This window comes from Monodelphis domestica, chromosome 7 (genome assembly GCF_027887165.1).
Source record: "Monodelphis domestica isolate mMonDom1 chromosome 7, mMonDom1.pri, whole genome shotgun sequence".
Taxonomy (NCBI): domain Eukaryota; kingdom Metazoa; phylum Chordata; class Mammalia; order Didelphimorphia; family Didelphidae; genus Monodelphis; species Monodelphis domestica.
Window position 1 is genome coordinate 6,681,740 of NC_077233.1, and position 144,179 is coordinate 6,825,918.

General features: G+C 41.8%; 2 protein-coding genes and 1 long non-coding RNA gene across 8 annotated transcripts in view; 1 reads left to right on the top strand and 2 right to left on the bottom strand.

Moving 5' to 3' along the window:
* Window positions 1–11,804: 11,804 nt before the first annotated feature.
* Window positions 11,805–19,393, bottom strand: YAE1 (YAE1 maturation factor of ABCE1). Its single transcript, XM_001370786.4, has 3 exons — window positions 18,764–19,393; window positions 16,661–16,782; window positions 11,805–15,892 (listed from the first exon to the last, which is right to left on the bottom strand). Exons 1-3 carry the CDS (start codon window positions 18,896–18,898, stop codon window positions 15,469–15,471), a joined length of 681 nt encoding a protein of 226 aa, XP_001370823.1. The 5' UTR covers window positions 18,899–19,393; the 3' UTR covers window positions 11,805–15,468.
* LOC107649721 (uncharacterized) lies at window positions 18,896–85,162 on the top strand. 5 transcript variants are annotated; one of them, XR_008913303.1, is made up of 3 exons: window positions 18,896–19,030; window positions 40,320–40,436; window positions 84,569–85,162. It is a non-coding gene; the product is annotated as an uncharacterized LOC107649721 (long non-coding RNA). The 5 variants fall into 5 exon arrangements; XR_008913301.1 differs by lacking the exon at window positions 84,569–85,162 and adding an exon at window positions 64,818–76,513; XR_001623911.2 differs by lacking the exon at window positions 84,569–85,162 and adding an exon at window positions 64,821–76,513.
* A 14,917-nt stretch (window positions 85,163–100,079) lies between these two features.
* The window catches only part of POU6F2 (POU class 6 homeobox 2), a 504,391-nt gene continuing 460,291 nt past the window's right edge, over window positions 100,080–144,179 (bottom strand). For both annotated transcript variants that reach the window (XM_056804137.1, XM_056804138.1), the window contains 4 exons: window positions 141,540–141,746; window positions 122,004–122,172; window positions 109,226–109,394; window positions 100,080–105,315 (listed from right to left, as the gene is read on the bottom strand). In XM_056804137.1, the coding sequence (XP_056660115.1) occupies window positions 104,811–105,315; window positions 109,226–109,394; window positions 122,004–122,172; window positions 141,540–141,746 (1,050 nt within the window). In that variant the 3' untranslated portion in view covers window positions 100,080–104,810. The remainder of the gene's footprint in view (window positions 105,316–109,225; window positions 109,395–122,003; window positions 122,173–141,539; window positions 141,747–144,179) is intronic.

Here is a 144,179-nt window from a genome sequence, read left to right on the forward strand (position 1 = left end):
CCCACATATGAACAAGATCCTTTTCTAGTAACAAAAAAGATGGGAGACATATTTTTTCAATATAATCCGTCTTACAAGGACGTTGAGAGCTTACTACAGGCTTTTTTAAGTGAACGTGAAAAAAATAAAATAATTGCTCATGTCAACAAAACCCGGGGGCGTAATGCAGCACATTGGCCATCTCAGGATCCCGAATGGGACTATAATAATCCTGAGGACTATCTACAACTATACCGTTGTAGAGAGGCCATCCTCACGGCCATGAAGGAATGTGCGGACAGTACAGATAAGTGGATGGAACTGGAAAAAATTAAGCAAAAGGAAAACGAAACACCCTCCAGATTTATGGACAGAATTATCGAGTTTGGGGACAGATACTTAGATTGGGACTTAAATAAAGAGAATAGTTTAAGACAAGTTAGAAGAATCTTTGTAAATAATTCATGCAAAGTAATTAAAAATTATTTTAAAACACAATGCCCAAGATGGTCAGATATGGACCTTGAAGAATTGCGAAAAACAGCTATATATGTTTTTAAGGGAAACGAAGAAAAGGAGAAAGAGAATAATGATGACATGGAGGAAATGAAGAAAAAAATGAGATGTGTAATAGATAGGATAACTAAATTAGAAAGTGGGCATGATAATGAACCAACGACAATTGCCCCTCTCCAGAAATCCAATTATCAATCCATTACTTGCCACTTCTGTGAGAAGAAGGGCCACAAAATGATGGAATGTAGAACCTTTCTTAAGATGTTTGGAAGGAATACACAGTTTAATAATGGTTTTAGAAATAATAACTATAGAAATTATGATAATGGTTATAGAAACCAAAATTCTAGAAATTATAATAATGACTATGGAAATAACTATAATGAATATAGAAATAAGAGCTTTAGAAACCAGAATTATAGAAATAGGAATTGGGAATTTAATGACAATGCTCAAATTGAAGAAAATTTTAATGATTATACTCAACAATATATGAGAAATGGCGCTCGTCCAAAAATTACTCGAGGTACTAATGACCCTCAGAGAGGTGCCCTTCAGGGGGGTGCCCAAGGAATATCCCAAACACAATGATGGTGCCCGGGGGGGGCTGGGGCACAGGAATCAGAGGATACAACCTTTGATTTCCCAGACCCTGATGTCCTACTACCCGTTGTCCCTATCCACTGCCCTCCCCATACTAATGAACCCCATGTTACCTTAAAAGTGGGTAACACCTATTATGATTGTCTATTAGACACCGGAGCTTCCTGGTCTGTATTAAAGAGAACACCTGATTTACAATGTTATTCTATTGGCTCAGAGAATGTAATGGGAGTATCAGGAATAACCCAAAGAGTTAAAAGACTTCCTCCTAGAATGGTGTCTGTAGGACCCCTGGAGGTACAACACTCCTTCCTTTTGATGCCTGACTCCCCTTTAAATTTGCTGGGGAGGGACCTTCTATGCAAACTCAGAGCCACAATAACCTGCTCCCCAGATGGCTCATTATCATTAGAAGTACCAGAGGAATCTTTAAATTTACTCCCTGTACTTCTCTCGGAAAACCAGGAGGCAAAAGAACCTTCCATTTTTGAAATACCTAAAGATATACCAGAGTCTCTTTGGGCCACATCTTCTTCTGATGTAGGCTTACTTAAATCTGCTGTTCCTGTGCAGATAAAAACTAAATCTAGCCCACCTCCTTCTATCCCTCAGTATCCCCTCTCAAAGGAGGCAATTGAGGGTATTACACCAGTTATTAACTCATTAATAGAACAGGGAATAATAATCCCTTGCAAATCTGAATACAACACGCCCATCCTGCCAATTAAAAAACCAAAAAAAGGACCCGATGGCAAGCACATCTATAGATTCGTACAGGATCTAAGGGCAGTGAATAATCACGTTATAAAGAGACACTCCGTAGTTTCTAACATACATACTATTATTTCATCTATTCCTAGCACAGCTACATACTTTACAGTAGTAGACTTGTGTTCAGCTTTCTTTTCCATACCAATACATGAAAACTCCAGGCATATTTTTGCTTTCACCTGGAAGGGCTCACAATATACCTGGTGTCGGCTGCCACAGGGTTATGTCGAAAGTCCGAGCTTATTTGAGCAAATTTTGAGCCAAGACACAGACAATATAACATTTAAAAATAGCAAATTAATCAAATATGTAGATGATCTACTCTTGGCTTCAATAGATGCAGAAACATGTCAAGAAGATAGCAAACACCTTCTTTTGGAATTGCACAAAAGAGGACATAAAATCTCTAAGGATAAAGTTCAATGGTGTCTCCAAAAAGTAGAATATTTGGGATTCATCTTGACTGCGGGTGCTCGTTATATTTCTCCAAAACGAATTGAGAACATTCAAAAATTGAGTGCTCCTACCACTAAGAAACAGCTGAGAGCAATTTTAGGAGCAACAGGGTTTTGTAGACAATGGATTCCTTGCTATGGGGAAATCACTAAACCCCTTATAGCATTAACAAAGGATTCGGTTCCTGAACCCCTCAAATTAGAGCCTGAACACTTGTCAGCTCTAACAGATCTGAAAAAGGCTATCATGTCTGCCCCTGCTCTAGGTATCCCAGATTACAACAAGCCATTTACTTTATATGTGCATGAGCGAAGAGGAGTAGCCTCTGGTGTGTTAACTCAGACTTTGGGACCTTCTCAGCGCCCAATTGCTTATTATTCTGCCCAACTAGACCCAGTAGCAGCAGGAGCACCACCATGCCTTAGAGGAGTAGCTGCTACAGCCTTACTAGTAACAAAAACCGTTGATTTAGTATTGGGATGTCCATTAACAATAATGTGCCCACATGAGATTGAAGCATTATTGGTAAAACATAGAACACAGGCATTCTCGGATCAGAGAATTACAAGGTATGAAATAACCTTATTAAATAGTGAAAATATTACCTTGAAACGCTGTTCAACTCTTAACCCTGCCACCTTGCTTCCAGATTTACCCACTTCAGGAGAACCACTACATAACTGTGAAACATTAGTGTCCATGGCAGAAAAGCCTCGAGATAATCTCTTGGACACTCCCTTAGACAATGCAGATCTGATTTTATTTACCGATGGTTCCTCTTTTATGAGGGATGGCATACGTTACACTGGAGCTGCCGTAGTCTCAGAATCTGCCACTGAATGGTCAGCTTCACTACCTTCTAACATTAGCGCTCAAGGAGCAGAACTCATAGCTCTAAAACAAGCTTGTATAATTGCCAAGGATAAAAAGGCAACTATTTATACAGATTCTAGATATGCTTTCGGCATTTGTCACTCAGTCGGGATGCTATGGCTCCAAAGAGGATTTTTAACCTCAGCTGGAAAATCCATAGCTAATGCAGAAATTATTAATGAAGTTCTTTCTGCTCTCAAACTGCCTAAAGCCCTAGCTGTAGTTCATTGCTCTGCCCATACAGGTGGCTCTGACCCTGTCTCTAGAGGAAATGACCGAGCAGATGCCGCTGCAAAACTAGCAGCCATAGAAGGACCTGGATTAATTTTAACATTAACAACCACTGATAATTTAAATTTATCACTCTCCTATAATGAAAAGGAAGTGGAAAAATGGAAACAAAAATTTAAAGCAAAACAAATTAATGGAGTATGGGTGTCACCTGAAGGAAAACCCCTGCTCCCTAGAAGTTTCTATAACCAAATTTGCCAATCTATTCATAAAAATGGTCATTTTGGCACCCAGGGCATCGTGGACTCTGTCAAGAGAGTATGGATAGCCCCTGGTATAACTACTGTAGCCTCTAAAGTATGTTCAGCCTGCCCTATTTGCCAGGCATATAACCAACATGCATATCGTGGAAAAGCCTTTGGGGGACGTCCTCTGGCTTACACACCTTTTGAACATCTACAGATAGATTTCATTACAATGCCAAAAGCTGGACGTTATAAATTTTGTCTAGTAATTGTAGATCAACTAACCAGATGGCCGGAAGCATTTCCAACGACCCGAGCCACAGCAGATTTTGTTGCAAAGATACTTTTAAAAGAAATTATTCCTCGTTTTGGCCTACCAGCACGTATTGACTCCGATAGAGGGAGTCATTTTACCGATTCTGTCTTAAATCAAATATATTCTTGCTTGGGGATAACTCCAAAATTCCATGTTCCATATCACCCCCAGAGCTCAGGCCAAGTGGAGAGGATGAATAAAGAACTTAAGACTATGATTGGCAAATTATGCACTAAGACCCATTTAAAATGGCCTGAAATTCTCCCTCTGGCCCTATTTTATCTTAGAAGCAGGCCTAGAGGAGACTTACATATTTCACCATTTGAGATGCTTTTTGGACATCCGCCTATACAGGCTAAGCCTTTCTCCCCGGCTTATACATCGCTATTAGGGGGAGATATTACTATTGCTTCCTATATACAGGAGTTACAGCACAAACTACGTGAACTTCATGAATCCGGAGCTGCAGTACAAGCTGGACCATTAGACTTTTCTCTGCATGACCTGAACCCAGGAGATAAAGTTTATATCAAGAATTTCAAGCGAACTGGAGCAACTCAACCTTCATGGGAAGGACCATTCCAAATATTATTAACTACTCCAACATCTATAAAGATTGGAGAAAGAGACTCTTGGATTCACTGCTCACATGTGAAGAAAGCATCTTCTGCTGAGACTGATTGACTCTATCCTATCATATGAATTGTGACTCTATCTTATCATATGAATTGGAGATAATAATCCATAGACAAATGGATGTTTTTTTTTCAAGAATATATTGAATTACTGATTTTTTTCCTTATTTTTTCTTATTTCTTTTTATTTTTTGATCAGAATATTTGATTTTTTTCTCATTTTTTTGTACTGAAGGTACACATAATTAATATTAATATTATTTTTTCCCTGCAGTAATACAAGTTAATATATATACTCTTGCTATAATATCAATATATGCCTAAAAGCTTTAAACTATGGGAACCTGCCATTTATTGATAAAATATTATAGGACTGTGATTAATGTTTGTGTCTGATTCCAGGAAAAGGGATAAAAACAAGGAGCACAGACTAAACCTGAATAGTGCCAATAGAGCACACATGAAATATTAAAGTGAGACTCAAGGTTGCGACGCTTAACTTATGTTTAAGTCGTAGGACTTCCTTGTATCTACACTCCTTTCGAAGTACTCAAACAAGTACAAAGCTTGACTATCATGCTGGCTCCCTATATCTCTGAAGGAAAAAAAAATCAGACAAGGGAATGACATTTCCCCATCAAAATAGAATTCTAATTCTTTTCTTCTTATATTATGGCAACTTCCTGTAGTCTTGGCTACAAATGGCTAAGTGAAATATTACTGCATTCTGTCCTACATACTTGTGGGATAGAAATTACTTTAAACTGGACCTATACAAGGTCTATTTTGAATTTTTCTTATGTTTTTGATTATTTTTCTATTCTTTTGATAATTGACACATACACCCCCATAACTGAACATTGCATTCTGAGCTAAACTTGATAATTTTTTTTTAATACTTACTTCAGGGGGGATTGTATTTTAATTTAAAATCTAAGAATTTTTGAATTTTTTTTGTTTGAGATTTTATTTTTATAAAAATCCAAGACTTTTGTTTAAGATTTTACTTTTATAAAAAATTCAAAGATTTTGATTTTGTTCAAGAAAAGATCTTCAAGAAAGAAGCTTGAAACTTTTATATCCAGAGAATGAACTGTTGCAGAAAGATGCCGAAAACCTACACTTCATCAAGAAGATCAAGAATGAACTTTGGATGTGATTGATTGGACTGAACTTTTGATTGAACATTTATTGTAACATTTATGCCAAAAGGGACTGCCCCTAATTTGGCTTTCTGTCAATGCGCCTAGCAAACATTGGTTTTGCTTTCTTTTCTTTTCTATTTCCTCTCTCACTATTCTAATTTCTCTTAGAAAATTGAATATTGTGTATATCTTTAGTTAGAAGTGAATTTAGAACTACAAAATGATTATGTTAAATGATCAATGGGGAGACTAGTCTCCCAATGATCATCAGGGGGGATTGTAAACCTCAAATTTCCTTAGACTTATAATTGTTGAAAATTTCACCATTGGGATATTTCATACTTGGAAAATTTCTTACTGATAGTCTATTGGAATGGGAACTCCATTGGCATGGGAGGTTCCTTCTCTTCCCTTCTTAAGATTACTTTAGGACAGAAAACCTTTTGCTGAACAATGGAAAGGACTTTGACCTATGCTTAAGCATAGAACAGGAATTTCTTTGAGTCTTGATTGATTTTAGAATTGATACAATGGAGATACTTGGAATAAATCTCCACCCTATTCAGTCCTAATAGGATTGAGTAAGGGCTGCAGCCTAGATCAAAATTTAATTATTCCAATCTCTACCATACTCAAGTTAACAGGATTTAGAAAGGGCTGTAGCAAAGGAGTATAGATTTAATCATTGGAAAATATGACCTTCAACAGACATGTGCAAAAAGCCAGAAACCTCTGGGCGGTCCTGGGTTAAGCGAGAGCCTCCATTGACAGGGAAATTGATGAAGGGTGATTGGTAGATGTGAGGACTGAGGGGAGGCAACTTGGATGGTGTCCTTAAAGATAGGAGGGTCTGGAGACTCGAGAGGGGAGGTTGAGTTTGGAGCGGTGTGGTTCCTGGGCTCGGAGGAAGCTTGCTCTGGAGGAAGCTGAAGGTGGGGGCCTCTGAGACTGTTTCTCCATTTTGGTCACGTGAGTAATAGGGACTGATCTCTTTTCTTTGCCCCAGCTATCTAAGGGCTTGGGCCTTTTGGCCCAGCCTAAACAGAAGGGGTATTTAAGCCCTATTCCCTTCTCTCCCCTTTCTCTCTCTATATATATCTCTAATTCCTTTCTTGCTCCTATTGTAATTAAACTCCAAAAAGGCTGACGGCTGACTTGAGTTTTTCATTTAGGAATTACATAGCTGATTCCTTGGCGACCTTAAATTAATATATATCAGTCTTTTAAAGTGATTCCCTTGTAACACACCGAGGGCCCGCTGGTAAATGTTTAACATCAGGCTCTCTGAATAGGTACTTAAAAAAAAATTCCAAGTGCTTACAAATCCCCAAAAAAGGAGCATTTCCATATATAAAGAAAAAGAAGAGAGAACACCAGTGAAACCAGAGATCTCCTCTGTGTTTAGCTTATTCTTCTTCATGTTTCCATTGTAGATCCCGTCCAGGAGTGTCCCAACCTCTCCCCACCCTCCCCGAGTCACATGGGATATCTTCAGGGAGGTCAACTTGCTCATTAACTCCGTTTTATCTTTCTGTTTGCTTTCTGGGAGGAACATTCTCAGTTTACTCCTCCAGGATTAGTTCTGTGGAAGACACATACTTTTTTTTTTAACCCTCATCTTCCATCTTGGAATCAATACCATGTATTGATGCAGGGTTAGGCAATTGACTTACTCAGGGTCACCCAGCTGGGAAGTGTCTGAGGTCAGATTTGAACCCAGGACCTCCTGTGTCTAGGCCTGGCTCTCCATCCACTGGGCCACCCAGCTGCCCCAAGACACATACTTTTAAGTTTAATCTACATTGTTAACATCTTCTCTCATGTCTAGGCAATCAGCACAATAAATCATGCCCTGATTTGTAGTTTGCCAAGTTCTCAGCTGTAAATGCTCTCCTGGAAAGTTTAACCAGCAGCTCTGAGAGCTCTTTGGGGCTGGCTGCAGAACCTCTGCCTCAGCCCTGTGTGAGGACGGTGGTGCAGGTCCCCTTCTGAGCCCCTGGGTGGTCCTTCCAACGGCCTTTGCATGCTCGGGAGCCCCAGGCCCAGGGAGGAGAAGCTTCAGGGGAGGATCAAGGACCTCCTCTCCTTGCAGTGGCCCCTCTACTTCCCATCATTCCCTCTCCCACTGGGCCTTCCTGACTCTGCAGAGAATTCTTTTTCGCCCCGCGGCTCCCTCCTGCGGGGACCTCTTAGACTCTTTAGTTTCCTCTGAGGGGGCTCTCCCGGGCCCTGCCCCATCCCTTTGCCTGTCCCATGTTCCTGCCCTCCAGCTTACACAAGCTCTTGGAGGGAGGACCCAGCTTCTTTTTGCCTCTGTATCCCCGGCTGAGGCTGCTTTTCTGACTCTTGGTGAGTCCATCTGGGGTTTTCTTGGCAAAGACTCTGGAGCGGTTGGCCATCTCCTTTTCCAGTGCATTTTACAGATGAGGAAACTGAGGCAGCCAGGACTAAGTGACCTGACCGGGGTCCCCCAGCCAGGAACTGTCTGAGGTGGAATTTGGCCTGGGCAAGAGGAGTCTTTCTGATCTGAGGCAGCCCCTCGAGGGCGGTGGCAGGAGCAGGACTTCTGCCTTCTCTGGATGGCCCGCCGCAGGGGTGCCGGGGGAGGTCCGCTGGACAAGCGCCTCTGCCCCCACCGGCCAGCGCCCGGAGCCCTTCGTCAGGCTGGCAGCTCTTGAACCCGGGCCGGCCCCCTGGAGCCCTCAAGGGCCGGCACTCTCTTCCTGGGGGCCTGCTGCCGCCTGGGCGTTTCTTCACGTGATTCCTTGGGATCTTGTTCTAGTTCCTCTGGAAACAGTCTTCCGTCTTCCGGTTCCGGTCCCGCCCCTTGAAGGGTGGGAATGACTCCGTCCGTCCGCGGGGTTCCTCCCAGGAAGCGCAGGCCTTGAGGAGGCGCGAGGCCAGGCCTGGGCCAGGGAGCGCCCTTCTTTCTGCCTTGGAAAAGGAAGCACAAATGCAGTCGGTTCTCCCTTCTTTCCGTTCATGGAAGACGGCAGGGACGTCCGGGCGGGCTGGGGCAGGCTGAAGAGGAGGACGCGGCGTGGCAAGGCTGAGCTCCAGACCCCAAAGGAGGGCTCGCTTCTGGGATGGCTGCCCTCCGCCTAGCCTGGAGCCCCCAGAAGCTCAGCGGCCGGTCCACCAGCCCCAGAGCCGGGACAAAGAAAAGCGAGTTTTGGCGGAGGAACAAGCAAACGAGGATTTCTTTAGCCCCTCCGGCTTCCCGCTGTCCAGACGCAGCCTCCTCAAAGGCCACTTCACAGGGAAGAAAACTGAGGCCACCCGTGGTTAGGTGACTTGCCCAGGGTCACACAGCTAATACACTGGGCTGTTCCTGACTCTAGGCCACCCGGCTGCCTTGAAGAGAGACTCAGTGACCGGCTCAGGGTCACAAAGCTGGTCCCTAGCCGAGGCCAAACTTGAACGCAGACCCCAGGCCGGGCGCTCCATCCTCTACCCCATTTCCTATCCTTTGAAAGCCCCGGGAAGCTTTAGGGCCAAACAGAAGGGCTGGAGGAGAGGCAGGCGGGGAGGAGGGGCCAGGAGGAGGGGCGGGGCTCAGGGAGCTCCCCTGGGCCTGGGCCTTCCTCGCAATTAACTAAAGGTTTGACTCTGGGCTCCATGAGGAGGGGGAGGGGGAGGAGGAAGGGGGCGTTTCTCGGAGACCCCCCCCCCCCCGTTTCCTTGGACACCCCTTTAGGAAGCCGCTTCCACGGCGGGTCAGGTCGGAGGAGATACGGGGGGGGGCCTTGCACACCCCAAACCTTCACGCTGCCAGACGGGGCTCCAGCCTTTACTTCTGCCGCCACTGGCTCTGCCTTCCCCACAGAAGACCGTCATCCACCCCGGAGGCAGGGGCTGTTCTTAGGAGACTGGAGAGGGTGGGGAAGGTTGCCTGAGGCAGGACTCGAACTCAGACCTTCCTGACAACCAGGCCAGCGCCTCTAGACAGGCTATCCAAAGAGCCTTCTCAGGGGTCTTTTTAGACCATAATTCAGGAAGAGGCCGGGTCAGAGCCAGGCGCAGGCGCAGGTTCAGGGCTGGGCGGCTCCTGGGGACAAACCCAGCCGTGTCCATCTGGGTCCATCTGCCGCTCCCTGGGCCCCCACCTGATCCACCAACAAGAGAGCGGCTTCCAGCAGGGTCTGCCGGCCCGGGGCTGGAAAGGGGGGAGCTGGGAGAGCCCGGTCCGCACAGGCCCTTCAGCAGGACGTCCAGAGGAGGGTCCTGGCGAGGCCCGGGGCAGGCCGGCCGGCTGGGGGAGGGGTGCTGGGGGAGGAGAGGCTGCCGGGCTCCTCCCTGGTGGCGTCTGCATTCTCTGGGCTGGGGACTCCGGAGCCGGGCGAGGCCCCTTTTCTTCATTTCTTGTTTTTTAGCATTTCTCACCTTTCAATCGAGGGAACCGAGGAGAAGCTGAGACATTCTAGAAGCATCTCCGGATGCCATGACGATGGAGTCGGCCAGCCTAACTCCTGCCCTTTCTCTAAACAGCGTTACTTGGAGGCCGCTGGGTGGTGAGTTCCAATCCGGCCTCAGACCTTTCCTGGCTGCGGGACCCTGGACCAGTCATTGGCTCTTCTGCCAGAGCAGCCATTCTTGTATCATAAGAGAGAAGGCGTGGCAGGGATCAGGGAGCTTGATAAGTCTGTGATTCTGACGCAGGCTGGACACCGAGGCGGAGGAAGCCCTCACCAGCCCTGCGGAAGCAAACCGCATGGAACTGAAGCAAGGAAGAAGTGGATTCCTGAAGACAAGGCAGGGCGACAGGGCCAGCCGGAAATCTGTCCGCAGAGGTTTGGGGAGTTGACCCTCCCCCACCCCCAAAGGCACATCAAGAAGGTGGCACAGAGGAAAGTCAAGGGGGCCTGCGTTCAAATCCTGCCTCAGACACCTAGTGGCGGCAGGACCCTGGCGAGTGGCCTCCTGCAGCCTCATTTCCAAAGTGCAAAATCAGGAAAATCACACTATCTGCCTCCCAGAGCTGTTGAGGATAGACGGAGAAAACATCTGGGAAGTGCTTGTAACTCTTAAAGTGTTTTATATATACACATTAGTTGTTATTATTAAAAAAACAAACCCTGACCTTTGCCTCAGAGCTGAGGCAGAAGAGGGCAAGGGCTGGACCATGGCGGCAGGGACTTGCCCAGGGTCATGCAGCCAGATGTTCAAATGTCTGAACCCAGGCCTGGCTCTTGTTGGCCAGCCCCGGGAGGCGCAGAGCCTGGGAGTAGTGAGCATCTCCCTGGTGCTTGTGTAGCCAGGAGCTGCTTCCTCCCTCTCTAAAGCCTGGAGGGGGGCCAGCGTAGGGGAGAGAGGGAGCAGAGACTGCCTCGAGGTGTCTGGGCCACCTCCACAGACCCTGCAGGCCGCTTTGGCTGATGCAGGGGGGCCGGGGGATGCTAGGCTTCTTCCCCAGGCTGACTGGCCTGGGCCCTCCTCTGCTTGGAGGCAATTCCCTATGGCTGTCCATTGTTCAGGGATGGCTTGTCTATGCTAAGGGGATCCCTGGGCCTTGTTATAATTAAAATTCATCTTGGAGACTCACTAAATTACAATTATTTATTAGTAAGAGAGAGGAAGAAACATACTCTCAGGTTGCCCTTAACTTCCACAGCCTCCAGGCAGACCCTGGATTCAGCTGTTTACAATCTGCAGACAAGGGGCCCAGGTGGTGGGCTGGGCTGGGCAAGAGGGGAGCCTCCCAGTGGGGCCTATCTTTTATACTGCTGGTCACTGACTCCTGGGCTCTCTGACGGGTCAACCTGGGTCATGAGTTCTGACCTCTGGGCCTGTCACCCACCTCACAGGGGCTTCTGCAGGCTCATTCAGGATGCCAGGGCTCCCATCTAGGCTTGCAAGGACTGGGGGGATGGGGGAGTGGCCTCTCAGAGAGCCCCGGCAGCCCATGGTGGCCACTAGAATGGGTCCAGGGAAGACAGCTGAAGTGGGGGCTGTGTAGGGCTAATTTTAGGGTTGTGACCTAATCTAAATTAATTTTGGTCTCCGGGGAATATCCCAAATAAAATACCCAAGTCAGTTTGGAAATTTATAGTGGTTTAATTAATATAGAGGGAAGGAATTAAGGAGAAGGGAGAGGGAAAAGATGTAGGATTTCTCCCGCCTGACCTGTGCCAGGGGGAGTTCAAAGTCCTCTGCCACAAGGTCTCTGAAGAAGATTAGAGGCTTTCTAAGAGGATAGTGTTTGGAAGGTAAAGGAGAAAGAATCAGCCTAAACTCTGAGAGAGTTCAGTAAAGATGCCTCACCTGAACTAGGCTACTCTGCTTCCTCCAGTATGGTATCAAGGAAAACTCACCGCTAAACCCGGACAATAGCATCCACCACCCAAGATTCCGAAACACTCAGCACACTCCGCCAGCCACCTCTCCACCACCAAAGAGGCCAGAGAGAGGAAGTGACTCGAAACATATAGATGGTTTTTACATCACTTTCCTGCATCTCACCTATACCAATGGTAGCATAAGCTTGAGTTAGGACAGCGCAGAGGTCTGTCAGTTGTTTCTGATTTGTCACTTGCTAGCACATGTCTGTCATAGGCCCTCCTCCTAAATACTTAATACTTGAGTATGGGTGTAGACATTCCTGTTTTTGTTAGACTGAGTAGGGTGGAGTAATCTAAAGTTCACAGTTGGGACGCTAGAGCTGAAGAGGGACCCAAAGCAAGCAAAGGGACATCTCTTCTGTCGTGACTGCCATCCAGAACAAGGGGGGCCCTCCAGGCTGGCTGACCACTCTTTAAGGCAGTGGTTCTCAACCTTCCTCATGCCGTGACCCCACAATACAGTTCCTCATGTTGCGGTGACCCCAAACCAAAAAATGATTTTGGTGGCTGCTTCAAAGCTGTCATTTTGCTACAGTTATGATTCGGAATGTAAATACCTGATATGCTTGTGGATTCTCATTGCTACAAATTGAGAGGTTGAGAACCGCTGCTTTAAGGGCTTTATGGGGGCTTGGCCTTCCCCTCGGGGCAGCCTGAGAGCAGCCTCGAGCTGGGTAGGATAAGCACAGTTCTGGCTTCGTAGGCAGATGAAACCCAGCAGTTAGGGGAGGTGCAGCTACACAGCAAGGGCCAGAGCATCTTCTGACTCAAGTCGAGGCAGTTCCATCACAGAGCCATCGATCTCTTAAAGTTCCAGAAGAATCGCTGTCCCCTTTCATTCAGGTACAAACAGCTAGCCAGGACGCCATCCACATCCTGGCCCATTTTGTTTGCTTAAATGAGGAGGGCAAAAAGGGCACCTCTGGAGGTTAAGCAAAGGCTACAGGTGGGTCTTTGGTCAGTTCACCCAGCATAATTATTTGGTATCAGGCTGCTCCAGAACAGCGATCTTAGCGTGCAGCACTATTAACATTTGTTCAAGTGAAGAATCCCTGCACATCCACTGAATCACAGCCTTTAGTTCACTGACAATTCCAAAAACCATCCATCTACACTTGTACAAAACCAGAAGACATAAGCCCCAAAGAGGCAAATAGGCACAAATTGCTGGAATCGTCATCCCCATTATTGGCTTTCTACAGTCTTGGCTCAACAACATATATAAGAGAAATCAGGAAACATTTTAAAAATACCAGATGGAATATATAGCAAACAAATAAATATACACAAACATCAAAACCGTAGTCACCACATCCCCTGCCATGTTCTACCTGTGCAGAATTGTATAATACTGGGTAGGTATTATTAGTGTCCACTTTGATTGGAAAAAATCACCAACAGAAAAAAAAAGAAAAAACATTTTCCCTTTAATTTGTCTCTTTAAATGATGTGAAATCCCCCCAGTGTCAATCACCCTCAAAATTCTATTTTCAGTGCCTTGGAGAGCAAGCAGTCACTCCCAAGGGAAATGGAATTTACAGTCTTCTCCAGTGGTCACCCCTATAGTTTGACCTACTTTAACCTTCCAAATGAAATAAAATAAAAAGGTAAATTATATATATATATATATATCCACATATATAAGGTATCCAATATCCATAACCCTACACATATAACTGTGTAGGGTTATGGATATTGGGGCCAGTTAACAGAAGATCTTGGGGTTGGGTAGGCTTTTAAAGAGTTCCTTTATTCTTATCCAAGATAAAGGAAGGAAGGGAAGGGAATTGGGATCATCTACCTTGAAACTATAAATAACCCCCCAAATCAAGTTCTTAACTATGGCAGTTGGTATCCACACTATTTAACACTTCTCTAACTAAAAAATCCTCCAAGTAGCTAAATTAACCCTCTTAGTTGATGTATAAAGAGGGTAAGGACTTGAAGGTAGCAGGACCAGGCCAAGAGAAGGCAGCAGGAACACTGACAGTTGGTGCTTGGATGTCTTGAGAAGTGCTGCTGGAAGTCACTCTATCAGCTACAAGATACACTTGCAGGGACCCAGGAACCAGCCGTTGGATGAGACACAGTCACAAGAGAGGGAGACAGTCCGACTCACGAGGTCCACCTGAGCATCTAGACTCACTGCCGCCTCTAGCTTCAACGGTCACCCATCAAGCCCAGCTCGCACACCCCAGAATTCTGGAACCTCGCTCTTTGCAGCAGCTCCTGCTCCTTTTTCCCCTTAGAACAACCCCCAGAGGGACTTTATTCCGGGCAGCACCGGAGGGCAGAGCAGTGGCCAAAGGCTCAAGGTGAGGCTTCCCTAACAGACCTTCTCATGAAGTAGTGAGTTCTCCTCATGGAGAAGATGCCAGCAGACAGCCCATGGCCCCTCCTAGGAGCAGGAACCCTTGTAGGCTGCAGTTAGGACTCAGCCACGATAACCATTAAGGCTCCTTCTGACGCCACACAAAGCCAAGCACGCAACAGTTCAAGATGGTGTTTGACCCTCCCGTGTTCGCAGGGACAGCTGGGGGTGATGCGCCCCCAATGGCGAGAGAAGACCTTGGTCTCACTGGATGACAGTCAGGGCCACGGGGGAGCCACTCTCCCTGGTGGAGCCGCCATGGTTCTCTTCACTACCCATCCACGACCCACTTCACTGGGCTTCCACTGAGGGATGCCACAATGAGCTACAGAAGTGGAGGTCACACAGAAGGGCCCGGCAATGCCTGTGTGGTTGGCAGACAGAGAGATCAACTTCCCATTCTGTGATGAGGTTAGCAATAAGGACATCCAGGAAGAAATGTGAGCTCAGCCTTCATCTGCTGGAGCTGCAAAGTCTGAAAATCACAGCTCCCAACCAATGATGGCCTGACAACAAGGACTTCAAAGCATGGACAAAGGTACATGAGGCAGACCCTTCCTCAATGCATGACCCTGGACAAGTCATTTACCCTCAACTGCCCAGCCCTTACAGCTCTTCTGCCTTGGAATGGACATTTAGTATCAATTCTAAAATACAAGATAAAGATTTTTTAAAAGTGCATTAGACACTTTACAGAAGAATTAGGGAAAAATTCTTCTGGGATTAAAGATTTTTTTTTGATTCCTCATTCATAAGCTAAGGGAGCAAGAGAGCAGACAGGTGCAAAGTTGGCAGGAAGAGCCTTGACATGGCCAAAGAGGCTTCTTCCAAATCCAGTTTAAATGAATGTTAAACATTACTTTGTCTGCAAGCACACTTGTATCACTGAGTAGATTAAAGCAGAATTCAATAAATATTTTGGTCCCACGGCTGATAAAATACATTCTATAAAATGGTTTTTAAAAGATTATTTGGTCAAAAAAGGGAAGCTAGATCCCCGGCTGCTTGATGTTTTGTAGGATGTCTACAGACAACCCCAGCTGCTCCACTATGCTGGAGGTTTGTTCTAAAATCCAAGAGAAGCTCGGCTTTGCAAAAAGCGCTCTGCTCTGTGTGCTACAATCTGTAGAATGGGAACAACTGGTCCCGTTATCCTTCTGCAGGCAGTTTTTGTTTAGCTCAGCCTCGGGCCTACCAAGTCTTTCGCCTTCACCTTCCTGAGCTGGGACCGAAGGACCGAGGTCCATGTCTTGAATGGAGTCCAATAAACCTCCCACATGGGGCTGGGAAGGGACAGAAGCCATGTGCTGGAGCACGGACTCTTCACACTGGCCGACAGCATCCAGAAGGTGGTTTATGGGAACGATCCAAGGGGAACTGTTGTCCTGAAGGTGACACCAGGAGAGCAGGGCGCTGGAGAAGTACAAAAGCAAGTGATAGAAAGGGAGAAGGTAAAAGGGTGTTCCCAGAGATCCTGTCAGCTTCCAAAGCACATGATTAGGTGATGGATAAAGATGTTTAATGATGACATGCCAAAGAGAAGGAAATAATCAAGAGGGTCCTGGACTTTAGGGGCGCTTAAAGGCTTTCCTCCCTTTAAACTTGGATAATATAGTTCAAGTTTTGTAATCACTTGATTTTTTAAAACATTATTAATAATAAGTTTTATTTCTCCTTATGATATAGCACTTAATTACAGTGCCTCCTATGTGCCAAACATTGTCTCATTTCATTGTCATGATCAGCCCTGGGAGGTAGGCGTTATTCTTATCTCCATTCTATAGGGAGATGAGGAAACGGAGACAAGCAGAGGTGAAGTGACTTGCCCAGGGTCACACAGGTAGGAAATGCCTGAGATCAAACTCAAACCCAGATCTTTTTGACCCCAGGCCCAGGATCTCTCAACTTTGCCACAGAGTTGAGTAGCCCACAAAGGAGCAAATAGAAAAACGGAACCAGGTTCCTATTCTTCCCTCTTCATTCATGCCCCCCACCCCCCATCGTCCCAACTCAATTGCCTATAGGGCTGAATTTTTACAACCGAAGAAGGCTGTCAGGAACATAATCTGGTTCTAGATATTTCTTTCACAAAGATTTCCAGTAATCTTCCGGCCGAAAGAGTTTAGAGTGAAGCGGCTACAAATGATGGTTCCAAGGAAGAAGTAAGTTCTTAGGGGTTACCTGAGTGTTCCTCTGAGCTGGCCATAGCAGATAATGACTTCAGCCCCCTCCTTGTAACCTTGATTGAAGCCCTGCTGAAGGACAGCTGCTTTCCCAGCATCCACACCATCTCTGTAACCTTCCTAGAAGCAAGGCAACCAGGAGAGAAATGCCTGCTGTGAGTAAGAGCTGGGAGGAAGACCATTTTCAAGTCCTGAGCTAATGGAGAAGACAAGGCCAGAAGCCTGTGGAAATTCCGCCGCGGCCGAGGGTCTCCTCGCATCGCCTCCCTCAGTCATGGGGAGAAAGAGCCCTGGGAAGGGAGGCGTTTCTGGGAACGCCCCTTTCCAAAGGGTGTCTGGGATTACAGCAGGGACCTGGCCCATCATCCAGAGCAGACCACCGGGGAGAGCCTGTTTCCCCAGGCTCCGGGGGGGATACGCTGTCTACCTCTCTTCACCGACTGAGGCCGGATTCTGTCTGACTCTTGTATTCAGTTTGGGAACATCTGAGGAAGAATAGAGAGAACATATCACCGGCCATTTAAACAGAGGGCGAATCCTGCTATTGCCAAGGCAGCTGAATTGAGGAAGCCTCTTGATAACAGAATCATGGATTCAGGCCCCCCTCAGGCTAGTTCGAGGCTGTCATTTTACAGAGAGGACATGAGGCCGGGACAGGGAGAGGGATTTGTCTGGTCATCCACAATTCATGAAGTCCCAGGGCCAGCGATGCTGAAATCAGGAGTTTTTCCTCACTGAGGCACTGGCACATCTTCCACTTTCACTGGAGGGGGAGGAGGAGGAAGGGGGGCCCATCTAGAACCTGGCACTAAAGTACAAAACCTAGACTTTGGATACATGGAACATGGGGGAAATGGGGGCTGGGCACCAAAGCCTTTGGCTAGAGATGACTGAAGATGGCCTTTCCTACAACAGAACGTTAGTTCCCATGATATGCACCTTTGCCAACACAGTAACCATGAAGTCATCCAGAGACCCCGGGGGAGGGGAGGCTCCCCCCTCCCCCCCCAGGACCCACGGAAAAGGCAAAGCAGGAACCTGCCGCCTCCGAAGTCCTCTTGGGCTTGGCTAGGAGCCCCAGCTGCCCCTGGAGGAGAAGCAGGAGCCCCCGCCTTGCTCTTCCCATTCACTTCTCTACCAGGCACTGCTTGAATGTGTGTGGCTGCCACCAAAGCGAAAGGAGGTGACTCAAAGGACCCCCAATGCTCGGCGGTCCCTGGGTTACTTCCCCAAAAGGCTCTCGCCTTGGCTTTGTTGCTGCCTCCAAGGCTTAGTCTACAGCAGCCCCTTCCTAAATGCTTGTTGAACCCATTTATTAAGGACTGAGAATCGTCCCTAAGTACCAGTTCCAGGGCGGAAGACCAGGGCGGGGAAGGGACTTGTCCAGGGTCACCCTGCTAGAAGTGTCTGAGGCGCACTGAACCCCGGGCTCGGGCCTCCCATTCTCCCCTGACTGTCCCCTGAATCAATTCTTGCCAGCTTCTCCTCGAGCCTGACAGTGGCTTCTGCGGCTCCTTCAGGTCCCCGTCCCCCGGGCTGTCTCGGGCTTCACCCTGCTCCACCCTTGGGAGCCCAAAGCTCGACCCTGCTCCTCCGCCTCAGCACCCGCTGGCGGGCTCGGGACCCCGGGATCTGGCCCAGGAGCGCGGACGGGGGAACCTCCCTGCCCCATCTAACTTTCGGGCCTTTTTAGGTCTTTTCCCCGTGGTGCGCGGTGACGTAAGCCCGTCTCTGGGCACTCTTTTAAGGTCGCGGCTCCCAAGGGCCCTTCCAGCCTTTTTCTCTTCTTCAGCTTCGGGCACACACATGGAGCTGAAGCACGGAGCCGGCGAGAGAGGAAGCACTAGGTTTCTCCCGGGTAGGTCCAGCCCCGCCGGTCACTTTTGGACATTCTAGTAGCATGCCTCGGGGGTCGTAAAGAGAAAACAGAGCCCGCGCAGCAAGATTAGGACACCGGGTTTGGGGGAGGGGCCGATCGCCACGTGCCAAATGCCCCGCCCCTGACGCTGATTGGCGGCGCTACAGTATACGTCACTTCCTCTGCCATCATTCCACTACCCCCGCGGTCCCCGCCTCTCCGGGTTACTGAGACAGGTCTCACCCGCACACGCCGCTCCACCCGGTTCTTCCATTCCCGCTGAGCTGGCAGAGTCTCGTCGGCCTCATCATCAAACACATCCGCATCGGCGCCCCCACCCTGCCCTGCTCTCGCGCAGGTCGCCTTAAGCCACGACATTGTGACTTCGCCGCCGCCAGGCCCCGACCCCGGAAGTGCCCGCCCTTGCTTCCGGGGTGGTGGTGGTTATCGCAGGGCGGATCCCGGAGCTCCACCCTTTTGTTCTCAGACGTCGCCTGGAGATCCGCTACGGTGGGCGACCACGCGGCCATCTTTGGGGAGGGCAAGCGCTGACGTAGGGTTTTTTTTTTTTAATCCTTACCTTCCGTTTTAGAATCAATACTATCTGTAGGTTCCAAGGCAGAAGAGCGGTAGGGGCGAGGCAATGGGGGTTAAGTGACTTGTCTTAGGTCTTCCGCTAGGAAGTGTTTGAAGGCAGATTTGAACCTAGGACCTCCTGTCTCAGGCTCTCAATTCACTGAGCTATGCAGCTGCCCCCTGCCAAACGGTCTTATGTGCATATCCAGGAAGTTACAAAAGCCTGAGCTATGATGGCCATTTTTAGGGAGGGCGGACCTTGCCAAGAGCACGCTTGCACCGTGATGGCCATATTTGTGAAGGGCAGACGCTGCTCGTCCTTCACGGCGCATGCTTAGAAGGGAGCTATTAGTGGCAGGACTAAACCGGAAATTCTTGCTCCGTAGAGGCCATCTTTGTGAAGGGCAAGTGCCCTCCGCCCCACCCTACAATGAGCGCAAATGCTTGCTGGGAGCTGCCAGGGCCATCTGCAGTTCTATGATGTTGCTGGACCTTCTAACGTGCTGGTGGCCACACAGCACCTCCTGGAGCCTCCTACGCTCCACCTGAGGAGAAACGGGCTCTTGAAGCTGAAGGAATGTGCCCAGTTTCACAGTCATACCCAGTTTCAGATTCCCTGACCCCCAGAGAAGCTGCGAGGGCGGGGGATAGTGCCCCAATCCAGAAGCCTGCACGGGGTTCAAGTTCTGTCGGGCACAGCCGGTCTTCTCCCAGGAATCCCTCCCCTCTCCCCCCCTCTCCCCTTCTCTATGCAGGATGATATCTCTGCTGGGAGTCAGGCATTGGGCAGGGGAATGGGGACAGGGGACACAGACACAGTGACCAGCCTTGTCCGCAGGGAATTTAAAGTCTATCGGGGCAGAAGCGGGGTTTGGTGTGGAGGAAGCTCCCCAGAGCCTGGAGAGGGCACAGTGGGCTTCCCGGAGGAGGATCTCCCCAGCGCAGGTCCTCTTGCACCTGGGCACAGGCTCTCCATTGCCTTTCTGCCTCTCCCGTCCTTATGCCATTCCTTGTGTCATCCGTGCTTATTTCCTCTCACACAAATGATTTATTTGCCCAGATTCACCCAGGGAGTAAGGCACCGCTGGGGCTTTGAAGCCAGGTCCTTTGATTCTCAAAGCAATTAATAAGTGTGGCTGGAGATGGATCATGGGATCATAAATGGCGTTGAAAGGGCCTTTCCAGGGCATTTCGTCTAACCCTGCCACAGATCTTTGCCTGGGACTAAATTCTTACAATGACGACACACTGTTATATTTCCAAAAATCATACTCTAAGCATTGATTAAGCTATTATTAATGATTGCTTTTTTGGTCACAGTTCCCCCTTTGACTTCCACAAATTACTGGGGAGTAGATCAATCAAACACTAAGCTTAGCATAGATTTCTAGGGACGTTCCTCGACTGGCTACGCAAAACTTTGTGGCCGAACTTTCCGAGACATCCAGCCGGTCGGTCATCATCTTCTGGTGGCTGTGGTGCGGCACAGTGAGAAAGCATTGCAGGGATTGGTCCAGAAATGGGAGGGGTCAGAGGTATGCGCATGGGCAGTGCATCCATCAAAGCTGCTAGTCCCAATCTGAATTTCTTGGATTGTTCTCTCTGTCTGGGTGTCTGTTTGTATCTCTCCCCCGTTACAGGACGGGTTTCTTACCACCTTCTACACACACTCAGGTCGGAGCCAGTTTAAGAAAAGGGTCATGGTCTGACCCAGCTAATGCCTCAGCCTGTCATGCTTTATTTCCTTTTCCTTCCATTGCCAAACTCTCAGCCTCTTTCAGTTTAGTTTCTAACCCTCCTGTATTGCAGAAACTCGGTTATCAGTGCTCTCTGAACTGTTCTGATGGGCATGCAGCTGAGAGCATTGGCTTTCTCCCAGCCAGTGCGTGTGTGATTATTGTTTGTGAATGTTGTTGCCCTGAACAAATCCTCTCCATCCCAGCTGTCCTTGGTGACTGGCTTCGTGACAGCTGGGTGACAGCTTCTTGATAAAGGGCTTTGAGAAGCGACACAAGCTATGAATCCAGGGGATTCAATCCTGAGTTTGCTGTGAAAACCTCCTCCATAGGAATCAGTGTGCCTTTCTTTTTAGCTCAATATCTTTCCCCCCAGTTCTGCAATATCAGCTGTTTAATGGTACTCTATTTTCTACCCATATTTCTCCTTGTATTTTGTCCTCATCCTTTCTTTCAATGTCTTCTAGATCTCCTCATATTCTATTGTTTTATTTTTTTAATCTTCTGGGCATTTTGCAAAGCTACAATTTGTTTTTAATGTGCTAAATCGCCTCATATTTTTTGCAAAGCTCCAAGCTGTTGAGAATGCTCTCAAAATGTTGAAGAATCAATCCAATAAGAGAAATACTCGCAACTCTGAGCCCTTCCTAAAACCCCATTTTGGGAATGGGAATTCTAGGATGTTCACCAGTTTTATTGAGTGATATACTCTGTTGATTTGTGACTTTAGACCCCAAAGATAGCTAGCCTCAGGGGAAAACATTTAACTGCTGATATCAATCTTGGTAGAGAGGCAGCATGATTTGATGAATACAGAGCTGAATTTGGAGCTAGGAAGACTTGGGTTTAAATTGCATCTCGGACACTGACTAGCTCTGTGATCACAAGCAAATTACTTAACTTTTTTGAGCATCAGACAATTAACTCCAAGACTTATTTGCTAAGTTAAAATATGGGTTGTGATCTTTCTTGGTGCCAGGAGTTCTCTTACCAAGGAAATCAGTTTCTCAACACATTGTTAGGTAAGCACCACAGTAGTGACTAAAGCATATAACACATTTCCAAAATGATCTTTAGGGTTCTCTTCATCAATGAAGCTGTATAGCCAGGACCTAGTGCATTCTTTCTTCACTTTGCCTCTATCTCAGGAAGGATTCCAGGAGTATTTGACCTCACTCATTCCTTGACTCACTCTTTGGACTTCTATTTTATTTAAATATATCTGCTTTGAACTAACTGTGTCTTCATATGACTAGTGAAGGTGAACACATTGGTGGGGTGCTCATGAGCCATGGCTTTTGAGAGGATTCAGAACCACAGAATCTGGGGTAGCTTTATCTAGGGAATCCACTGTATTAATTGAAGTTTCTTCAAAGTGCTAGTTGTGACATATCATGCAAACAAGGCATCAGATTTAGTGTATAGGCTACTTGCATAGCATACTCTTTGAACAACATATGCATTGTCTCTAATCCCTTTGTGTCACTGTGATGTTCCTGGCAGTGACAGTTGTTTGATGTGTCATACAAAATAAAAATGGTTGTTGCTGGGGGGAAGGGGTTCATAGGATCCTAGAATCATAGAATTTTACATTCAGACCAGACCTCACTTCAACTTGAACCCAAGCAAAAACCCTCTACAACATTGTTGACACATGGGCATTTATTATTTGCTTGAAGTCTTCTAGAAAGGAAAAGGAGTGCTTTGTCTCCTGATCTACTAAAGATCTCTAATGGGGTTGATGTGGGTCAGATCTGATCTAAGATGTGTTCCAGAATTCCATTAAGAATATAATTCAAGCTGACCGGCCTATAGTTTTCTACCTCTTCTCCCTCTTGGGCCACCTTCCCCTTTTTTTCACCCTTAGCATTCATCAGTAACCTCAGCTCTTTGGTATTTCATGTTATAGTAACTATCTCTTCATAACTTGATTAAAAAAAAATTCCTTCACTTTTAGATCTCCTCTACTCCTATAACTTCAGAAATTACCTCTAAAGAGATGACTTCCAAATCTCTCATTCTGACTTTTACCCTGAGCTTCTATCCCATGTCTCTGGCTGACTGCTGGACAGTTCTAGAGGGAGGTCCTCAAACTCAGCATTTCAAAAGTCAATTCTCCACCTTTGCCCTCACTCCCAATTTCCTTTTTTGTTTTTTTTTTTAATTTAAAGTCACCATCATTCTACCTGTTCTGAAGCTTTCGTAACTTTCTCAATTCTTCATTATTCCTCACTTCTTCCATTCCCGAACTAAACATCCAATCAATTGCCAAGTCCTACTGATTCTGCTTCAATCTTTGATCATTCAATCTCTAGTGTTTTCCCTCTCTTTTCAGTTTCCACAGCTGTGACTCTCCTTTAGGCTTTCAAATTCTTTCACTGCTCATTCAATATATCAGTTAGAAAAACATTTGTTAAGTGCCTACTATGTGCCAGACACTGCTAATTTCTGGAGATACAAAGTGAGGAAATAAACAGTCTTTCCCCTCAAGGAATTTACAATCCAATGGCTGTAGGGGATGGGGGAGCTAACATGCAAATAATGATTTACAAATAAAATAGATTGGAGTTATTATGGAAGGAAGGTCCTAACCTAAAGCAGTATCAGAAAGGTTTCTTACAGAAGGTGGAACTTAAACTGAAGAATGCTAGAAAACCCAGGAGACAAGAGACAAGAAGGAAAAGAATTTAGGTATGGTGGACAGTCTGATTGTTGTTGTTTTTATTACTATTATTGTTGTTATCTTTTGAGAAGGGGAACTAGGTAGTGCAAAGGAGAGTGTCAGACCTAGAGTCAGGATGATGTGGGTTCAAATCCAACCTTGGATACTTACTAGCTGTATGACCCTCAAAGGGTCACTTAATCCAGTTTGGCTCAATTTCCTCATATGTAAAGTGATCTGGAGAAGGTAATGGCAAACCACTCCAGGATCTTTGTAAAGAAAACCTCAAATGAGGCCACAAACATATATATACATCTTTCCAGAAATCTTGTATGATTTTTCACATATTCCTGAGAGACCCCTTGTTGGAGGAGAAACTTTGATGGGAGGCTTTGCTCTGCAAATAATATGTTTCATCATAGTGAAGAATAAATACAATGGGATCTTGGATTCTCTGCACCCAATGTCAGTTCTGTAAAGATGTGGGTCATCTATAGAATATCGCTTGGCAAAGCCTGTCTTTTCCCTCCTCATGTCTTCATCATGGATGCCCTCAGTACATGCAGAACTTGTTCTCATAGAGTTTTTGTAGAGATGGGAAAGGGGAGACATCAGTCAGTTTCATTGATAGTTTTGATTATTTTCATAGTGATGATAATTGATCTTAGGATTATGATCTAGATACTGGCAGTTCCTCAGAGGCCATTTAGATAAACTGTTTTATAGATGAACACACTGAGGCCCAGAGAGGTTAAAGTCCCAGTATCACACAAACAGTATTAGGGAATTAATTAAAATCCATTAAGGAAACTTAATTCCTCTGACTCAAAATTAGTGTTCTTTCCACCATCAGCCTGGTGATTTCTCCTAAACATTTGGACTCTTTCTACTTCAGGTTTCTTGAGAATCAGTCCTTTAGTGACTGTACAACTAGCTCTTTTGTACCTTGTGTAATATAGGTCGATAAGGGAGGTTACACCCACCCACACTGGTGAATTGGGGAGAAGGAGAGAAAGGGTTGGGAGAATGAGAGGGGGGAAGAGGTTGATATTCTCCTCTGTGAAGACAACTTGAGTTTGTCTCCCTGAGGGACAGATTATGTCTCCTCAGAGAACGGGGTTGGGAAATGAAGGTTAAGGACTGGAGGAGAGGACTTTAGAGAAATGACCCACTCCCTCCCTTCTTGATCTTAGCTATTGTTGGGAGGTAGGATAGATTTTCCTGCCTCTGGATCTTCCCAGTACCCAAACTACCACTTTTCCCTTTAATATCTGATTTCACTCCTCAGCCCTGGTCTTGAGCTAGTCCTTCTCTTTGGGGAGAGGTATGGTTCTCCCCAAATCTTCAGTCCCCTTCTTTGGTGTCAGAAAGTAGGTGGACTTGATCTAAATAATAACAGTTTAATAGAGAATCACACAGGGAGGGGAAATTGAAAGTTGGGTAAGAAAAGTGGGTAGCAGGAGTCCCTAGAGACTGGCAGCCTGACCCCCCTCAAGTCTTGGGGTGTCCAGGCCCTCAGCCTTGACCCCTCTTCTGGTCAGTTGCTGGTTGTCCCTACTCTTGAGCTAATTTGGTTAAATTGCTGGAGTTCAGGACAAATTGGGGCATAGAGAGGTGGAGAAAATCATTGGAGAGGATTTTCTCAGTAGATGGCTTCTTCAAAGTCTAATCTACAATGTTTGAGATGAGTAAAAGACTTCCAGGTATCACTAGGAAGCAGTTGGTGTCCAGAGAGAGATCTCCAGCTTCCGAGATTCTTTGTCAGGCTTTCAGCTGAAGGAGTGAGAGTTGAAGTGGCAGTTTTGAGTTCTACTCAGCCTCTGTTCTCACCCTGGAATCCTGGGTCTCTTCCTTTTTGTCCCTCTCCCATATGGGCTGCTTCTTGTTTCATTGGATCAGATTTCCTTCTTTTGCATATTGTCTTACACTTGGACCACTTCTACTTAGATTTCACCTGGCTCAGCTATTCTTTTTTTTTTCTTTTCTTTTTTAAACCTTTACTTTTCATTTTAGAATCCATACCAAGTATTGGTTCTAATGCAGAAGAGTGGTAAGGGGCTAGGCAATGAGGTTTAAGTGACTTATCCAAGGTCACCCAGCTAGGAAGTGTCTGAAACTGTATTTGAACCCAGGATTTGAACCTGTCTCCAGACCTTGCATTCTCTCTATTGAGCCACCTCATTGCCTTCTTTACATTTTTGTTTTTGTTAGAGTCATTTTACAATATCATGTCAAAATCAAGGGAGGCAATGACTTCACTCTGATGAAGAACTGATGATCCTTATGCGTTTACATACATAAACATCCAGGGTGATTAGTGTGAAAAGCATTCTGGAAAACATGACCTTTGAGACCCCCTAGAAGATTCTTTGGATACTTGGCCTGGAGAAGGGATTCTTCTGAAGGATTTGGAGAGCAAATGTGAAAGGAAGGTGCTCTTGCTCCCTTAGAGGATGTCCTTTCTAACAGTTAGGATTATAGGAAAGGGGAATAGGTTATCTTTCAAAGTCCTGAATTCCTTGTTTTTGGGAATATTTAAGGCCATCAGGGGTATTGCAGGGGGATTTCTTCAGTGGGAGATAGGTCTTGGCTTCTAAGTCCCATTCCCATTCTAAGATTCTGTGATTTTGCTCTCTGGTTGATTCCTTAATTCTTGATGATAGTCTCATTTCCCCTTAGTTCTTAAGATTCTGTCATTGTTTAAAATAGCATGGGCCCCTCAATTAAACGAGGGAGATGTGTTGGCACACATCAGAGAACTTGCATCTAAATCTTGCCTCTGACACCAACTATGTCGACCTGTTCGAGTCAGTTCCCCCTCACTAGGAATTAGTTTCCTCGTCTGCAAAATAGTTGCTAAGGTCTCTTCCAGATCTAAATCTTGGATCCTATGATTAAATTGCCTAATGAGAGATAGGAATAGGGACTAAACTTGTGACTTAATTGCTTTAGGGAACTCCAGGTTGAGAAATTTCCCTTTATCCATACCCACACAGATTATTGCCTAAAGCCCTGAGAAGTTAGGTGATTTTCTGGCCCATGGCCAGTATAGGTCAGAGATAGGACTTGAGTTCAGGTCTCCTGGCCCCAAGACCCGATCTCTGTCAATTATGCCATGTTGGAACTCATTTATTAAAACTTTCATTAATTTCAATCTGGGGCCCAAAGTTTTGTTAGTGTGGGCATTCCTCATTTGAATAGCCTGGTCAAATGCAATAACCTATTCTGTGACAGCCTGGTTCACCAGAACCCTCTTTCATCAGTAACAACAGTGCAGAGAGTTCCAAGTCATAAAAACCTACAAATTTAATCACTTAAGGACCAATGGCATCTTCTGGTTTCGAGTCCATCAAACAGATTTGCAAGGAGCCTCTGCCAAGTGGTGCATAGAACACCTTACCACTGTCTTAGATCACAGCTTACCCTTGTCTTGGGCCCCGGAGGTGGGGCATGGTGTACTCTGCTGTTTCTGTTGCCCCATTTTCCTTGTACCCATTCTTTAGTGTGTGCCTCATGTGATCATGTCTGTTTGATTTCTTTCAGTCACTGAGGTAGTGCTGATTTCTAGTTTGTCAAATGATTGAAAAAGTGTAAATAGGTGGCTCTCACCCTGGAGCACTATGGGTCCTTGAGTCCTGAGGAACGCCATCTCTAATTTACAGGCAGAGCTGTGAGTATGGCGCCTTTGTGCTTCATCGTTCTCTAGGCGGGAGTATTTTCTGGCCACCCAGCCTATGTGTCTTTTTCTTTCTGAAGCATCAGCGTTGCTGAGGGACATATTTCAAACTCACACTGACAAGGGCTCCAGGTTTCTTTATAGGAATTTTATAAAACTCCATTCCTTTGAGTGTGGTGAGTAATCTCCAGCTCTCCTGCAGGCTTTTTCTCATAAAGCTTTCAATGAGTAGGTGAGGTGGGCTGGGCTGGGCAGAGGGGCTTGTGTCTGGGGGTGTGAGTGCAAGTCTTTGAGTCAGGGGTGTGTGGAGCTGCTTTAATTGAAATGCCAATGTTTTATCAATCGCTGCTCTGAAATTTACTGTAGCAATAAAATGGAAGCATTCTTCTGGGTGTCAGAGTGATTTGCCAGTGAAGTATGGTGTTCGAATCCTCCCCGAGCCATCTCTTTGTCTTTCTTTCTGCTTGTTTTTATATTCTCAGGGCCCAGCATACAGTATGCATATAATAAATATTTGTTGACATGACTTGATTCCATGTAACTCAATGTTTTGTCCTCTTGTTCCAAGCCATTTCCTTTTCTGGTAACGAAGACTGACTATGTGGGACAGGAAAGACTCTATTCCCCTTAGAATCCTGCCACCCCTTTTTTTCAGGGCAAAGGTTTGGGACCCAACTTGATCCTAGGAGAAGAAAGGCATCACAGGTCCTTGCCAAGCCTATTTTGGGTAAAAGTCTGGGGTTTTCTACCTCCCTGGGAAGTACTAACCTGGTGGCTATGACTAAGGCAGACTTTCCTTTTCTGACCAGCTCACTAATTGGTGGATATACGAGGGTGTAAATCATAAAAAGGGTCAGCAATTCTGGAGCTGGAGGAAGTGGGGGTGGTGGGTAGAGTTATGAGAGGCTCACCCAGAGTGAGGTCCCCAGGTTGTAAAGTAACAGAAAACCCTGAAGGGGCTCTTCGGGTTTCCATGGTGCTGAAGGACTGGTTGTTAGCCTGGAGTCAAGGGGATTCATCTCTAGATTTGCCAGCCACCAGAGGGAGAAAATGTTTCCTGAATCAAGGATACTACAAAGGTAGAAAGTAGGTACAAAGCACAACTGGTCCCTCTTTTAGGTTCAGCTTTGTATACATCTAGGTACCCCAGTCAGCAGTAATAACATGTAATTCACTTCAGGATCATACAATTTAAAACTTATTTGAAGCAAAAAGCCTACAAAAGAATACCTTAGCAAGTAGTTATTAAACTATAACAGCCTCATTGTCATCATGTATATTGGAGAATGTCTAACCATTTCTTTCTCTTTCTTTTTTAAAGCTTCCTTCCTCCCTTCCTCCCTCCCTCCCTCCCTCCCTCCCTCCCTTCCTTCCTTCCTTCCTTCCTTCCTTCCTTCCTTCCTTCCTTCCTTCCTTCCTTCCTTCCTTCCTTCCTTCCTTCCTTCCTTCCTTCCTTCCTTCCTTCCTTCCTTCCTTCCTTCCTTCCTTCCTTCTTTGTCAAATCTTGGAAAAAAGTAGTTTGTATTCAAAAGAAACCAAGCTTCATGCAAATTTAAAATCAACTTTATTTTCCTCTATGTGTTTTGAATGTAGGGAAGAGAAGACCCTTCTTTAGTCCATCAACCAGATCCCTCATTTCATCTTGAGCCCATATTTTTTCCAGGCCTTAATTATCGTTGATTTAGCTGCTGTCTTTTACAACTGCAAACATATGTTCTAGCAATCCATTCTAGACCACTGTTCTGTCCCTGAGTAAATGCTGATTGTAGTGAAGGGCTAGTTAAGGGGAACATTAATCTTTTTATATTAGCTATGAGGATGAGAAGGATCAGGGGGCATACACTAACTGTATATATATATACATATATATATATATATATATATATATATGGACCTATTCTTCTATTTTCAGAACAATAATTGAGAATGTTTATTCGAAACTAAATAGTAAAATACCTCTGATTGTTCATTATGGTTGGATTTTTATTTTTATAGATGATTGAGCTGAAAATATGGGGAAAGCTGGTGAAGTTTCTATAAGATTTAGAACAAGGGTTGAGCATAGCCTTGCCTGAGAGACATTTTCTTTTGCAAACCACATTCCCTAGAATTCTGTAGAAGCCTACAGTACAGATGCTGCTGCCTAGGAGGCCAGAGTGAAAAGTATGTAGGTTGAAAGAGAAAGGGAAAATAAGGAGAAAGGAAAGAGAGAAGGAAATGGTCACAGAGCCAATGAGTGCCCCATGTGCAATATCTCACTTCTCTAGTGGTTTGCAGAGATTGAGGCTTTCTTTCTCACTTCTGTGATGCCAGATTTTTGTCTTAGTTGCAGCCATGCTCTGCCAGACCTAGGAGACTTCAACTTTTCCAGCACAGAAACTGGGTGAATGGGATATCAAGGTCAGCTGTGGGCCACTCTGTCTTCTCTAAATCACTGTGAAATCTTTCCCCCTCCTTAGGTACTTTCTCTCTTTATCCTTTTAATGCCTCTTTTTGCCCAGTGACTCCTTGATGACATTTTGTCTCTCTCATTAGAGTTTGAATGCCTTGAAGGAAGCAAGTATCTTTTGATTTTGTAACCAGTTGAGCCTGCCACAATGTCTGATACATAGTAGATGCTTAATAAATACTCACCGGCTGACTGGCTGTGTGCTATTGCCATCTTAGGCAAATCACTTTATTCTCTTGTTCCTGGTTCCCTCACCTATCAACTGTTGGGTTAGATCATATGACCTTTAGCATCCCGTCAGGCTCCACATCTATGATTGTGTGGTTTCTTGGTGTTTGGGTTGAGCTACTCTTTGTTGGGTCTCCATCACTGCCATGTGCTTGTTCTTCAATTAATTATTGCCATGTAACCTTTCCCATAGAGAAGAGAGGCATATCAGCTCTTTTATCTCATAGCCCCTACCTACTCCTTCAGTTCTTACATGATTCAGACCACAGCCATAGCTATTCAGGTAAGCCTTTAGGTATCAAGTTTGATGCCTGAACTGTTTTCCTTCTGTCTCAGTCTTTATTCTTTGAATTCATTCTTGTCTTTGACTTAGAGTGATAAAATTCCACTTAACTCTTTTCATCTTCTAAAACACTTTGGATCATTCCATGTAAATCACCCTTTAGGAGCTTCTCTCAGAAAGATTGGAAAGAGCAAGATGAACCCAGTGACTTTCATCCTCCCTTCCTGTAGCACCAAACTTGTTGCCCTCCCTCTAGATAAAATAACATTCCTTTGTAGCATTATAGCAGCACTCTCTCAAAACTTCAAGGTCTTTGAAGAAAGGATTTTTATTTTTATGATTAATATAGACTCTAGTCAAAGTGTGTAAACTATAGAGAAACTAAGGATCTCATCTAGGAGAACTAGAAAGTGACTGGTAGAATTGAGACTAGTGGTTGTTATTCATTCTTTAAGAAGACTGATGACATCATGATATTGGAATCAGGGTCCAGTGTGTTCATCTGTGGCTGACCAGACCAATATGTGTTTAGAAGGCACTACCACAGGTGGGCACAGATGGTCCATTAGAACATTTAGGGTGGCTCTGGATTTGTACAACTCATGTTTCCTTTGTGTTTCCCCAATTCTTTGCTTATGGAGTGCAGTGCCTTCTTTGATGAAGGCATGCCATACTGGACAGTCCTAAGCTAGCATTTCCCATGCCTCTTAGTCAGAACTAAAATTCTTCACAGATTCCTTGAGAATGCCCTTGTACATTTTTTCCGACTACCATGTGAGCACTTTCCATTTGCCAATTCTCTGTAAAGTAGACTTTTGGATAAGCATATATTTGGATTTTGAACTACATGTCTAGCCCATGGAAATTGTGTCTCTGCAATAGAATTCTTGGCAATTCAACTCTAGAGAGGACCTCATTATCCAGGACCTTATCTTACCAGGTGATCTTCGTGACCTTCTTGAGGCATTTCAAGTTAGAGCAGTTCAGTTTTCTGCATTGTTGCTGATAGACTGTCTGGGATTCACAAGCATACAATAATGCAGTCAGCACAGTGGTTCTGTAGACCTTCATTTTGGTAGGCAGCCCAATACCTTTTTTCTCTCACACTTCCCTTTGTAGCCTCCCAAACACTGAGCGAGCTCTGGCGATATGTGCATCAACGTGGTCATCTATGTGGATAGACCTGGAGAGTGTACTGCAAAGGGAAGTGAACTTATCCACACTACTCAACAGTTATCCAGTATTAGGAGACCAGGACTGGCCATTTGAAGGCTCTATCAGCTCCTGACTCAAGATCTTGCAGAAAAAAGGGGGCTGATTATTTCCTTGGTGAATAAAGCTGTTTCTATTTAACAACAATAATAAACCCAAAGCACCCTATTTGGGCATTTGCTCTGAGATAGTGGATATAGGGAGCCCAATGGATTGAGCGGCAGGCCTGGAGTCAGGAAGACCTGAATTCAAATCTGATCTTAGATACTTAACAGCTGTGTAATCCTGGGCAAGTCACTTAACCTCATTTGCTTCAGTTTATTTATCTGTAAAATGAGCTGGAGAAGGAAATGGCAAAGTACTCCAATATTTGTGTCAAGAAAACTCCAAGTGGGTCCACAAAGAGTTCAGAGTTGGACAAAAATGAGCAACAGTTAATGTAAAAAGTCTTTTGACTTCTTGACTATAGAGGGTAGGAAAAGGAATGGGTAAACAATAATAATTTTCTTTCAAAGTAAATGGATTCACCAGTTTTGGAAATCTCATTGCAATGGGTTTTTAGCACAGGCTTTGCTCTGTTGGGTGCCTGATTAAAGATTTCATTAAAGGCCATTTTTTTGTTCTTTGTTCCGCTACAACTGAACTTAGTGGGTTAGACTTTTAAATTGTTCAGCCACATTTTAATTTTCTGCTCCATATCCAATAACATTTGATTCCCTCCTTATTTTTATTGATAAGGGTCTAGTATATCAAATGATTGAACACCATAAATACTCTTTGGCAGCTTCCCAAACTTAGGTTTCATGAAAAACATCCCCCAGACATGGGCATAGTTGAAATCAACAGGAAAGGAGTGAGGCTTATATCTTTGAAAGTAAGCTTTGTGATTTGGCTTAAACTTGAAGTAGGGTAAATTGGAAGTCCAGGATCCCATGAACTGGAATGGCACACTAGACTCTCAAAATAGGAAAATGATGAGAGTTGGAAAGAACCAGGACATCACTAAGTAAAATGGAGGGACAGGGCCATTTTCTACCCGATGTAGGTTAAAAAAATATATCTTGGCATCAATTATCTAAGCATTCCATTTGGAATTAGCTTTTTTCTAAACCTTAAGGAAGCTTTGATACTTTGGTCCAGAAATTCATTTAAGTGGGAATTCTGCCCATGACAGTGCACAGCCCCTTAGTGCCTTCTCTTTTGCATCTCTCTTCCTAGTTTCATCAGATCCAGGCCCCCATTCTTGTTCTAGAGCCATGATTCTCATCGTTTTCCTATTTTGAGAGCCTAGTGTGCCATTCCAATTCATGGGATCCTAGATTTAGAGTTGGACAGGGCCTTAGAAGGTGATCAAGCCCAACCCCCTGACCCCTTTTCCAGTTGTCTTACACTGAAGAAACCAATACATAAAGAGATTAAGGAATTTCCTAAGGTTATATAGTTAATATATGAGGCAGAATTTGAACCCCAGGATTACTGATTCCAAGTCTAGTTCTCCATTCATCAGGCTATGCTGCCTCTTATAATGTTATTCAGCATGACCACTCTATCTCCTTTCCCAGTGAAGTATGTCTGTATGTCTGTGCCAATACCCTAGTAACTATTTTCCAGAGCTACCCTATGTAGTCTAGCCAAAACATTAGGCAATGGCAAAAGGAATAGCTTTCCTTAGGATTATATCTCCTTGCTTCTGTGAGGTTGATTTTAAATATTCAAACTGATGAGACAGATTTGCAACCAGGATTCTATTTTCCGGAGCTATACTAGGAGAGGTACCTTGCCCAAGAACCACGACTATTCTCTGCCCAGGTGATTCTCCTCTGGGTAACTAAGGAAATCTAATTAGAAATTAGAAGATGGCTTTGTGAGCAAAGAATTAGAAGGGGAATAAGGTATTGTTTTTTTTTTTTAAATATATTTTATTTGATCATTTCCAAGCATTATTCGTTAAAGACAAAGATAATTTTCTTTTCCTCCACCCCCCCACCCCCCATAGCCGACGCGTAAGTCCACTGGGCATTAGATGTTTTCTTGATTTGAACCCATTGCTTTGTTGATAGTATTTGCATTAGAGTGTTCATTTAGAGTCTCTCCTCTGTCATGTCCCCTCAACCTCTGTATTCAGGCAGTTGCTTTTTCTCGGTGTTTCCACTCCCATAGTTTATCCTTTGCTTATGAATGGTGTTTTTTTCTCCTGGGTCCCTGCAAGTTGTTCAGGGACATTACACCACCACCAATGGAGAAGTCCATTACGTTCGATGATACCACAGTGTGTTTGTCTCTGTGTACAATGTTCTCCTGGTTCTGCTCCTCTCGCTCTGCATCACTTCCTGGAGGTTGTTCCAGTCTCCATGGAACTTCTCCACTTTATTAGGGAATAAGGTATTGTTAAGGCCTGTTTATATCAATGATGCGTTGTCCTTTACAAGTGGTAATGGATACATCATGGATGTGACTGATTCTATAATCCAGGTCTAGCTTGGGTTAGGGGGCAAAGGAAGCCACAGAGTTGGATCAATATATTAGGAGAATAAGGAGAATGTTAGGGGCTGGTGGTAAGGCCTTGAATGAAAGGCTTTGGTTGGTGAGAGTGAGAGAGGTATGGAAGGACAGGAAGTTGCTCATTTAGTCACTTAACAAATACTTTAAAATGCAGGCACTGTGCCAGGCATTGAGGAACTCAAGGGCAAACTTTAAAAATGTCCCTGCTCTAAAGACATTTACATTTTACTAGGGAGAAACAACACATGAAGAAAAAGAAATCCAAAATACATGCAAAGTACCAACAAAGTACCTAGAGAAATTTCTAAGGTTAGGAGCTAAGAGGAGAATTTCAGGTGATGGTGAGATCTAAAGGGGGTCTACCTCAGTGAGTAAGTGATGTAGAGTGGAGTGAATGTTCATTAAAGCTGAGGAAAAGAAACCTTGAAGTAGGGAGAGAGAAAGGTTGCTTTTAGATAGTAGCAGAGAAGCAACAAGGTGGTACAGTGAACAAGAGCGCTGATGATGGCATCAGGAAGGCTTGGGTTCAAATTCTTCCTCAAGTCTACCAGCTAATGTGTCCCTGGAAAAGCCACTTAACCACTCTCAGCCTTAGTTTCTTCATTTGTGAAATGGGCATAGAAAAAGAATTTATTTCACAGAATTATTGAATTAGGTAACATATGTAAAAGTGCTTTGCAAATCTTAAGGAATTATGTAAATGTTAACTATAAGAATAGGAGCCATTCTCCAATTGATAAATAATCAAAAGATGAACAGATAGTTTTTGGATTAAGAAATTCAAGCTATATGCAAAAAGAGAGCTCTAAATCATGGATTAGAAAAGTGCAAATCAAAACAATGGTGAGATATTATCTCATGTCTATCAGATTGGCTCAAATGATAAAAATGGAAAAATGACAAGTATTTGAGGGGATGTGGAAAAATGGGGATGCTAATACACTGTTGGTGGAACTGTGAACTGATCCAACCATTTTGGAATGTAATCTGGAATTATGCTCAAAGAGTTATAAAACTATATATATCTTTTTACCTAGTGATGCTACTATTAGGCTTTTTTCATCAGTGAAACTGGAAAAGTATACATTTTAAAATATTTTTATTTTATTTTTATTTGTGGTGACAAAGAATTGGAAACTGAAGGGATGCCCACTAATTGGGGAATGGCTAAACAGGTTGTGACATTTGTGATGGAATACGATTGTTCCATAATAAGTGACAAACAGGTTAATTTTGGAAAAACATGGAAAAACTTACATGAAATGATGAAGAGTGAAGTGAACAGAACCAAGGGAACATTATATACAGCATCAAAAATATTTTATTTGTGTATGTCTACCTCAAGAGAAAAAAATGACAAATAGAAATAAAATCATTTTACATATATTCACACACATATACGTATATCTTTTTTTGCCAAATGATGCCTTCTCTAATAGGGATAGGGGAGAGAATGGAATTAATTGGATGTTTAAATGCAACAAACAAATGAATTTAAAAAATTAATTAAAAAACTAAGAGATGGAATAGAAAATCAAACTGAAAGCTAAGGTCATTATGGAAGATGAGAAAATGTTCTGTAAAGTATACTTTTGGACAGATGAAAGCTATGAGGCTGGAGAACTTTTGACTTGGAAAAACCTTGAACTAGGCATCACAAGTATGTGATTCCAGTTCCAGTTTCAATACTTACTGTGTGACCTGGTTATATTTGTCTAGATCTGAAAGAGGTACATTGAGGTCCCATGCTATTATAGTTATTCTCTATTTCTCCCTATAATTTCCTTAGTTTTTCATTTAAGTATATAGATACTGTGCCATTCAGTGCATATATGCTAAGTATTGATATATAAATGCCTTGTCTATGGTCTTTGAAACATATCTGTTTCAGCATAGTTTTCCTGTTTATCTGTTTTAATTAAATCTATTTTTTTGTTGTTCCCTCAGTGATGTTGAGTGCCATTGAACTTCTCTGAACTCCAGCTTCTTTATCAGTAACATGAGAGAATTGGACTAAATGATCTTTGAAGTTTCTTCTAGGTCTAAGATTCTACAGCCTGTGATTTTCAGACAGGGGCTAATAGCACAATGAAAAGGATGAATGTAGAAATGAGCAAGGCATATATATATAAGGGCAGTTAAGGACGGAGCCAAACGAAGGACAAGGCAAATAAGGAAAACATTCATCTCAGGAGTGCAGAGCTGGGATGCACCTACAAAATATACACCTGTTATTCCAAGCACACCATGTTTAGGATGGGGAGACACAGTTTTATAATTTTGTTCCAGATATAAAATTAGCTATTTATGGTTCTGGGGAAGGACATTGACCAGGCTAGAGAAAAGGGGTTGTGTTGGATATTCAAGAGAGATTGGTTATATAGGGAAGGTAGGTGGAGTTGTGAGACTGTCTCATTCATTTTCAGTGTCTAATTTTACTATGGTCTCCACCCCCAAGGTCACTGGTCTGGAAATAGTTTACATGCCATTGACAGGATCCCTGCCTTAATTCACATTTCCTCAGTTGCCCAAAGTAAGGAGCTCATAGCGTTTCAAATCTTGCTGGGATAAGAATTCATCGGGAGGGTACACATTTCTGTGCCACAGTACAATAAAATAAAAAGTACAACAAATGGAGAGAATGAAATTTAAGACACAAACTGTAAAATAAATTTAGTGTTTCATAAAATCATTTTGGGGGGGCGAGGAAGGGAGAACTCATTAGATTGTGAAAATTAATCACAGTATGAAGAGTGTCCCTTTGGTGAAGCATCGCTCACAGCCGAGTAATTCTCCTGTTGTCGTGGGACGAGGCATAGAGAGCAGATTGATGGTGATCTGGGCTTTATTGAGATTTGGGGCTCACATCTCATTTATGTTTATGCCTGCCAGATGGCAGCTTCTTTATTTGTCATTGTATTTCTTAGAGATTCCTTGATCTCTGAGGCTGGAGAATGTGCGTGCCAAAGTTGTGCAGTAGCTGCATGGGGGAAGAGCCTCAGTAACTACTAAGAAATGAGGAGGTGACACTTAGGGTGGGAGATGACTCCCCAAAATAATGGGGATGAAATGAGTGCAAGGAAAAATTGAGACTTAATACCAAAGGAAAAAAAATCCCTCTTCCTTTGACGTTAAGAATAACATCCCATGGGAAGCAGCAAAAGTCTCAGGGCTGGAGACATCACAGAATAGATTGGATGATGCACTCTCACTTATACGGTAGGAAGGCAAATGTACTCTAGGCCAGGGATGGACTGGAATAGCCAATGGCTTCTGCTCATCTTTCAAGGTTAGATTCCGGGAGTCTGATCATGTCTTGTGTATAGATGTGGATGCTTCCATCCTGCCTGTGTGACTCTCCGGGCTGGACTCAAGAGCTGCTCCATTTGACATGGGTCTTTGTGATCCTCACATAAGTAGGCAATACGGCTCCTCCTTCTCCCAATCTGGCTCTCCTCTGGGAATTGCTAATGTGAACTGTCCAAGGGAAAGAGCGAGAGAGAGTAAAGAAGAGAGATATGAAAAGCAGAGGTAAGGAGTGTAGTTTATTCTCATGCATGGGAAGTCCTGCCTCTTGAGTGCATATTATCAGGGAATCCACTCATGCTGTGATACAGGCTGCCAGGTGGCTTGATATTCGGAGGAGAAAAAAGGGGTCAAGACCTACTCGTGTAAGTATGAAAAAAAAGGATGAAGTTGAGTTAGTTCATGGATGGGCTGCCTCACTATTCCTGAGGTGTGAACAAGTCCTTCAGAGAAGAGCAGGGAAGAAAAGACAGCAGAGAAGCTGAGAAGATTAGTTTGAGGGATCTTCTGGGTTTCCTATCTATTGTATAGGCACGCTTCAGGATCTGGGAGAATGGATGCATTGATTATTCACCAACATTATAGCAGAGGAACTACTGAAGATAGCAAGTAAAGATCTGTGCACCTCAGCTACCAGAATGAAAATGTCAGGATTGAATAGGATGTCTTTAGCTTTGCAAAATACTTTTCCATACAGTATCTCATTTAATCTTCAAAAGTAGTTGCTATTATAATTCCTACTTTTCAACTGAGGAAACTAAGGCAGACAGAATTTAAGTGACTTGCCCAGGGTCACACAACCAATAAGTGTCAGAGATGGAATTTGAACCATTAATCATTATATTGGGCTACCTAATTTAGTTTCACACAGTTTCACAGTTAATTACAATCCTGGAAAGTAGGAACTTTTATTATCTCCATTTTGCAGTAAAGAAAACCAAGGCAGAGTTAAGTGACTTGACCAGGGTCTTAAAGCTAATAATAGATGTCTGAGACTAGATTTGAACTGAGTTCTTCTTGATTCCAGACCCATTGCTTTTTCTATTTTGCCATCTAGCTACCACAGACGGTGTCTAACCTTAGTTTTCTTCCAAATGCATGCTATTGATCACAAAGGGATTCAGCATATGGAAGAAATGGAAGAAATAGAATAAATTTATTCCTCTACTGAGAAACTCTGTGTCACTGAGGGTTACCTGCTGTTGGCACTGTCCTGTCCAACAAAGACATAAAAGGTCTGATCATCAAATTTATAGAGGATAAACACTGGGAATGTTATCTAATGATATAGAAGATGATCTAAATGTCAAATCACCCTGACGGGCTGGAATGTGAGCCTCAAACATTCAAGATACACTATAATAGGAAGCAATGTAAAGTCTTCGAATGCGACTCAAAGAGCCAATTTCCCAAATGCAAATCCATGGAGACTGGCAACAATTCTCTTGGAAAACATCTTGGAGTTTAACTTAATATGAGATGGCACCAGAATGCTGTTACCAATACAAGCAAATGAAGCCAAACCAAACCAAATGAAATCAAATCCAACCAAAGCAAAGTGAAACAAACCAAATCCAAACAAACTCAATCAAATCCAGCCAAACCAAATAACCACCATCTTAATGCATTGATATAGCAAAAACAAAGGACATGTGGTATCACTCACTAGATCAGAGAATCTCAGAATTGGATAGGAACTTTTCTAGTTTTTAGTGTCATAGATTTGGAACACAAAGAGACTTGAAATCTCAACTCCTCCACAACTCTCATTTTGGAGATGAGACAAATTGAGTCCAAGAGACAGGAAGCAACTTGACTAAGGCCACTCAGATAATAAGCTGCAGAGCCAGGATTCTAACCTATATTCTCTGACTTTGAATTAATGAATTAATGTCTCTTTCCGTGATATTCAATATACCACACTGCCAAATAAACTAACAGAGAAGCCTCTTTACAGCATATCTAGCAAGTGGATATTCAACTTTTGCTTAATGATATCTAGCAGGGGAGAGAGATCACAATACCTTCTAGGACAGCCAGCCTATTCCACTCGTGGATAGCTTTAATTGTTAGAAAATGTTTTCTTGGGGCAACTAGATGGCTCAGTGGATTGAGAGCCAGCCCCAGAGATGGGAGGTCCTGGGTTCAAATGTGGCCTCAGATACTTCCTAGCTATGTGACCCTGGGCAAGTCACTTCACCCCTATTGCCTAGCCCTTACCACTCTTCTGCTTAGAACCAATACACAGTATTAAATAAGATTCTAAGACACTAGTTAAGGGTTTAAAAAAAAGAAAGAAAATGTTTTCTTGATAGACCTATAAATATTTTAAGATAATGATCATATTCCCCCCAATTCTTATCTTCTTTAGGCTACACATCCTCAGCCACTTTAAATGATCTTCACCCATCATGGTCTCTACTCCCATTGCCATCCTGGTTGCCCTTCTCTGGATACCCTTCAGCTTTTCAGTCTCCTTCCTACAATATATAACCTAGAACTGCTGGAGAAGGTCTTATATGCTTTTGGGGTAGATATCTCCCTCACAAAATATTTGAAAATTTCCCCTGGCATAATGGGCAAATGAGAATAATTTGTTCCAATGAATGTGAAGGCAGCTGAAGCAGGCGCTGTCAAGGGCTAAGAGCCAAGGTCATCCACTACATCTGGGCTATTGCCAACATCCTGACTTTTGTCTTGCCACTTTGAGGATTCTGAAAGAGAGAGTGAGACTGATGATTTTGTGCAGCTGTGCACAAATTCACATGGGCAAGTGAAGACATCACCCTGTGATGTCACTGGATCTCTGAAAATGAAGGATGAACAACAGTGATGGTGTAGAATGAAACATATCACTCCACGTGTCCTCTTACTAAGCTCCTTGTTTCCTTATCTCTAGCCATAAGTGGACTTTATCTGAAAGGAACTCTGGGAATGAGAAATCAGGATGTCCATGTAACCTTAAGTTCCAATTCAGGGTGACGCATCCAACTGTTGTTTCTTTCATCTTTTAAAAAGAAACAACATGGACTTCTGCTGGAAAAGTGTTAAGGATTTTGAGTATCCATGAGAAAAAGTACTTGGTGTGGAGCATTATTTTTGTCTGCCTGCTCACTCATACCACTACAGAGCTTAACTGGTTTGCCATTTTTTTTTTGTTTGTTCCCAGAAGCCTCAATAAGATGGGGGAGATTACTGCATGAGGTTCACAATCCCATTATCTGTCAGCACGAGAGATAAGAAGTGCCACCAGTGTCTCTGGGAAATCATTTTTCAGTAGCCATAGGTGAGTGGAATTCCATTTCTTTACCAGGATGTGTTGATATGGCATATCATAAATATTCAGCTTCCTGGGACTTTAAAAAAGAGATATAATGTTTTCTCTCCTATCTAACACCTCGGTACTGGGACACTTTCCATCTCAAGGTCGGATTCAGTGCAACTCATAAATAGGATCTATGCATTTTAGCTTTTACAAATGAGAAGACAAAGAGAAGGGGTCAGTTCCTGAATAGATATGGGGAGTAGATGATGGGGAGAAAAAGCCAAAGGAAGAGAAAGAGACATGAGTTCATGGATGTTGTTTGGAAAACAAACATGACATATTTATATTACAGGTATTAATAGCCTAAGCTTCTTGAAGGCAGGGACTGTTTTTTCATTAATCTTTGTATCCATGGTGCCTAGCACAGTATATCTTTACAATAGACTTACTTAATAAATATTTGTTGAAATGTATTAAAGGTATCTGGAAAGAAATGTCAAGAGTTTACACAAAAGGCTGACTTTATAAAAATGAACTATAATATTTTTACATCACTCTTTTTCATACAAGAAATTAAAAATCTGTGAAGATTCCTACTATTTTCATTTTAATGATAGAGCAGTGACAATTAATTGAAGTCTAATTTGGAGAGAGGAGACGGAAAATCCTTTCTCACAACTAATGAACTAATCAACTCCATGGCAATTCTGAATGCAAAGGACTTATCTGACTTGGAGTCTCTTGAGTCCTTGTGTCATAGAATCAAAAGATCTCAGAATTGGAAGGGACTTCAGGGACCATTAGGTTCAGCATATCCAAGAATCCCCTTGTGATATTTTGACAGGTTGCTGGTCTGCCTCTGCTGGATAGCCCCCATTATAAGGAAGAATTTCCTTACATTAACTCTGAATCCTCTTGGCAACTTCTCTACCTTTTACTCCGACTTCCTCTGTAAGGGGCCAAGCAGAACTAGCCTTATCCCTCTTCCATATATTAGTCTTTCAGATTCTTAAATATATTGATCATATTTCTACCCAGCCTTCTCTTCTCCAGGCTAAACATTCACAGTTCCTTCAACGTATATGGCATGAGCTTGAGACCTTGATTTACTTTGGTTGCTCTCTTCTGTCCATTTCCCAGCATATCATTATCCATTTTAGACTGTGGTACCCAGAACTAAATATATTCATCCAGATTTGGCCTGATTAGGCAATTGTACTATAACCTGGACATGATGCTTCTCTGTCAAGTCTGAGATTATTTTAACTTTCTTCATTGACTCATATTGATCTTGTAATCCACTAAAACTCCAAGATATTTTCCACACAAATAATTTCATAGCCATGCATCCTTCCTTTTGTGCTTATGAAGTTGATTCTTTGAACCCAAAGGAAGAATTTTACATTTATTCTAAATGAATATTATCTCTGGGGAGTTTGTCCCAGATTATAGCCCATTTAAATCTTAAGTCCTTTGTCTTTTGCATCAGCTCTCACTTCAAGCTCTGTGCCATTTGAAAATTAGACAAACATGCCCTGTGTGCCCTCCCTAAGTCATAGAGATATGCTGAACAGCATAGAACCAAGGACAGTTCCCTGGGGTACTCCATTAGAGAGCTCACCCTAAGTTGACATGAATTGAATTACATTTTTTGATTCTAATCATTCAGTCAATTCCGCATTCACCTAACTGTAGTTTCATCTATCCAACACCTCTCTAGCTTGTCCACAAGGACAGCATGCGAGACTTTGTCAGATGCTTTGCTGAAATTCAGGTCTCCCATATTTTCTTTGTCCAAGAAATGTCACATGACTAGCATATGGCTTGGCTCAATCAATACAAAACAGCCCTGGGATCCAATGGGTCCTCGTTCTTTCTGATGAAGGGATTACAGAGATTTTTTTTTTTTAACACAAGCTTTTGGTAGAGAAAAAACTTTCTGGTTTAGAAATCTTTGTTCTGATTTCTGAGAAATACATGCACACACTCAATTCTACATTGATCATAGTCTCTTGGCTTTCTTTGTGTATAGTGATATGACCAACTGATTCTAACCGCTGATTAGGTAGCCCTTCTTTTTTTTGTTTTTTTTTAAAATATATTTTATTTGATCATTTCCAAGCATTATTCATTAAAGACATAGATCATTTTCTTTTCCTCCCCCCCACCCCCCATAGCCGACGCGTAAGTCCACTGGGCATTAGATGTTTTCTTGATTTGAACCCATTGCTTTGTTGATAGTATTTGCATTAGAGTGTTCATTTAGAGTCTCTCCTCTGTCATGTCCCCTCAACCTCTGTATTCAGGCAGTTGCTTTTTCTCGGTGTTTCCACTCCCATAGTTTATCCTTTGCTTATGAATGGTGTTTTTTTCTCCTGGATCCCTGCAAATTGTTCAGGGACATTCCACCGCCACTAATGGAGAAGTCCATTACGTTCGATTATACCACAGTGTATTAGTCTCTGTGTACAATGTTCTCCTGGTTCTGCTCCTCTCGCTCTGCATCACTTCCTGGAGGTTGTTCCAGTCTCCATGGAACTCCTCCACTTTATTATTCCTTTGAGCACAATAGTATTCCATCACCAACATATACCACAGTTTGTTCAGCCATTCCCCAATTGATGGGCATCCCCTCGTTTTCCAGTTTTGGGCCACCACAAAGAGCGCAGATTAGCTAGCCCTTCTTAAAGCATTATTAAACTGCTTTCACCCAAGGCTAGCCCTGTGAGTAGGCAGATGAGTAGGTATCCTGTGATATAGGGGAGTGAGGCATGGAGATACTTATGCCTTGTTTGCCCCGATACCTTTCCCCACTAGCCTTACATGGTGCCTGAAGTTACCATCCTTCCTATTATTCTTTTGTCTATAAAGTGATTGGTAATGGTAAATGGAGCCTTGGGGGGAGAGTAACACTCTTAACTTCAGGTCCATTAATCCTTTAGATTAGATGAATTTATCAGATTCTTTAGTCTTTAAAAAAAAACCCCTAACCTTCTGTCTTAGAATCAATACTAAGCATTCATTGGTTTGGCAAAGGCTAGGCAATTGGGGGTAAGTGATTGCTCAGGGTTGCACAGAGAAAGTGTCTGAGACCAGACTTGAACCCAGGACCTCCTTGCTCTAGGCCTAGCTTTCTTGCCACTGAGACACATAATTGCTCTTTAGCTTTTTGTAGAAAGCTAAGATTATAAGAGAAAAAGCTTAGGAGTAGGGCTTTCTGGGGTCTAGAATACAGAGCACTGTTGGGGAGGTTGGCACCTAGAGGGATTCTGAAGTGGGGAGCTCTACACAGGCACAAGAACAGGAAGGAACTAGGGTGCAGTAAGTATGGAGTTCTGGGTACAGTAGTATGAAGAAGATCTGTTTTGTTCCCTTCCCAGGTTTGTCTGAGGGCTGCCTTGTTCCCTTTGGATGATTAATACTAATTAGGGGTACTTCCTATCAATTTAATAAGGAAGAAAACTTCAACAGCTTTATTTGGGAGCAAGAATCACTAACAGGAAATTGTCTCCCCCAAAGCCTACAAAGCTGTGGAATTTGGGTGATTATTGTTTCAAGGAATTTCAGCAAACGTATGACCCTGCCCTTTTCTTATTCGCTTCTCTCTCTTCCTTCCCAGCCTCTTTTTCAGTTTCTTGTCCCTCTTCATTTTTCTCTTCCTCCTACTTGCTCTCTTTTTTCTCCTTTCATTTCCCCCACCTCCTCCTTCTCTCTTTACTTTATACTTTTCATCTGGAGTGAGGGTTGCTAGGAAGAACATGTCTCTATTACTGGGCAACTTGACATATTTCTGTATAATATTCTTGTGAGTCATGAGAGACCTTGGTTCGCTGGCCTTGCTCTCTCTCCTTTTGGTGGAATGATTATTTATTTAAGGTGTTTCTGGGGCTTAATGATGTTTCCATTCTTCTGTGGAATATTCCTACAGACAGAATTTCAGAGAGTGCCCTTTAGATGGACTATATTTTCCTCCCTTCTTAGCCCTGAACAATCACTGGTATCTATCATGTTAGCAGATCTAGAAATACAGTCCCCCCCCCCCCAACACACACACTCACACACACACACACACACACACACACACACACACACACACAGAATGAATAGATCCAGAGCTCTCCATTGGATACCTCCTGCCCAAAGTATACAACCTAAAATCCCAATTCATTATGCTGCTTGATTCTTAGCTTCTAATTGACTGGGGCTGTCTTTTCTGAGATTGTCCATCAACGACTGTGCAACTTTCTCAGTTTTTGTCTTAAATCAAGTACTAGAGAGTTGAGAGCTCAGTGTGTTCCCAGGAGTCAGGAGGGACCCAGATTATGTTTTTTAAATTATTTACAGCTCCACAGTGTCGCTTTCCTTAAATTATTGATGTCAGTGATAGCTTTTGTCAGTGAGACCAGGGCCCTAATAGGAAGCAATGGTAGCAAGATCAGTGCTTAAGTGATGATGGAAGATGCCCATTCAACCTCCCAAATTTTTCCAGAGCAGGGAAGAAGGTGTCATTGCTCCCTTGGTTTCCCCTAGCCTATGCCATGTTAATTATTATGAAGCACAATACTGACAAGAAACAGATTGTTTTAGTATTCTCTATGCAATGGATGTGGCTATCAGGACAGGGTTCTCTGCTTGTCCAGTGGTTATTGGGTGCCCTCTGACCATCTAACTGTCTCACCTCCTTTTCATTCATTCATTCATCCACTCAACAAAAATATATATTTTTTGATTAGTCTATACAAGTCCATATGGCAGGTGATGGGGGATAAAGAAACAAAACCAGAATGGTCCCTGCCCTCAGAGAGCTTACATCAAACAGGGGTGGGTGGGTTGGGATGGATATGGAATTTAAATAGATAAGCAAATACAAAATATATAAGGAAGGAGAATGCACTAATATCTAGGGGGCTATGGGAAGGTTTCTTATAGGAGGTGAAGCCTTCCCCTGCTCTATTTAAGTACCCTCCTCCCCCCCCACCCCAAATGACCTTGTTTATCTCCATGTTTCAATATTGTATTTTACTAGGGAGAGAGAAGGCAATACAAAATGCAAACAGAGGAAATCCAAAATAATATGGAGGACCAGACCATCAGCAGGGGAGAGAAGGAGTCAGGAACAGCATCATGAGGTCCTTCCTGACCTCTTCCAGTGTTGAGCCTAAGAGGGAGCTAGGGATCTTAGGAGTAGAAATGAGGGGAAGCATCCTGGTAATGGGGAGCAGCCAGCACCGAGGCAAGGAGGTGGGTGAGTCAGTACTTTGTATAGAGAACAGCTGGTACAAGTGTTTGGCTGGAGGGTTGAATGTGTAAAGAGGACAAATTCTTTGAATGATGACAATAAGAATAATCACAACAGTAGAAATAATAACAACCATTTAACTTTGGCAAAGTGCCTTTACATGTTATTCATCAGATTCTCCCAACAATCCTCTTTGGTGGGAGGTGTTCTTCTTATCCTTGTTTTAGAGATAAGGAAACTGAGGCTGAAGGGACTTGCCCAGAATAAATGAAGATGCTATATACAGATAATGGCAACTGACAGGGAGAGAGTAGGAGAAAACGTGGGCTGGAGGAAAAGCCAAATTACAAAAGGCTTTGAGAAGCAGAGAGAGAGAAATGCTCTCCCTCTTTATTTCTGTCTCTTGGAATCCCCAGCTCTCTGCCAGACTCAGCCTAAACTGGAATCCCAGAGTTAGCCGTGCAGAGGTAGAAACACCCTCCAGGATGCTTTCTTGGCCCCTCTCTCCCATGTTACCTTAGATTTCCTTTGTTCATAGTTCGGATTTACTTTTCTCTGCCTTGTTTCCCCCAGTGAAATATAAGCACACGGAGGGCAAGGGGTGCTTCGTTTTGGTCTTTCTGTACTCAGCACCTAGCACAGAGCTTAGCCCTTAACAAATGCTGGTTATTACTATGAATAAGATCATAGAATCCGATTTGGAGACAGAAGAGTCCGCGGAGGCCGTCTGTCCCATCTGTCCCTCTCACCCCGCGGAGATGGGATGGGATGTTTTCCAGGGAACCCCGCCTGGTCAGTCGCCTCTGAAGTGGGATTTTCTAGGTCCTCGCGACTCCAAGCCCAGTTCCCTCTTGGTGACCCCATCTCGACTCCGTGTTAGAGAGACCCCTTTTCACCACCATCACTTTCAAACCCTCCAGCTCGCCCCTCTCTCTAACACAGCACCGCCTTTTGACAAAGGGAAACGGCTAATCTGAAGGAGCGGCGCCGGCCGGCCGTGCCTGGCAGCACTTTTGCCTCCTTTGCCTCCTCTGAGAGAGGAGAGCTGGGCTTCCTCTTTCTGCCCAGGAGAAGGGCAGCTCCTCGGGTAGCGCCTGTTTCGTTTCTGTCTGGCGTGGAGTGGCAGCTTAATAAATACTGGTTGACTTGAATGAGACCGTCTGTTGTCTGAAACTCCTACCACTGCACTTAAGTGGAACTCTGCCTTCTCTTCAGGCACTTTCGAGCTCTGTGAATTTTATTCTTCTGATTCTGCGTTCTCTCTCCTGCAAGGGACAGGCCCTCCCTTTAATGGTTCTGCAGCTTTCGATTTAGTACAAAGAATAACCTTAATCATGGCCACCAGGTGGCGCCAAAAGACTGACTTTGGACGCATCTGCTTTGGCCCTCGGTTCTTTGCAGATTGCGAGAAAGGGGCTAATTCTGCTTCCTCCTTGAAGATTTTCCAAAGAAGCCTGGTGCCAATTCCCCCCGATTCTCCCTGGTGCCCCGACCAGATCAGCGCAAGCTGAGCTTCATTCTTCCTCTGCTTAATTGATTTTTCCCTAAAACTATGGCTAAGGGATCGCAAAAGCTGTGGAATTTATACCTTCCTTGAATTTGCCACAGACAAGGCACAGACAATAAGACAAACCAGTCAAGAGCCCAAACAGTCGGCCAGCATCCAGACCCAAAGCACCACAGCTTGTCTGAAAGAAAATGAAAAATCCTCCCTTGAAATGGCTTTTGCTATTGGATTTAGACTTTTTGTTCTCATCAATCGTCAGGAAGCTGAAGAGCAGCTTGTGCTTAGAGTAGCAAAAAAAGGGGAAGCAACATCTCCCGGGCTGTGAATTTCCCCTCTCTCCCCCCATCCCCCAGAGATCACTACCTGACCATCCCATGAAATGGCTCTTCATCACTCTTGGCCCTGGGTAATGGCAATAATCATTTTTATTCCTTCTTCAGACTCTCTTGGCTTGCAACACAAAGGCTTTCTTTCTGGGGCTCTCCAAGGTGCTCAGAAGTTCTTTTCCAGATGAAAGCTGGAGGTGGGGAAAATAAAACCTCAAGCTGAGACCACAGATTTAAAAAAAATGAAAATAAAATTCCCTCCATTAGGACAAAGGAGAAGAGGAAGAAAGAAGGAAGAAAGCTGCATCCAAATGGTCTACTAGAAGACAAAGTAAAACCTATGGTATTAGATCAACAGCCCCCAGACACTAAGTGCCTACTGTGTGTGTGTGTGTGTGTGTGTGTGTGTGTGTGTGTGTATGACATTTACCTACTGGGTTTGCCAGGCACCTTAACTAGATGCTCTTATTTGAGCTTCATAACAAATCAGTGATGCAGGTACCACGAGCTTAGAGAAGCCTGGGGCTCAGAGACTTTAGTTTGCCAAGGGTCACACCGCTAATGAATTCCAGAGGTGAGGTTTGAGTCCAGCTCTCCCTGATTCTAACTCCCACGTTCTGTCCTCGACACCAGGGCACCTTTCTAAAAGGTATAAAATGCAGAGTAAGGCATAATCCCTGTCCTCAGGAAGCTATGGATGCTCAATGAAAGGGTTACAAATGATGCTCATTCCAATATGCCACAAAAGACTTCTAACCAATACCAACTTTTGGGAGGAAGTGTATTACTTCTTCCTGTGCTGGTTAGACCAGCCCTGTCATCTTTTGTAAGAGTCCCAGTGTGGGATAAGTTGGAAGACTCTGGGAACCTTGCAGCCGCTGCCTCAATGATGCCCATTCCTTACTCATTTCCCCAGTGATGAGCTAGATCAATAGCTCCCTGGCAAACTCTTCAGGATTTGTCATTGGTGCTCAAGCCCCCTTCCAGCTGTGCCCTGCTACTCCACTTTGGGAGAGCTTTCAACTCTCAGGAAGGCTTTACATTTGCCTTTCTGCAGCTTTCACTGATTCTGCCCCCTATTTGGCCTTCTGGAGACAAGTAGAACAAAGCTTTCTCCTTCTATGCACAGCCCTCTAAATCCTGGAAAATGGCTACCATGTTTCATCTAAATCTTTTCTTCTCCAGGCGAAATATGCTCAGTTTTGTCAACTGAAGTGGAATGAGCTACTTCATTGATCGATTGATTGATCGACTCCTACAGGAATGTATGAATGTGCAAAGAAAAGTGCAGCAGAGAGAACATTGTACATCGAGAACAGTAAAAGGCCAGTTTGGCTGGAATTCAGAGTGTGCTATGGGAAGTTCTGTGCAATCATCTAGGAAAGGTAGCTAAGAACCAGATTATGAAGAGGAGTCAAAATCTTTAAAATCCTCACTCAGAGTTGTATAGTGGAAAAAATAAAGGAGCTGAGTTTGAGTTCTGGATCTTTCATTGTGTGACCTTGGGCAAATCATTTCACCTCCAATTTAATAATAAGCTCTGTTTGTTTCTCTGTCAAATGAGAACAGATGGCATTAACAATCTGTGAATCAATGACTATAAGCATATAGAGATATATCCTTATATGCTGCCTTTCCTGTAAAACTTTCAAAGGATTTCTCTAAATTTGGACAACCTCCCTCCCTGTAGATCTCACTAAGGAGGCTTCTCAAGGAAGAAGTGGTTCATGTAGCCTATTGGAATGGTTCTATCCTTTGGGTTGACCCTTGCCCCTTTTCTTTTCTCTCTTCTTTTGGAGAAAATCTTAAATCACTGTTTTGAATCAGAAGCACATACTTTCACCCACATAGCTTCTTGGGACTTCTTATTCTTATTTTTAAATTCCTAGATGCTTTTTATTTTCTTCCTTCCCATCCTCCCCTTTCCTAAGCACAAGTTAGAGACCTGAGAGATTTTCCAAGATGGCAGTAGACAGGATGTGGTGGGGTACAGAGAATTCCACATGTGGCAGAAGTAGACATGTGCTCATTCATGTAGTCCTGAAGGAGAGTTTTCCAGTAACGTCTTTTCTAAACACTAGTCTCCTTGTTGGGGAAGCCAGGTGGCACAATGGATCAGAGTGCCTGGAATCAGGAAAACTCTTGAGTTTGAATCTGGACTCACATACTTACTCATTGTGTGACCCGGGCAAGTCACTTCATCTTGTTTGTCTTATTTTCCTAATCTGTAAAATGAGCTGGAGAAGGAAACACTAAGACTACATCCATATCTTTGCCAAAAAATCCCAAATGGGGCCACAAAGAGTCAGATATGATTGAAATGACTGAATGACATCATCAGTCTCCTTGTCAGATGAAAGGTAATGCTGTAGGTAGCTTTAGGGATTGTCTTGGACATACATCAGGTCTGAGAGTTTGGGGATCCATCCTTCTGTAAAGAGAAGGGGGGATCACATGATCACAATTCTTGACTACAGAGGAGGGTTATATGGAGGACCCAAGTGCTAAGAAGAGCATTGGTAAGAATCTAAAGTCATGCCATTTGTACTCCACTATAGCAATGGCTTCCTTGGATGATGTGGTTTGGATGGATGGGAAGGAACAAGGGTTATCTTTCCAGCAGTCCCAAAATTCATTTTCCTTCTGGAGTGAGTTTAAATCCTCAACATAGTTCCACAAGTTTGAAGATCTTCCACTATTTTAGTCAGGTTAAAGAGACTCATTTAGATGTTGGGGTTGCTTCTTGTCTAGCACCCCCAAGTTCAATGCCCTTTTGAGGGAGGACATTAATCCTAAAGGGTTTTAAATTCCTTCAAAAAATGGGACCTATCAGAAAGAAAGGATCACAGGCTCACAGCAGCATCAGTCTTAAACTAGAAGGACTCCAGAGACAATTTAGTCAAATCCCTTTATTTGATAAATGAAGGAACTGAAGCTTAGGTAGTTTACTTGGCATATGCAAGGTAAGAAGCAGAGAAAGGATTTCAAGTTCATTCTATCAGTCTAGAACTAGGGTTCTTTCCACCATGCATTTGTGTGAGTCCTTTAATTGTTTTGCATTGTTTCTGTAGTTCCAAGAGTTCTTTGCATCTTTTTCATTTTCTAGAGGTGAAATAAAGGTTTTTCTGTACTCAACAATATCATAGTTACCCTAAGAGCTTGTAAGGGATCGAGAGTACTTTTTTTTTTAATTTAAAACCCTTACCTTCCGTCTTGGAGTCAATACTGTGTATTGGCTCCAAGGCAGAAGAGTGGTAAGGGCTAGGCAATGGGGGACAAGTGACTTGCCCAGGGTCACACAGCTAGGAAGTGGCTGAGGCCGGATTTGAACCTAGGACCTCCCATCTCTAGGCCTGGTTCTCAATCCACTGTGCTACCCAGCTGCCCCCTCGAGAGTACTTTTAAAGCAACATTTGTTGAGACTTAAACATGAACTATATTAAAGGTTTTCTTAGAACAAATTGTGAGTGGGAACACAATGAACCAAAGAATTAATAATATTTTGGGGTTATTCCCAATGTAGAGACTGGCCATATGAATCTCTGTCTGGTCTGTGGGGTCTACACATAGTAGAGTGGGCATTTAATGAATGTGTGTTGAATTAAATCGAACTGAACTGAACAAAGTTGATGGAGTGAGTTTGTGAACCATACATAGGATCACGGATCTTTTGAATCTTGGAGGTGATTGGAGTGATGGAATTTCTCTTTTAATTTTTTCATTCATTCATTGTTATGTCATTCCTTGTTAGGGCAAAAAGCAGTATTTACTAAAGTAATACTAGAGAGTTCAAGTCCTGGTGGAAATGACGTAGAGACTGTTAAAATTAAATTATGGTTGAGACTTTGAATATATTAATATGATGGTCACCAGGGATTTAATTTCTAAATTCCAAAATGAATTATTAAAGGAAATGGAATTTATGGTAGTTTTATTTACAATATTTACAATAGAAGGAAGATATTAAGGAATGAGAGAGAGAGAGAGAGAGAGAGAGAAAGGGAGAGAGAGAGAGAGAGAGAGAGAGAGAGAGAGAGAGAGAGAGAGAGAGAGAGCGCGCAAGTACTCTGATTTCCTCTGATACCAGTTAGAAATTCTAAGCCCCAGCTAGGGGAAGAGAGTCTCAAGATGATGGGCCTTTCCTGGAGGCTTCACACTTCCAGAAAGGTGAGGTCACTATGTCAGCCTTTTCACTCATCAAGGGTGACAGTCTAAAAGAAGTCTGGGTGTCTGCCTTCTGGTTGCTCCTCTGAGTCAGTGCCTGAATGTCTGCATGCTCAAATGCTCCAATGTCCGAATCTCTGAATGTCCGTCTTCCCTTCAGCTCCGAGTGATTGATCCTTCACTCCAAGCCAGGGTGACTAACTGTCCTCTTTAGTCTTTTCCCCCCCTCTATTCAAAGACCTTTTTCTCTTGTGTCACCTCCTCTAAATTTTCTCGTCTACCAATCACAGCAGACGATTTTCTCCAGGATTGCCCATTCTTTAGTTCTCACCTTCTTTGGTTAGATTTTCTCCAGGACTGTCTATTCTTTAGTTCTCATCTTCTTTGGTTAGATTTTAATCTTTTTGGGTTACTTAAATCCTCTTTTGTTAAGTTCACCTTTTATAGTTACTTAACACCTTTTTGTAGTTAAAACCTAAAAAATAGATTGTAGCTTACAATTTGAGCTTCACTATAAAGGAAGAGCTAAGTACCTTCATTGTTACAATCAGGAGATAGCTAAATCCAATCTTCACAAGACCTTAGCTTGAGACTGGGCACCACCTCTGTGATCCTGGGCAAAGAAAGCCTTTCACCTCTAGGGGACTTGTTTGTATCTGTAAAATGAATTCTAGGTTCCTTTGGGCTCTAAGATTCTGATATTAATGAGAATTAATTATAGGTTTGTAATACATTTCAATACAGATGGAGTTTGGGAGACATGAAGATGCATCACCAGATGACTTAATGCCTTGGAAAGTATTGAGAAAATACTCCCATTCATCTTTTAAAATAGCTGTTTTTAAGTTATGAATTTAATGACCCCAATAGCTAGAATGGACCTTGGAGACAGATCATTTAGTCTAAACCCTTCATTCACAGTAAAAAATTGAGGCTGAGAAAAAAATGTGCCTTATCTAATACTAGTTCAGAGATGCTGATCCAGGTAGACCAGAGCAGAATAACATTCTGTCACCAAGAACCTGTTCTCAGTGCCAGATCACCCACTGGAGTAAAGGAAGCCACATTCATTGTTCATACTCTGTAGTAAGTGAAGCTCTAAATACTTGTGAGTCTTGCCTGGGACACAACATCATAATGAGTGTCTGGATGGATGGGGCATATAACCCAAGCTTGCTATTTATTTTTAAGATCCAGCTATAGCATGCCATTTAGGAACTCCTCCAATTCCAGCTGTGCCAAGTATGTGTTTGCTCATGTTCTGATGAATATGTTTATAATTACAAGGGACACATGGGAAATAGATCATTTCTTCTGTCAGTGGAAGCTTTTAAGGGCTTAGAAAATCTGTGTTAATGAAGATGGAGTTTTATATGACCCAGTCCAACTGCTGACCCTATGGCAAAGGACTTCATTAAGACAAATGCCAGGATCTGCCTTTTAACAAGGGTTGTATATATTTATGATCATATATAACTTTGATGCTTGGGCATGTCAAGAAAATGATGATGATAATGACTACTTTGATTGATCAAGGCTTTGGGACGGTCAGGGTGTAATTCACTCTCCATTTCTCCATGAAGAGTATGGGGGAGTTATTAGCTTGAGACAGCTGAGTATTTTGTGGTGAGTGATAATAGAAAGTGGAGGGATGTAGGAGGAACAATTCTATTCCACACAGACTAGACTGTTTTTCCTTAAAAAAATCCTTCTTCCTTTAGATTTAATTGTGCTGTGGGTCTAAGATGTCAACATCTGGGTCATCTGAGAATAAAAGTCCAGTTCATGAGAAGTTGGGATCTCCTCTGGTTTGCCACAAATTGCTGGGCATGTGGCAAATACAGAGGCAGAGAAGCTGTGCCCAATTGAATCACTGCTTTATGCTTAAAAAACAAACAAAGAAAACCAAAACTCTTACCCTTTGCCTTAATATCAATTCTAAGGCAGAAGAGTGTTAAGGGTTAGGAAGTTGGGGTTGTGACTTGCCTAGGGCACCCAGTTAGGAAGTGTCTGAGGTCAGATTTGAACCTGGGTCCTCCTGACTCCAAACCTGGAGCTATAATCATTGTGTTACCTGGCAGTTTCTAGGGAGGAATATTTTTTCAACTCTTTTCTGTGGCCAAGCTTGATCCTGATAATTATGCAGCACTCAGGTCCACCCCTCTAACTCAGTTCTCTCTCTGTAGGTGGAGAGCATTTCTCATCATAGGACCTTTGGAATTTTTTGGGATCATTTTGTTGATTAGAGTAGTGAAGTCTTTCATAGCTGATTATCCTTACAATATTGCTGTTATTGTATACAGTGTTCTCTTGGTTCTATTCACTTTATTTTGCATCAGTTCATAGGTCTTCCTATGTTTTTCTGAAAGTGTCATACTCATAATTTATCATAGCAAGATTATATCCCATCACAATGATATGCCACAACTTGTTTAGCCATTCCCCAGTTGATGGAGATCTATTTTGTTTCCAGTTTGTAGACATCACAAGAAGATGCTGCCATGGATATATATATGGTACTTTTCCCTAAATCTTTGGTCCCATTGGGATCCATGCCTAGTAGTGGGATCTCTGGTCCAAAGTGTAGCACAACTCCAAATTACTTTTGAGAATGGTTATATCAGTTTACAGCTCTGCCAACTATATATTAAAAAACAATAGATAGCATATGCTTTCATGCCTGTTTTTCCTCAGCCTCTCCAACATTGACTATTTCCATCTTTTGTTATCTTTGCCAATTTGTTGAACATAAGTTAAAAACTCAGAGTTCTTTTGACTTGCATTTTGATTATTGGTTATTTAGAGCAATATTTCATATGGTTAATAGTTTGTGATTCTTCTTTAGAGAAATTTATGCTTGTGTCCTTTGACCACCTGTCCATTGCGGATCCTTGCTTGACTTTTCTTGGAGATGGTTTCTTTGATACCATTCATATGCATCATTCCAAGAAATTATAGTAGGAACAAGCAGCAGGGGCTGGCAGTCTGTTAGAGGATGCAAGTAAGCTGTGTGTATCTATAAATAATGAATGTTATGTAGTAAGAAATGCTTACCTCTTAGTTCATATTTCATCTATATTGATAATCTAATTATGCCTCCACTAGTTATAAATGAGCTTCATGTCATGTACACACATCACTTGGGAGTTAACGCATGCATTTGAAATAGCATTTACTGCTTTCTGATTTCCATTAAGATGGAGAGAATGAGAGGCAGAGCATATGTTTCTAATTCGCCTGTATTTCCTGCACTCTTTATTATTACTTAATATGTCAAGGATGGGGTAGTCTAGTTGGAAATGTGGCCAACAAGTATCCACCCAAGACTGGACCAACAGCAACCCATTTCCTCCTCTGTGAACAAATGCTTTTTTATTCTCTCTGCTACACAGATACTGACATAGTCACTCAGACGCTGACATGGTGCTGGGCATACAAAAGTAATGATAAACTGACATTTATAAAATATTCTGAGACTTGGAAAGTTTATTCTTATATCATTGAATCCTCAGGATAATCCTGGAAGGCGCATGCTACAGATTTCATTATTAGCATCTTACAGATGAGGAAACTGAGGCTGAGACTATGAAGTGATGGGCCCAGAATCACAGAGCTAATAAATAGCTGAGGCCAGATTGACTTCAGGTGCCCCTTCCATTGTGAAGCCTTTGCTGATCTCCTGAGCCTCCAGTGACTTTGTATTTATTCATCTGGATCTATGTTGCTTGCCCTCATGGAATAAACCACTGAGGAGCACTTTTGTAGGAGACAGGGAATTAGGGGAAGGTTCCACAGAGAGGTAGGCTGAGCATATATATAGCTTTTTGCTGCAGTAGCGACCTCTGTCTGAGCCAGCAGAACTATGTGCTGCACTGGCCAGTCTGTGCCACCCTTGATCTAGAGGTTGCATGACAGTGACTTGACTAGGTGGCTTTTTGAAGCCTTTTTGAAGCCTCCTGGATTGAACCAGATGGAAGATTTCCATACAGGCAGAGCTTGGCAGGTTCTTTTTCTGCTTCTAGAAGGTTAAACTGTCCTAATATTTTTTCTATGGCTTCTAATAACAGCCTTTTTGCTACCCTGTTGGGATTTTTATTGTCCCTATACACCCATGATTCAAACCCAGGCTTTCTGCAAAAGTTGCATGAAATATGTAGCTGATAGTAGAAGTCATGAAGTACTTCAAAGCAAAAAGAGAGGGGAGGAGAGGAGTCCAGGGAAGCTAGGTGGCTTGGTGGATAGAGGGTCAGACCTGTAGATGGGAGGTCCTGGGCTCCAATCTGGCCTCAGATACTTCTTAGCTCTGTGACCCTTGGCAAGTCACTTAACCCTAACTGCCTAGTCCTTGCTGCCCTTTTGCCTTGGAACCAATACTTGGTATTGATTCTAAGATGGAAGGTAAGGATTTAAAAAAGAAGAGTAGAGGTGGGATCAAAAAATCCTACCTAAAGCATCCTTAGAGAGAGCAAGACTGTGAAAGAATAAGGTCATGACTCAGTGAGACCTGTCAGAGATGCACAGAGAAAGGGGAAGAGGAAATCCAGAGCAACTCCATCCATGATTCATGTGCAACTGTTGGTGAGGGATCTGAGTGGGAGTCTCAAGGCTGGAATGGTATCCTGGAGGATGACAGAGGAGCTGAGTATAGTAAGTGACAGTGGACATCAGCTGTAGGAGCGGGAGGACAAAGAAGATGAATGGTGTTTGTTAGAGGAAAGGGGTCCCTTTGAAGTCATCCTCATACAAGCTGGACTTTTTCAGAAAACACCCCGGCTAAATTAATGTACCTGGTGTGGGTGCAAGATGAGGGAGGTGATTCAGTATTTCTAGTTCCACAGGAGGTGCTTTGTCTGGGAAAAAAAATTGGAAGGATCCTTCCTGTAGCCCACTTAGGGTACCCTGGCCACTGAACAATTGCTTCTCTGTCAGGCTGCAGTTGGGGGTAGGAGTTGAACTTATTTGGGCAGAACACTTTCCTGTTTCTTTCTTTCTCCCCAAGTTATTCTTACAAAACTTTGGGATACTGTTGGGATGGTGGACAGATACCAGTCGTATCTCAAGGAATAATACTCTTGTCATGATAGAAGCCCTTAATGGACAGTAGTCAGAGTGTAAGTATGAGACAATGTCTTTTATCAATCAGTGAGAGGACACCTCATCCACTGCATCCTCCCTCACTCCCTCCTTTTCTCCTCCCTCCTTCCTCCCTTCCCTTCCTTCCTTCCTTCCTTCCTTCCTTCCTTCCTTCCTTCCTTCCTTCCTTCCTTCCTTCCTTCCTTCCTTCCTTCCTTCCTTCCTTCCTTCCTTCCTTCCTTCCTTCCTTCCTTCCTTCCTTCCTTCCTTCCTTCCTTCCTTTCCTTTCCTCTCTCTCTTCCCTCCCTCCCTCCCTTCCTTCCTCCCTCCCTCCCTCCATCCCTCCCTCCCTCCCTCCGTCCCTCCCTCCCTCCCTCTGTCCCTCCTTTCCTTCCTTCCTTCCTTCCTTCCTTCCTTCCTTCCTTCCTTCCTTCCTTCCTTCCTTCCTTCCTTCCTTCCTTCCTTCCTTCCTTCCTTCCTTCCTTCCTTCCTTCCTTCCTTCCTTTCCTTTCCTCTCTCTCTTCCCTCCCTCCCTCCCTCCGTCCCTTCCTCCCTCCCTCCGTCCCTCCGTCCCTCCCTCCGTCCCTCCTTTCCTTCCTTCCTTCCTTCCTTCCTTCCTTCCTTCCTTCCTTCCTTCCTTCCTTCCTTCCTTCCTTCCTTCCTTCCTTCTTTCCTTCCTTCCTTCCTTCCTTCCTTCCTTCCTTCCTTCCTTCCTTCCTTCCTTCCTTCCTTCCTTCCTTCCTTCCTTCCTTCCTTCCTTCCTTCCATCTTTGACTGTCAATCTAACATTTGCTTCCTGAATCATATAAGTTAATGATTTCTGGCACACAGGTCCTGCTCATTACTTTCTTTCATTTCTATCCTTAGAAAAGTCAAAGTAGTTTCTTAATAACAATGACTTTTTTTATACAGACAATAAGGCCTTGTGAGCTGCATTGTTTATGATTGTGTCCTAGTGGTATAATGGTCAGAATCCTGGATTTGAAGTGAGGATGACCTAGGTTTGAGTTCAACCTCAGACTAGAAAGTTGTCCTAAGCAAGTCACTGAAATTCTCTGGGTCTTAGTTTCTGGATCTGTATAACTGAGATAGCGTCTATTTACCAGGGCTTTTGAGAGGAACAATACAGAAAAACCACTTTGTAACCCTTAGAGCACTACAGGAACAGAAGGTGTTCTTAAGTAGATCAGAAACTTCTGACTTGTGTGACTTTGGACAGACCCAGTACCTCATCTGTGAAATAAGGGGGTTGTTCTTTTTTTTTTCCTTTAGAATATTTTTCTATGATTATATGATTCATGATCCCCACCTCTTCCCTCCCTGCTTCTGAAGCTGATGAGCAATTCCACTGGGTTATGTATCATGTATCACTGTTCCATGTTATTCATATTTGCAGTAGAGTGATACTTTAACTTTAAAACCCAATCATATCTCCATCAAACTACATGATCGATCCTATGTTTTTCTTCTGCGTTTCTGCTCCCACAGTTCTTTCTCTGCATTCTTTCTCATAAGTTCCTCTGGATTGTCCTGGGTCATTACATTGCTGCTAGTAGTAAAGTTAATTACATTTGATTGTGCTACAATGTATCAGGCTCTGTGTACAATGTTCTCCTGGTTCTGCTCCTCTCACTCTGTATCCATTCCTGGAGGTCCTTCCAGTTCACATGGAATCCCTCCAGTTCATTATTCCTTTCATCACAACAGTATTCCATCACCATGAGGTATCACAATGTTTAGCCATTCCCTAATCAATGGACACCCTCTCATTTTTCAATTTTTTGCCACTATAAAAAGTGTGGCTATAAATATTTTTGTACAAGTATTTTTCTTCATTATCTCTTTGGTGTACAAACCCAACAGTGGTATGGTTAGGTCAAAGGGCAGGCATTCTTTTAAAGCCCTTTGGGCATAATTCCAAATTGCCCTCCAGAATCATTGGACCAATTCATAACTACACCAGTAGTGTGCCACATTCCCTCCAACATTTCTTACTTTCCTTTGCTGCCACATTGGCCAGTCTGATAGGTGTAAGGTGGTACCTCAGAGTTGTTTTAATGTGCATTTCTCTACTTAGGAGGGATTCAGAACACTTTTTCATGTACTTATTTTTTAATTTCATCCTGTGAAAACTGCCTATTCATGACCCTTGATCAATTGTCAATTTGAGAATGGCTTGATTTTTTGTAAATTTGACTTAGAAGGGGGATGTTCTTGATGGTATCTGTAGTCCCTTCAAGCCCTAAGTCTAGGACCTGAGAAGCTTATTTAAAAAGAGCTGAGAGGTTAATGTTATATCTTCTTTCAGGGAATTCAATGCTCTGGGGGATCTGAGATAATCAAGGTGGTCAATGAGTCTAGAACTTACTGAGGATTTCAATTAGTGTAAGTAAGGCTTGAGCTTCCAGAACGTAGGCAAAGGGCTGGTTGCCTTTTCCATTATACTTTCCTCTCTCAAATATCAGCTGTCTCAGGCAAGTTTTTGACAAGAGCTGGATTGCATTCAAACCTTGCTTAAATTCACTGACACATGCCTGAAAGTGCTGATATTCTGTGTTGAAGATTAAAGAGGCACTCACAGACTTTAGCTACTAGGTACACCGGAGGCAGAGCTGACATTTTGTTGTCAAAATTTTGGAGCCTGTCTTCCTCCTGATTTTGAAGTCCATCATTGCAGACCAATTCCCAAGATAATAGCAGCCTGTAGACCTGGACAGAGCACTGAACTACCCATCAGAAGGCCTGGGTTCAGGTCCTAGCATGGATGTATCAGACCACACAAATGTGTCTGCATCACTTAGCTTCAGCCCCAACTTCTGTAAAATGGGGGTAATGGTTATCACTCTCATTCTCCTGCTTCTCTCAAAGGAGCATCTTAGGAAAAGTGCTTTGTTAACCTTATATGCTACATGAAGGGTCTTGACCCCTCCAAGACTACCTTGGGCTTTACTGAATTGCCAATCTGTAGTCAGAAGGGACCTTAGGGATCATTCTGGTCTAATTCTCCTCATTTTTAAGAATTCAGAGAAAACACTTCTGTGCTAGACAATGCAAATTTGGCAAATGAACAGGAGAGAGGTTTTGTTGTTGGTGGACATGTGAATGAAAGACCTTACCTCTCTGGGCTTCATTTTGTGTGGGTGTTAAACAAGGAGCATTTTGGGAACATGTAGCCTTTGTCATGGAAGCCTCCACATGGCTCCAGGGGGCTTCTTCTTCTTTTTAAACCCTCTCCTTCTGTCTTAGACTCAATACTGTATTGGTTCCAAGGCAAAAGAGTGGTAAGGGCTAGGCAATGGGGGTCAAGTGACTTGCCCAGGGTCACATAGCTAGGTAGTGTCTGAGGTCACGTTTGACCTCTTCTTGGTAGGCCTGGCTCTCAATCCACTGAGCCATCTAGCTGCCCACAATGAATTTCTTTTGGGGTGGTGTCTCAGAAATGGGTTTTGGGGACATAGACACAATCATGGGTTAAAATGAAATTAGAAGGAATTTTCTAATCTTAAATCAAAAATCTGGGACCATGAACCTTGATCAGTATCAGACAAAGGGCAGTTAATAGAATAAGTTTAGTCTTGGCCTGGGGGTATCCTTCCACTTTTTCTTGGTAGACCTAGTTGGGTGGAGTGGTTCCTAGACTTGGCTGTACACTAAAAGAGCTTCAGTCTACCCTATTCAGGGAGGGGCTTTTTAGGCACTCTTCTTTAGCAGAAAAGTGAAGAGAACCCAGAAAATGGCCCCGAAGTGTAGACCCTCAGCAAGGGGAAGCACAGAGCAGTCTGGTCACTCCAGCAAAGACACCAGTTACAGCAGGATTCATGGGAAAAAGGAGAGGTGATCAGTGGCCACCAGAAAGCAGTCCTGTGGGGTCAGGAAACCATGACTGATCTGGCAGGGCAAGTGTCCTGCCATATGCATTCTCTATGTGTGTGGACTCCATGAATGCTCTTTGGCAACACGATTCCATGAAGTGTTCCATCTTGCATGGTGCATGTGTCCTTCATGCTCATTCTTCGTCACATGTGTCCTCTGCCTGTATGTTCTTCCCCTCTGGTGGAACTGGGGTCTTGGGGAGGAGATGAGCTCCTCCTTGTGTGCTTGGTGGGGGAATCTTTTCTTGTCTTGTGACTTACCAGGCCATTTCATTAAATGCCATTTGTTTTGTCTTAACGTGACCTCAGTCTTGCTCATTAAAGTAACCACTAACCGTTGCTCAGGGCTTGTGAACACTGCTTTTAAGATAGGTTTTGTGGGGTGGTCCTCCCCCCTCGGTGTCCCAGAGGTGAAATGGAGAGGGGGGAATTGCATCCTGGGGAGGCAGATGCATGCTTTGCCCATGGTTAGCATTCAGAGTTTGAATCACAGCCAAAGTCTGCTAACTCTCAATTCTGCATTCTTTCTACATGCCACAATACTTTAATTTTTATTGTTCCAAAAATCATGTGAACAATAGAAAAGAAGTGACTACGTCCCAAAGCATGAATTTGAAATGAAATTTTTTCTTCTAGCCTTAGTGAGTTCTCTGCTCTCACTCTTCCAGAGCAAAGAAGGCTATATATCTCTCTCGGGTTCTAAGGGTATCCCTGAAGGCTTGGGGGGCGGTTCTTTTCCCTAATGTCATGGCACCAAGACCCCATGTATTCCTCCCATTGTTATATGCAAGGGTCTCATTCCCCAGAGCCATTAACCCACTTTTGCTTTTGCTTTCCACCCTCCCTCCCTCCCCTGCTTCCCTCTCTCCTTCTCTTCCTCCTCCTCCTCCTCCTCCCAAATGGATATTTACTTTGAAAATGCAGCAAGAACAAGAATATAACACTGGGGAGCACACTCTTCCCCATGCCACCTGATTTTCTGGAGAAAGGGAGCTCAGATTTCACCCAGTTCCTCAGAGCGTTGGCCCCAAGTTCAGGTCCATATGTGGCGTCACTGCCAGGCGACACCTTATTTCAGCTACCACAAGCATGAGTCCTGGAGTGGCTTCTCATTCTTCTCCTGGCCCTTTAAAACCCCCAAGTTTGTGGCCTCCAACCTTCACCCAGAATGAAGGAACAAATCTCTAGACCAAGAAGAGACACCATCGTCGTTTGTGGACCAGGTGACAACGTCTCTCCTTAGAGCACGATCACTCTTCTCTCACCAGAACACTGACAAGCAGGAATAAGTCACATGAAGAGAAAAGCAGGCTCTGAGGGACTAAGATCTTTTCAAGGCACCTTAGTACCAGCTACGTAGCCAATCCAGGAGGCTCTTCTTCTCCACATCCCTTAGAGAGTCTGTCAGCTGCAATCTTGTTTGTGAATGTCTCTGCCATTCGGTTCCAATCAGCTGCTCCTTTTATTTCCTTCCCCTGCAAGAGCTAGTCTTCACCCCTTGCAAGTCCAGCTGGGCTAGAGCAGGGGCTTGTAAAAAGTGGGCTTGGGTGATGACAGGAAAGTGTGGGAGAGAAAGGGAACTTCGTATCAGTCCTCTGGGGCAACCAAATGGCTCATGTGGCCCTCACCCCAACCTTGGGAGGCAGATATTTTTATTCCCATTTTACAGAAGAGGAAACTAAGGCAGAGAGTAGTTAAACAACTTGCCCACTATCACACTGCTAGTTGATATCTGAGGTGGGATTTGAGCTCCTGGGTCCAGTCCATCTCCTACATCATCTAGCTGTCACAAGTCAATAAGGGGGTCAGCCTTAGACCTCTAGTAGCTGTAGGGACCTCCTGAAGGAGATGATGCATGGGCCTGACTTTAAAGAAAGCCAGGGGTTCTAAGATGAGGGAGAACATCCTAGGCACAAAAGGCAAAGATGTGGAGATCAGAGACATAATATTGTGTATGAGGGACAGCAAGAGGGTCAAGTTGGTTGGACCATGAATTTCATGGAGGGGACAGAAGATAAAATGGGAAAAAATGTAACCTGTTTTTTAAACCCTCACCTTCCATCTTAGAATCAAGACTGTGTATTGGTTCCAAGGCAGGAGAGCAGTAAGGGCCAGGCAATAGGAGTTAAGTGACTTGTTCAGGGTCATAGAGCTAGGAAGTGTCTGAGGCCAGACTTGAACCCAGGACCTTCTATCTCTAGCCACTGAGTCATCCAGCTGCTCCCATGTAATCTGTTTAATTGTCCCAGAATTGAGTATTTTTTTTCAGCTCTTTTAGTATGGACCCAACTGGTTATTGCTGGAGAAGAGGGTTCCATGGCTGTTAAACTATAAAGCAGCATTTGGAGTGCATCGACAGTAGGAAGTGTTGACCCAAGCCATTCCTCCAAAGAGAAGCTCACTTGGTACTTCTTTGGACATCAGTGAGTGAAAATGGAGAGAAAAGCTGGTCATTAGTATGCATGGGAACAGCATAGCATGTGTGAGCCCTGATCAATCATGGAGTTAGACCTAGTGTAAGCCCTAGAGGCCATCAAGTCCAACTTTCTTGTTTTACAAATAAGGAAACGAAGGCCCAGAAAGGGCACATAGGAAGTAGGGGAGCCAGGATTTGAACCTAGGTCCTTAGACTCCATTACTTGGAGAAGGGACGTTTTCCCTCTGCACAGCCTTATAGTAGAAGCTGTTATGAAACAGTTGCAAAGATTTCTTCAAGATCTTGTTCTTGTAGTCTACCTTCAGGCTTGGGTTCCCCCCCCCCCCCATTCAGTGAGCATAAAGGAGAAGGGAAATGGAACAAGCATCTGGTATGTACCTATTATGTGTTAGGTACTGTGCTAAGCCCTTTACAGTTATCCTATCATTTATTCCCCACAACGACTGGTAGGTTGGTGCTATTATTATCCCCATTTTACAGTTGAGGAAAGTGAGGCAGACAGCGTTGCCCACAGTCACACAGCTAGTAAGTGGTGGATCCTGGATTTGAATTCAGGTCTCTCTGGGCCTTCACTTATCCACTGCATCCCCTAGCTGCCTCCAGAAGAAGCGGAAGAAGGAGGAAGAGCCAAAAAGGGAGGTCCCCGCTTTTGGGGCTGTCTCCTTCCCGCCGACTTTCTAAGCATTTGGATGAAGTCCCCGCAGATAATGGAGGTGCGCTGCTGAAGCTGTCTGCTGTGAGGGCTTTCTGGGGGCCAGCCATAAGCTTTTGGAACGGATGTCTTTGTCTTCATGGCCCTGGGAAGGAGGACTTCCCCCTCCCAGGATGCCTGTATTGCCGCAGCCGCCGAGATTCTTCTGCCAGTGAAACAAGGCCAGCTCGAGACTCCAATGGTGCTCGTCTCCTCTGTGGAGTCAGAGCCCTTGGACACGTTCTCAGCTGCTCTGAAGCTAGAAACAGAAATTCAAATGCCTTTGTCTCTGCGGAGCCCGCGCTGGGCACCCAGGAGCTTGTTTTGGCCAGGGTCCGAGAAGGCCTCGAAGGGTGGCCTCAGAAACATCACTCAGAGACCCGAGTTGGCTTTTTTTTTTACAAAGTTTTGCAATGGAAGAACTTTCTGAAGGCCGGGTGGGGGTTTGGGCGAGGAGAGGCTGGAGGAAGAGTTCTGCTTTCTCTATGCCACACAAATTACATTGTCATTAATATTGCAAGCCTCAGCTTTGGAGAGGAACAAATAAAAAGAACCTTGTTTTATTTTAAGATTTTTAGTACAGCTTATTCGGAGATTTCGAAAGCACCGGAGAGCCGAGCCTTCCAGACAAATGCATCGGCCTTGGCGGAATGCATTTGCAATAGCCTTTCCAGGCGGCTTGGAGAATACTCCCAATTCACACTGGACTTTTAAAAAAATATTCTTTTTTAATCCTGTTTGGAAAATGGCCCATGTTGGGGCGCTAATTCACCCAGCTACCACACCCCCTCTTTCTGCCCGGAGCCCGCAGGATGAATGGGTCAATCACCTGACATATTTCCATCCAATTTCAGGGGGAGAATGCGTTCATTTTCTGACTAATGGCATGTCATTTTGCAGAAGGCTTTGGTCACAAATTAATCCTGGAATCAAAACAGATTTTCCGGGGAGCAATCTTCCATCAACTATCGATTTTTTTACACTCATGGAGTCTGTAGTCCCTAATTTAACCTGACAATGATTCCGCACAATGGGCTGGGAGCACCTTGGCAACTCACAGAAGGAACTTTTACTGTCTTTTCTTTCTTCGCAGTAGAAGGGGAAAAAAAGCACCCAGCCAGCCCAGCCGGTCACCAGGGGGCCATTTACCGTTCGATGCTGCCTTTCGGACGATTTGGGATGAGCAGAGCGGCCTTGGAGTGGCCAGAGCCGTGTCTGGAAAGTTCCTCGCCTCGGCGAGACCCCAGTCAGAGTCGCAGCTGTGGACGTGCCGGCTTTTAATGGAGCGGCCGCCGCAGCGATAATGGAGCTCCTCTCCATAATGGCGGCCCCCGTGTTCCTGCAAGGCCATCTTGCTGTGCCCAACAGACACGATTGATTGTAGGATCAGACTTCCTGAACGGAGGCTTAGAATCACGCAGACAAAGAACTGAAGGCTGGGCTTTGTCGCTGAGTATCTGGCCGTGGGGAGCCCGCGGGGAGCCCGCGGGGGAGAGGCCCCAGGACGGGAGCCACAGACGGGCTCGCTCTGAATGGAGCTTGTCTTTATGCCCCGCACCGTGCCTGGCACTCCGCTTTGAAATGAATGCGTGTTGACTGACCCATTGAGAAGGCAGGCACTATCCTATCGGTTATGTGGGAGCACAGTACAAGTCACAAATCCCCCGAACCTCAGTTTCTTCCTTTTAAGATGCGAGATAACAGGGGCAGCTGGATGGCTCGGTGGATGGGAGGTCCTGCTTCAAAACTGGCCTCAGGCAGCCCCAGCTGTGTGACCCTAGACAAGTCACTTAGCCCTCATGCCCAGCTCTTACCATTCTTCCGCCTTGAAGCCAGTACACATGCTGATTCTAAGATGGAGGGTGAGGGTTAAAAAAAAGATGGGAGATGACAGCCATGCCACTTTCTTCCCTCTATTGCTTTATGCAACTGAAGGGATGATGTATGCCAGGGGCTCTGCAAACCCTTAAGCCCTATTGAAATGGCACCTGCCACTCATCTGTCCTGACCTGCAGAAGTCCACAGCTCCATTGTGGATTCTTGTGGTTTCTGACATAATTTATGCTGGCCAGTCCCTTCCCTTTCCATGGGAAAGAACACTGTATTTGGGAGGATGGTGGGTGGAGAACTAAATTCCACTTTCGTTTTTCCTGCTTGTTGCCTGGGCCTCCACAGGCATAGAATTTTGTTGACCTAGGCTTGTTATTCTCCTTGAAATATAAGGGGTGCAATCTTGACATTATGGCGCAAGACTGTCATCTCTGCTAAAGGGGAGACTGAGGCTGGCGTGTCGTGTGGTGGACCCAGGAGTTCTGAGCTGCAGTGGCTGCTGTTCTCATTCCCCGGCACTGAGTGGGCACTTCAGAAATATTTGTTGAATTGCAACAACTTGAAAGTGATTATTTTATTTCATTAAACACCATTGCATTGAACTGAAAGGAAAACAGAAGCAGTGAAAAATCAGGGCTAATAATTGCATGAGAAAAGAGGCTCTTCGATAAAGAATATTTGATAAAGGTACCCACAACAGGATGGTGAGTCTGTGTAAGGAGAGAACCACTAGACTGCTTAAAGATGGGAAAACTGGCCCAAGCTGGAAAGAGAGCAGCTCAAAGCTTCCATGCTGATCAATAGCAGGAAAGGGCACAGGAATGGCTATCATACTTCCAGTATGGGTGGGATAAGGAGACCCAGGCTAAATAAATGAGACCTGGGTCGTATGGTTTTTAAGATTCCTTCCAGTTCTAGAGTTCATGAAAGGAAGAAAAATAGGCTTCCATGTTTACAGGAATAGACACAACCATCAGTTTTCAATTTCGTGAATTCTCAGGCTTCTAGATTTCCCCCTACAGGGATGAGGACTATGTAAAACCCTTTGTAAACTTTAAAGCTCTGTATAAATGCTAGCTATGGCTGTTATTATGTTCTGGTGGGTGAATCTATCTTGGAAAGAGAGGACAGAAAGACAGCTCGTTTCCTCCTCTATCATGCAGTTATTATCTCTGATTTTTCTCTGCTTCCCATTTCCTTTCAGTTCAATGGAAGTATGTTCAATGAAATAAGAAAAGCATTTTCAAGTCTATGCAGTTCAAGAATTATTTCCAAAGTGCCCACTCTGTGCCAGGGCACGAGAACAGGAGATGGTCTGTGCAAAGCTATGAGAAGGAAGGAGTAAGTGTCATTTGTCATCTTGTGTTGGAACTGGCGATTCCAAGGGCCTTGCTTGCAGTTTTGCACACACACAGCTCGTTTTCTTGTGAACTCTTCTTTTTGGGAGTTAAAAAACAACAGCTTCTCAGTCATTTTCAAAGACGGTTTGAAAGAGGGCTGTCTCTCTTTCCTCTTGTTTTAGGAAAGTGCTCTGTACATTAGCAAAGTGCTTTAATAAGCCACAAAGTGCTCGATTACACGCCTGGGCTGCCGAAGAAGTAAACAGCACTTTGCTTAACAGAAAATTACAAACTTTCCTCCTTCTAAACAGATCCTTGATGCTGCCGCACTGTATATGGAGAACAAGATTCAAGTTAAACCACTTCTCAGATTTGAAAAAACCAAACCCTGGTTACTTTACATGATTTTTGCTGCTCCCTTTCCATTTTAGTACTGATAATCTTCAAACCAACAAAAGTGCCTAATTATTTTTCCTACCTCACAAAATGGGGGAAGCATTACAAGGAGGTAAACATAGTTTTGATGTTGTTTTTTTCTCTCATCTTCCTCCTTTCTCAAATTCTCTGACAGCGTGTCTATCAGAGAACACTTAATTCTTGTCTTTTTCTTTTGTTTCTCCCACTAAATTTAGGGATAGGAGCTGGACTTGCCTTTTCATTAATTTAGAGCACTTCCAGGGGAGGAAACTATTTACCTCTGCAGGTTGGACCATGCTCTAAAACTTATAGATTTGGAGCATAGCCCAGAACGGCGGAGAAGTGACTTGTCCAGAGTCACACAGGTAGGAAATGTCCAAGGTGGGACCCAAACCCCAGGGCTTTGTGGCTCAGATAGAGATCGTGATTTTACCTTTAGAAATACCTGATGTTTGGTGATTCAGTTTCTATTGAAAGGTGGGGAATTCTTGGATAACAAGTGTCTTGAGTAGAAAATCACATCACAAGGTGGCTCCTGGGGCTGGTAAAAGCCATGGCAAAGGGCTGAAGTCATGCGGTGGAGGGCAAGGTTCCTGGAATTTGTACTGTGCTGTTACTTTGAGGTATTTAGATGGGGTGTGTCTGCTGGACAGTGGAGCTCCCGTTGAGCATCCTTTCTGGGGAATCCAAACCCTCAGAGAATCTTTGGAGGGTGAAAGAGGACTCACTGAATGTTGGAGGTTACCTCTCTCACAGCCTTAAGTGTTTCTCTTTCAAGGGAAGTCCAAACAACAGGGTGATGAAATGAGCCTGGAGGACGTTAGGACCATGTGGAAAGTGGGACAAGCAGGAGAGAGGAGGGAGGTATTGATTGTTTGTGATCTATTAGTCTTTTATAGGTTTTTTGCATTGTTTATGGGCTCTTATGAACTCTGCATTTTCTATGAGGTGGAATTAAGGATGTCCTGTACTCAATGCATGCATTGTTAACTTGAGTGCTTGTATGGGGTCTAGGGAATCTTTTTATCCATATCTATGAAGGTCTATACACAAGCAATATTTGGAGATTTTTTGGGGGTGGATGAATAAAGAGCCAAAGAAAGATAGGGCAAGGAAATCCCCAGATTGAACCCCGTCCATGCGAACTCAGAACTTGGGTCAAATGGAACCTCTAGGTATAAGATTGGAACAACTCAAGGCAGCTTCCTTGCAATGACTCAGTTCCATTCACTCTCCCAAACACTGAAGTGTTTAGGGGCACAAAAGTGTGGAGTAGCTAGGAGCAGGGGAATGCAGAGGTACAAAAAGAATCAAATAAAGGACCCTCCTTTCAAGGAGTTTACATACTGCTGGGGCTGAAAAGAAGGCTCCATGCCCCTTTGCTTATGTGAGTTACAAGACATCCAAATAGTCTTAGGGATGAGGAACATGACCAGCAGAGCTATGTTTGGAGAGGCTTATCGCTAGAGAGCTGGCCACCAGGAAAACAATGGACTACTCCACAGCCACTGGGCAAGACCATCTCCTGATGATGTTTCTAAGCCCTTACTGTCTATTTTAGAATTGATATTAAGAATCAGTTCCAAGACAGAAGAGTGGTAAAGGCTAGGCAATTGGGGTTAAGTGACTTGCTCAGGGTCTCACATGAAGGAAGTATATGAGGCCAGATTTGAACTTAGGTCCTTCTGACTCCAAGCCTGGCTCTCTATCCACTGTGCTACTACCAAGCTACTTTCCCTTAATGATTTGCTACCCACTTTGGTCAAAGCAGGGCCTCCATCAGTGATGACCTGGGAATACAGCTGTTCCTGCAAGGCATCAGGAAGTAAACCAGGCCAGAATGAGGTTGGATATGTTTTTCCTTCAGAGGACTGAAAGGGGACACAAAAGGAAAGTAGAAGCTGGAAAGAGACCAATTTGGACTTTATGTCAAGATGAAGGTCCTAACAAGTTCTTCTTCCTTAGGAGGCAGGGGCTGTCATCTTGCTGCAGATCCTTAAGGAAAGGCATGTTGACTTGGGAATTCTTTTTTGGGTAAAGTTCAGAATAAATGGACACCACCAGGGTCTCTTGGGTGCTGGGATTCTATGACTCATTTCCAGCAAATGAATGAATGTCCTTCCCTCACATCTCTTGCTTCCCCATCTTAGCCCCAAATATAATAGACTGATGGCTTTCTGGAAGGGGGAGCATGAAGCTTCAGCACCAGTGACTCCTAGCATGCTACTGACAGGAGCTAATTGTATTTATATTGCTGAATAAAACCCAAGTAGAAAAAATGAAATTCCAGTTGAGGGAATAAGATCAATTGGATTGTGTATGTTTCAATGAATGCAATCCATTTGTCAGTGGAGTGAAGCGAAGGATGGAAAGACTGACCCTACTCCAGGAGGGGGCCAATTGTACTTTTCTTCAAAATACTGCAAACACATCAACACAGAGAATGGATCTGAATGAGGAAACTGAGTTTCAGATTTTGCCCAATACCCTTCCTGGCTGGGTAGTTGCAAAATCTGAGGTCAGAGGACTTCGCTTTGGATCCTGGCTCTTCTTTTTACAGTTTGTGTGATATTGAACAAAGGACCTCTGCTTTCTGAACCTTCATTTCCCTACCTGTAAAGTGGGTATAATAATGCCTGGAGTGCTTACCTCACAGGAATGGGGACAGCCAAATGGGAACAGTGATATGTAGAATACTCAAGATTATAAAGCATGATGTAGGTCAGCTCAATGGATTGAGAGCCAGGCACAGATGGGAAGTACTGGGTTCAAATGTGGCCTCAGACACATCCTAGCTAAGTGACCCAGGGCAAGTCACTTAACCCCCATTGCCTAGCACTTACCATTTTTCTGCCTCAGAACCAATAGATAATATTGATTCTAAGACATGGTAAGGGTTTTAAGAAAATATGATGCAAATTTTTGTTATAATAATTATGCTGATATAATGGATACAGAACTGAACTTGGGGTCAGGAAGACTGGAGTTGGAATCCTACCTCATTTTCTTGCTAGCTTTGTGACCCTGTGCAAGTCACTTAGCCTCTGACTCACTCTGACTACCACTACTACTAGTCTAGAAAAGGAAAGAGGAGAGGAGGAAAACATGAAGACTAAAACTCAAATCTCAGAACATTCCTCCCACAAATAGTTATTTATTTGATTGTTTATCTGTTTGTTTATTCATTCATTCATTCATTTATTTAATAATTTATTTTTTATGCATTCATTCATTCATTCATTCATTCATTCATTTGTTTATTTATTTATGCCCTGACTTTCTGTCTTAGTAACAACTTTAAGACAGAAGGGCAAGGGCTAGGTAAACAGGGTTAAGTGACTTGTTCAGGGCCAAGTAGCTTGGAAGTGTCTGAGGCTATATTTGAGCCCAGAACCTCCCAACTCCAGGCCTGGTACTCTATTTGCTCTATCCACCCCTCAACAAATATTTGTTTAATGCCTAAGTATTGGGCCAGACCCAGTGCTAGGCACCAGGCACACAAAGGACTCCTGCTTCACCTCCTGTTTGCATTCCATAGCATCCTTATGAGTAGTATTTCTTTTATTTCAGGATAAACAAAATGCAGTTTTTCTGGATCTGCAGGATGCCAGCTCATTTGGCTCCTTCTCTTTTTGGTTCTTATGAGATGCTAACATGTGTTAGGTAGGCAGCAATGAATTTAATTATTGCTAATAGCACAAATTGGAATTCTTTGTGGTGCCCAAAATGTCATGATGTGATATTAGCTGTGATAGTCCATATTTGGAATTGTAGCACTGATTGTTAATAAATCTTCCTTTTTGATGATAATCACTCATAATTCTATTATGTTTTCCATATAATAACTCTGGAAGGGACATAGTATGCTGTTGCCCTTTTATAAATGAGGAAGCTGGGGCACTAGGTGGCTCAGTAGATAGAGAGCCAGGCCTGGATGGGACATCTTGGGTTCAAATTTGGCCTCAGATGCTTCCTAGTTGTGTGATCCTGGGCAAGTCACTTAACCCCATTGCCTATCCCTTATCACTTTTCTGCTTTGGAACTGACACTTAGTATGGATTCTGAGATAGAAGGTAAAGGTTCAAAAATAAGTGAGGAAGCTGAGGCTTGATCAAGAATACACCACTGGCAAGGACTGAAGCCTAATATTCTTCCCACCATTGCACAAAGCCTTTTGACCATAGATTGATGGAGCTAGAAGGAACCTTAGAGGCCACCTAGTCCAATGCCCAGGAGTCAGAGTTCTCTTGCCCATATTCTCCCAGCCAGTCAGTGGCAGAGTTCCTCTTCTGGTTCTCAGCCCAGTTACCTACAGCTGGAAGAGCTCTTGGAGACTGTTTGGGTCCGGGAAGCTCCCCAGGCATTTACACATGAGAAAAGTAGGGCCCGTGGAGAAGTGACTAGCTCAAGATCTTACCGACACTCAGAAGTAGAGCTGGGATTCAAACCTAGGTCTTCTGATCCCCAAACCCAGATTCTCGCAGAATCTCAGAATCTGAAGAGTCCTCAGAGTCTAGTCCAAACTATATCAGAGCAAGAGTCCCCATGTGACCTAGCTGATGAGTGTCCACCTCAGTTTTGTCGATCTGCCTCCTGAATTAACCTACCCCATCTTCAGATAAATCTAATTAAGAAGAAAGCTTTGCTTACATGAACCCAAAATTTGTCCTGCAAACCTTCTCCCCACCACCTATTGCTGTTGCTTCTGCCCTCTGGGGCCAAGTCGAAGCAATCGATGTCTGTTTTCTGTGAAAGTCCCTCAGATAGTTGAAGGAAGCCCTCATATTCCTGACTCACGTACCTTCTCTTAGGTGAATACCTTATGGTTAATCGCATGGCATCATCTTGATATCCTCCACCATCACAGCTGCTCTCCTACTCTGGACATTATCTAGCTAATAAATGTTCCTACTGAGTATAGTTCCTAGGACTGAATACAATCCTTCAAGATGTTGTCAAACTAGGGCAGAATATGGAGGAGCTCTGTATACCTTCCTTCCCTAATCCTGGATGGAGCAATACTTTAAATCGAGGCTAAAATCATCGTTGTTGTTTAGTCATTTTTCAGTCATGTCTGACTTTTCATGATCTCATTAGGATTTTCTTGGTTTACCATTTCCTTCTCCAACTCATTTTACAGATGAGGAATGTGAAGCAGACAGAGTTAAATGGTTTGCCCAGGGCCACATAGCTAGTTAAGTAACTGAGGCCAGATTTGAATTTAGGAAATGAGTCTTCTTGCCTCCAGGTCTGGCACTCTAGCTACTGTACCACTTGACTACCCCAGGCAGAGATTACATGAGCTTTTTGGCTAATATTCCATATTGTTGACTTATAGTGAGCCTGTAGTTCACTAAAATCCCTGAGTTTTTTCAGATTAAAAAGCGATGCCATGGGCAGTTAGATGACCCTCATTGCCTAGCCCTTACTGGTTTTTTGGTCTTGGAACCAATAATGATCCTAAGATGGAAGGTAAGGGTTTAAAAAAACAACCACGTCTCCTCCATCTTAATCTTATACTTGTGCATGACTGTATATGTCCCCATTCAATTTCATTTCAGTTGATTTAACACAATGTTCTAGAATCTTTTCCATAATCTTTTGGAATCTTGAGTTTACCGTACAGTATTCTAGTAATCATTCTCAGCTTTAGTTAGTCCACAAATTTGATAATCATGCTATCTATGCTTTTATCCAAGTAAATAGAAAAATGTTTAATGACACAGGCCAGTTATAGATACCTGAAGAACTTTGCTGGTAACCTTTCAAGTTGACACTGAACCATTAAAGAGTACTTTTTGTGTCCAGTCATTCAGCCAGTTCCAAATCCACCCAACTTTTCTGTTGTCTAGGCTAGAATCTCCATCTTTTCTGTAAGAATAGTACCAGAATGGGGTAACCTCCTTGCCTCAACTGGTGTAGTCAGAGAAGGCAGGTACCTCAATTAAATCAACCACTTAATTCCTAAACGAACTTTCCTGTCCTCTGCCGTCTTTCATAGCTCATGGACAATGGCTCAGCAGTCATACCCACTGGCTCTTCCAGTACTCAAAATGTTGTTCATCTTGGCCAGGCAACTTGAACTCACCAGGGGACACTGTGTTCTGCTATCACATCCTTACTTGCCTTGTACAAATCAGCAACTTTTGAGGTTTGGGGGGGCTATCCTTCCCAGAAAAAGAGTTGAGCAATTTTGCCTTCACTGTGCCATCAACACCCATTGGCTCATTCAGCCTGAGCACCCACATCCTAGTCATTTTTTATCTGCCTCGATTCCCAAGCCCAACTAAAAAGATGTTTTGTTGTCTTTACTATTTGTTCCCCAATACAGCCTGTTCTTTATGGCTATGGTAAAATGGCCATTCAGCAGCTACCCTTGGCGTATGCCTCCTGGCTTCATGTCCAAATGAGAGCAATGGTCCTGGAAAGAACCCTAAGAAAAGAAGACTGAAAAAAGTCTCAACTGGGGATGCTTAGCCTGGAGGAAAGAAGTGTCAGGGACATGCTAGCTGTCTTCAAGTCTCAGAAGGGCTGTCATGTGGAAGAGGGATGAGATGTGTGGACTTGAGAGCAGATTTGAGTTGTTCCAAATAGAATGGACTACTTTGGGAAGTAGAGAGTGGATTCTTCCATTATTGGAAGAAGGTAGATGACTCTCTTTTTGTCAGATATGCTAGAGAGAAGGGTCTTACCAGTGGTGTTCTGGAACCAAACTTGAACTGGCTTGTGAGAGCTGATTGTTAAATTTTCTGAGTGAGCATTTCAACTTTGGAAATTGGCTGATGCTATAAACAGTGTTTAGTTTCTTGTTTTGTTTATAACCTATAACCAAGAACGGCAATGGAGAAAATATTAATAATGCAGATTAAGATGAAAAGTTTTTCATGTGCATATTCCTTCTTTCCCCCCCACCCTGTGAAAGTTGGTTGTTAAACATTCATCAGCACACCATTGGCTTTTACTCAGATCTGGTCTAGTCTAGATGATGTCTGACATTCCTCTCAATACAGAAACTCTGAATAATATGTCTGTTTTCCCATTATACTTTCAAGGCTCTATAGTAATTCTGTAGCAACACACTGTAATGGGCATGTCCCTAAGACACTGGAATTTGAATGGGTGAACTTTAAGTCTTTTCTCATCAAATGTAATTTGCCTGACAGAATTTGGTGGCCTCAAACAAAGTCTGATGTGCAAAGGGAAAATGAAAATCTTGACCTGTCAGAAGGCAAATCATTGCTCTGAGTTTAATAGCCATTGACAGAGAAGGGGCCAGTGGGCTGGAAGGAAGATCATCTTTTAGCCAAAAGCATCATCCAGTTTGAAATTAAAAACAAAAAAGATTCTATTAAGTTAAAACAGCTGGAAAACAAAATCTAATAAAGAAAAAATGCTTGATTTCAATGATTTGCTTTTGGAGGGCCAGTGGACCCTTCAGTGCACATGTGACTAGAATGACTAAGCATCAGGTGTTTGACTTTAAGTATAAATGGATATTTATTGACAAAAGTCAATCTAGAAAGAGGCAGAGTCAACTTATAGCTTTTAAGTTTATTGCCTTTCCCTGCCAGCCCAAATTTCATGCCTTCTTTTCTGATTTTTATGATCATGTGTGGGTGTAGACAGAAAGAGCTATCACAGACAGAGGTATAGACAACTGGAGAAACCGAACAGCACCATTTGGCCAGATGCATTTGTATTGCTGAAGATGATGAAGAAAAAGTTTGGGCTGCTGTGGCAGTTTTCGGACCTTTGAGGGAGACGGGTGTACTTCTATTTAGGCAACATTTTCAGATGGAGAAATCATCTTAACCATTTCTAAACTCCTTGTGAAAATCTCTCCTTTTCCTGAATGAGCTGTCTTGTTCTAAGGGTTTTTTTTAATTTGCAATTTTGCTTCTAAAGAGAACCTAGAAGAGATCATTGTAATAATAATCAATCAACAAGCAAGTATTTTTAAGAACTCACTATGTGCCTGGGAGAGAGCTGTCTTGGATTGAGAAATTACCTTGGGGTTAGGAAGACCTGGGTTTAGATCCTGCCTCTGAACATATTCTTTCCATGTGACTCTGGGCAAGTTGGCTAACCTCTCCCTGTCCCAAACAACTTTGATACTGTAATTTGCATGAAATATTAGAACTGGAGGGCAATTCTGAGGCTCTCTTGTCCAACTTGGCCATTTTACAGTGGAAGAGACTGAAGGTTTAAGGGATTACTCAGCTAGTGACAGAGAGAGAATTCAAAACCAGATTCTTGGTCTTTTTTTACTGTTAGGTTCTGTGGCTATGAAGCAAAACCAACCGGTCCCTGTTTTCAGGAAGTTTACCTACTATTGGAAGGAGATAACATTAACATAAATAAATTGGTATAAAGTAATTGGAAGAGAGAGAGAGAGAGTAGTATATCCTAAGAATTAGGAGGACAAGGAAGGGTTTTCCAAAGCTGCTATTGTTGTGAGGATCAAATGAGATAATATTTATAATAAGCAGTTAGTGGAAGGCCTGGCACATCAACAAATGCTTATATCCCAAAGAGATTTTTAAAAAAGTGTGTGTGTGAGTGGGAAGGACCTACTTGTACAAAATTATTTATAGCAGCCCTTTTTGCAGTGGCAAAGAATTGGAAATTAAGTGGGTGTCCATTAATTGGGGAATGGCTGAACAAATTGCGGTACAGGTTGGTGATGGAATGCTATTGTGCTATCAGAATGATGAGGAGGATGATTTCAGAAAGAGCTGGAAAAACCTCCATGAACTGATGCAGAGTGAAATAAGTTGAACCAGAAGAACATTGTACACAGTAACAGCAATGTTGTGGAATGATCATCTGTGAAAGACGGTTTCTCTCAGTAATATAATGATCCAGGACAATTCTGAGCCACCTATGACCAAGAACACTATCTACCTCCAGAGAAAGAACTGTGGGAGTCAGAATGCAGAGCAAAGCATAAGAGTTTTCACTTTAGTTTATTTGGGTTTTTATTTTTGCGTTTCGGTTTTGTGTGATTATTCTCCTACAAAAATGAACAATATGGAAATCTGTTTTGCCTGACAATACATGTATAATCCAGACCAAATTGTTTGCCAACTCCAGGAGTGGGGAAGGAAGGGAGGGAAACAATTTGGATCATATAACTTCAGAAAACTTATGTGGAAAATTGTTATTATATGTAACTGGTAGAATAAAATATCTTTACAAAAATGCTTAATTCTTTCTCTATCTGAACTTCACTTTTCTCCTCTGTATAGTGAGAGAATTGGATTAGACGATCCCTATTTGTAGAGTGTCCCATAGCTTTCTTCTAATTTTTTTCATACTTTTTCTTACTATTCCTAATATTTTGTTTCTTTATAAAATGACATTACTTTGCATGCCTATTAAGGATCTCATTGGCATGTTTATCAGCTCTATAATGGAATTTGGGTTTTCTCATCCCTGCTATATTTATATTTAAATATCATAAAACCATCAGGCAGAATAAGCATATTCAATGGCCAATCAGAATCCAAAAACCAGTCAAGAAACATTTATTAAGTGCCTATTATGTGCCAACAAGAGGCTAGAGTGGGCAATTGCATCTCATAAAAATAAAATTTAATAAGTATAAATGACAAAGATTCCTTAGGTTCAAAAGACTAACTTTACTTATTCAATGTGGCCATGGTTTATTTAGCTAGATAGCAGTCTGAAAAATATCTGAGTATTTTGGTAGATTCCAAGCTCAACAGTGATTGTAGTTCCCAAAATTCATTATCTTAGGCTGTTTTGAGCAAGGCACAGTGATCAGAACATACTCTGGGCAGGCCACTTCTAGAGTGTTGTGCTCACTTTTGGGTACCATATTTTAGAAGGAACATTGACAAGCTAGCAAGTTAGAGTGATCAGGACACTCAGGATTGGGGAGGGGCTCAAGATAATGCCACCTGAGAACTGTTTGAAGGAATTAAGAATGCTTAGCCTGGAGAAGAAAAGACTTGGAGGTTTTAACCAGTCATGACATACATCCCAAGCCTGTTGAGGGTCAATGGTCTTAGGATCACTGGCCAATGGAGCTTCTGGCAGTTTGAAAGCCATCAATGACATGATTTTCCATGGTACATTTTCATTCATTCATTCAAAGGAGTTTCACTAACAATTATAGTAATAATCAGGATAATTCACTTGCCTATAAAAGTTTGCCACAACAATAGTGGGAATTAGGAAGGAAGCAGCCCATTTACATATGAGGAAATGGGAGCACAGAAAGGAAAGACAATTTGTCCACAGTCAGGATATCAAAAGTGTCAGTCAAGATGAGAACCCAGGGCTCCTGACTCCAGGTTCAACATTTAAAAAATAAACAAACAACACTTGTCCTAATAAACGTATGTCCTTATCCTATACTGGTATTTGCTTTTACTTGTCTCCTCTGTTCTTAATAATTACATTATAGCAATAACATCCCAATGCTACAAAATATCCCTAGGCATCGGCTTTGGGTTCACTTTGGATTAGTTAGTGTTCTGAGCTCCCATTCCCTTTTGGGTTTGGATTTCTTCCACGGGATCAGACATTATATGAACTCCTCCTATCCTTCCATGTTGATGAAAAAGGAGAAATTACTTAAAATAGAAATAGTAAAATGTTACTGGGAAAGTCACTTAGTTTCTTCTTGGAGTCTCAGCTTTCGCATCTGTGAAATGGGAATGACTAACACCTATTGAATTTACTTCTGGGGTTGTGATGTGCAAACGAGATAAAGCTTATAAAGCTCGCCGTACATGTAATTTCCTGTTGTTGTCTGGGTATCCCCTTTCCCCTTTCATGCCTGACAAAGCCTTGTTTGGCTGACCTTCAGAGAATGGCACAGAGCCCACCTTTTAATGTGGATGGGTTATTTTTTCCTGTTGGAATGGCAATGGGAAGCCCTTGGGGACAAGGTAATGTCCACTTTTTTATTTTACTTAATGTTGCTGTCATATAGGTGCCCTGAGACCTTGGCAGTGAGTGCATTTCTATAAATCTTAAAAATCAATCCAGCAATCAATACTCAGAAGGGCTGGCAGACATGCCCACTTAGCAGTGCACAGACTGCCCAGCGCAGGTTGGCTTTGCTCTTTCTTTAGGAGACAAAGATTGATCAATTGGGAGGGGATGCGAAGGATGGGAAAGATGACCCTTCCCTTCACCCCCTCCTCTTTTCACCATCATGGATTTGGAGGGCATCAGGGACCAAGGGAATTGCATATGTACATGCCAAAGGAAAAGAGCTATTGATGCCTCCATAAATACTCGAGGGGGGAGAGTGCAGAGGAAAGGGATGGCTTATTGACTGTGGTTAAGAGTATAACAAAGAATAATGGCCCTATTCTCAGCAGGGGGAAACTTTAAACTCTTAGGAACAAACTTTCTAACAGCAGAATGAGTGGGTGAGTTTACAGAGAGAGGCCCCACTCCAGCTGTTCCAGGATCAACCAGATGAAACATGTAAAGGCTTAGCACAGAGAACAATACTGCCCTCACTTGGGGCTCTAGAGAACCAGTGAGGCCTCGTTTTCCTTTTTTTTCTCTCCAGTCTTAAGATCTATAATTCTGTTTTTCTTTTTTATATTTCATGTTGACTCATTTGATTCCTCCATTCCTTCCTTTCCCTTGTCCTGTGCCTGAGGTTGTCTCTTTTAAAATTTTTATCTTATGACTCCAGTGTACTTTCATTTTTTGAGTTTCTTCTTCTGGGCCACTGAACATATGCCCACGTTATTCATGCAGTTCATTTTCTTGAGATGCTCTTTCTCTAGCTTAGATGGAAGGTTATTTTGAACAGGAGATTTTAAAAAAGGGTTTCTGTAAAAGAGAAAAAAATCCTTTTATTTATTCCTTCCAAGTTTGGGGCAAATTTTCTACTGGACCGCCAAAGAATTGGAAATTCTTCTTAGAGTACACAAAGGGGAGGAACTCTAGAACTGTGATATTTGTTTGAAAACATTGTCATAAGTCCTACCCTGAATCCAATCAGAATATTTGCTTTGGGATGAAATCCTACCCAGCTCAGGTGCAACTTCCTGTTTTTCTCATCTGAAAATATGCCCTCCTTCCTTCGATTTATTTAGAATAGGAGTTCTCCATCCTTTCCTCTTGTTTTTTGCTACTGCTCTTCAGAAATGTTAATTTTTTTTTGTGCATCTGTACTAATTTTGTATCTTTTTACTTTATTGAAGGGGCAACTAGGTGTTGTAGTGGATAGAGCTCTGGGGCTGGGGTCAGGAGGAGCTGAGTTAAAATCTGGTCTCAGATAACTATTAGCTGTGTTATTAGCTTAACTCTTTTTACCTCAGTTTCCTCATCTATAAAATGAGTTGGAGAAGGAAATGACAAACTACTCCAGTATCTTTGCCAAGAAAACCCCCCAAGTGGTCATGAATAGTCAAACACAACTGAAATGACTGAACAAGAAGAACCCTTTATTGAAGCTGCTGCTACTTAATTAGTCTTTACTGATTCTCTGGGGTTTTTTTTCTTTTCAGCAAACCATCAATTGCTACTTCTTTGCTTGATCTCCAGAAATTTATTCTTCTAAGAGATCACATTGACTCTGAGACATACTTCTTTGCCCTGGGGCACCTCCTTCCCTCGGATTGGATGGGGTGGAGGGTGGACAGAGGGTACCCAGGGCAGCCATTTCATTTCCTACCTGACTACAGGACTTCCCCATCTTTTTTTTTTAATTTTTTTTTTTATTGTAAACCCTCACCTTCTGTCTTGGGAATCAATACTGTGTATTGGCTCCAAGGCAGAAGAGTGGTAAGGGCTAGGCAATGGGGGTCAAGTGACTTGCCCAGGGTCACACAGCTGGGAAGTGTCTGAGGCCAGATTTGAACCTAGGACTTCCCATCTCTAGGCCTGGCTCTCAATCCACTAAGCTACCCAGCTGCCCCCTTCCCCATCTTTGAAAGCATTTTTTCTATGTTGTCTTCTCCCATTAGATTGTGAACTCCTTGAAAACAAGGACTCTCTTTTCTTTTTCTTTGCATTTCCAATGCTTAGGGCACTGCTTGGCACAGAGTAGGTGTTTAATAAATGCTTATTGCCTGGTCTACAAACTGATAATCCTGGTCCTTTTTATTGATGTTTATGCCTTTAATTCCTCTCTTCTGTCTTATTGCTGTTGCTAGTGTTTGGCAACCTATGTTGAATCATAGTGGAGAGAGGGAGCCCCCCTACTTAATTCCCATTTTCAATTTCCTTAGAAACGAGATTTGCTCTTTTTGTTCCTTGAGGACAGAGCCAAGAGTGCTAGCTGCAAATTAGAGGTTTAATGTCAGGAAAACTTCCAAGCCATCACAGCACAGGCTGTCTTTTCCCGTCTCACATTCTCCCATGTGCCATCTTTTGTCTACATGTTGTATCCTCTCTGAGAGACTGTAAGACTATCATCTTTTTGCCCCACTTTGCAAATTCTTTAACAAATCCCTTGCACATTGGACGCACCTCGGGCATAGCAGGTGACAATATTTTTTTTGGAAATTCATTCTCTCAGTGTCTCCCTGTCTCTGTTTCTGTCTCTCTGTCTCTGTCTCTGTAGCTCTTATTGTCCCCTCCTCTCCCCCAATTCTTCCTATGTGTCTGTGCATCTGTTAATGATTCCAAAGTCATGAGCGATCCCAGTATTTGGTAGTATATTTCGTGCAGAGGAAAGATGATTCATGGGTGCAGAACATAGCGCATGTTACCAGATCTCTAGGAAATCCATTCCTTTAGCCTCAGGGGGACAAGATGAGAGCGGAATGCTGAACAGGAATCCATTATTATCACTGGAAAAATAACCCCAATGCAAGCCTTATTAACTTGTGAGTCCATGACATTAACATACAGAGAATCAATCAATGAATATTTATTAAGCAACTTCTGGATGCCAGGCACTCTCCTAGGCTCTGGAGCTAGAGATAAATGTGGAGAATAAAGTCCATCCTTACTCTCAAGGACCTTATAATCTATTAGGGAAGACGCACACATGTGCAAATATGTACAAAGTAATTTGGGGTGGGGGAACGGAAAAGTCTTGTAAGAAATTAAGGGTTTTAAGGAGCAGGAATGAAGGCCACTTGGAATGGAGGTGGAAAATGGAGCATAAAGACAATAAGAAGGCCATTTTGGCTGGACAACAGTATGTGAAGGAGAGTAATAAGCTGGAATAAGGCAAATAGGATCGAGGATATGAAAGTTTAAAAGTCAAAGAAAGGAGTTGATAGTTTTGATCCTAGGGCTGACCGGGAAACATTGGAGTTAGCTGAGTAAGGGAATGGTGCGGTCAGATTGGGAAAAACCACTTTATGAATAGCATTTTCTTTATTTTTTCTTTTAAAAATGATCTTTTTACATGTTGATACATTTTTAATAGTAATATAATTACATTTTGAGATCCATGTTCTCTCTCTCCTTCTGATTCTTCCCTCTCCCCAAAATGGCAGACAATATTATATAGCCTGCTCATGTGCTAACATAACAATGTATATTTCCATATTTATCATATTGTGAAAGAAGATAAATATTGCTTATATTAAAGAAAAATTAATGAAGGAAATAAAGTGAAGAATGGGCTGCTTCAGTCTGCATTCCATCTGTATTTTCTATGGCAGTGGATAGCCTTTTCCCTCATGAGTCCCTTGGAGTTGTTCTGTATCCTTGCCTTATTGATAAAAATGAAGTCATTCACAGCTGATCTTCATACATTATTGCTGTTACTGTGAACACCATTTTCCTGGTTCTGCTCACTTCACTTTGCATCAATTTTTTTATAAATCTTTCCAGATTTTTTGGTGATCATCTTGCTTGTTATTTCTTATGGCACAATATTATTCCATTACAATCATATACCACAACTTGTTCAGCCATTTCCCAGTTGATGAACAGCTTTTCAGAGGAATATCATTGCAGGAAGAATGCTCCCCTATTTGGACCAGGAGGCAGTATGGCCTAACAGGAAGGGGTTGAGGCCAGATCTAAGAAAATCTGAATTTTCCTGAAGGTTCTACTTATCACTAATTATATGGATTCATAGTCCTTCTTTGCTGCAAATGTGAATCCATCCATGGTTTCTTATTCTAAGTGATATGTACTGCTTCCATAAACCTTCCATCCAATATGCTTGAGGCTTCCTCTGCAACTTTTTAAATTTTGTAGATTTATTGGAAGTCCTTGGCTATCCAATGAACAGCGTGGAATAAGGGAAAGAGGACAGAATTTGAATTCAGTTCCCATTTTTTAGTTTACTACCTGTTTTACCTTGGCCAAGTTCATTTCTACATAATAGCTAATAGTTAATCAAAACTATCAATAATCATATGAAAAAGTGCTCTAAATTCCTCCTAATTAGAGAAACACACATCAAAACAACTCTGAGGTACCACCTCATGCCTAGAAGATTGGCCAACATGACAGTAAAGGAAGATAATAAATGTTGGAGGGGATGTGGCAAAATTGGGACACTAATGCACTGCTGGTGAAGTTGTGAATTGGTCCAACCGTTCTGGAGGGCAATTTGGAATTATGCTCAAAGGGCTCTAAATGAATGGATGCTCTTTGATTCAGCCATACCACTACTAGGCAGGTACCCCAAAGAGATAAAGACAATTTGGGAAAGGACCTATTTGTACAGAAATAATTATAACTGCTCTTTGTGGTGGCAAAGAATTGGAAACTAAAGGGATGTCCTTTCATTGGGGAATGACTGAATGAGATGGAATACTATTTTGCTATAAGGAATGACAAATGAGATGATTTCAGAAGGAACTAGAAAGACTTACATGAACTGATGCAGAGTGAGAGGAACAGAACCAGGAGAACACTGTACACAGCAATAGCAATACTGTGGAATGATCAACTGTGATAGACTTTGCTACTAACAGGAATGCAACGATCCAGGACAATCCTGAAGGACTAATGAAAAAGAATGTATCCACAACAAGAGATATAACTGTAGGAGTTGAAATGCAGATGAAAAACATATGATTTATCACTTGATATGGGGATAGGATTTGGGATTTTGATTTTAAAAGATTACTCCATTACAAAAATGAATAATATGGAAATTGGTATCAAATGATAATACATATATAATCCAGTAGAATTGCTTGTCAGTTCTGGGAGAGGATGGGAATAAGGAAGGGAGACAACATGAATCATGTAACCCTAGAAAAATGTTTTAAAAAAATAAAATTATATTAAAAATAATAGCTAACAGTTATTTAGTGCTACTATGTGCCTGGGCATTGTGCTAAGCACTATTACTAATATTATCTCATTTGATCTTTACAAAACCCTTGGAAGTAGGTGCCATTATCATCCCCATTTTACAAATTAGGAAACTGAGGTAAACAGAGGTTAAATGACTTTCCCAGGATCAAACAGCTGATAAATGTCTCAGGCTGAATTTGAAACAACCTCTTCCTGGCTCCACAGTTAGTACTCTATCCACTGAACCACCTCAGTCTCAGTTTTATCATTTTTACTTTATTCCTCATTTTGGACCTCAATTGCCATTTACTTACCAGGTCTGGCTTGAAATGGCTTTTTAGTATGTCTGAAAAAATCAAATTAACCCTCAAGGGACCAAAACTTGTCTTGTGAGAACATTTTGGAGAGAATGCCTGATGCCCTGAAGGCAATTTTGAAAGAAGTCCCCAAAGATCTGAGAATTAAAAACATTACTAAAAAAATGATTCAGCTTCTAAAAACCTACTTTGAAGACAACATCATGCCGATTATAGGATGTCTGGAAAAGAAGCACCTGGTATTTTTGTTAAAAACTAAGAGCTCCTTCCCTCAAACTTTGTGGAAAGAACCTGAATTGGATCCAAGGATCTGGGTTCATGTCTCAATTGTCTCTTCATTAACCTTGCAACCTGGGGCTAGTCATGATAACTATGGGCATTGGTTTCCTCATCTGTAAAATGAATGGATTGGATCATATGTTCCCTAAGCTCCCTTCCAGGTATTTTTGTGGACTTCCCAAGGGCTCAACATAATGTATTTACATAGAGTCTTGAGGATCTGGTTAAAAGGACTTCAAACTAGGGAAGCTAGGTGGCTCAGTGGATAGAGAACTAAGCCTGGAGATGGGAGATCTTGAATTTAAATCTGGTCTCAGATAATTCCTAGCTGTGTGATCCTGGGCAAGTCACTTAACTCCATCTGCCTAATCCTTACTGCTCTTCTGCCTTGGAACTGATCCTTAGTATTGATTCTAATATGGGAGATAAGTTTTTTGTTTTTTTTAAAGGGGAAGCTTTAAATGGAAAAGGATGAAGAAGCAAGACAACTGTCTGCATGTATCTACCTAGAGAGGGGTCATTGTTACCAGTGATCGCTGAAGACAAAGGAAGAACACTTACCAAACTCAGAGGTGTCTCTCTTTTTATGTTTGAATCCCCATTGGACTGCTAGCTCTAGCAGAACAGGGATTGTCTTGCTTTTATATTTGATTTCTATCTGCAGGCTTGACACAGGGCTTGGTACATAATAATCCCTGTGTAAGAAGAGTCTTTGGCGTGCTTAGTTGATGGGCTAGCCATGGGTTAGCTACCTCCCGAGACACTTACTGTATACAGCATTGGGCAAATTCATTAAAATTTTTAAAAAAATTTATTTGTTCAATTTCAAACATTATTCCTTGGTTACAAAAATCATATTCTATTCCTCCCTCCCCTCCCCACTCTTCCTGTTGCCGATGCACAATTCCACTGGGTATTACTTGTGTCCTTGATCAGAACCCATTTCCATGCTGTTGATGTTTGCACTAGGATGTTCATTTAGGGTCTGCCTCCCCAGCCATATCCCCTCGACCCATGTAGTCAAGCAGTTGTTTTTCTTCAGTGTTTCTACTCCCACAGTTTTTCCTCTGGATGTGGATAGTGGTCTTTCTTATAGATCCCTTCAGGTTGTTCAGGATCACTGCATTGCCACTAATGGAGGAGTCCATTACATTCAATTGTGCCACAATGTATCAGTCTTTGTGTACAATGTTCTGGTTCTGCTCCTCTCACTCTGCATCACTTCCTGGAGGTTGTTCGAGTTCACATGGAATCCCTCCAGTTCATCATTCCTTTGGGCACAATAGTATTCTATCACCAACAGATACCACAATTTGTTCAGCCATTCCCCAATCAGAGGGCAGCTCCTCATTTTCCAATTTGGCAAATTCATTTTTGAAAATGTTTTTTTTATTCCAACTCATTTTCAGTTCACATTTTTGTTTTGAATTTATAGTCTGTTCAATACACTTTTTGGGGGTGGTGGTGGGGAGAGTGGAAAATGGATCTTTATGTAGTTCCATCAGTTTAAGGGGCTCCCAGTAAGGAACCCATTCCACAAATGCACAATTTATTATCTTTGATTGTTGCCTGGGGCAATGAGAGATGAAGTGACTTGCCCAGGGTCACCTAACAAGGATATATAAGACACAGCACCTAATCCCAGGTCTTCCTGACTCCAAGCTATACTCTATCCCCTCTATGGCACTGAATCTCTCAATGGACAAAATGAAAGCATGACAAACGTTTATCATCTGCAAAGTACTGGGGATACAAGTATTAAAAAAAAGAGATAGTTCTTGTTCTCAAGGAGCTTACATTCTTTTATTTTTGAAAATTCATGAGCTTACTGATTTTTTAACATATTATCTCAATTTCCCTGTCTCCTTCCTCCTCTTTCCACTCATATAACAGATGGTTACATTCTAAGGGAGAAAACAGCACACACAGGGGAGTGGGGAACATAAGGATCTTTGCTGCAGGTTCCACCATTCTTTCTCCTTCTTCTGCCAGAAACTCAAGAGCAAGTTTTGACTCATTTCTAAGCATCCCCAGCTCTTCCTTAAACATTTCTCTTTAACCTGTCATTTCTTTTCTAACTTTCTTGGCTTCTTCCAGGCTATAATAGCTAGCTTTAATAGAATATTTAAAGTTTTATAAAGTTCTTTGTTTATTACTTATATCATTTATTACATATATTAAAAGCCATATTATTATATACCTTATACTTATGCAACATATTATTATACACATCACACACCTTACCCCCACATATGTTACATATGTAATATTCTTATACATTATATGATGCAACACACCATTACATATATGTGTACTTTATTACTTGTATTATACACAATGCAACATATTATTATATATTACTTCATTTTAGAATATAGTTCACACTTTTCAGCCTGATACAAAAGAATTTCCACAACTGGATCCACTCTAAAAAAGGCTGTGTGGTGCAGTGGACATGGATATCTGTATTGGAATAAGAACACTTGAGTTTCAATCTCAGCTTTCACTTGCTACCTGTGTGATCTTGGACAAAACCGATGTTTAAGATTTCGACCTCACTAATTAATACATTTATTGCCCCACAGATTTCTATAAAACTTTCCTATTGTTTCCACAACATTTTGAGATATTTCAGAGACTTTTAAAAATACATGAATGACTATAAATAAGCAGATGACAAGTCAAAAAACTCATCTACTTAATAGTTTAGGATATGGAAAAACTATATTTTCAGATCAAAAATAGTAAAGCAGGTGCTAAAATATTACAACAGAATTCATTATATTAAAACAATGACAGTTTTATCTATTATGGTTAGTGGTTAGAGAGAGCTGCTATGACAAGAAGAAGCACTGACATGATTATAGTAGCATGAAAATTGGTCTTCCAGACTTAAGCCTCAGGGCAGAGAATAATGAATCATGTGTATGATAGGATAAAGTGGGGGGGTATGGAGTATTTAGGGAGGACTAGAACCTCTGGTGGGAGGGATTGCTGAACCGTTTTCAGTGTTGCTCATCTATCTTTGGTGCCCAACTCTCACCCAATTCTCACCTGTGGCTCCAAGAAGCTGTAGCATGCTCAGTAGTCACACCCTGGTAAAACTACCTCTGCAGATGGCTAAACCAGGCTGAGGGTAACCAACAGGTCTCAACCACCCTGCCCCTCACCCCCTGGGGAGTTGGGGTGTTGTCTACCCCAAGCACATGAAGACTTTCTCTGGTGGAATGAGAAGATGAGAATAATTCACTCAAACACCCATGAAAGTGGCTGAAGAAGGCACTGTAGATGTCATCTGCTGCATCGTGGGCCATATCAACTGTTCTAACTTTTGTCCTGTCACTAGACTTTGATGACTCTGGAAGAGAGAGTAAGGCAGATGACTTTGTGCAACTCTGCCTCACTAAAATCTAACTCACATTCAAATTTAATTCACATCATATATGTGATATCATGTCTTTTTTTTTAAACCCTCACCTTTTGTCTTAGAATCAATACTGGGTATTGGTTCCAAGGCAGAAGAGTGGTCAGGGCTAGGCAATGGGGGTGAAGTGACTTGCCCAGGGTCACACAGCTAGGAAGTGGCTGAGGCCAGATTTGAACCTAGGACCTCTGATTTTGGCCTGACTCTCAATCCACTGAATCACCCACCTGTCCCCAATGTTTTGATTCTTGTTGAAATGAAAGATGTACAATAGGACAAAGCATCCTTAGTTCTTCTTGATTTCAGATAAGGGTTATAGTTAAGTTTTTCTGAAACCCTTACTTTTGTCTTAGAATTGAAACTAAGTATTGGTTCCAAGGCAGAAGAGCAGTAAAGGCTAGACAACTTATGTAGGGTCACACAGCTAGGAACTGTCTGAGACCATATTTGAACCCAAGTTCTCCCTTCTCCCTTCTCCAAGTTGTTTATCCACTGAGTTTCCTACTTGTGCCTAGTTAAGTTTTAGAACAGTCAATTATATATGACAAAGCTTTACCTCATTTACAGGGTATAATAATCAGGTTCAGAAAAAAAAAACAGGGGAAAACATTTCTGTTCAGAAGGAAGAATCACAATGGGGAAACCAAGTCAAGAGGATCCTACCTCTAGCCCTAACAATGTCATCTCCTTCAACCTTTCCCAAGGACAGATAGCCAGCTGTATAGTTCTTAGATTGTACTCCCTTTGAACAGCTCTGGGCATTTCCCTTTAATGGTGGATTACTGACTTAAAAATCAGAAGATTGTACCTGAAATAAAAAAATCTCAGAATAATATCAGATTAAAGTGTCATGAGATTTTACTTCAAATGGGACGTTTCACTAGTCATGTTCGGGGTTGGTTACAGTTATTATTATTCCCTGTTGTTGCAAAAAATAAGCTAGAAATAAAAATTTACTAGGCTTTTCAAAAGTTGCATAGCATCCTTTTTCTTTTGCTTAGTCAACTTCTCCAATTTAAACTCATCCTAGTATGAAATCAATCACTAAAATAATTATATTCTGTAATTTCACATAGAAAGTGAATATGTGATAGTTTATACAAAAAGGGTTCCATAAAAATTGATAGCAATTTTTGGACTATTATAACTAATATTGTTATGACTAATAGCCATCTCTTAAGGTATTGTATATTATTAACCCCTTAATCAAAATTAAGTCCTAAAAAAATGGAGCCTTTGAAGACTAAGTTGGTTTAAGCTGTAACTTCAGTATCTACTATTTCAGATATAATGGCATAATTGTCATAATTACCAACCATCACAGAAAGTGTTTCATCACAGAAAATGATATAAACAGATTTCAAAATTATTCTCCCTTTTCCAAGTAGAGGAGAGGAACCTATGCACAAATTCTTTCACAGGACTGATACAGTTTTATGACTTTATTAAGTCAAAGGGTCCCAAGAAACTTGGGGTTCATAAATAAGGAGTTTCTTTAACAAGCTCTCTCTTCCTCTAATTTTTACTTTTCTATAAAATAAGGATGACTCTTCATCTCTTCTAAAATAAATACAATAACATATTTGATAAGTTTACATTGCGACAATGACCTCTAATAATTTAATGATTTTACAATATTAAAAAAGTTAAATTCTCCAAGGACATAATATTTATCATTCTTTTAATGACATTTAAAAAATGATGGCTTCTCACTACAAAAAAAATTAGAAACACAATCATAACATTCACTATATCATGAATTTTAAAACATGAAAAAAACTCATTAGTAATTGGATGGCATTAATTTAGTCAAGTGCATTTCTAAATTGCCTTACATTTAAAATTATTCATTCTATCACAAGTGGCTCAAATTCACAACCTTCAGAGTCTGGAAAGTCATCAGAACAAAATACATTTCAATAAAAACCCAACTATCAAACAGATAATATAAACATGGGCCAAATGAGAGTACATATGACAAATGAATTTCACAGCAAAATTATTAGAAAAATACATATAAAGCTTTAATGGGCTAAATTCACAACTGTTATAACTTGGCCAGCTCAAAATATGCAGGGCTTAAATATTAAATTAAAAATAAATTAATAAATCTATATTTTTATGTGAATATATAATATATTATAAAAATAAAAAATTAAAAAAATTCAACAACATTCTTGTTCAAATCCCTTCTTTCCTTGGAGGGCTTGTCAGATTCAACATTATGCTGCTGAGGACATCTTAGATTTTGATTTCAGATTTATAGCAAAATAGTATAATGTTTCATTGTATTTTCAAAAGGATAGTTTTCAAACATTTAACATCATTTTTAAACAATTTAATCTATAACTTAAAAGATTTCAGATTTTAAAAATATTTAAGAAAACCATATTTCAAGTATAATCTTAACTTTTCTCTTACTTTTATCTATTTCTTGTCCCCACCTTCTTACTTACCCAAAGGATTGGAGATAAGGGAAAGCTACAGTTTCAGGTTTCTCTCTCTACATGCTTTGGGGCCTGGGAATTTCAAGCTACAACTTTTATTACTATGGCTACAATAAAATAAACACACGAAGTCCCTCACATCCTTCTTATTTCAGTCAAACTGAAACCTCCCACAAACCTCTCTTTCTTTTTTTTTTTGATATTGACAAATATTTATTATATGCATTAAAAAAAAAGCTTTTAGACAAGGTAGATGAAAGTCAAGGTAAACAAGTTGAACTTTATCCTTCAAGTTAATGGGGAAACCTCAAAACCTATTGAAGTAGGATTGACAGTAGCAGTAAAGAAAGATCATGGGGAAGAGTAAGAATCAGGCTTCTATTTCTTAAAAGAGGTGGGTTGGAAGGTACAGAAAAGAACTAGAACCAGTGAGCCAAGTTTTGGAAATCTCTCTTTCAATATGCTTAAGCTTCTTTTTCTTCTTTCCTACATCCATCCAGTGGTTTTGAAGAGCCCACCCTGTCTTATTTCCTTCACATTCTTCTCCCAAACTTCCTTTTATTTTGTTTACTCCCTAAATTTCCCTTCTTATTTCAACATTATCCTAGCTAGACTATCTATTATTCTCTAACTTCCACTTCACTGAATTTTCCTTTTTTTGATATTAGCATACATTATTGTTAAACAAAACAACTGCTCATTAAAGACTTTTATTCCTTAAATTGCAACTTTGCCATCAATTGACGCATAATACTTAAACTGTTGAATTATTGCTATTTAGTCAAAATTGTGTTATTTCCTGAGAAATTAAAGCATCTCATTTTTCTCTCCATCCTTAGGAAAGGGAGGGCAGTTTATACTATACAATTTTAGAATTACTTTTGTCTGCAAACTCTCAGGAATCCGATTAGGATATTCTTTAGAAATGATAAAAATCTTTGAACAGTTTACAAAAATTTGGTCTATTCAAACAACAACTCAGTTCTGTTATATTATTCACGGAAATGACACAAAGCATTTTTCAAATTGAGTTTCAATTACATTCAAGGGGTTTTGAGGAGTCTACAAGGGCACTGATCCTCAGAGCCCAGTAGATAGCTATGCCTAAAGCCAAAGTGAATTCAAAGAAAGAAAAGGACTTCCAATAATCTGGAGCTATGAATTTTTTTTAATTGGCCTTCCAATCATAAGTGTCTTACAGGGTTCTGTCCTGGACTGTCTTCTTTCTATCCTCTATATTAGTTCATTTGGTGACCTCATCATTAAATCTCATGGATTTAATTACCATCTCTATGCTGATGATTCTCAAATCTATCTATCCTTTCCCAACTCTTTGCTGTCCTCCAATATTGCATTTTCAACTTCCTTTCAGACATCTTGAAATAGATGTCTGTCCACTAGACATCTGAAACTCAACATGTCCAGAACAGATCTGATTATCTCAGCCCCCCTCCCCCTTGCCCAAATTCTCCCCTTTTCTACCTTCCATATTCTCAGTCCATTAGGGAAGTCGTGCTGTTTTCCTCACTATCTCTCACTCCCATATTCAAACTATTGCTAAGATCTGTTGATTTCACCTGTATAACATCTTTCTTATATACTCTCTTATCTCCTTTGATACTGTTTGTACACTGGTGCGGGCCCTCATCATCTCACATCTTGATTATTGAAATAGCTAGTGGTGGGTCTGCCTGTCTCAAGTCTTTCCCTGCACCAATCCATCCTCCATTCAGCCACCAAAGTGATTTTCCTAAAGTAGAGATCAGATAGTGTCACTCTCCTAGTCAATAAACTCCAGTAGCTCCCTATCCCCTCCAAGCTCAAATACAAACTACTCTGGCATTCGAAGTCTTTCATAACCTTGTATCATTTTATCTTTCCAGTTAGATTATACCTCACTCTGCCATGTATTTTTTGATCCAGTAAGACTGGCTTTCTGGCTGCGCCAAGAACTAAAAACTCTATCTCTTGGCTCTGGGCATTTTTCCTGATTGTACCTAATGCCAGGAATGTTCCACAACTCTGCCTGCCTTCCCTGGTTTACTAAAATCTCATCTCAGCCTTTCCCAATCCCTCTTAATTCTCATGCCTGTCTTTTGCTAGTTGTTTTATAATTATCCCATTTGGAATTTTCTTGGCAAAGAAAATCATCATTTCCTTCTCCAGATGATTTGTCAGATGAAGAAAGCAAGGCAAACAGCTAGTAAGTTCTGAAACCAGACTTGATTGTACCACCCACATTGCTACATAGGTGTATGTGTGCACGAACACATATTTGCCTGCTGTTGCTCCCATTAGATTGTAAGCTTCTTGTGATGAGGATTTTGTTCTTTCTGTTTTTGTGTCCTCAGTGCTTAGCACAAAGACTGGCATATAGTAGGTACTTAATACATGCTTCTTGACTGATTTACTCTCCAACATTGAGTCCACTTTCTCTAGGAATATTGTGTGGGCAAGGAGAGTGTGTGTTCCTAGTTTGACGAGATGTTTTTTAACAGCTGCTTTTATTATTCTCCATTAATAAATATCTTTTCTAAAAGTTTACAAAGTCTGAGTAGACGACAACCAGTAGAAAATACACTAGTTAGGGACTCATGAGCAATACTAATACTAGAAACCCCAACCCCCAAAGTTATTCCTAGAATCCTGTGGGGAAGGGTAGTCAGTTCTCTTTGGGGATGTCAAACTATTTGACTTTGCCAAGGAAATGACAAGGAAAACTCAATGCAATTAAGGTGGATAATTATGAGGAATACAAAGGAATCTAGAAAAACTAGCCTTTCTAAGATAATATGGAAAAAGTAAAATAGTGCAAAATGAGAAGAATGAAGCACATGTTAACTGTGGTCCTATGAGAATGTACCCTAAGCTCCTGGAGGCAGGGAGTGTTGCATTTTCGCCTTCGCATTCTTGATGGCTTATACAGATTAGAAGCTTAAACAACTTTGATCAAGAAAAAATGAATGAGAATGAATGGCCAAAGAATCCCGATGGTACTATGGAGGATCTGGACCACGTTATGATACTTTATTCACTGTAAATAGATCCTGAACAAATATGGTTGTGCTGATTTTTAATGTCTCATAGAATATTTGGTTATTAAAACCCCCATAATGTCTAGAGAAAGAGCTCCATTTGTTCGGTTGGATGGGGGAAAATCTGTGAGGAAAAGGACAAGGTTTGCCCAGGATGAGAAGCCCGAGATACATTTGTGCTGACCAAGGACAGGCTCAAGACAGCAAGAGAGCTGCCTTAGAAAACCTCATGGGGTGCCCTTTGAGAGCCATTGCCTTAGAGAGGTGCTCGGAGGACTGAGAGATCACCACCCATGTGCAGTGTAACACAACCAGTGTGTCTGGGAAGTTTGTGCGGAGATGAAGGTCCTTTAGGCTGGCAGCTTCCACTCTGAGTTCCTTCACTCAAGTTTCTGCAACAAATTCTATTTCTTCTCATCACTTTCATTGCTGAAGTCATATAAGAAGCTAAATTCTGATCCATAATGTCATCTCACTTACCTGGAATCCAACTATCCAGGAACTTCTAGATCTAGATCTAGATCACTGCTCAAGAACCAAGTGAAGAGGAGCCTTGTGCAACTAAATAGAGGTGAAGTCCGTGCACCAAACATCATATGATTTATTCCCAGCCAAAGTCCCTCAGGTCCTCACTCAGACAGTTGGTCTTTGCTTTACATACATTTTGAATAAGCTTTTTGGGCTTCAAGCCTACTTGAGGTGGGAACAGCAAGTTAAAAGGGCCAGGAGAGAGAACATCAGACATTAGGCATTGATAACAGATGAAGAGGGAGAAAAACTATAACAATGCGATATAAGAACTTTAAAAGCAGCCTGGGGCCATAATGTTGGGGCAAATGAATGACCGCACCTTAGTAGATTCTGAGAGCTCCCTTATATTACTTGCTTGTACCTCTGCACATTGTCTCCCCCATCATGCAGTGAGCTCCTTAAGGAAAGGAACTGCTTTTTTTTTGTATCTATAGCACTTAGCATAGCGATTGGCACATAGTAGGTGCTTAATAAATGCCTATTGAATATTTATAATAGCGGTCCTGAAGAAAATTCAACTGTGTGTAGTCTATTCTATAGTAAGAGGTAAGGAAACAAATAGGACATTTAAGAGATTTTCATCTAATTTTTTTTTAATTGGGGAGGGATAAGGCAGTCAAAAGGGTTAAACCTAGAACTATTTGGAAAACCTGATTATCAGAATGCCTCATTTTCTAGGGATTCTAGAGAATTGAGGTTTGTTATACTTTGGAACATAATAATTGCTGTATCTTTTTAGACCAGGCTCAGAACAACGCTGACCACATAATAGGCACTTAGTAAATGCTTGGGTTTTTTAAACCTTTGCCTTCTGTCTTAGAATCAATGCTATCAGTTCTAAGGCAGAAGTAAGAGATAGGCTATCAGTGACTTGCTCAGGGTCACACTGCTAGGAAGTATCTGAGGTCAGATTTGAATCCAGGTTCTCCCATCCCCAGGCCGACCTCCCTAACCACAGAACCACCTACCTGCCCCTCAGTAAATGCTTGTTGACTTTTGGTCTGTGTTGTGGTAAATTTTGCCAATGGTGAAATGTGCCAGTATTCCTCATACTACATTGGCATAAATGTATGTCAGCCTCAACTATACGCTGACCTCTTACGATGAGATCTACTTGGAAGAATGAGAATATGTGTATCCTGAAAAATGATTGAACTAAGCAATTCCAGTATTAGAGTGGATTCGTGATCACATCTATGTGGTCACTTCCTGTAATGATGGTGATGGTACTATGCCCATGCCTATTCATCCCGATGGAGCCTTTCCCATGGCATCTCATCAATTTGCCAAACAAGTTTCATATGAATTTGCTGAGGATTTTTGTTGATTTTTCTTGATGCCAGTGAGCACAGAGCCTCACTCTTGTTACTTCTCACTCTCATGAGAAAAAAAAAATCATTGTAGCGAAGTATATTCAATGGATGATATTAAAGAAATAAGCTCTTGGATCCCGAGTTAAAAAACATCTGCTCTAGGCAGAGAGCAGAAAGGATTCTTTCACCAGCCATGCTATTGTATGGTTATAGCCCATCTGTTTGGGTTACTGGAATAACTTGGGAATGGCCCTTTCATTGGACTTCTAGAAAGAGTCCAAGGCTCTGATTCCCGTGCTAATATGCCTACGTTAATTATTTTCCAAAACGCATCTGCTGTCTCATTGACAGTTCATCCTTCTGTTGATTTGAATTGTTGGTACTGTACTAATGAGAACGAAGCCTGTTCTAATGGTCTGTTCAGAGTTGAAGCATATGAGAAAGGCAATGATTTATTAGCTACTAGTTTAGGATGCTCATGGGTCCAGAGCTAGAAAAGACCTTCGAGGCCATTGAGTTCAGTTTTGATTTATGTGAAATCATGATATTTTATGAAATGCAACCATGTACCATCATTGGTATAGTACCTGTCACATTGGAAGAATTTAATAAATACTTGATTGATTGATTGAAACTATGAACTTCTGTCTTTTGGCTATTGCTTTTTCAAAAATGCTTGACTTAAGAGAAAAAATATAGCCTCAGAGGATATGTTCCAATAACACCTCTCCTATATCTCTCGTACATATGTTAAAATTATGCAGAATTCATAGGCTGATTGGAGCATAGATTTAGAAGTAGAGGAACCTTATGGGACATTGAGACAAACTCTATTGTTTTATAGGTAAAGAAATTGAGGCCAAGGCAGATTAAGTGACTTGCCTTTGGTTCATACAGATAAAATGTGTCTGAGATGGAATTCAAATCCAGGTTTTCCTGATTCAAAGTCAGGTGATCTATGTGCTATGATTCAATGATGGCTTGAATTTCAGTGTTGATTTGGGGCCATGATGGCTGAGCGTTAACATCAAACTGAGGTATAAAACATGTATAGACATAACCAAGTTTTTTTCCCCCAGAAGGTACTCTGGACAGGGTACAAACAAAATGTGTATTCCTCATTAGTGACAAAGTTATTAAAAGCAGTTTACATATGACATTGAACTAATTACCTAACACCCTAAAAGAAGTCAAAACCTTCCTCAGTGAAACCCACAGCAGTGAGAAACAGGTCTGATGATCCACACTAGAACAAAATGGATAAAAAAAACACATTGCCACATCAATCTTATACATCAGAGAGAGGGGTAGGTAGCTCATCTGGTGTTCCATTACTATGTCTACATCAACAGGACAATGAAGATGGCCCAGAATTGGGAATAAAGAGAGATTGGACTACATCCTCTTTGGGAAAGATTGTGATGCTCTTAGTGATCACAAATGACTTCTGCTTTGCTGTAAGAGTTCATGATGATTTTCCCTTGGGTAACTAGTAGTTTTATACCCTTTAAAATGTAGTAAATCTAAGGGTTTTTTTTGATAGTCCTCATGACTAAGTACCTTCTGTTTCCATTTTAAAAAACATTTTATTGGTACATTTTGGTTCTTTTGAGACCACAGTCAATTTACATTATACTTTGTCCATAAAAGCCTCCCCTTTAACAAAAAAGCCAATTAATTGAAACTAGCTAACATTGACTGTGCCTGTCAATATATACAAACAACCCCAGTGTGTTTGTATACTGATACAATTCCGAATCCTTTGGATTTTCTTCTTATGAAATAGTTTATGAAGTCCAGGTCTGAGACTTTGGAGTAGTCTAGAAGTTGCTCTCAGTTTTGCCATCTGTAAAATAAAAAGAGTGGTCCAGCACACTCCGGAGTCCCCTTCTGGCCATTACTTTATGGTTCTATGGCTATTAATTTTCCAACATTTTCTTTTGACTAGTACTGATGGCTTTTATTAGGGGAGGGAAATAATTACAGCTCATATTACTATAAAGACTTAACATTTATGAAACATTTCTTCATAATGATCTTGAGCAGGAGGTATATATATATATTTATATATATATATATTTTATATATATATATATATTACTCCAATTTTAGGAGAAGAAGAAACTGACTGAATCATGTCACATAGCTAATGACTCAATATTATTTTCCAAAATGGGTTTTCCTATCCCCTCCTTGTGTCAAACTTTGTGGTGAAGTCATGACAATAGAGTCAAATCATTGTTTGGAAGGTCTTGTCAAATTCACTGTAGAATTTTGTTCTTCCTTCACACTCTGTGACAGATGTTTATCTTTTTTCTGTTTATTTGGAACTTCATTTGATTCTCAAAGGCAAGATAACCAAGGGTCCCATAAAATGTTATTTCTTATTATATTTGGGCACACAAAGAAACCAACTACTTTATTTTTCTCTTTGATGAAAACCTGTCATCTTTCCATTTAGCGGAAACTTTTTTATGCTTCTAGTATCATTTATGCAACAATGCAATATAGACATAGTCCGATTACTTTAGTAGTGCATCAATCCATGAATTGGGATAAAGGGGGTAGTGGGTTCATGGGTAGTGATAAGAGGTACAAATGAAACATTTATAAATATGAAAAGTATGGGCTTTAACTGCTACCACTCTTAACATGTCCTCTGTCCAATGAATGGGTTGATGTACCACTAGAGTCATTGAACCATGACTGTATTGACATTGTTGTTATAAATGATGTAGATGTTTAGGAATTGTGTGATTCTTAAATCTCTCTGGGCCACTTTCTCTCACTGCCATTACCTGCATGTGTGAAGAACTATCACTCTCTGTTGCTCACATTTCAGGTCCATTCCCTTTCCATAAAGAGACTTTTGGCATATAGGTTCCTCAGGAACTTGCCCATTTGGTGAATATATGTTTTTCTATAATATTCTTGACAAGAGGTCATCTAACTTTTGTTTAAAGACCTTCCAAGAGGAAGAAGATGCCACCTCCTGATCTAAGCCATTACACATTGGGCATACTCTCATCAGAAATCTATTCCTTACATTTTTTCCTGAAATTTCCAATCCTTGCTCTGAGTTCTATTACTAGTTTCTCCTTCCTCTATAAAAAATGGACTTGCATTTTCAGGGAATATATATCCTGGGTGATCAGTCACTAGCTTGTTTATCATTTTTTCATGTGGATAATTTATAGGTGCTCAGATTTGTTTTTTTTTCTATGCCTGTCCTTATTGATCTGTGTTATATCAAGTTCAAATATAGGTTGCTGTATGGCTCAAAAGAATGTATGGTTGGTAACAGTTATTAAAATATTGGTATTGTGATCCCAGAGAAAACTTGTTTACTAGCTTCTGCCCCAAGGTACTCTGAGCCTCTTGTTTGAATTCGTGAACCACATGATATAATATATCATTCTTCTCCTTCCCTTCTCCATTAGCCTGGGTCTCACACTTCTTTGAATGGTAAAGACATCTTTTGGCTATATCTAGGCAGCCTTAACCATGCTTCACATTCTCTCATGGACATCTTCTTACCATTCATACTGTTACCACTTCTTGGTCTGGAACTATTATCAAATCAATACTGCCATAACTAATGGAAAAGCATGCTAATCAATTCCCTTATGGCTTTATTCACCATTCCTGTGACTTCTTAAACCTCCTTGCCCCACTCCAACTCCTTTATCTATATTCTGTGTTTCATTACTAAAATTTAGCTCCTTGAGGGAAGGAGCTGTTCATCCTTTTATATTTGTGTCCTGGGCACTTAGCACAGTGCTTGACACATGCAATAAATGACCTTTCCTTTCCTTTCCTCTCCTCTCCTCCCTCCTCTCTCTCTTCCCTCCTTCCCTCCTTCCCTCCTTCCTCCCTCCCTCCCTTCCTTCCTTCCTTCCTTCCTTCCTTCCTTCCTTCCTTCCTTCCTTCCTTCCTTCCTTCCTTCCTTCCTTCCTTCCTTCCTTCCTTCCTTCCTTCCTTCCTTCCTTCCTTCCTTCCTTCCTTCCTTCCTTCCTTCCTTCCTTCCTTCCTTCCTTCCTTCCTTCCTTCCTTCCTTCCTTCTTTCCTTCCTTCCTTCCTTCCTTCCTTCCTTCCTTCCTTCCTTCCTTCCTTCCTTCCTTCCTTCCTTCCTTCCTTCCTTCCTTCCTTCCTTCCTTCCTTCCTTCCTTCCTCCCTTCCTTCCTTCCTTCCTCCCTCACTTCCTCCTTTCCTTCCTTCCTTCCTTCCTTCCTTCCTTCCTTCCTTCCTTCCTTCCTTCCTTCCTTCCTCCCTCCCTCCCTCCCTCCCTTCCTTCCTTCCTTCCTTCCTTCCTTCCTTCCTTCCTTCCTTCCTTCCTTCCTTCCTTCCTTCCTCCCTTCCTTCCTTCCTTCCTTCCTTCCTTCCTTCCTTCCTTCCTTCCTTCCTTCCTTCCTTCCTTCCTTCCTTCCTTCCTTCCTTCCTTCCTTCCTCCCTTCCTTCCTCCCTCCCTCCCTTCCTTCCTCCTTTCCTTCCTTCCTTCCTTCCTTCCTTCCTTCCTTCCTTCCTTCCTTCCTTCCTTCCTTCCTTCCTTCCTTCCTCCCTCCCTCCCTCCCTTCCTTCCTTCCTTCCTTCCTTCCTTCCTTCCTTCCTTCCTTCCTTCCTTCCTTCCTTCCTTCCTTCCTTCCTTCCTTCCTTCCTTCCTCCCTTCCTTCCTTCCTTCCTTCCTCCCTTCCTCCCTCACTTCCTCCTTTCCTTCCTTCCTTCCTTCCTTCCTTCCTTCCTTCCTTCCTTCCTTCCTTCCTTCCTTCCTTCCTTCCTTCCTTCCTTCCTTCCTTCCTTCCTTCCTTCCTTCCTTCCTCCCTCCCTCCCTCCCTCCCTTCCTTCCTTCCTTCCTTCCTTCCTCTCTCCCTCCCTCCCTTCCTTCCTTCCTTCCTTCCTTCCTTCCTTCCTTCCTTCCTTCCTTCCTTCCTTCCTTCCTTCCTTCCTTCCTTCCTTCCTTCCTTCCTTCCTTCCTTCCTTCCTTCCTTCCTTCCTTCCTTCCTTCCTTCCTTCCTTCCTTCCTTCCTTCCTTCCTTCCTTCCTTCCTCCCTTCCTTCCTTCCTTCCTTCCTTCCTTCCTTCCTTCATTCCTTCCTTCCTCTCTCCCTCCCTTGTTCCCTCCCTTGTTCCTTCCTTAATTCATAACATTCCAAATGTTTAAGTTTTTTTTATTGAATGAAGAAGTTGTTCATATTTATATAAGAGCAATATGTTGCCACACATTTTATCCATTTCCAAAGGGAGTTAGTTAGCACTATGTATTCTGTTGGTACTTCTCCAATATGACAAAGATCCTTCAGCTTAGTGATTTGGAGATTCTTTTCATCAACACAGATTACAACCCCTCCTTAGTCTTTGGAAGTTGTAGTATATGATGTTGGTCACCCTGAGACCAATCTAGTGAAGTGCTTCTAGAATACAAGGCTGGTTCTTAGATGACAGAGAGAATTGATCACTGGGTTCCTCCCTGAAGACTTTCTGGCCCAGTGGGATCTTTTAGAGATTATTCTTCTTTGGGTTAGAATGCAGGATCCCTTCCACCAATATGGCACTAGGGGAGGACATTAGTGGAGGACACAAACATTCCATTTAAAATGTGATTTAATAGCAATATTAACTCAACACTTTTGGCTGTGACATCACACAAACACAGATTTATGTAAATAATACACCTGAGTTGAAGACAGATGTCTGCTACAAACTCATGTCAAACAATTCTTTATTTTTCATGGTACAAATTAAAAGTGACAGATCTGAAGCTGTTTAAGAAATACACAAAGTGCAGCTTTACTGACCATACAGATATTGCTCTAGATTAAGTACAGTTTGTCAGTGTTTTTTTTAAACATTAAGCAACCTGTGCAGGTAAATCAGCTTTGGTTTCAATGTCAGAGCAAGTTAGGAGCTTTTAAATATCCAGTTTGGCTTCTTGGTCACAAGTCCATCATGGCAACTCCTCTAATATCAGTATCCTTATTTTGATTATTGGAAAACGATAGAGTCCCTCTTTGTACTGTCCCCTTCCTGCAGCACGCTGCATGAATGGAAAAGCAGATCTCTTGGCAGGGCATCATTAGTGACCCTGGTGACCATTCTGTAGATTATTATAGCACAGAGGACATAAAAATAATAACCAGAAACTCACTTCCTCGACAAGAAACTAACAAGTGTGCCTCACAGAATCTCCAATCAGAGACAAGCAAACCACATGACAAAATGCTCATTACAAAATGTTATCCCAACAAGATTTGACAGTCAAACATTGACATGGAAATTCAATTCCGTTTTCTCCATCTTTGTCTCTCGTTTTGGTGTTGGTCATTAATGGGGTACAAGTAGAGTGTTGAGGTAAACACTGATGAACAGTTTATCTTTTTTTCATAAAGAGTAACAGTTTAGTATTGCAAGATTGTCAGCAACATTTCGCCATATCTATACAATGTGCATATACCTACATACATTGAGCTTTGGTCCAGCATTGAGAAGACGAGCAAAGGCAATTCATAATTACTTTTTGGTTATAGCTTGAGTTTTTTGTACGCCTCTACTTGTTCTTTATTAGCTCCTTTTGCCTCCTTGTTCTCTTTGTGTGTTTGTGTGCGTGTGCGTGTGTGTGTGTGTGTGTGTGTACGTGTGTGTGTTTGTTTGGTGGGGGAGTAGATATGGGTTGGTACAACATAAAGAACTGGAAACCTTTGAATGCTTTTATACTTGTAACTATCCAAGACAGCTTTTGGTTAGAAGAAACCTCCCAAAATCCCTAGAGGAGAAAACCATAGACCAATCACGGGAACATAAGACGAAAGGACATGTCTTTGTTGGTCCACATGTCAGGTCGAAATGATGATGAGAGCTCAAAACCAACTGGAAACGAGGGGCAATGCTCAAAGACAATCCCATGAGCTGGAAACAACTTTCCATTGTGGATCATTGGTGGCAACATTAACTTTCAGGGACATGGAAACATGAAAATGCACTGTCCTTTCCCAATGGAGTCAGCAATGGAGTCAAACCATAGGCGTGGTCCACAAGACCCACAAGTGAGTTACACACACATACATCATTTATATCCCCAAGAACCTGTGCAGGCACCTTTTTATGCCTCATAGCAAAAATCTGTTTGTAAAAAAAATTAATATAAGAAGCATTACAACACCTTATAAATAATTTACAAAACATAATACAAAATTAGAAAACTTTAAAAAAAATCACTGCACATGAATGGTTTCACGACTGTGGGATGAATAGATTTCTTTTTGCGCTACTCTGGAAGATTATATGTATTTTACATTTCACCATCCTGGTTGTTCTCTCCCAATATAGATCTCAGAACCAAGCAGGCCTTATGTAACTGCTCCTGGCATGCGATTAAACATTTAGCATCCATCATTCGGGGTCTTGTGAACTTTTCTTCATGGGGAGTTTTCCTTTGTTGAAATTGGAGCAGTTCCTAGGAGAATACACATTGAGTTTTTCAGGGAGGAAATGTTGGCCATTTGACTCCCAGCCTGTAGGTATTTATGCAGTTTTGATGGTGGTGGTGGTGGGTTCCAGTAAGGGGTGGAGTAGGTAAGTGATGGAATGGGTCAAGTGGCATTATTGGCCCTGATAGCAAAAGAAGCCAGAGTCCAGTTGCCAGTGTGCCGGAGAGAAGGGAACTTCAGGAGTGTCTGCTTTTTTTGAGTTTTCCTGCTGGTTTTGATGTGGCCTTTTGAACACTGCATGAATTCAACAGGTCTGATGAGTGTCCTGCAGTATTGACATCGCTAGTGGACAAACCAACGGAGAAAACCGACAGAGCCACAACAAAATTAGGGGTGAATGTGACTATGGGTGGCCCAAATGTTTGGACACCTTGAGGTTGGACCTAGTGGTGGTTTTTTCTTTGAAAATTTGCCTGAAACTATTACATGTAACATTATTATTTGTTCATTAGTAACAGATATTTACATTTCAATAACAGGGAAACTTATGCAAATCCTTCTTATCTGCCCATTTAAACACATCTCTCCCATCTATAGCCATTAGAAAAGGCCAAGGATCTAATAGGCTCAACCCATGGTTTATTCATTGCTTTCACCTTCTCTCTGTTTCACAATATTTTTTCTGTCCACTCACTCATCAAGAGGAAGAAACGATGGTACATTTTACAAAATGAAACAATTTATTTGTCCCACTACTAAAGGACTTTCTGAAAAACTGAAAGTAACCTTTCTCTCATCTCCGTCTCTCTATCTCTCTCTTTCTCTCTCTCTCTCTCTCCCCCCTCTCTCCTTTCTTTTCTTTTTCTTTCCTTCCCCACTCTTTCATTTAGTTTGCTTTTCTGTTTCCTTCTCCTCTCCTGTCTCCCTTCTCTCTCTCTTTCTCTCTTGCCTGTCTGCCTGGCTGTTTCTTTAATCTGATACACTTCAGAGGTGGACTATTCTCCACTCTTGGAGCTTTTCCTGTCTCTTTAATTCACTCTTGAATTCTGATTGTTTATCTCTTCCCTCTGTGACTCATCATCCACACCCACCTCACCATCCCAATAATCTATGTAGTCCTAGAGTGACAGTCCTATGCAACAAACCTGACAATAAATATATTGGAGTGACAAAAGCTATGGCAGAAATCATGAGGCTAACAGTATAACCTTATGTGATGGGTTGTAATAACCCTAACAGCATCATTCATTTGTTGACCTGTTTCTTTGGAGATGGGGTGCATATGTATACTTTTACTGGCATTCAAGACATTTCTTTGGCTAGAAGGCTTTGGAGAGAAATCATTTTGCACAGAACCCCAACACAGAGATGTAAGTAAATATTGGCTGTATCATGTTGCATGGAGATATTGAACCAAATGTGCAATTTCTATTTCTCTTACAAATGAGTTTTGGTGAGCTCTCCATGTTCCATGTCAACAGAGAGGAAAAATCAGGAGCCATGCTGTGGACATCAATGAGCACAATTACAGCATGGGCTAATGTTGGTAGTCCATTTAAAACATTCCTAGTTAGCTTAAAGTTTCCCAATTCCATTCTGCCAGTCAAAGTGGAAAGATGTGTTTACTCCCCTTTCTTAGGACCTTTAGGCAGAATTTCGGGGATGCAGGTGTGTGGGGAGAGGCACAGAAATCCACAAGAGGAGGAATAAATAAATGTCACTTGATCACTTTTCTTCTTCTAAACCCACAAGTCATCGTGAGAAGAACACACCACCAACATGGCAAATGGCCACTTGGAGACCACTCAGGCTTGGATGACAGATCACAGGATGACTTCAGGAAGTGGTCCCACCCCACTGGTGGGAATAACAGGCAGGAAAGATGGGAAAAACCAGACTTTCTTTTTTTCTGGAAAGTACAAAGGTAAAAATTCGTAACACAACTTTACACTCATAAAAGTGTAGACTAACAATCAACTGAGTTGGCAATGCCATGTTTCTGACTTTGGTTAATAGGTTCCAGAGTGACTCAGCACTTGGTCCCTGGAAGGTTACACTCTCCCCTCCAGGTGGCAGGCTTGTATTCTCTTTGAACAGATAAAAGTTTTTTTTGTTGTTGTTTTTTTTCATTTTTTTCGTTTTTTCGTTTTTTTGCTTTTTTTCCCCTTAAAATGTGTCCACATTTCCATAATATACAGAAAAAGTACTCAGTTATTTGGTTTACTTTCAGTCCATTAAAAAACTGGCTTTTTGGGGAGGGGGGCACTAATTCTACCACACACAGGAAGTGTGGTGCATTCTTCATGAACATTTTCATCGTTTTGGAAAATCGAATGGGCATGTAGAAAGGGTTCTGTCCGCTGTGTTGTTTCCTCAGTCCTTCACTTACAAGGGTGACAAACGGAGCTACGATTGCCAAGTCCCAGGGGCAGGCTTTTCTCTTCCTATGTTTGTTTTTGGTTGGGGTACATGTGTGTGTCTATGTGTGTGTGTAAGCGTGTGCGTGTCTCTTTCTCTCCCTTTAGGAATTTTCTTCCAGAGAGTCTGTTAAAGGCTCCATCGGGATGGCTGTGGCCGGCTCATGCTGTTTTAAACGTTTGATTGTGTTCTTCAGGGCCTGTCTCTTATTGCAGAACCAAACTCTAACTACTTCTCGGTCATAATTCAGCTTCTCTGCAATTTCTGTCATTTCTTGCCCTGAAGGGTGAGTATTCTTCTCAAAGTGAGCATTCAAGATCTCCAGGGCTTGGGGCGTGAAGGAGGTGCGCCTCTTGCGCTTTTTGGAGGGCTCGCTCCCGATAAACTCGGTCAGGTTCTGCATACCTGCCCGATGGCGGGCCTCAGCCTCAGCCATCCACCGTTCAAGCACCGGCTTGATCTTCTGGGCACTTTTAGGGGTGATGTCCAGCTTTTCAAACCTGGCAGGATACAAAAGGCCAGGATTCAGTTTGGCTGTCAGACTGCTAGCTAGAGTGTTCTCTTGGGCTTCCTGTGGTAGGAAAAAGTGGCTTCTCAGGATGGTGTGTCTGGGGGGAGAATTGAGAAAGAAGAGTCTTACACTGGGCTCTCTGCCAGGGTGGGCCTGCCTGCCTGCTTGTTGGACTGGCAGAGGGAATTGACAATGGGTTAGGAAAACCATCGGCGGACTCTTATTGCCCCAGCATGCACCCGCACACACGCCCGCACACGAAAACACACAGGGTATGGAACGCAAGGATGGGGACTAGGAACATATACCCACGGAGCCAGAAAGAGGCATTGCAGGACCCAGATGAACACTCAAATCTAAGCTTTGGATTTAGGAAAGAAACCTTTTAACACTCTCAAGGCAAAACTTTAATGATAGGAAAGGCCATCAATGGCACTCATTTTCATCTTCATTCAAGTGCAGTTATCCTCAAAAGAATAAAAATAAATGAGTTCCCAATTTCCTCCAAATTGGTTTAGAAATTCAGAACATTCTATGATAGTGCCATCAGTTTTCTGTCTCTCAGCTTCTCCGTTTCTTTCTCTCTCTCTCTTTGCTTTCCCCCTTTCCCTTTTCCCTTCCCCCTTCCTTCCACTTGCTTCTCTCTTTATCTTAAAATTTTGTTTTTCATCACATGCTTTGAGCACGTTCTCTGGGTAAAACCTATTCCATTACTACTGTGGTATTCATCTCAAATAGCTCAATGTACTATAATTATTTTGAATACCCCACACCTGGATCGCTAAGATAAACTCATGCCTTTCAGATGAAGTAACATAACACATTCTAGTACACTAATATTGTGGAGGCCTCAAGCTGGGTTTATTGTGGAATAGTAGCCATATGCATTGGAATAATGCCATTTCCTGTAAATGAGGTCTCCTATCTAGCTTATCTAGACATCATTTTGCAATCAGAAGGTTGTTTTTTTTTTTTACATTACATCAAACAAACAATAGGAAATTTTTGGGCCATAGAAGCACAGACAAGTAAATGTTTAAGGAGTTACCCTAGTGAATTCATATTCATATCCATGCTCAATGAAATGCCAAGTCACCTATGATTAATTGCATTTGGGGGGTTCTCAGTTCTACAGAGCACTCCCAGCTATTTGGCCTCTCCCTCTCCCTACTCCCTCTCCTAGAGAGAAGGGTGCTGAAAAGCACTGTCTTCCCTATGGTAGATAGGGGGATTCTGCGCTGTCCATTCTTCATGGTACTGAACTACACTTGCTTGGGAATTATGATATGGTTTAAAAGGAGACCATCAAAGACTACAGAATGAGTGGGCTCCTTTGTACTCATTTGATATTCACAGCCTTCTGTGTGTAGACAATTTCTGCTGCAATGGTAGGAAAATAAAACAAATTCTAAAGAGGCATCAAATGGTCAGATCTTTAGATGTTGCTCCAGGTGGATTTTTTTCCATTAAAAAAATCTCAATCTTCTACACAATTTGGAAGTAAGGGGATGGGGTGGGACAAATGGGACAAATAAGAATGAACAACATAAAGGGACTGTTGAATAACATTTGATGAGGTTTATTCATATAAAGTTCACCTCCCATCCTCAGTTCTCCAGTGATATTGCAGCTGTATTATTTAAACACTTGGCCGTCTTTCATTACACAGAAGTCTAGTGTTGAGGCCCATCTAATCTCTTGTTTTTAGAACAATAGATTTTACTGTTTTGTGCTGAGTAGGGGCAAAGCAGATCTCAGTACTCGAGCTGTACCCATGTGTTGGAGAGGCCCATCCTACTTAATAGTGCATTTGTTTCCAAAGAGGTCTAGACAAAAACCCCAGCTCCTAGGAGGGAAGAGGCAGCTGTGCTTCTTAACAGTTCAGAGGTATTGTAGCTCTTCTTCAGAGTGATCTCCTGCCATCCAGTGGGGGCAAAATAGCCAGTGTGGGAAATCTGGACAACTGAGATGCATGGGCTTACATGGAGATTTCTTTCAGCTTCTGAAATTAACTGGTTAGCAATTTTTTCCCAATATGATGGAGACCTCTGGAAGGATTTACATTTTAATACTGGAAAATAGCTGCTTTCTCTACCTTGTGAGGGTAGAAGGGATTAAAGTTCATAGAGATGTAAAAGTTCCACAAAAGATAAACTATCACTAATGGTCAGTTTTGTTTGTAAGAGAATTCCCAAGCTTCATTTCCATTTTAAGACTCTGCTATGTTCCTCAACCTCCACTTAGGTCTTCAAGTCAAGATTCCAAGAACCAGCATATGTGATGCACAAGGTCATATCAACTCTAAGCAGCCAATTGGCTGCATAAAATTAGGAGGCACAGAAGGCAATATAGAAATCATATCTCAGACACTTAAAATAAACCAGAGACTAATTTCTGCAGCCTACATAAATTAGCCCTAACTTAAAAAAGTTGTGGCTCCTGTTATCATTAGGCCATCCCAATGAAATAAAATTAATGTATGGCCACAGGTAGCTGTGATATCTCCTACCCTTGGTGCTCCTTGTTGGGAGGGAGGATGTCTCAGGCCTTGTTGCTTGGTATAACGATATACAAGTCTGGAAACAAATTTCCCAGCAGCAGTATCCTTGTATAGACTGAATAAAGGTTATTTTCTACAGGGAGGTATCTTATAAGAAAAAACAGTAGGGGAGGCCATAGAAGTGAGAGGATCCTATGGAGCTTTTTGTATTTAACGACAATCAATGGGTTTTATGGAAAATCATTGAGCAAAATGTGAGCCGCAAGCTCACTACCCCATACTGATGTTATTTATAACCTTAGTCTTAAACTGCAGGAAAAGTACACTTCCGTTCTTTGGGGAATACATTAAAAGTATAAAGAGCAGATAAAAAGACAGAGCATTTCATGGATCACCAAGAACAAAACCCACTTAAATGAGTTTAGAGTTGGTTTCTTGGCTTTCCCTGATGGAAGAGGACTATAAGGCATTGCCCAAGAGGAAACAGCTCTTACCTAAGTGCCTTTGTTACCTCATGCATAAACATGGGATTAGAGGAGCACACATACATGCAGACATGGGGTTTGCTCCTGACTACTTAACTGGGATCAACTTTAACTCCACAATAACTGAGCTCTGTTTTCACTAAGGAGAGGTCAGCTTCACCCAGATACTTTCTCTTCTGCTATTTAAAGGCTCTTTTATTTTTTTCTCTTCCTTTTTTCCTTCTTCCCTCCTTTTCTTCCTTCCTTCCTTCCTTCCTTCCTTCCTTCCTTCCTTCCTTCCTTCCTTCCTTCCTTCCTTCCTTCCTTCCTTCCTTCCTTCCTTCCTTCCTTCCTTCCTTCCTTCCTTCCTTCCTTCCTCATTTTTCCCTTTCTTCCTCAACTTTATTTTCACCTTCCCTTGTCTTCTCTTGCCTTTCCTTCTTTTCTCTTCCTTTCTCTGTATTGAGACTTTGAGAAAGGAAAATCTCCCAACCCCCCTACATGTAATGATTAATTTTCTTCTGTTTTTCCTTGAGGAGCCCCCATTGTCATTTCTTAGCAGAAATGTTGGAAGCTCTGATATAAACAGGGTCAGGCAGCCTCAAAACATTTGTTCAATAAGCCTAACTATAGAAAATGACCTAGGGAGAAGAGGCCTCTCAAGTGCATATGCAGCATCAGTAGGGAGGGAATGCAGGCCCCACTGTCTGGGGTTTTCTCTTGTTCCTCAGAGCAAAGACTTGAGCTTCCTGGGAGAAACACACACACACACACACACAGAGACTGAATCCTCTATCATGTCCACCTCCCTTCCTCCCTCCCCCAAAGTTTCTGACCCTCAATTTACAGCACACATAATCAATTCAACTTGTTTCAATGAGGGCCATCCAACACCCATGCTTTGTCTTGTCTCCTGCCTCCCCTTTCTCCCCCATCCCCCCCTCCTGGCATGCCTGAGGAGGGAACAGAGCATGAGAAGGAAGCAAAGACCAGAGCCAGGCCCAGAGGCAAGGAGGTTGGAGCCTGAGCCGCAGAGGTGTTACCTGCAGATGGCAGACTGGCTGTATGCTGGGCCTTCTGTGGCACTTAAAGCCTGGCCAACTTGGGTCTGCGTCAGACCAAGAGACAGGCGCCGGATTTTAAAAGCTTTGGCAAATTCTCGGATTTCTTCCAGATTCACCCCATCCACCTCACCAGCTGCTGTCTGTGGATCTGTGGAGATGGTTTTTAAAATGGCATCAATACTGCAGAGCACATGGAGGCAATGTCTGCCCAGCTGGGCTTATAAGGGAATGAGGCTCCTTAATGGCAGGTCATTAGGGGGCTCTCCTTTTTGGGGTCCTGACTTGTGGTTCCCACCACCTTTCTAAACCACCCCATTTTCAAATTTAGTTCAGTTCTCTTTAGCTCACTACAATACCATTACATTTTATTAAATGCCTAATATGTGCCAGGCTCTCTGGGAGGCATCAGGTGCATAAAGACAAAAGCAGAAAAGTCCCTGCCCTTGAGTTTATGTTTTTGTGGCAAGAACATTTCACAGATAAGTCAATACAGAATTTCTGCAAAGTAAATCTCTACAAATGATTTTCTTTTGCAAAAGGAAAAGGGTCACTAGTATTAACACCTGAGGTAATCAGTAGCAAAGGCTGAACTAGAGAGAGAGTCCTAGAACTGAACCTCAAAGGGAGCTTTGAGTCCAAGAGGGGGTCATGTGGAAAAGAGAATCCAGAAGTATAGAAAAACAGAGGGATGAAGGAGAGAGAGAGAGAGAGAGAGAGAGAGAGAGAGAGAGAGAGAGAGAGAGAGAGAGAGAGAGAGAGAGAGAAAGAGAAAGAGAGACAGAGAGACAGAGAGAGAGAGAGAGGGAGGGAGAGAGGGAGAGAGAGAGGGAGAGAGGGAGAGAGAGAGACAGAGAGACAGAGAGAGACAGAGAGAGAGACAGAGAGACAGATCGAGACAGAGAGAGAGGAAGAGAGACAGACAAACAGACAGAGAGAGAGAGTATGTGAGAATGTTGTCTACATGGAATCTAGAAACCCCAAACTTGTGGCCTAGTGGGATCTGGAAACCCCAGGTTTTGACCTTGTCTCATGAGAGTCCCTCCCTGAAGGAAAGTCCTACTTCACTACCTCTTAGACTAACAATAGACTTTAAGATATTTAGTGATTCTTCTAGTCTCCAGAAGCCTCTCCCTGTATATCATACCCTCCTTCTGAGGATCAGACTTCAGCTTGGGAGACTAATGTGCCAAATCTTAAAGTCTATGTTGACAAGTCATGATGTCATGTGTAGACAAGAGCAAATCAGCCACTTTGGCCAGAAAAGAGAATTCTGAACAAGTCTTATGCTTAAGAAAGTTTCCATTTGAAGAAAGCCTCAAAATGCCTCTTTGCCGTTTCCCCACCCATTATTTCCAGCTCTGCCCTATGGGACCTGAAGAACAAGTCCATTCTCTCTTCCACATGACAGCCCTTCAAATACTGGAACAGAACTATCATGGTGCCCTGGAGTCTTTTCCACAGGCTAAACATCCCCAGGTCCTTTAACCCAGCTTTATATGGCATTGAACCAAATCCCTTCCCACCATCCAGTTTATTTCCTTGGGACATTCTCTAATATTTCATTGCCTTTCCTACCCTCTGGTGATCAGAACTAAATCCAATACTTCATGTGTGGTGTGATCAGGGTAGAAGGCAGGGAGGGGGACTCTCACAGCTTTATTCCTTGGCTGATAAAATTCTCTTTTTGCAGTCGAATATTACTTTGGCTTTTAGGGTTGCCTTATCCAACTATTACTTACATATTGAGCTTGCAATCTATTAAAGCCCCTCAATCTTTTTTAAAAAAACCCTTATCTTCTGTCTTTGAATTCATACCAAGTATCAGTTCCAAGGCAGAAGAATGGCAAAGGCTAGGCAATTGGGGTTAAGTGACTTGCCCAGGGTCACACAGCTAGAACATGTCTGAAGGAGATTTGAATCTCATCTCTAGGTCTGACTATACACTGAGACAGCTAGCTGCCCCTCTTTTTAAAAAATTGCTATTTAGACATGTATCTTCTATCTGATAAAACAGGCTTTTTGAATCTCAGGCTAAAGCTTGAATTTTATCTCTATTATATTTCATCTTAATAAAACATAGTTTCAGAGAGTTGATCCCTGCTCTCTTCCCAAGGTACCAAGAGTATAAGAGATTTTCCTAGGGCCACACAAAGACAGAACTTGAATCCAGGTCTTCTTTTTTTCCTAAAGGTTCTCTCTGTTAAACCATATTGTGTCTCGCTGGAGGAATTTGTAGGGTGAAATGCTCTTGGATTTTGCTCTAAGGAAGGGATTTGAGAGATGATTTAGCATGCTGCCTTTGACCTACACAATGAAGAATGAGAGGGAAACAGCCCCAGAGATGAAATGATTCACAAAGTCATCCAGTGAGGCTGGGAATCCTATTTCCTGGCCCAGGGCTTGGTCTATCTCACTATACTGTCTCTACCCCTCATTCTGAGCTTTTGACAGGTCTTGGGCAATATTTTCCCAGTGAGGATACAGCTCTACTTACATTACTAGATAATATTTCTGCAATGGTTGATGGTTTCCAAAGTATTTTAGATTATTATAATATAATTTGATTTTCACAACATTCAATTAAACAATTAACAAGCACTTAAGTAACTCCTGTGAGCCAGACTTGTGCTAAGTGCTGGACATACAAAGATAAAAAATGAAACATATGTTAATGAAGCGTCAGCTGAGGATGAAGCTCTGGCAGTCACAGAAAATACATTAGTGAGAAGGTACTTGGGCGATGCCTTGAAGGAAAGGAGGAATAAGGCTCGAGTATCTACCAGCAACAACAGATGGCCAGTGCATTCGAATGGAGACAGGAGATGGCATGCACGAGGAACAGAGCAAAGGGTGCTTTGTCTCACTTTATATGCAAGGAAACAGCTACTTGGAATGGTTAAGAGAAATGCGCAGGGTCACACAAGGCACTCTTCTCATAGAAGAGTTGGCTTTTGTTGTTCTTGGAAGGAGTAAGGAGGAACACATGAGTTACTCAAATGTAAAAAGAAATAAGTATTTGAAGTCCTTTGATTCAATTCTTCAGTATTAAACAGGTAGTTCCTTTGCAGAATGTCAAGGCTTTTCTCATGCACTTAGCCCAACAAGGCAGCTGGGATTTACCACTTTGGCTGTCATCTCATTATGATGTCCAATTTAATGTTCACAGGAGATACTTACCCAGAGAGATCATGCTTATAAACCTGTAAGAAGTCTTTTATGTCTTTCCATCAGAGCCCTTTATTGACAAAAGGTGCCTTGGTCCTTCGAGGGACACATAATCCAAAGCCCTTGGCCCAAGAAGGCAAGGTTGGTGCTGGATAGTTTTGGACAGCTCATTCTTCTCAAGGGAGACAATGTAGCTACTGGTAAGGGAAGCTTCTTCCCCTCAACTCCTTATCCTTGTATAAAGAAGGCAGGAACCCAAATGTAGGCAGCAGAAGATGGGATGGTGAAGGTTTCCAAAGAATCCCCAAATTCCTTGGAGGAAAGCCATACTCTCAGAAAGCCTTGGCTATTGTATGTCAACTCTGTAGCATCCCAAGCATATTCACATCTATGAAATATGAGTAGCCATACAGTCATTTATATTTCATAGATGTGAATATGCTTGGGATGCTACAAACTCAGTGGGTCCGGAAACTCCTTTGGGGAGAAATTTCTTAGCACAATCACCCATCAATTTCTACAAACTCAAGTGGCCACCCAAGGACTGGGGCTATTTTGCTAGATTCCAATCCCCAAGGACACCAATCCTTTCACAGAAAGCTCTATACACGGACAAGGGCATAGAATTGTCCAAGTGTCTGGTCACCTGAATTGCAAAATAGAACCTCTCAAATGAACACTGTAGATGTTATTATCCCTATTTTGCAGATGACAAAAAATGGGTTAAGAGAGGTCAAGTGACTTGATCAGGGTCATACAGCTAGTAAATGTCTGACTCCAAGCCCTGATGCCATTGCACCACTTATTTGCAGATAAGGAAACTGAGGCTCAGGGAGGGGGAAATGCCATCCACAGTTACATAGCTAAGAGCATTCATCTGAATGACTTGGGGAAGGTTGTGGTTGACCTGAAAAGTAAGTAGGGTCACAAGATACAGGGACTGAAAGGACAGGGACTGCGTAGTTCCAGCCTTTTGCTTTATAGATGAGGAAACTGAGGCTCCCAAATACTAGTTGATTTAAAAAATGAAACAATTTAATTAATGTGGGGGGCTTCTGGTAAGGAATTTACTCTGTCAATGCAGGTCTGCATTTTCTCTGCAGATTATAGCCTTAGAGAGTTGCTTGAAGGCAATAAGAAGTTAAATAATTTGCTCAGAGTCAGACAGCCAGTAGATAGCAGCAGCATTAGTCCATTTACCCAGAGCCTTACAAGTATAATTGTGGAGTATCTAAAAATAATATTGGATTTGGAATTGGACCTCAATTTGAATTCTGACTTTGCGACTTAGTATCTTTGGAAAGTCTACGGACCTCACTTTCCCAATTTATAAAGGGAAGAGATTGAGCCAGATGATCTTTTCTAGGGTTAAATGTTACTTTGACTCCTCAGGGCACTATGATGGACAATGTTGGATCCATTCAGTAGGTCAGTCAAACACTCACCTATGCTGTCACGCCCAGCACCCAACATCAGAAGAGATCGTTCAGGGTCCATGGCAACTGCTATGACTTGCCTCTTTGTCTCTGCACTGTGTGTGTGTGTGTGTGTGTGTGTGTGTGTGTGTGTGTGTGGTCATCATTTCTCATAATCTAGGCTTGGTGAAGATTGAAATCCAACCCCCTCTTTTACTGTCCCTGCTCCATTTCACTTGAGATCATTGAGAAAGGCCTGGCTATACCCAGTTCTTTCCCAATGACTTCAGGAAGGAATACAAATGTTCCTAGCGCCTAGCCCATGGGACAGATCTTCCTTGGGGCAAGCTCCGGGCCTTCTTCTTTTAGCAGAGCAAGTCACATCCCAGGAGCTGAGTTCCTCCTCCCAGTCACTCCCATGGGTGTTCACCCACTTTGGACAAAACATCCCTGAAGGCCAGTGGTCAGTCCCTGGGGCTGGCTCCGCGTGGCATAGCACTTCTCTTGCTCTTTCTTTTGAGGTGGTGGGGCTTCCCAGGTGACTGGATTTGGTGCTGATCTGTCTTCCTGGTGACTGCTTCTTTTTTTTTTTTTTGGTGTTTTTTAAATCCAGAATTTTTTAAAATATATTTTATTTGATCATTTCCAAGCATTATTCATTAAAGACATAGATCATTTTCTTTTCCTCCCCCCCCACCCCCCATAGCCGACGCGTAAGTCCACTGGGCATTAGATGTTTTCTTGATTTGAACCCATTGCTTTGTTGATAGTATTTGCATTAGAGTGTTCATTTAGAGTCTCCTCTGTCATGTCCCCTCAACCTCTGTATTCAGGCAGTTGCTTTTTCTCGGTGTTTCCCTGGTGAATGCTTCTTACTGATGCTGGAGGACCTGGAACTTGGTGTGGCTTCAGTCTGTTCATGCAATACCTTTCCTAGAGGGGAAAAGTCCTGGGATGGCAGCCTGACAATCTGAATCTTGCATTCATCAGGGAAGGAGGATTCATGGGTTTGGGTTACCGGCATGTCCCTTTCATCTTCCCAAACTCACACAATGAGATCCTGGTCAGGGATGTGCTCCCTCTTCAGCTCCTGACCTCCAAAGTCTAGAGCCACTTCAGAGTCTCCTTATGGGTCTTGGAAGGTCATAACTGTTCTCATGATGGCCTTTGGGTCCTATTTGACTTTCATTTTAAGATTTTTTTTTTGTGGGGAAAGAAGGAAGGAATTTTGGTTCAGAAAGCTAAACACAGGATGGATAGAGGATCCTAGCTTTTGGCACAGGAGAAAGAAAGGAAGGTATGGGAAGTCTTGAAGTGCTTGAAAATGAGGGCAAGGGGGCAAGTAGGTAGCTTAGGATAGAGAGCCACAGGAGGTCCTGGGTTCAAATCTGGATTTAGACTCTTCTTAGTTATGTGACCTTGGGCAAATACTTAACCCCAATTGTCTAGCTCTTGGAACTTACTTAGTATCAATTCTTTTTAAAAATTAAATTAATTTTATTATTTATAACATTTTAATAACAAATTTCCAAATCAGTTTTCTGAAGTTATATGATCCACTCTTCTTCTCTCCCCACTCCTGGAGCTGATAAGCAATTCAATCTGGTTTCTTAGTATTAATTCTAAGACAGGAAGTAAGAGTTAAAAAATGAGGACAAGCTTCCTACAGTATGTTTTGAATACTACAGGAGACTGTGGGATTATTTGTGGCAGCGAGCTTCAATTCAAATCCCATGAACAAATATCAAATAAATGTCTGCTAGCACAGTAAACTCTTGCCTTTAAAGAGCTTACCTCCTACTGGGGGTGACACAACATGTACATGAATAAGAATAGTATTAAAAAAGCCCTTACCTTCCATCCTAGAATCATTGCCAAGTATCATTTTCAAGGCAGAAAATTAGTAGGGGCTAGGCAATTGGGGTTAAGCGACTTGTCCAGTACCACACAATCTGAAGCTGGATTTGAATCCAGGACCTCTTGTCTCTAGGTGGTTCTCTATCCATTGAGCCACCTAGCTATCCTGAATAAGAACAGTATTAACATGTCAGATCTCTGTTCCAGGTTGAGGCCTTGGCCTCAAGCTTTGGTTCATCTCTCCCATAAAGCTTCTAAAGATGATCATGCCAACTAAACTGATTCTGAAAAAAGATGCTAAGATTAGGGAAGAACTGATACATCTGGCTGAGGTAGGGATTCAAGAAGAGAGAAGGATGGCTGGAGTAGAAGGAGCCTCTCCCCATGCCTAAATCTGTTTCTAACTCTATACCACCAATCCACCATTTCATAAGAAATGAACAGACATCCAGGGATTGATCAGAGTCCTCTGTTCTGTTGACTTGGCTAAAACAACTGGATTCAGGATTGGAGATACCAGTTAGCAACAGAGTGATGAGTGAGAAAAAGTGGCTGGAGGTGGAATCAGGCCCTGAGTTCTCAATGGGTGAGTGTTGATCCTGCAGGTGGACATGAGTTTAAAAACAGTTGAGGAATGCTTGTCAGTTCCCAGAATTGGCAGCTAACGGAGAGGTTTGAGCCCAAGGATTTATTCTGGAAAATTTTTGAGTTCAGGCTGTGTTTATAGACAAACTAGACTCCGGAGAAGTGAGATTCATAATCCATGTAAAAGATCTTTTAACATTTTGTTATTCTTTTTGCTTCTATGAATATGAGTAAAGGAGGTATGTAGTTAAATTTTGTGTGTGTGTTTTATAGCTTACATTATGCCATGTTCACATAATTAGAATCTATTTAAATGAGTTGGGCAAGTTTTCTTGTTGGTAAGATCTGGTTGAAGTTTAATTTGATAAATCCACTTAGATATAAACCAAGGAGATAAGCAATGAACATAGTAGGTGATCAACCAATCAACAAACATTTATTAAGCACCTACTATGTGCCAGGCACTGTGCCACGTGCTGGCAATGCAAAAAGAGGCAAAAATGTGGATGGTCACATACTCAAAATTGTCATTTCCTGAAGTCACTGTCATAATTAGGAACTAGCACTTGACTCTAACCCTCCTACCACTCTCCCCACATCCCTTAAGTCCCCTCCTTTTGAACAGAGTGGAGAGTTTATGTGGGACCAGAACTAAGACTTTTCCTGATTCTCATTGTGACCTCAGACATCCCTCTCCCCTGCCTCAGACCTTTCATAGGCTGTCATCCTTCACTTGACTTTACTTTCCTCCCTCTCCAATTTGTACCCAGCATTTAGTCATGCCAAGACCATACCATCATTTGTTTAAGAATCCCTTGACCCTTTGTTCAATTGCTGTCCATCTCTTGCTGAACCTTATCAATTACCCCCACCATCTGCCTCCTCTGCTTCTACTCACAATCCAGCCAAAGTCTCTTGCACATGTCACCCTACCTTTTATCTCCGTGTATTTGTAATGACTATCATAAATGCTTGGAAGGCACTCCATTTTTGCCCCTGCCTCCTAGAGTTCCTCTCATCTGTGGACACAGCTTAGGTACCATCTTTTTCATGAATACTTTCCTGATTCTTCCAACTTGTAGTGCCCTTCTTCCCAAATTACAATGTAGTTAACTTAACTAATTCTTACAAATGTATTTGCATTTATTCACATTCTATTTATGCTTTGTATACTTGAATATGGACTTGTTTTCTATTCCATTAGAAACTCCTTGAGAGAAGTAATTATTTCACTTTTTTTGTACTTGCATCTGCAAAGCCTAGCACAACGTCTGGTACATAGTAGGTGCTTAATAATCACTAATTGATTAATTGATAACAATTAGAGCTGTCCAAAAATAGAATGGTTTGCATTGGGAGAAAGTGAATTCTCCACTCATTGGATATCTCCAAGGCTGGATGGCCTTTTTACCTAGATGTTTCTAATATAGGATAATTCATGAGATACTTTCCAGCTCTATGATTTTGAGAAATCAAAGCCAACTGAAATTGGTTACAATCCTGTCTTGATCATTAAACACTGCTATCTGCATAACTAAAAATTAAGGAATTTAGTGCATAAATTCTTACTTTCTTGGTTTTATGACAGGCATACCATCAGTCTTCCTATTTGATGCCTCCCTTGGAGAGTCTCCAAACAAGGTTGTCTCTGTTGCTTCATATCTCAAGAAATATTTAATAAATCTGACCTGTCCATGATGGGTGACATCTTATTGGTTGCACTTTGCTCTAATAAATCTAATTTTTTTATAGTCAGCAAAAAAACATAAGAATGGAGGGATTGTGTATTCTTTGCATTTTACAGTCAATTGTGTGATAATGAGCATGAGTCTACTGTAGATGACTTTCTCTCTCTCTCTCTCTCTCTCTCTCTCTCTCTCTCTCTCTCTCTCTCTCTTTCTCCATATCTTTTGTCTTAGAATTGATATTGTTTTTTGGTTACAAGGCAGAAGAACAGTAAGGGGTAGGCAATGGGGGGTTAAGTGACTTGCCCAGGTCATACAGCTAGGAAGTATCTGAGATCAGATTGTGGATGACTTTCAAAAGCTCATCTGTTCCCTCCTAATGCCTTCATCAAGAATGCTTTCATTTTCATAGGATATTTTAAATAGGTGAGAAGGTTATCAAATTTTTCTAAGATGCCCTTTTTGGGTAGGCAGACCTTAGATTTACTACTGTGAAGGGGGAGATCCAATGGAGTCCAAGTCAAAAAGGAATTCCCTGAAAAAAGTGAGGTCTTCCAGATTCTCCCATTTGTCGATGAATTGACTTGGTGCTCATTGCACCAAGATTTGGAACATTTATGAGTTTCTAAGATAAGAACTATCATCATTTATAGAGAAGCAGAGAACTGACCTTAGATTCAGGAAGACCTGATTTGAAGTCAAGAACACCTTGGTTCAAGCTTCACTTCTAACAAATATTGACTATATTACCCAAAGAAAGTCACTTCATAGTTCAATGGCTCTAACTCTTCATATTGGTAAAAAACAAGTGAATTTCATCTTTTTATATGTGTCCCATTTTTCTAGTCCAATGAGTGAATAGTTATACTAAATCCTTTTGGGTGATCACTGGATGTAGGATTTCATCAATGGAGACAATTTGCAGTGAGGGACTGTATCTTTTTAAAGACATCATCTCTTTGAAACTTTGTTATCTCAGTAAGCCACTAGAGCCATCTTTACATATTTGTCTAAATCATTGATGTAAATGAGAACTAGCCCCGAACCAAGAACCCAGATTCTCAGAATTTTTGAGTTGGAAGGGACTGCAGGAACATCTGGACTAACCCATACTTGGAAGGAATTCACACTATAACATCTAAAGATGGTTGTCTGGTCTCTTTTTGAAGTCCTTCAAGAAAAGCAAGGGACTAGGACCTCTCTGAGCAGCCCAATCTATTTTTGGACAGCTTGGTTTTTAGCACCTTCTCTTGTCCTTAGTTTTGCTTTCAGGGGTCAAATATCACAAGGCCATTTCCTCTCCCCCATCATACATCTTCAGATACATATTATCCATAAGTCTTCTCCAGCTTAGACATCTCTATTTCTTTTAACAAAAGATCATGAAACATGAACTCAAAACCTTTCCTCATCCCAGCTGCCCTCCTCTGGACATTGTCTGATTTATTAATGTCCTTCTTAAACTGTGGGCAGACCCTTGGGGGACTCCATTTCCAACCCCCCCCCCAGATTCAGTTCCAAATCCTCCTCATTGTCCACTAGGATACCACAGGAGACTTTTTCAAGTGCCTAGCTGAAATTCTAGTATGTTGTGTTTGTAATCACTCCTCTGGTTAGTAGACTAACAAGCCTGTCAGAAAAGGAAATGCAATTAGTTTTGCATGGCTGATTTTTGATGAACCCATGCTGGCTCTGATTGATCAATGCTTACCTTTCCCAGTGTTGAGAGATCATTCTCTTAATGGCATATTCCTGAATTGTATTAGGAACTGAAGTCAGACTCATTCCATTACAGTTTGAAGAATCCATTTTCTTCCATTTTGAGGGACTGGACATTTGCTTTTGCTGGTCTTTCAGCATCTCTCAATGTGTTTCTCATTTTTCCAGACTCTGGTCTGGAATGAGGCAAATTACATTTCTAACCCAGTGAAGTTGGATCATTATACAGGGACGACTGACCTTACAAGGCAATTAATTAATTAATTAATTTTCCATCTTAGAATCAATACTATGTATTGGTTCCAAGAGAGAAGAGTGGTAAGGGCTAGGCAATGGAGGTTAAGTGACTCACCTAAGGCCACACAGCTATGAACCTAGGACCTCCCATCTCTAGGCCTGACTCTCAATCCTCTGAGCCACCCAGATTCTCACCTCACAAGGCAATTTAGAGCAAAGTATCTCCTAAATATTAATATCAAACCTAGATGTGAGTTAGTTTTATTTCTTTTTGACAAAACCAGTGAATTTCAGGGCTGTGGAAGTCCTTAGTTTGACCTATAGCAGAACAAACCCCAGACAAGTAGTTATCAACTTTCCTCTTAAAGATCTCTAGTGATGAACAACTGATTCCCCAAAGAGTCTACTTCAAAATCTGAACAGCATTCATTGTTAAGATTTCTCCTTATGCTGATTATCTCTGCCTTTGGTTCACTTTTTCTCATTTGCTATCTAGGGTCAAGAAAGCAGCTATCATGCTGCCCACTGGGAAATCTATTTTCCAGGTCATTCATGCCCATTTTATTCAATGGATCCTCACATGGTAGGACTGCTGAGCCTTTTACTATCATAGTGATCCTCCCCTGGACTTTGTTCAGTTCAACTAAGTTCTTCTCTGGCTCCATCTAGAGAACTTCCAGGGGAGAGAGACCAGGATGGGGGAGCAGACTTGTTATTTCAAAGAAAAATGATAAAGTTCAGAATAAATACCCCCATAAAAATGAGAATACTTATTCTTCAAATGTTTTCCTTGGCCAATGTTCTCTTTGTGAACACTTGCACGGTAAAGATTCAATGAAAGTAAGTAATGGGCATTAAAAAGGGACATTACACTGACCCTCCCACTTTTGTGGACTTAATTTTGTGGCCTTTGTGTCAGGCCAGGCCCTATTTCTACAAATTGTAGGGGCTGCCTTCCTGGTGACTAACACACTGAGTTGTAGCCTGGAATCTTTGCATGGCTGTACATGGATTTTCTGTTTCACTTCAATTCATTAGGTTTCTAACATACATGTGAGTGGCACTGTGCTCTAGGAGGTGGTCCTTTAAGCACAAATACCCACCCACCCACTAGCACACAAATGGACTCTCTTTTATTTCCTCAGACACCTACAAACAGAACAGCAGGGGACTTCAGACACACCGAGTAGAGACTTGGCCCCCCAAGTGGCTGCCTCTTGTTTGCTGATTTCCAGACCTGAGATGCTGAGCACGTGGCCCCACACAATAATCAGATGGCTTCCTTCCAGGATGGCAGGACTGGTGGCTCAGTGGCATCCTCTCCCCTTCCTCTCCACCTGTCTTGTACATCAAATTGGCACTGCCATTTTGGGAAAGGATATCAATCAACTTGCCTGTGGCTCCATTTCCCATTTCTGTAACTCCCAAAATAATCTTTCCTGGCCATCACTTCCCACGTATGCTTTCTACTTCTACTGGAATGGGATTGCCTTGCTTGTTGGTGTTTGTGTCCACAGGGCTTGGCACATAGTAAGTATTTAATAAATGTCCTTTCATTCATTCAAGGTTAGAACTTGACTTTCCAAGGGCAGACTGATGGAGCCAGGCTGGACTTCATAGTGGGGATTTCTGTTACAATGTAGCCCTGGGAGGGCACCCCCATCTTCTCTAGATCTGCTGTTTCAGGCAGCATGTCCAGGACACATTCATAAATTAATTGGGGGAATGCTTCATCATTGAAAGAGAGAAAGAGGAGAGAGAGTAAGAGAAAGACATTTAAACACACACACACAAAGAGAGAGAGAGAGAGAGAGAGAGAGAGAGAGAGAGAGAGAGAGAGAGAGAGAGAGAGAGAGAGAGAGAAAGAGAGAGAGAGAGAGAGAGAGAGAGACACAGATAGACAGACAGAAAGAGAGGGAGAGAGAGAGAGAAAGAGAGAGAGAGAGAGAGAGAGAGAGAGAGAGAGAGAGAGAGAGAGAGAGAGAGACAGATAGACAGACAGAAAGAGAGGGAGAGAGAGAGAGAGAGAGAGAGGTACAGCACTAAAAAGGCAAAAGACAAGAGACCGGACACATAGACAGGCAGGATACTTACTGCTGACTAACTGGCCAACACTCAAAGCTGAAGAGGAGGAGGATGAGGAGGAGGAAGAAGAAGCCTGTCGGACAGGACTTTGAGACATGGATGCTTGGCTGTGAGCCAGATGCAGAAGGCTGGCCTGGGAGGCAGCTTGACCCACTGGTGTCTGGGAGGGTTGGTGTAGCTACATGTTGAAAGGTTTAAAGAGAAAGAGAGAGAGGGAGACACACACACACACACAGATTTAGAGAAAAACATCATTTGAGCCCTTCAAGTGCTGACTGAATCCCTGTTAATCACAATGAAAGCTGTGAGGACGTAGCTGAGAAGGCTTTTTTTCTACCTTCCATATTTTGTAACATACCTGACAGTCATTTTATTAGTGATTGTGGAGGACGTTAAGGAATCCTCCATGTGGCTCAGCATCCTTCCAACCCACCATTTTGGGGTTTGAGTACTAATGTGTTACTGAAGGACTCCAGGTACCAATCTAGCGAGCATACCAGGACAGCCCTTGCCTTCAAGGAGCTTACATTTTCTCAGATGAAAATAACATGTACACAGATCAATCAATACAAATATCCACAAAAGTAAACACAAAGTAATTTCAGGTAGAGTGTGTGCAGGAAAGAACTAATTACGAGGGAAATTCCATTGGGCTGTCCAAATGATTTTCCTGAAGGCCCGGGCTGACCATGTCATTCTCCCATTTAAATAACTCCCCAGTAGTTCTCTATAAGCTTAATTCTGAATATTTGAAAGCACAATCCTATTGGTAGGAAGTCTAGAAATAAGCCAGTGTTTATGAACAAATTAGGTGGGATGACAAGCAAACACATTGACACCCAAATGAAAGAAGTTAATCTCTTATGCTCTTTGCCCAGGTAGCCAAGAGGAGAAATGAGAAAGTGAATCTCATGAAGTGATTTTTCTTCAGATTAAAGAAATTCATTTTATAACACACCAGAATGCCCTGTGCACTCTGGTACTTCTGAGGCTTGACTGGTCAGTCAGAACCCTCTGAGATAGCTTCAGGATACATACATCACATTTATCTGGACTATACCTCTGATTTCACTAATCTAAGAGAAGAAACTCACCATCAGTGTGGATGAGCAACTGCTTAATCGACTGTCTCAAAGATTTGTCTTGTGCAGTGGGAAGTTAAGTGACTTGCCTAAGGTCACACCACCAAAATATGTGAGAAGCAGATCATGAACCCAAGCCAGTTCTTTACTCTCAAACCTTGCTACCTCTATATGGCACATTTTAGCAGAAGAAAAATCCTGAGAAGGGAAGAGGGAGCAGAAAGAAAGAAGTGTTCTCTACCCTCCAAAGCAACACCTACTGGTTTTGTAACAGAAATGTCACAGAATCTCAGAACTGGAAAGGGCTGGAGATATAAACCTTCATTATACCCCACACTTCAAAATATCTTATCAGGGTCATCCAGCTTTCCTTTGAAGTGAGGACAAATCCTCAACCTCCAAAGTAATGTGACATACTTTTGGACAACTCTAATTGTAAAGAAACTTTCCCTTAGACATTAAATAGTAATTTGCCTCTGCCATACACACACCACAGCTCCATCCTCTGCTGCTCTGGAGAACAAGTTTGAGACTTCTTCATGATGGCATTCTTTCAGCTATCATAACTCTACCAAGCCTTCTTTTTTATAAGCTAACTATTCACAACACTATTCCCTTTTTCCTTTAATTCCCTGGTGGCATGATTTTAGGTCCTTCATTAGCCTGGTTACTCTGTCTGGGATGATGTGCAGCTTAGTAATGTTCTCCCAAGAATATGGTGCCTAGAACCTAATGTGACACACAGGATGTGCTTTCACTAAGGCAGGGTTCAGGGGCCACCATTGCCTTTCTTATTGCAGACACTGTACCCCTCTTAATACAGCATAATCTGGCATTAGCTTTTTTATCTGTCTTCTCATATGATTATTATTTTTTTAACCCTCACCTTCCATCTTAGAATCAATACTGTGTATTGGTTCTAAGGCAGAAGAGTAGTAAGGGCTAGGCAATTGGGATTAAGTGACTTGCCCAGGGTCACACAGCTAGGAAGTATCTGGGGCCACATTTCAACTCAGGACCTCTGGGCCTGACTGTCAATCCACTGATCTACCCAGCGGCCCCTTGTCTTCTCATATTATCGACTCATTTTGAGGTTGAATTCCATGAAAACTTTCCCCTTTAGATAAACTGCAATCAATAGTGGATTTCCTCTGTGGTATTTGTAAAGTTGATTTTTGAATCCAGGTATAAGGCATTAAATGTTGTTCAATTTTATCTTATTAGATGTGGGCCAGTGTTTTAGCTGGGGGAGATATTTTGGAATCCTCATGTCATACAACATGTGACTGCTCCCTCCCAGTTCTGTGCTATGTGTAAAATTGATAAGCACACCAGTTCTCTGGTTCTAAGGCACCTCTCCTGTTCCTCACAATCTTTCATAGGTAAATGACTGTTGCTCAGTAATCACACCCACTAGTTCCTTCAATATCTTAGGTTGAGCAATACCCAAGTCAGTAGGGGCTTGATGACTTGAATTCAATGAGGGCAATTAGAAGTTTGATTAACTTATTCTTTGTTTGTTTCGCTCCCATCTTATTCATCTTTATTTTGTCCAAGTATCATTGACCTTTGAATTCTTTCTCTTCATGTCCTCAGAATTTTTTTCTAAATGAACTTCCCATATAAACCTTCTGGCTCAACATTCCTCTTTGATTTTAGGTTTCATGATACTACCAAAACTTTTCTAAACCCTTTGAGATGTACTCTTGCCCAAATCTCAGTTGTATATCACATTATACCCAGTTTTCCTCCTTATTCTGGATCTCTTCCACTCAAGTTTCCCTTCATTTCTACACCAGGAACCATTAACTTTTGGTTGGTCAGCACCAAGCTCACAATAGCAGTTGATCCACCACTTTTGCAACCTTTTGAAAGATGAAATTGTCCTTAAAGCAAACCTGGGTGTTATCAGCTTTTCCATTGCTGGCAGCAAAAATTACAGTAGATCTAAGAACTGAAATCTCTTATCAGTATTACATCATGCTACTTTCCCCCACTTGTAATCTATTTCCCAACTTGTCCATGTTTTTAATTCTTATTTTCTCTTTCTCTTACCCTTGGGACTCATCTAAATGTTGTCCACAATGTTCAGCTTTTCTGATTCCTTTTTCCCAACAATTCCTATGCTTTCTAGTGTTTTCAATAGGAATGAGTGTTGTATTTTGTCAAAGGCTTTTTCTGCACCTATTGAGATAATCATGTGATTTTTGTTGGTTTGCTTGTTGATATGGTCAATTATGTAAATGGATTTCCTAATAGTAAACCATCTTTTCATTCCTGGTATAAATCTCACCTGATCATAATGAATGACTCTCATGATCACTTGCTGGAGTCTTTTTGCTAATATTCTATTTAAAATTGTTGCATCTATATTCGTTAAGGAGATTGGTCTATAGTTTTCTTTCTCTGTTTTTGACCTGCCTGGCTTTGGAATCAGTATCATATTTGTGTCATAAAAGGAATTTGGTAGAACTTCCTCTTTGCAAATTATGTCAAATAGTTTGTATAGTATTGGGATTAGTTGTTCTTTGAAAGTTTGATAGAATTCACTAATGAATCCATCTGGTCCTGGGGATTTTTTCTTAGGGAGTTCTTTGATGGCTTCTTCAATTTCTTTTTCTGATATGGGGTTATTTAAGTACTCTATTTGTTCTGTTAATCTAGGCAATTTATATTTTTGAAAATATTCATCCATATCACCTAGATTGCCATATTTATTGCCATATAATTGGGCAAAATAGTTTTTAATAATTGCTGTAATTTCCTCTTCATTGGAGGTGAGGTCTCCCTTTTCATCTTGGATACTGTTAATTTGGTTTTCTTTTTTTCTTTTATTAGATTGACCAGTACTTTGTCTATTTTATTTGTTTTTTCAAAGTATCAGCTTCTATTCTTATTTATTAATTCAATCGTTTTTTCATCTTAGATTTTATTAATTTCTCATTTAATTTTTAGGAACACCAATTTAGTTTTCATCTGGGGATTTTTAATTTGTTCCCTTTCAAGTTTTTTGATTTGCATGCCCAATTCTTTAATCTCAGTCCTCCTTAATTTGTTAATTTATGATTTTAAGGATATAAATTTCCCCCTGAGTACTGCTTTTGCTGCATCCCATAGATTTTGAAAGGATGTCTCATCATTATCATTTTCTTCAATGAAATTATTGATTGTTTCTATGATTTGTTCTTTAACTGGTTTTGGAGAATCATATTATTTAATTTCCAATTAATTTTTTATTTGCCTCTCCATATACCTTGCTAATTATTATTTTTATTGCATTATGATCTTAAACGATATTGGTCAATTCTTTTTGCTTGTATTAGGATTTCTAATTCACCTTCCTTGATAACCCATGCTTTAGGCATTGTTGTATAGATGTATAAGACTATGGGTTTTATTACTAGTTCCCTTCTTGGATTTTGCCATCTGTGATTTATTGGGAATAACTATTGCTGCTCTTTCTGTCTTGTGCCTACTTTCTATGGTGTCTAGATTGGTGAATATAAATAGGCTATTTCCTTCCTTTCTCTTTTTCAGTATTAAAGACCTTATGATCAGATTTGCAACTGTGGGCAAATATATTTTTACTAGGTCTCATTAGATGAACTCCATCCCTGGCTCCATGCCCATCATTCCTATATTTTCAGCTCTGATCTAGATATTCTTTACTATCCTCCTAAGGCTCAGAAGAGAGATTTTACTCTATCACCACTAACACCCTAACATGTTGGTTCAGGAAAAAAAATGAATTCAATGTGCTCTTATGTCTTACCATTCAAACTGTAATTCTAAAGTTCAGATAGAATCTGGAAAATGGCTATCACTATCCTTTCACTGTCAAGCTTTATATTATTATGTTAAAATATAATCATTGTTTGTCTCTTAGCTATTTGCTATTGTATGCAGACAACGAATTCTGAATGTTGTAGAGGCTAACATAGTTCCTGCCCTACTCTAGAGTATGGAATACCATGTGTGTGTTAAACATTTTTTAAAAGTAGATTATTTAGTAAAGCTCCATATTTATGTACAGTACTTAAAAATCTAAAAGAAGTAGAAACATCTCCCACTAATTCCATACTTCTATGACATGAAGAGGTGGTTTCTATGTCTTTATTTTAATGACTTATTAATATAGTACTTTACAAAGTGCCAGAGTTTACAAAGCAAAAATGGATGACCTTTTCTTCAGCTAAGAGCTGTGGAAGAGAAATGAAAAGAGAGAGAGGACTTGCATGACCTGGCTTGCAAGTCCTCTCTTTCTTCATTTCTCTTCCACAGAGCTTATTCTCCTGCTCTAATAAAATTATTTAGTTTTCGACACAATAGGCACTTCCTAATAAACACTGGGATAATTCCGTTTACAAAGTAGAGTCTCCTCAAGCAGCTAAGTAACATCTGTTGTCAGTAAGATATGATGATTTGTACTGTTGTAGTTTACTGATCATTAAAGGGAAATATAAATATCTATTTTAATGCTCATAAGACAGTATCAATATTGTCTGTTGCAATTGGACGTAGCCATCACTAATTATCCTTGAGAACTAAGAAGGGGGTGAAGATTTTCTAAAAATATGGAAAAGTACAGAGAACACTTCATATCTTTAAAAAATAATCTTTGCCCTTTGATCCGGCAATACCACTACTAGGTTTGTATCCCAAAGAGATAAAAAATAATCTGTAATTCTTGGGATTTTAAAGCAGAGCACACAACCTGTCCATGCCTGTATAATCTATGCTAATCATTTCTTTTCTCATGTTCTTCTCCAAGCTTCTTGGAAGGGGACCACCCAGTATGGTGCAAACCTTCCTTTGGATATCTTAACATTACCTGTGTTCTAAAGGAACATCCAGGCTCCCATCCTGTGGTCTTGCTATATGACTAAACCAACTCTTTTTCTCATCTCATCTCATCTTCCTCTCCTTCTCCCTTTCCTTCTCTATCTCTCCTTTTCCTCCTCCTCCCACCCCTCTCTCCCACTCTCTCTCTGTCCCTCCCTCCCTCCCTCTCTTGTCTGTCTGTCTCTTTTTTCAATCATAACCTTTTGTCTTGGAATCGATACTGAATGATAAGGCCTACCAATTGGGGTTAAATGACTTGTCCAGGGTCACATAGATATGAAATGTCTAAAGCCAGATTTGGACACCATAACCTCCTGTTTCCACTCCCAGCTCTCGAGCTCTGGAGTCATCTTGCTTCCCCTGTTTCATATCTCTTTGATGATATTTTTATGATGGTTCATGAACGCGATTCATTATTGCTTCTGTGTTCTAGCCTCTTAATGCATATGATACAGGTCTGAGAGAGAGAGAGGCTATTGTTATTCATCCTTCAGTTTCAGAGAGGACCAATGACACCATGGGGTGTTGACTTGCTCATGAATTGGATTTAGATGAGGCAGATTTGCACAAAGTCAGAAGCCTCAATCTCTTCCAGAGTCATTGAAATCCAGTGGCAATACAAAAGACAGGATGTCTAGTGATGGCCTGGGATGCAATGGATGATGGTGGCAAATTTAGTGTCTGACCAAGCTCTTAGCATTCCACAGCACCTGCCTCAACTGCCTTCATGGTCATTGGAACAAGTTGTTCTCATTAACCCTTTCCACCAAGGGAAAGTCTTCACATTCTTGGGGGAGATATCCCCTTAACTCACTGACAGGTTGAAGGAGAGGCATGGTGTCACTGCAGGATTTTCCTAAGCACAATACAGTCCTTTTACTTCTACCTATCCAGTTTCAGAATCAGTGAATTTCCTCTCTGTAGTGTCTATCCAAAATATCTGTACCCAAGGACTAGAGCGATGCATTAATCACCCAGGTGCATATTATAGTCTGGACAATAGACATCCCTTAACCATATGAATTTTGCTATGTGTCTAGTTAAGTTGAACTCTAGTGATTTTGGGCCCCTTTTAGAAGGTTTTGCAATATAAGACAATGTAATTCTCACAGCACCATCCACTAACAGGAACCTCTCTAGGACTTCACCATCTTTGGAACTCCCCCTTTCCTAACGGCACTAAGCAAATACCATGGCAGAATAAACATTTGGTGAATGTGCCTTCTGGCTTTATGTCTCATCATTGGATGGGAACAATCAGAGAATCATCAGGCAAAATCTCCTCATTGTGTAATTGTACCATACGAACAGGGGACATCTTGTTGAAAGGTGGCTTTTATAGTAACATTTTGCTTGACTGAATCATCTGCTTTTCTTTAATAGTGAACTAATCAGCACAGCGGGGGTCCATATATTCTGCACCTTTTAACAAGTATGACTGTAAACCTTTGGTCTATTAGAGAAACTTGGAAAAATCCTTACTAGTCTTCTCTCACATTCTTATCAAGTTTATCCTCAACATGTGTACAAATTATTCCCTCAAAGATCTTATGATGAGAAAGAAGGCACCCGGATCAGTAGTTATTCACATTCTCTTGATCTCTCATTGGGGATAGTATTTATGTTTATGAATATTTTCATTCAGTCAATATTTTCTCTTCTTTTTAGATACTTTGGGAATTGATCCTTCAATGCTATAAAAATGATGTGGCCTCTAGCATAGACCTTCTCTTTGTTTGGGTTGGTACAGCTATTCCTCCTCTCATTGTTTCCTTTGGAGTCATTTCTGCTTTACAATGTAGCAAACTGTCAATTGCTAGATAAAAATCCAAATATAGTTCTATTGGCATTTGGTGGAGAAAATTGTTAGAGAAATCTTTACAAATGTTATTCATTCATATGTTGTTTATTCATTTAGGCTTGATTGTTGTCTGCCTTCCAATTTTGCCCTCAAATACTCTTTGGATCATCTGGCTTAATTGAGTCTCTCACCAAGTCATCTATAAACTAATTTTCCCCTTTACTGTTTCTCATTATTTTATGAGTGATCCTCTCAATCGTCCTCAATCCTTCCCCTAAAAGTTTTTTTTTATATGGGTTTATATTCTAAATCAATGTTGTCCTTGGCTTTTATATCTCTTTGTTTGGCAAGGAGATCAACTGTTTGCTGAATGAAGGAGTTTCTAGGCTATTTTGACATCCTTGTTGTGGTGACTTCTTTACACTGGAGAAAATTTTGAAAGAGTAGGAAGTATAGGAAAAGGTGACTTTTCTACATTTGTTCCTTATTCATTTTGTATTTTTATCCACCAGTAGTTTCCCTGGGACATAGTAGGTGCTTAATAAATTCTTGGTGACTGACTCACTGAATTGTATTATTAAATCTGACTTTAGATGCTTTTTATTTTTTATTTTATTTTATTTGTTACAATACTCACTTTATTTCCCTCCCTCCCCTCTACCCACCCTTTTAGATGCTTTTTAAATCAATATTCAAAAATATTATTCCTTCTAATTGGGTATTGATTTTGATATTTATTTTAACAGACTTGTGATTTGACTGTACACAGACAGATGATTCAGAAATAACTCCTCATTGGAAACAAGTACTTAGGTGGCACAATGTATAGAGCTCTGGACCTAGAATCAGGAGTGCCTCAGAGTCTTGTCCCTGATACTTTCTAGCTATGTGACCCTAAGCAAATTGTATAATCTCTGTCTGCCTCATCTCTTTATCTGTAAAACTGGGATAGTAGCAACACCTACTTCCCAGAATTCTTATGAGGCTAAAATGAGATAATATCTACAAAACACTTTGCAAATCTTAAAGCCAGGATGGTGGCGGAAAATGGGTAAATGTTAAATAAGAAACTCTCTAAAAATTCATGATATACTTTTAAGTTTCAATTGCATCTTAACAATTTCTGCATTGCTTTCTTGAGTCTAGACCTATGTTGGTAAACCTATAGCATGTGTGTCAGAGGGGGCTGCTCCCCTCCCCATCTCCAGGCACTCCTGAGGACATTTCTCATATGACCCACCCCTTTGCCCAGCAGCCCAATGGGAGTGTTTTCTCCTTCCCCTGTCTGGGGTAAGGCAGGGGGGCTCAATGTGGTGTAAGGGTTGTAGTTTGGGCCCTTGGTCCCTAAAAGGTTCACCACCACTGGACTAGACAATCAAGAAAACAATAACTCAAGCTCTGATTTGTAGTGTTTGTCAATTTCTGCTGTGTAATTGCTCATGGTGAAAATTAAACAATTAGCCCTTGAGAGCCATGACAAGCTGATTCTAGCACATTCCTGCAAAAAATGCTATGTGACTATTAATGCTAATGACTATTATTGAAATAGTATTAATTTTATTTATGACATTATAAAGTAGTAAAGTCTAATGGCTCTTAATTCCACACATATATGTGTGTGGGGCTTCTGTACAGTTTGCAAGTATTTGAATAATTTCTTCATCCTGACATATTTTCCAACTTTTTTTGTTGCCCGATGCCTATTTTAGAATCAAGTTAGATAATATATCAAAGCACTTTGCAAACCTTAAAGCAATATGTATCAGATATTTGCTATTATTCTGTTCTTTTTTGGTGGTAATGATCACCAAATTATAATCAATGCTTTAAAATATTGCATCCAATATGTCATCCAGTATGAATTGCTGACATTGATTTTTTTTTAGGGGGGAGAGTGTCATAAATTCTTCATAGAATCTTTCACTGCTTCATTTTCTTCTGTTAACAGATGTTGGCACATAAGCTCAATTATCTTCAAGGTATTTCAAACCAGGAAAGATGACCAAGTGTCCCACCTCATGATGTTTCCTGTGCCTTTGGAGAGAGAGTGAAACCAACTCAGCTGCTCCTTTCTTTGTCTCCCTAAGGAGGGTCTATGAGCTATCCTTTCATGGAACTGCTGCTGCCTTTTGTTTTCCGCCTTCATTTATCATGAAGGTAGCAATGCTGAGATGTTTCAGTGCGCCCAGCTCTTTGTCCACTCATTGGCCACTTGTCAAGAATTTCACGTCCACTTCTGGAATTGAAGTCAATTCAATCTTGCCATTGCTCCTGGGAAGGATCCGCCAATCAACTCCAGTGTGGCTCCACTAACCATCCCTGCGGCTCCCCAAAACAAAACCCCTTCTCTGGCCACCAGTCCCCAGCAGTAGGCACACTGGCTGGCATCGAGTGTTTATCAAATGCTCACTGACTGACTCTTCTGGATGTCATTTCCTCTTCCTATTAGAATGGAAGTTCTCTGAGGGTGAGAAGAGTCTCATGTTTGTTTTTTTCACCTCTTGTGCCTAGCACAACTTCTGCCCTTTCCATAGATCCTGGAAAAAGATAGAGGTTCTATTTCTTTTTTTCAATGGCTGCATTATATAATGCTTTGCAGTTTACAAAGCAAAAAGGGCCCATAGTAATAATAATAGCTAACATTTATACAGCACTTTAATGTTTGCCAAGAGATTTACAAATGTTATCTCATTTTATCCTCATAACAAGCCTTGCAGTCAGTGTTATTATTATTCCCATTTTTCTTGTTTAGATGTTTCAGTCCTATCTGACTCCTTGTAACCCCATTTGGGGTTTTCTTGGCAAAGATGACGGAGTCATTTGCCATTTCCTTTTTCAGCTCATTTCACACATGAGAAAACTGAATCACAGAAGTGACTTGCTCAGGGTCACACAGCTAGTAAGTGTCTAAGGCCAGATTTGAATTTAGGAAGATGAGTCTTCCTGGCTCTAGGCCTGACACTGTACCCACTGCACCATCTAGCTGCCCAATTACATTTTATAGATGAGTAAACAGGCTGCCAGAGGTTAAGTGACTTGCCCAAAGTCACATAGCCAGTAAGTATCTGAGGCTGGTTTTGAACTGTGGTCTTCTTGACTCTGGTCAGGTTCTCTTCATTGCCCCAGTGAGTGCCTAGTGAGTGCTTTTCATTCATGCATTCATCTTTCACTCCATCTTTATAGGAAATCTTATAACGGTGATTCTCTGATTCTCTGCATAGCCTGCCCTGTTCTACCACTCTGCCCTCATGGCCAGAAGCAGACGATCTCAAGGAGTCACGACTCACTTAAAATTTGGCTTTATTTCACTATTTTCTATGTTAAACACAACTTGCGATTAAATAGCATGTCCGAGAGTGAGAGATTTCTTTTTCCAACAATATTATTGATTGAGATTGCAGTGCTGCCTTGGGCAATATCAGATAAAATTACAGAGGATTATTGGTCCTTTTCCTGGCTTAACGGCAGCAGCTCAAATTTCTACAGGGCTTGAAAGTTTGTCCAGCACTTTACATATATTTATCTCATTTGATCTCTAGTTGATGCTACATTATCGGTGTGGCAGCTCCCACCTTTCACCCTTCTTCTGCTTTCCCTCCAGATGTCCTCTGGGAACTGATCTCCCTTCTTTCAGTTTCATCTCTATCTGACTGCATGCATTCTACATTGCAGCCAGGCTGGGTGGCCAGTTCTTCCCTGGGCTTGGCATGGCCTCCTTCACCTTCCTGCACAGAAGCTCCCTACCCTGCTGGGAGCCCCCCCCCCCCCCATCTCCACCTTTCAGCATCCTCATCTTTTTTCTCTAAGACTCAGCTGGGTGCTGCCTCATCCATGAGTCCTGAGCCCCCTCCTCCCAGCAACGAGTGCTCTCTTTCTCTTAGTTTCTTTGCATCGGCTCTTCTGCGTTTTGGGGGTGATTGGACGAAAGGGAAAGGGCCAGTCATTGGACAGTTGAGTCCTTCCACCCTTTCATTGATGGCACTGAAAATAAAGGGCCCGCAATAGACCGCCATGTTCCGCCAGTGTAACAAATGCTGTCAGATGCTGCGATGCCTGGTGATCCCTTTAAAAATGGGAACGTTTGCATCGATGGCATCGAGAAGGCTCCACCTCTGGAACCTTTTGCATTCTTAAGCCTGCCAAGTCTAGAACAAGTCACCGGGACGAGAGGTGCAGACCACTCAGATGCAGAGCAGCGCTGTGGAGCCCGGCTGATCTCTCCCTTCCTCGTCAAGGGTGGCGGCCAACAGCAGGTCTAGTTTAGGAGAGTTCAGGGAAGAGCTAGCCGTGGGGTCGACATGCATGTGTGCTCCCCAGACAGACAGAGACACAGAATGAGTCACTTGGGGAGGCAGCAGCCTCGGAGCGAACAAGGGTGCAGATGGTGGATTGGAGGCAGAAGTGGCCTCTCTAACGGGGGTGGGGGGTGGGGGGGTGGGGTGAGGTGGGGGGCTGAGCCAGCCGCAGAGGAGCACAGAGGGGAGCCTGAAGGACACCGGGGACATCAAGGCTCTGCTGGCCTGAGGAGGAAGTTGCTTTGGCTTCCCGTGTTCCCTTTGGGGGTGCCTCATCATCATGGCACTCTTGGTTCCGGCTCCTTTTCCTCATGGACTGGGGTGGGGAAATGCTTTGTGCCAATTCTTTGTCCTGTGAATGCCTTTGTTGGCTGACTGTTACGTAGAAGCCCTCCAGGAGGGGCTCCTAAGCTACTGTTTTAGGGGTGCAGCTGTCCAGGGTCCCAGCACCCCGGAGAAGCGTTTGCGTCTGGGACCCCCAACACTGACTACAAGCACAGCTCAGGGGAGTCTCGGGGACGCACTACCCAGTGTCTGTGTGGCTTCCCTCCAGTAGAAAGGGAGCAGCTCCTGCAGATCACGGCCATTTTCGCCTCCGGCGGCGCCCAGCACACCTTGTTACGACAGTGACTTGTACTCGCTTGGCCAGTCTGCTCTGAGATGCCCCGAATCTCCTCCAGGTAAGCCAACAAGGGTTTAAGAAGAACTGCTGCGGCTGTAAAGCAGCCACATCTGCACCAAACCTCTGCTAAGGAGCCTCTGAGCACCGTGAGCCCCTGGACGGCAGGCGCATCGTCTGGCCCAGACGGGGGATATTTGCTTCATGAATTCAGCAACGACTAACGCCTCAGCACTTATTAAGCTCTCACACAGACGGCCTGGGCTCAGTGCTTCCGGGATACAAAGAGAAAGTCAAACAAATTCCCGTCCAAGGAGCTCCATTCAGACAGGCTGAATTATGTATATGTGGGATACATAAACAAGGAAGGGAAGTTCAATCAATCAACGAGCTGATCAACCAGATATTTACTAAGCATCTACTCCTACATCCATAGGCTGTGCTAGGTTTGGGATACAGCCAGCCAGACTGAATAATTACACATATAGATGTACTTTAAGATTCCATAAGGGTCAGCTGAGTGGCTCAGTGGATACAGAGTCAGACCCAGAGACAGGAGGTCCTGGGTTCAAATCTAACCTCAGATACTTCTTACCTGTGTGACCCTGGGCAAGTCACTTAACCCCCATTGCCTAGCCTTTACCACTCTTCTGTCTTAGAATCAAAACATAGTATGGATTCTAAGATAGAAGATAAGGATTAAAAATAATGATTCCCCAAGTATTTTCTTTACAGTAACTCAGTGGCATAGGTGGTGATCTGAGCATTATCCCCGTTTTATAGATGAGAAAAATAGAGGTTCTGTGACCTGACCAGCATCACAAAGCTCTTAAGTGTCAGAGATGGAACTCATATACAAGCCTTCTGATTCCTAGCACAAGACTCTTTCTGCCACCCCAAGCTACCTTTCCATGGAAAGCAGTGGAAATAAATGAGCTCCTTTATTTCCTGGTGTTAACTTTTTAAAGTCTAGCTCAGATCTATTTGAAACGCCTTGAAACAGGTAGTAAAGTTAACAAGTCGAGGAAATCGGCAGGAGATGAGCAAGTCTGAAGCCAAGATATAAAGGCTGTGACTCAGAGGAGATCATGGGCCATAAAGTCTTCAGAGGCAGGAGGAGGCACAGAGCTCCAAACCACTGGTAGGCTGGGGGATATCAGTCTTCAAACTTTTTCTTTAAATATAACTCTTTACATGAAGAAATATGGGACAGACAGCCATGAAAGAAATAAGGATTTCTACTGTATGGCAGAAACGTTGGACAATTTATTTCTCTCTAAGATTTATGGCAAATGTTTGATTTCAAAGCAGGCTGCTTCCAACAATAAAATATTTCATAAAATATGAGAACAAAAACTTCTTTGGTTCACAGAGAGAGGAAACCACACATTTGGAGAATTAGGGGCAGGCTTGTGTGTGTGTATATATACATACATATATATGTATATACACATAGTGTATATACATATATATGTCATTCAGTTCCTCCTCCTTTTACTTTACTGTGGCTTGGAATAGTGACCTAAGGTCCTTCAATAGTTAGAGTAACTAGTAAAGGACCCAGGCTCTCTGATGCCCACCAAGAGCATTTGATGTGCCCCATACCTATGGAGAGATCAGATTTCAGAAAGTTATGAGGACAATTTGGAGGAATCTCATCACCTAAAATTTTACAGAAGTCAATCACAAGTGATGGAAGATGCTTAAGCACAAGATTCTGAATTCTGAAGAAAAATAAATAGTTCAAGTCAGGAAGACAAAGGGTATATATTGCATGGGGAAAGCACTGGATTTTGAGTTACAAAATGGAAGTTAGAATCTTGGATCTATTATCAACTTCTCTGGTCCTCAGTTTCCTCCCCTGTAAAATGAGGGGGTTGGACTTAAGGGCCTCTAAGGGTCCTTTCTGTTCTAGAGCAATGAACCTATTACTTATCCAAAGAGAAAACACTGATCAAAGTAGATTTTAAAAAGTCAGCAAGAGCATGGCTGAGAACAAAAGCTTTGAATGATCTAAGAATGTTGATGCTAAGGTCAACAAAATATTTATTTAAAATAAAAAATTTTAGAAATATTGGGAACAAATATAAGGAGTAAGAAGTGGATACACACTCTGTTTAAAGTAAGAAGGATGATGATAACGGGGGACAGAAAAGGCAGAAACTCTCCACTCTCACCTTGCTTTCATCTTCCTTGATCTTTGGACTGGAACATACATAACAAAATGCCTACTAATGCTTTAAAACTCAGTACTAGAAATATATGATGAGGGGATCTAGATGTCCTTAATGAGTTCATGTCATCATCCCTTACAAATTACAAAAGTGATTACTAAAATTTCATAGGAATACTTAGTCACTTTTATTGGTCTTTGAAAGACTATGGAGAACAGAGAACTGGAGGACTGGAGAAATGCCAATGCCCTCATTGCTTTTTAAATTGGAGGAGACTAGAACCTTGAATCATTGAACTTGTTATGAGAGATTATGTGTGGACACCTAGAAAAGGAGCAGAGCCTCATCAAGAACAGGTCATGCTTGTCCAATCTCATTTTCTTTTCAACCAGGTAACTAGACTAGTAGTTCAGGAGAATGCCATAGAGACAGGTAACTTAAATTTCAGCATAGTATGTGACAAAGTCTTTCAGCCCATCATTGTGGATAAGATGGAGAGATAAGTGTGAGCTAGTAGAGGTTGGTAGATTTGGAACTGATCTAATGTCTGGATTGAAAAAATCATCCTTAATAGCTCAAGGTTAACTTGGAGAGATGAATCTAATGAAGTTGTCTTTGGCCCTTTGCTATTGGTCATTGCCATAAATTATTTAGATAGACGTAAAGGTGGTACACTTATCCAATTTACAGTTGACACAAAGGTGGGAAGAATAGCTAACCCAGTGGATATTTGAATGTGGATTTCAGAGTATCTTGATGGACTAGACTGATAGATTAACTACAATAAGGGGAAATTTAAGAGAAATTAATGTAAAGGTTCAAAATCACCACCATAAATATAAGATAGAGGAGTCATAACTAGACAACAGTTGATCTGAGAAAGATTGTGAGATTTTAGTGGACTACACTATGAATTAAGAAATGATTAATAAGCCAGCCAAAAATGAATGTGCTTAGATGTCATTAAAGTAGTCATGGTCCAGAATAAAGGATAATCTACTTGTCTTCTCCTCTGGTAAGAATATCTCTGTGGCTTTGTCTTTAGTTCTTGGCCTCACATTTCAGGAAGGGCACTGACAAATTGGAAAGAATCTGGGTTGGGGAGTGTTACAGATGGTGAGTGGATTGCAGACTATGCTATGGGAAGATTGTTGGAAAGAACCACTTAGTCTGCAGAACAGAAGACTCATAAGGTCTGTCCTCAGTATTTGAAGGGCTGCGATGGAAGAGGGAATGGATTTGTTCTGTTTGGCCTCAGAAAGCAGAACTAGCAGTAATGGGTGAAGGCAGGAAGAGGCAGATTGAGGCTTTTGGGATAGGATGAAATTCAAAAATTAGAATTATCAGAAATGGGATAGATTGACTTGGGAGAAAGTGACATCTTTCTCATTCCTAAGGGACTGTATGACCCATTGATGGGGGATACCTTAGCAAGGATTCTCAGGCAGGTATGGGCTGGCTTAGAAGATGTTCTCCTTCCAACTCTATTTTTCTCTAATTCTCTAGAGGTCCCACCATTGTATTTTTTAAACCCTTTCCTTCCAACTTAGAATACTGTGTATTGGTTCCAAAGCAGGAGAATGACAAAGGCTAGGCAATGGGGTTTAAGTGACTTGTCCAGAATCTTACAGCTAAGAAGTGTCTGAGGTCATATTTGAACCCAGGACCTCCTGTCTTTAGGCCTGACTCTCAATCCATTGTACCACCTACCTGCCTCTGCCATTGTATTAAAAAAACCCATCTGATTGGTCTTAGCATGTTGGAAAGGCTTTGATCATAGGCATGGTTGAAAGAATTCATGTTCTTGGCATTGTGTGGTACAGCTTAGCTTTGTGGGATGGCCACTTAGTTCAAACTTAGCCATCAGGGAGTGATTTTTTTTGGTTGCAACAGCTAATGAAGACTTTCTGCTGAGGCATGAAAGAGTGATGATCTGCACTGGTGGAGGAAGTAGTTACACAGATGAACTCACATGGATTTTTTGGAGATGTTGCTATAACCTTCAGTCCTATGAAGAAATCTGAAAGTCATCATCCTACCTAACAGAAACAATCCATCAGCAAGCACTAATTAAGCACCTACTGTGTACCAGGCACTACACTAAGCATTGGGAACAAAAAATACATTCAAAATTGTTATGGCAATGAAACCATAGCAGCCAGAATCTGTGAATTATAGAAGCTGGGAAGCATAGGATGGAGCCAAGGACAGGACAAGGATGTAGGGCTTAGGTAGCAACCAGCTGATAGTGGTGATGATAATGAGATAATACTAGCTAATATATACAGAGCTTCCATAACTCTTCTAAGGTTTGCAAAGTAGTTCATACACGACCCTATAAGGTAGGTGCTATTATTGTGATCACTTATGGCTGACGAACCTGAAGCTGAGAAGGATGGAGTAAGTTGCCAAGGGTCAGTCATATAGGTAATAAGTGCCTGAGACAGGATTCAAACATAGATCTTCTTGACTTAAGTCCACTTTATCCACTATGCCAAGCTCGGGTTCAAGGATGGACTCCTTGACTATAAAAAACCTCCCCAGTAGATACTTGATCAAAGATTTTTCGCATACAATTCTCAAAGGAAGACCCTAAAATTATTAGGGAGAATATGAGTGATTGTTCCAAGTCACTAATAACAAGAAATTAAAATCAGTAAAAACTTGGCTTTAATCTCACATCTAACAAATGGGTAAAGACAATAAAGGAGGTGCTAATGAATACAATAGGGGGTGTAAAAGGATAGACAGACTAAGATCCTATTAGTGGGCATCTGACTTGATCCAATCATTCTGGAAAGCAATTTGAAATTATGCTGAGAAAGTAACTAAAATGAGCGACTTATATGCATTGACCCAGAGGTCCCCCTTGCTTCCAGGAGGTCAATGAAAAGAGAAAGGTTGCTTCTATACTAAACAATATTTTAGTTGTGTTTTTTGGGGGTAATAAAAATATAAAAACAAAGTATATGCCTAGTACTTAAGGAATGGCTAAATAAGTTGTGATACATGAATATAATATTGCAAGAAATGAAAGCTAAGACAACTACAGAGAAAAATGAAAAGATATATGAATTGATGTGAAGCAGAACTAGGAAAACAATATATACAATGCGTTCAACAATGTAAATGAAAACAATGATAACACAATTTAAATTGAATGCAGGAAAATAAGAATGAAGCTAGTCTCCAAAGAAGAGAAATGAGATATACCTCTCTCTTCTTTGCAGAAGTTGGGGATTATAGGAGCAGGACACCTCATTAATGATGGATTTAGTTGATAAGATGGCTCATTTTCCTGAACTGATTTAAAAAAATATTTTCATTCTTTATTTTAAAAAGTGATTCTTTAGGAAGGAGCAACCAGCCAATCTTGAATTAGGATGAGCTTTTCTCTCCCAGTCCTCACTCTCTCTCCCTTCCTTTGGAGATGACAGATAAGCAGTTGACCTTGATTTTCCTCCTACCCCTTTTGTAAAAGGGATAAAAAGAAAAAAAATCTTCCAAATTAAGTGTTGTGAAAAATCACTTTGATGATGCCAAATATCAGAGGGGCTCTCATTGGCCATCTAGTCCAACTTGAACTTGAATAAGAATCCCTTCTAATACTAGCTAAGCCAACAATTCTATAGTGTTTTAAATACATATCACTTAATAATTTCAGTGACTCTGTTGGGTTATTGCTATTATTTCTCCAATTTTACAGATGAGGATAACTGGGGCTAAGAGAGGTCAAAGGATTTACTTAGCATTACCTAGCTAAATCAGTGTCTGTGGCTGAATTTGAACACAGATCTTCTTGAATCCAAGTCCACTATGCTATCTAGTTGCCCACAATACACATGATAAGAGGCTATGTCATTTTTGCTTGAAGACCTTCTAAGATTGGGAGCCATTACTTTCCAAGGAAGCCCACTTTGTTTTTAGACCATTCTAATTGTCAGGAAGCTTTTATTGACATTGATCTTCTGTGATCATCCTCTAACCTCTACTTCATCTCCCATTGTTTCTTGTCTCCCAAGGCCAAGAACAAAACAAATTTATCTTTCATGTGATTACCCTACAGACACTTGAGGATATAAAGACTATGGTCCTTCCTTGACCATGGAGTCTTCTGTTCTTCAGACTAAATATCACCAGTTCCTTCAACTGATCCTAATATGACATAAACTCAAAGCACTCAGAACCTGGCTACCTTTCTTTGGACACTGTCAAGCTTCTACATGTCCTTTCTAAACTGTGACCCCCAGAATTGAATATAGGATTCAACATATGGTCTGACCATGGAGAGAAGGAAAGGTACCATTACTTCTTATTCTTGGATATTGAATCCATTAGGTCTAAGCCATTATCCCTATTGCTATCTTATAAAATTCATATTTCTAGCTCATAGAATCTTTCTGTCTCTCTTTCTTCTTTTTCTCCTTTCTTTCCCTCCCCACCTCTCTCCTTCCCTCAGTCTCTTGCCATCTTTCTCCTTCTGTCTATCTCTTTCTCACACATACCTTAACCATGTGAACACACACTTGTCTTCAACAAGAGGAGAAAATAAAGTGACTTGGTTTTTCAAATGATAGGCAGTGGGATTAATAAATGTTTTCTAATTTAAGAATGCCTTTAATTTCTGGAAAACCAAATAAAAGTAAAGGAAAGACAGCCCACATCAGTCCCAAGGTGTCTTTATATTCAGAAGGTGCAGAATCATTCACCATTTGATTAAAGGGTTATTTACCTGTTGGCCTGGTTTTATTGGGGAGAGAGTGATTCCCTGGGTGTTGATCACAGGCAGGATTTGATTCCCAATGACTGTGGCAATGATCTGACCCTGGGCATTCGTCAATAGCTGGGGGGTAATTGGCTGCACCTGGAGGCCCTGTGCTCCTCCGGCAGCTTGGCTGGATGGCACTGGATTAGGCATCAGTGGAATGGTTCCAATAATCTGCAAGGAACAAGAGAGGAAGGGTGAGAAGTACATATGATAGGTGGTCTCTGACTGTATCTTAAGATTATAACCACAGCATGAATACAACAAGGGTACACATTTCTTTGAGTTTAAGGTTTGCAAAGTCTTTCACATATATTATCCCATTTTATCCTCACAACAATTGTCATCTTCAATTTACATAGTAAGAAGCTGAGGCTCAGAGACATTGAGGATGTGGTAGATAGGAAAGATCACTGGTTTCTGGGTAAGGGGACTTTATAAAAGAATATAATAATAAAGAGGCTAATGGCAGCTAAGTGGCTCAGTGGATAGGCACCCAGGCCTAAAGGCAGAAGGTCGGCTCAAGTCTGGTCTCTTTTAGCTATGTGACCCTAGGTAAGTCACTTTAACCCAACTGCCCTTATCATTCTGCTTTGGAATTGATACTTGGTATTGATTCTAAGACAGAAGGCAGGACTTAAAAATAATATAGAAACTCTTTGTTTCCTCTCACTGACTTTCCCCAAATCTTTCATTCCAATCACTAGTCCAAACTCTGCATTGGATGTTCTTTTATGTGATGAAATCACAGGTCTTGAATGGACCAATAATTCATTTCCCCAAAGTCCCACAACAATATGGTATTCACACTGTTCCCTATCCATAAGATTTACCAACAGAATGAAATTTAAGTGACCTCCATATGGATATTGTGGAAAGGAAAAACTGAGAATCAAGCTTTTGTATTTCTGCCCACTGAGATTGAGCAGCAGTCGTTTGGAATATGAGTGACAGTTGGGGTGAGAGAAGAGGATTGTGGGAGAGACTGCTAAAAAGAAAGAATCTTTGCTCTCTGAACTCTGTTGAGTGATTTGCAAGGACCTTGAGCTCTAGATCCCAACCTGTGGAAAAGCCTTGCCTCCATTTCCCTTACCCAGAAGAAGAGAAGATTCCTGTATGTTTGAGAGTATCCATTAGAGGAAAAACCAAACAGCTGCTGCTGAAAGGGTCTGATCCCTTAAACTTCAAGGGGTCCCCCTGAAGATCCCTTCCATCCCTTGACCTTCCCAAGAAGGACACACCATTTGTTTTGTTAGGATAGACTGTGATTAGCTAAGAAGAAGATAGATAAGCTTCAGCTGAGCCATTTTGGCTCAGCTGAAGAAGAAGCAAGGATCTCTTATTCCCACATACCTATCCCCTTTTCTTTTATTACTAGAATTATTAAACTACTTTGAAAAATAGAACCCACAGTCAGATTCAAATTCATTGAAGTACAAAGAAAGAGGGTGGTGAGCTAGGCTAGCCATTAGCCTTGGCTAAATAACAAAAGCCAACAGTGACTGTCTGCCTGCCAGACAAGGGGAACTTCTGGGGTTTCAAATACCAGTCAAGCTAAGAAGAAGTAAAACTTTATTCCCCAGAGATCCAGTCATTGAGAACTTGACCTTGTCATCCTTAACCTAACATTTCCTAGGGTTACCTCTCTTGTAGGTTGAATATGAGGGAATTACAAAGATAGTGTCTCGGCCTAGATGGTACCTCTCCTCACCAGCCCTTCATAGTACACCTATCCCATCACCTCCTCCAGTCCTTCTTACAAACCCTTTCTTATCCCCTGCACCTCAATCCTTACAATATGGGACAATCATCAGTCACCATGATGACAGGTTGAACCAAGGAAGTCACAGGGATGGAGAATTCTGGAACACTAAGGAAATACAGGCTAATCCACAGACCTTGACTGTATTCATTGTTAATATCCAGCTGTCCCTAGCAGACCCTCTTTTGGCATTCCAGTAGCTGAGGCCATACAGACCTGTTTGATGGCCAGCAACAACTTCTGATAGGCTATTAAACTGTGCTTCTGAGAATGGGATTCCAGCTGTCAAATTGGCAACTCATTTTTTGCAAGGTTCTTCAGGATAAGAGATCCCAGCCAACACTACAAATGAGCTCCTTTTCCCTGTCTTTCAATCTATCGGCAAACATAATTCTCTCCCAAATATTTGTGTAACCTCAGCATTTTTTTTGTCTGGAGGCATTTGTTAACACCAGTAGCTGTCCTTCCATTCTTGATCAAAGGGCTTATGGAATTTGATCGTCCAAGGAGCTAGTGATGAGTAATACCATGTGAAGAGGAAAGGCCAATCACCCTTTCTCCTTTCTCTCAGATGCTGCCAAAGCCAGTCACTTACCTCACTTTATTCACTGAAGGCTTTGTCTTGGTATAATATGTTCAGCCTGAGCTCACTGTGTTCCCCTGGTTAATGTTAAATGCTACTCATTACTCTTGACAGCTTCAAGCATGATCCTGATGCCAGGGAGGGCAAGAGAATATTATTATTTCATGAACAAAGTATTTTCCTTGATGGGATTTTGAGGATCTGTTGGTGTTCTGCTATGTTTACTATGATGAACTAGATGGGAAGTGTGAACAGGATGTTA

What these genes read in the sequence shown, in the direction of transcription:
- YAE1 (XM_001370786.4), bottom strand. Translation starts at nt 18,898, where the DNA reads ATGTCGTGGCTTAAGGCGACCTGCGCGAGAGCAGGGCAGGGTGGGGGC. An exon ending in GGGTGGAGCGGCGTGTGCGG is followed by an intron (nt 16,783 to 18,763) that starts GTGAGACCTGTC and finishes CCTTGCTTCTAG; the next exon opens with GAAGGTTACAGAGATGGTGT. An exon ending in CAGCTCAGAGGAACACTCAG is followed by an intron (nt 15,893 to 16,660) that starts GTAACCCCTAAG and finishes GTACTTCTCCAG; the next exon opens with CGCCCTGCTCTCCTGGTGTC.